General features: G+C 42.0%; 3 protein-coding genes and 1 long non-coding RNA gene across 7 annotated transcripts in view; 3 read left to right on the top strand and 1 right to left on the bottom strand.

Annotated features, from left to right (window-relative positions):
- Window positions 1–4,502: 4,502 nt before the first annotated feature.
- LOC310763897 (uncharacterized protein) lies at window positions 4,503–69,805 on the top strand. 4 transcript variants are annotated; one of them, XR_014548883.1, is made up of 5 exons: window positions 4,503–4,745; window positions 4,933–4,988; window positions 37,383–37,444; window positions 46,230–46,371; window positions 46,448–47,193. XR_014548883.1 is itself a non-coding variant. In XM_083616763.1 (4 exons), exons 1-4 carry the CDS (start codon window positions 4,694–4,696, stop codon window positions 69,541–69,543), a joined length of 255 nt encoding a protein of 84 aa, XP_083472889.1. In that variant the 5' UTR covers window positions 4,503–4,693; the 3' UTR covers window positions 69,544–69,805. The 4 variants fall into 4 exon arrangements, 3 of the variants coding, with proteins under 3 accessions (XP_083472889.1, XP_083472888.1, XP_083472887.1); XM_083616763.1 differs by lacking the exons at window positions 37,383–37,444; window positions 46,448–47,193 and adding an exon at window positions 69,539–69,805; XM_083616762.1 differs by lacking the exon at window positions 37,383–37,444.
- On the top strand, window positions 49,698–53,615 carry ADRB1 (adrenoceptor beta 1). The gene has a single exon (XM_083616728.1). The coding sequence runs from the start codon at window positions 50,598–50,600 to the stop codon at window positions 51,882–51,884; it is 1,287 nt and encodes a 428-aa protein (XP_083472854.1). The 5' UTR covers window positions 49,698–50,597; the 3' UTR covers window positions 51,885–53,615.
- A 44,906-nt stretch (window positions 69,806–114,711) lies between the features above and the next one.
- The window catches only part of CCDC186 (coiled-coil domain containing 186), a 31,383-nt gene continuing 1,915 nt past the window's right edge, over window positions 114,712–144,179 (bottom strand). Inside the window, exons 2-15 of the mRNA XM_083616678.1 lie at window positions 139,826–139,952; window positions 138,832–138,960; window positions 136,829–137,041; window positions 134,838–134,957; window positions 133,237–133,341; window positions 132,022–132,120; window positions 131,758–131,844; window positions 129,775–129,917; window positions 126,717–126,972; window positions 125,488–125,677; window positions 125,321–125,401; window positions 123,354–123,564; window positions 121,534–121,753; window positions 114,712–121,206 (exon numbers count right to left, since the gene is read on the bottom strand). Coding sequence (XP_083472804.1) covers window positions 121,123–121,206; window positions 121,534–121,753; window positions 123,354–123,564; window positions 125,321–125,401; window positions 125,488–125,677; window positions 126,717–126,972; window positions 129,775–129,917; window positions 131,758–131,844; window positions 132,022–132,120; window positions 133,237–133,341; window positions 134,838–134,957; window positions 136,829–137,041; window positions 138,832–138,960; window positions 139,826–139,952 — 2,065 coding nt within the window. The 3' untranslated portion in view covers window positions 114,712–121,122. The remainder of the gene's footprint in view (window positions 121,207–121,533; window positions 121,754–123,353; window positions 123,565–125,320; window positions 125,402–125,487; window positions 125,678–126,716; window positions 126,973–129,774; window positions 129,918–131,757; window positions 131,845–132,021; window positions 132,121–133,236; window positions 133,342–134,837; window positions 134,958–136,828; window positions 137,042–138,831; window positions 138,961–139,825; window positions 139,953–144,179) is intronic.
- The window catches only part of LOC310763901, a 5,588-nt gene continuing 1,368 nt past the window's right edge, over window positions 139,960–144,179 (top strand). The window contains exon 1 of the long non-coding RNA XR_014548901.1: window positions 139,960–143,539. This is a non-coding gene — a long non-coding RNA (uncharacterized lncRNA). The remainder of the gene's footprint in view (window positions 143,540–144,179) is intronic.

Consider the following 144,179-nt stretch of genomic DNA (forward strand, 5'->3'; position numbering starts at 1 on the left):
TGAAGATAACAGCTGGTTCTCAGTGGCTTCTGTGAGGTATGCCTTGAAAAATAGCTGCTGCTGCCTGGCATAGTTTATCATCTATAAAAGATGTGAGTTGTTATGGCTCCTTTTACTATTGTGAAGTCTGAGATTGAATTCAAGAATTATTACACTCATAGAATGTGACTGGCATAGTGTTAGAGGGTCCATTCATACTTACCTAAAATGTGAAATACCGTACGCATCTTTCTAAAGTGTATACTGATTATAGTGTGATATCATTGAGCTCATATCATGTTTTCCCAATTGACCGCCAGAGGGCTTCTACTTGGAAATAATTAACATGCAAATATATAGTTCTGGGTGGAATCTACACACATATAAAAACTTTTCTGAAAATCCTTTTTAAAAAAAGAAGCATTTTAAAAAATGCATTGAATTTTCCATAAGGCTCGCCATCTAGTGTCACATTGTATATAGCACTTAAAACACACTTAAGACGTTTTATTTGCAGCTGTATAGCTGAGTCCCTGGTTTGTCTAAAAATTACACGTGGGTAGGTGAGTAACGAAAGAACTGCCTCACATATCCATAAGGTCCTCAGCCTCAGACGTTGCTTGTGCAGTTGAGAATTACTGGTAAATTAAGATGATTTCCTACTGTGCAAGAAATTACCGGAACTCAATTCTGGTACCTCTCAGGTGGGCGCCATTGCCATTATAAAAGAACAGGGGTGGTGTTCTTGGTGAGTTCCGGCACCTCTTTTTCTAGAAAACTACCACTAATTCTATGGTTTCGTAAAAAGGCTAAGATTGCAGCATCTTCAAAAAGTGGGTCAGAATCACTTCTGACCATTTCCATTTAACATCTTGCCTTCTTCAGAGTGAACAAATAACCAGCTTGTCTCCTCCCAACCTCTGTCAACTGCATAAAAATGTCCCTACTAATTGCATTTCATTGGTTCTGCAGTATGTACAACCATAGCCAAACTAATACAGCTTCGGGAATCTGAAAGCATCCCCAGCTGCATACATAGGGAAAGCAACTTATTCAAATTTGTCATGAATTGGGCCGTATTCCATTTTCTCAGCTTGTTTGGAGAGCCAGGAAAATATCTTTTGCATTAGCACTGCTGTGGAAAGTGCTAATGGAAACCCATTGTGTTTGTGTGAAAGGGAAGATGATCATTTTAAAATGTCATTGCACCAGGAGAGGCTTGTGTTTTTCCCCCATTGCAGGCAGAGTCATATTGAGTAAAAGTATTATTCTGTGCCCAAAGAGGGAGTTTGTTGTTTAAACTGAGGGAGAGTGGCTTGGGGATTTAGTGCCTGAAAACCAAGAAGTCTGTTAAATAATGAGGGCATCATTAATGAAGAACATTTATTGCCTTGTGGATTTCTAGTTCTGGTTTTTTATCTCCTGCAGCAATAAAACTAAAAGGCCCTTGAAGAAGTTCCATGTCCTCTTTTTTTACATATATATTTGATACAAATGTACATTTCATATCTAATTGGAGAAAACATCAACTGAGGTGTTTTCAATGGTTCGCCTTCCACATCTTCCTGTAATGTTTATGTACAAGTAATTCTATTTAGCAAAGACCCTTTCAAATTGTTAAGATTTCTGTTTGCAGGCCCTGCCTCTTTATGGCTTCCTTTTAATTGTGCTTGAAGGATTAGATATTCATAGCCTCTTGAATTTTGTTGTTTAGTCGTGTCCGACTCTTCGTGACCCCATGGACCAGAGCACGCCAGGCACTCCTGTCTTCCGCTGCCTCCCGCAGTTTGGTCAGACTCATGTTTGTAGCTTCGAGAACACTGTCCAACCATCTCGTCCTCTGTCGTCCCCCTCTTCTTGTGCCCTCAATCTTTCCCAACATCAGGGTCTTTTCCAGGGAGTCTTCTCTTCTCATGAGGTGGCCAAAGTATTGGAGCCTCAGTTTCACGATCTGTCCTTCCAGTGAGCACTCAGGGCTGATTTCCTTAAGAACGGAGAGGTTTGATCTTCTTGCAGTCCATGGGGCTCTCAAGAGTCTCCTCCAGCACCATAATTCAAAAGCATCAATTCTTCGGCGATCAGCATTCTTGATGGTCCAGCTCTCACTTCCATACATCACTACTGGGAAAACCATGGCTTTAACTATACGGACCTTTGTTGGCAAGGTGATGTCTCTGCTTTTTAAGACGCTATCTAGGTTTGCCATCGCCTTTCTCCCAAGGAGCAGGCTTCTTTTAATTTCGTGACTGTTGTCACCATCTGCAGTGATCATGGAGCCCAAGAAAGTAAAATCTCTCACTGCCTCCATTTCTTCACTCTTAATTGCCCCAATGTCAGTTTCTGTTCCATGAGAAGAGGCGGGTTATAATTACTTGTTTCATTTTGCTGTTTTTATAATGCAATAGTGATATTATGCTTAAAATTAATGCAAGGAAACTAACAATTATAGCCCTCTCTGTCACGATAAGAACAGAAAATGGCACCGGATCAACTGAGACTGTTTAAGGGACAATGCAGAGGTTACTCATCACAACCCCTCTCTGTCTGCAATCTGAAGCTATAAGCTTCAGTTGTTCTCTGCCTGTCCAAAATGAAAATGTGGGTGTTGCAACTTTATTTTATTACACACCCAAAATAAGCACAAATCAGGTATGAAGGCAGGGAGGGAGAGATGGGAGAGCAGCACAGAAAACACTCAACAACACCAAATTGAAAATGTGCATTTTTCATAAAAGTTGACTAAAAAAGGGGAGGAAACTGGAAATAAAAGGGTAGCGTGGAAGCAACCACTGATCACATTGCTCAATGTATTATTGGTGAGAAGGAAGATACTTAAGAGTGTCTCTTCAACGTATTTTAACAGCACGATCCTGAACATACTTAGAATTGAGTGCTTACAGGTATGTCTACTCTACATAATCACACAAGCTGATTTAAAGAACCACGCAATTAAACTCTTATTTGTTGAGTAAAGATGCAAAGGTTTTCCAGAATCAAAATTCAAAACAATATTGGTGTGCTTTCTTAGAAGTTTTTTTTTTTCAGATTACATCAACCACTTTATTATTCTTTGTTAAAAATGTATCGTATCTAATGTTTGACTTTGCTTTAGTGCAAAGGGCGAGGAACCTTTTTTGCCTGCTCAACTGCCCACCTAAATTAAGATAAGGACAGCTCCCTTTGGTTTTATGTGCAATTAATTCATTCACAACCTTTTAATAAAATGGGAATTACAAATGCTACAAATGAAGTCAGCCTTCTGATATGACAGCAAATATTTGTGATAGGGAATAGTTCTAGGAACGATCTTGGAGCAGAGCTGCCACATCACCATCGTGGTTGCTGGATGAGATATTGGCAAGTTCTCACCGTGCTAACAGCACCCACTCACTGGAAATCCTAAGTGGTTGCTGTTAGAAACGGAAATAAAAGGACTGTCCTGTTCACTTTTTTCTAAGACATGTTTTTTTCAGTCAATTTCAGCTAAGATTTAAGTAACAGATAGTTAATACTTAATGACCACTGCAAACATTTGTGAGACTAGAACTTCATCACAGAATCACAGGCTTCCTGACATTTTCTGTGGGCAATAGAGGAAAACCAGTTTAAGGCTTTCAAGAACTACCTGGGCGCTACAGTAATGGAGCAAGTTATCCAATATATCAGCCTTCACCAACCTTGTGCCTGCCAGAGGTTTTAGACCAGTGTTTCTCAAACTTGGGTCTCTAGCTGTTGTTGGACTACAATTCCCATCATCCCTAGCTATAGCAGGACCAATGGTTAGGGCTGATAGCTAGTAGAACTGCAGCAGACCTGAGTGGTGGTGGGAAGGTTAATCTTTTCTTCTCTGGTACAGTCCTGAGTCAACTCTGAAGGCCAGATTTGTTTTCCACTGGGGAAATTGGAGCCAACTCACACCTTCAGAGGAGGGGTTTCTTCACAACCACAGCCGGGGAAGAAAGGGTTGAATTCTTCCTTCATGCATGATGCATTCCTGACCAGTATCAGCGGCCCTTCCTTCCATAGCTGATGCTATTTGCAATTTTAAAGACCTGAACATTAAATGCAAAGATATATTTTAGCATCCTGTGCAGTTTGGCTTTCGCTTGCTGTGCCCTCACAGGTAGGAAAGTTTGGAAGAAGGTGTCGCACAGTGACATAGTAGACTGTACAATTTAACAACTATGCAGGAGGAGACAGCACATGACAACTCCACCTAGCGTCTAATGCAGCAGATAGCTTGTTGTCCACAATATTTACTGTAAAGTGAGCTTTTTTGTTTTTTGTTTTTAAAAAGGAACATTACAAAAGGAAATCAAATGACCAGAACGTTTTCTTGTCTGCAGCTGGGATGGCTTTGATAATTGTTCTGTGATGAGCTGATACAAGACATGTTTTCCTTTTCTTTTCCACAACACCTGTTTGTGTCACTAGAGTCACAGCACATGAGTCACAGCACAGCAGTTATTGACTTTGGTTGAAGCAGTGAGTGCTGGTGCACTTCTCTTTGTCCAAGGTTGCTAAGTTATAAAACCACAAGTTCCACAACAGGCTGGTAGATGACAATATTTTGTTGTCGTCTCTGAACAATAGACAGTACTGAGGCCTAAAGGGCTGAGGCTTGTGAAGCAAAGAGAGTTTTGAAGGCAGACCAAAAATGTACCCTGGGACTATAAAACACAGGCCAAAATTCATCACAGAGTTTTGCTGAGAAATGGTGCCATTGTTTAGAAAACTTGGACAGTTAAAACTCCCTCAGGCTGCAGGTAAGAGTATGAAACCAAAACACAATACAGAGGGATCCATCTGTTGACACATCACACATTCCTGCTTGTTTGTTTGTTTGTTTCCCTGTGGTGCATAAAAATTAGCCTCAGACATTTTATTTATTGTATAACAAAATTCTATGTGGCAGGATTTTACTTTTTAAAAATAATCTTGCCTTGTCTCCAGGTGTGTTGCTTCTTCCTGCAAGAACATTCTGGAAGGATCTCTGTGATATCTTCAAAGTAAGTCAATGCAACCAAATTATTTGATTCTGTTGTGATGCCATGATTACAGACAATAAACTCTAAAACTTTTTTTTTTACATTTTTTTAAAGGAGAGGGCTACATTTCCTGAATCAAACCTAAAACATGAGTGTAGTGTAACCTTTAAGGAAGTATGCTGATTATGTATGGAATTTTACTCAAGCAACCAAGAATTTGGGCGGGAATCCAGATAATTTAAATTTACCCTTAATCCTATGATTCACAAAGCATGATTTGGGTTCAAGATGCATGCAAAGGAAATATGAACAGATACAGAGAACACACCTGGAAAAGAGAGAGCAAAAAATTAAAAGGGAAGCAAGCCTACAAAGACAAAAATAATGTTTCTTTTATTTTATCTTCACTTGATTAAAGAACCAGGAAAGATAAATATATAGCTATAAAACAAACAAACAAAAGCGGGGGGGGGGGGGTGACGACCAAGCTATGTATCATTCTTAGACATAAACACATAAAGCTGAAGCACATAAAAATAGTATGTTAAGAAAATACAGTATATCAATTAAAATCAGCATCATCCAAGAAGATAAATCCAAGCTATTAAATTAATTATGGCAGGTATAAATCACTTCATGAAAGGGAATCTTTTTGAAAGCACAGGAATATCGCTTTAAATTGCCAGAGGGAATCTCTCTCTATATTGAGAATCGCATCGAGGGTACCATCAAACCCTTTGGGGAGCGAGTTCTGAAAAACAGGCTTACATAATTCTTGGATATATCTTCATATAGGTTATCTGTAGCTATGAGTGCCTCCCCACCCCCAATGTAATAATAAAAAGATTGACTTTCTTTTATATTTGCTATCATGCAACCCAATGCTATGCATGTTTGCTCAGAACAAAACTCCACTTCCTAGTAAGTGTGCCTCATATTATTACTTAATATATTATCCATTGGATTGCAGCATCGTTAACTCTTGGGAAGATTCACTATGATTGGTTTTGAGAAAGTATTCTTTGTGCTAATATAATATTTACAGCAGATAGCAATGGCTGCAGTTCAGCAAAACAATTTCCTCAGTTCCTGAGGCACTATGAAGCACAGACGCAGTTTGCAATGGCATGCACCGTGTCCTTTGTGTGCCAGCATGAATGCATGTGACTGGCCCACCAGGAACCATGGCTGGGAGCCAATGCTGGGAGCCAAGATGAGCAAACAAATTTCAATGGTCCCATAGGGTGACCACTTCATGCATCACCCAAAAATGACACTGATTTGCATAAAACCTCCATATGCTAACACATGCATAGGCACAGATTTGGAAATAATGTATATAATTTACATAGAAATACATCTCACCATAGCACGGAAGACTGTTACCTGCTCGGTCTGATGTTTGTGTCTAAGTGCTAACCGTTGATAGGTGTGGGATGTGGGCATGAAAAGGGGGTGGGCATAAAAAGGGGGTGTCTGGACCAGCCAGTCGGAACTTCCTGTTTCCTCCTAGGCTGGGACAGACTTCCTCTACATGTGACCAGAGGTGGGTGTGGCCTCACCTGTGCAGGTAACAAAAGCATAGGACTGGCCACCATCTCTCTCTCTCTCTGACTACATTTGTCGAAGAAGCAACATCTGCTTAGCCTATGATGCCCTCTTGGCTTCCAGCTAAGAGGGGACAAAGGGACTATCTCTTTATGGGATAGATTCCAGGTATATTACTTTTGTAACTTAAGTCTGCCTTCTGGGATCCATCTGTGAACAGAATGACTGAGTGAGTAAACTCTTTTTATACTTTTATAGAAGACTGTGTCGTGTCTATTTCTTTTATGAGGGACTAAAGGGGAATTTACCAGGTAACTTATTTTAGAGGCTTTAGCGAGCCTGAGCAAACGCATCCGCTGTGCAAGTTTAAAAAGGGGAATGTTACTCTGCTAAATTGTAGAACTTGTTAACACAAGTTGGAAAGGATATAATCAAACAATATATCCTCTCCTGCCTCCCTGAACATTCCCACAATAAGCAACTTCAAGGAACCCTGCTCTCCTTTCTTAGGGTTCTTGATCTTCAAACAAGGCAGCAAAACCAGCTGTACCAGAGTGTGACACCTACTGGTAACTCAGGAGGCAGACCCTAGAGGATGGAGCCTGCCCTGTTTCTCCTAAGCTTCCCTGCGGTGCTCAGGTTCCATGAAGAATCCTGTGCTACTGCCAGTGTTGAAGTAAACTCAGCTGCCAAACCGTTCAGTTTCTGTACATGAAATGCAGGGAGGAGGCCATTTTGTCATTTGCCTCAGGCAGCAAAATGTATTGGGCCAGTCCTTCACAGAGGACTCCTTCAAATAGAATATTGTCTGCTGTAAAGTAGTATACATGACCCTTTGGGGATGGAGTAGGGAAGAAAAAGGGGTTGTTTAAAAATTTGGCTACATTGATAACAATAGGTGGCTTTTCCATTCATTGCCTTTCAAGATATCACAATAACAGTTGAGACATCTTTCAGCAGAAAGCTTCTTTCCAGTATTAACCATCCAGTCTTTGCATATACCTGACTGCATGGAGTGACCTTTTCAAAGTGCTTGATATGCCCAAAAGTGGGAGGCAAGAGCAGGGTAACAATCAGCATTTGAATGCCTTTTGTTATTGCCATTCTTTGATATTGACAATATGCTTTGTCTGTCAGGCTCACACCTGGGAGTTCTGCCTATGCCAATGACTAATAGTGATATAATAGCATAATAAGGGGCAAAGATTGGATCTTTCCTGGCAGATCTAAAAATGAATTTCAAAAGTCAGCTTCTCAGACGTTTGTCATTTCTCTGTTTATGAATGACTGAAATTGAAGTTTTCTGGAAGCAGTGAAGAAAACCTGGCAAACGAGCAGTTGCCACCTTTCAAATTATGTGTTAAGTGGTTCACACTTAGATCCCATTGCTCTCTATCAAATCTCTGCAGATGAATCTTCATACATTATGTGTAATATCCTGCAAACCTGTGGTTTCCAACCATAAGGAATCTGCAGTGCATTATAATCTCTGATTCCTCCTTGATATCTCATTACGAGGAGATATCAAGACAAATGCAAAATAATAAATATCCTTGAAACCAACTGCTTTTTGTTTTGCAATCTAATCTTAAATATGGCCAAGATCAGAATATTCCTCTTTGCTGTGAGTCTTGCACCCCACCCAACCTCAATGGTGCTGCTATCAGGATTAGCTCTGGGCCCATTCGAAAGATGATGAGGTTCCCACCAGCTCTGCACTTGGTCCCAACAGTGACAGGGTAAAGCCTTCCTGCACAACTTCCTTTGCACTAAAGCAGAAGTGGGGAACCTGTGCCCCTCCAGATGTTGCTGGACTAGCACTTCCATCACCCTTGACCATTGGCCAAACCAGTGGGAGCTGAAGTCCAGTAACATCTGAAGAATCACAAGTTCCTCACACTTACTCTAAAGTGCAGCAGCAGGAGGAGAAACATGAGCTGCAGGTTTAGCCTATGACTTACTGCATGCAAAATCTATACTGTGACGCCTTCTACGCATCCCAACAGAGTTATTTAAAAATAAAACGCAGAGACATATTTTCTTCCAAGTTTTTTAAAAAAATCACTTTCTAGATGTACTTCACAGGGTTTATTAAAAAAAAATGGCGAGAAAACTTGCTATATCAAACAGCTGTCCGTGTGGGATTTGTGGGTTTTTATGGAGGGGGTGCATAACTTCAGTTTTTCAGTTTGAACATGAATTATAGTTAGTTTTAACTGACTCTAGTGTTGTTATTTATGATTATGTTGTTTGGTTATTAGTACTAATCACTTTCTACAAAACCCAGCAGATTTTTTTATTTTATAACGATACAAATTAGTCATCCACGGCAGAAACACACTGCATTATATTTGATATATTTGTTTTATTTCTTTTTAACTTTGTATTCTGGCCTGGTATCTTGGTAGCTGCATTGCTATCTAGAAGAACTTTTATATATCTTTTTATTTTATTTATTAAAAGATAAAAATATATATTCAAAGGCGATATCCATAAACTTTGTAAATAAAATGTGCATTTTGACACTTACATGTTGCGCATATTGTGAGCATCTTCTGTGAAGCACCCAGTGCAGAATTCACAGGCTACATTCAAGGGGCACAGATAGCATTTACAACTACCTTCAAAAAGTTTCTTTTCTCAAGAAATCTTGTGGTATCCAGCCCTGAATATACCCATAGGTTTTACCTCTCACCTTATCTTCCTTTTGCCTTGCTGTCACTGTATGAAGTAATTTATAATCCAAGCTGCTAGAGACAAGTACACAGATCTGCCAAATGTAAATAAATAAAATATTTTTATTATTATTTATACCCCGCCCTTCCTGGTTCAGAAAACTGAGCTCAGGGCAGCTAACAACAAATTTAAAACACTTAATTGATGCAACAATCAATTCATCAATTTATCTCATATCTCTTCGCTTGAATCTGTGATATAATCTTATACGGACATGTGAGAGTAGAAGCAACCTCTGTGGCACACTTATCAGGTGGAAATATCTCCTGAGTTCCCTCTCAGACCATCCGGCTAGCAGTTTCTCCATTGACTGGTACAAAGCTGCCAATGTCATACACAGCACCTGTCCTGTCCTGTCCTGTTTTACTTTGTCAGCAAAGCGGATCAGGTTGCTTCTGGCATTTTCACAGTTACTGAGCCATCATTACTGGAAAACTTTGAAGGTTATTAACTAAGCAATCTGAAGGCGGCAGGGGATGTGGCAGGGCAGGAACCAAGTTGTAGTGCATCTGGCATATCCAGCACCCTGCTGGGATCTTGCTGGCACTGCAGGTGGAACAGGACAAGAACAATCCTCTGTCCTTTTCCAGTTCGTTTTCTTTTTACAGTTTTTTCTCCCACAGGGAAATTAAATTGGATAAACTCACATGGTCCAACAGAGCCATTCAAATCCACATTATTATTACAATATGGTGACAGGTGTGATGACTGTGCCATATCCGAGTGCAGTATTTCAAGTTCAAAACATGGAGGAAAATGGAATGAAAAATACTAGGAAGGATGCTGAGAAGATGCAGCCATTTTTAGCTTCAACAGATGTAACTTCAGCTTTTCAAAAGTTAAGAAGCAAACCTTTGCCATCTTTGCCGCTTCATGACATTGACGATCAGGATGGCAAAACTGTAACTGTCTAGGTGAAACCCTGACAATTGGATAATCCAAGTTGGATATCTGTGATATGTATAGCAAGTTCAGAGATGGACAAATCTGTTAATTTCAGTTTCTCTCAGCTTCACGTTTTTCCCAATCTTAAATTCAGTTCACCACACTCCTACATCAGTTTGTAAGATTTTTAACTCCCCATGAAATTTTATCAGAATTTTAGTGCCCATTTCTCCTCATATCCAAAGTTTTGTATGTTATTTTTGCATTTTTGTATATTATTTTCACAAATATATGCATTTTGTGCACATTTTTTTTGGTTGGAAAGCTGCATGACAAAATTCAGAGATGTGCAAATTTCAGAGAGTAGCTGTTGATGTTTCAGATATTGGTTTGGGGAATTGTGCGTTAGGTAAATCTGCATTGCAATGTGAATCAATTCAAACTTCTCCTCCATCTCTAGCAAGTAGCATCAACTGCCACTTGGTGGTCTGGACATTAATACTGACTTTTTGTAGAATGCAGCAGCCTGAGATTTGCAATAAAAATAAACAAGATATAGTGCGACATTGCTAAGATTTTTTTTAACTTAGGGAACTTTTTTTCTCTGGGAAATTCATGATCTTCTTTTCTGTTTGTAAAGCTAATGATATCTTACTCCTCAGAGGATGGAAGACTTACGTTAAACTCTATTTCAAAACATTGCCTAATCTTGGGGCACAATCTAGGACAGAGTTTGGTTCATGCTCAGGTCCCTTAAACACTTTAGACACAGAATTTCTTGCTTGCTGACGTAGAATAAAACATGTTAACAAGCTATCTGTTTTTTATGTTAACAAGCTATCTGAGAGTCAGGGCAAGTTCTGTTCTTTGTGATGCAAATCTCAGCCGTTATAAAACCTAGGCTGTATTTCTTAATCATAGCATGCCAATGGCTTATATCTTCACTATAGTATAAATTCCATTCATTCAAACATACAGCCAATATGAAGGCAGTGCTTCGTGTCCCTAGAAGTCCTGAGAAATGTTCTACCAATGCAACCTTTCTTTTACTTAACAAAGTATGTTTCTGGTGCTTACGGTGAGTAATCACTTGTGGTTTTGACTATGATTTCGTAACCCTCATGAGAATGAACATTCAAAAATGACAACAACCCAGCTTCCAGTCATTGCAGGAAGCTAGGCTGTAATGAAGAAAACTACAGCATTTGAAAGAGAGAGAAAATGGTGTAAAGATACTAAAAAGATAATGTGTGAGAGTGAGATAAAAACACTAGATATGAGGATCATCCAGTAAAATCAATGGGCAATAGGTACATACATGTGTGAGAAAGATTATCAACAATATCAAAATACTATTGCAGATGGTCCTCTTTGCAGACATCTTTAGAAAATCGCAGTGAATGTTTTGAGCTGCTACTGCAAAGGTGGCAACCTTGTTTGTAATGGTTTTATTGTGGTCTGTCAACAGATCACAAATAATACCAGTCAGGGTCCAGCCAGCTCTTGCTCTCAAAAGGTCTCCCCCAAAAGAGCTCTGAGATCTCTATACAAAGGACAATGCCAATGATAATGCATTACGTCTTCCACCTCCCCTGTACCACAAACACATGTCTGCTGAGTATAGAGGATCCTTTTATACTTTTTCCTCCAAATAGGTTGAGGCATTGTTTGGAAACAAAGGGAAGTAAAAGCTTTTCTAAGGGCAACAAAAGTTAGGGAAGTTAGATCTTGAAAGTACTGTTGAAAATATTGCTCTCTTTCTAATAAAATAAACCAAAGGTAAAACGCTTGGAGTTGGCTAGCAAGAATCAGCTTGGTGAGATGGACATTGGAGGCCCTATTTTAGTGTGATTTTGATCCGAATTTGAGGATTGGTTTCAGATAATAGCATTGGATGATGATCTGTTGGCCATCTAGAGATTCGGCTGTTGTGTGCTGCAGGGACTATCTAGTCCCCAATGCTATTTAACTTCTTATGAAGCTATTGGGAGCAATTATTAGGAAATGTGGGGTGAGGTGTCATCAGTACACTCTATCTCTCTGCAATATATGAATCAAGCAAGGCCACTGCCTTGACTTGGTGGTGGGTTGGATGACAGCCAATAAACTGACCCTGAATCCTGTCCAGATGGAAGTGTTGTAGATGGGCAGTTCCTGAGTGATCAGTTGCCTGCTTTGAGGGGTTATCCTTCCTTGAAGGAGTGGGTTCATAGTCTGGGAGTGCTACTGGATCCATCACTGGCACTAGAAGCTCAGGTGATCTGTGGCTAGGAGTACCTTTCACAGCTGGCACTCAGACAACAGACTGAGCAGGCACATAGTCTGGTCACATAGCTTCACACTGGTGAGATATATTTCTATTTGAATTAAAGCAATTTCTAAATTTGCATCTCAATTTGCAGCCTCTTTTGTCCTCTTTGTAATGCATTTTCTCCTTTTTGTCATAAATACGTTACCATCCTTTGGTCTAATCACTATTAAAGTTCAATGTGCATATCTTTGATTGTTTTTGAAACCAAGCATCTATTGTACCTACAAGAGGGTTGGGATCCTACAGCCTAGTATAAAATGAACCATTTTGCACTGTGTGCATTTGAAACTCAGTTCCTCCAAGAAGATTCTTAGCAGGAGTCTGCAGGTTTCTGTAAACAATAGTTCTGCTTTTATGTTCATACAGTATCCAGATGCAACATCCAGTTTAAACAATGCTTGATGTATGGTCCACTGACCATTTGTAGCATCTCAAACTCTTTCATAAAGCACCTCAAATCCTAAGCAACTTTCTGGAAGAAAAGACAATTAGCAATTGCCTTAATTTTCTGCAAGTTGCTAAGTTCTGTCCTCTTGGCATTTGCTTTTTTATATTTTTTTTATTTTTTGCAATTAATAAGTGGCTGTATCAAGATTGATTTTCTGCAAGCCGCAAACTGCAGTTGGTTCTCTTGTGTGGTAAAAGCAGATTGCTTCCTTTATTGCAGGACTTTATTGCAGGCCTCCATTATACCAGGAGGAAAGGAAGGCAGTATTGATGCAGTTTCATTATTTGCAATATCTGATTTGCTGGACACAATCGGATGCATTTCGGGGGGTGGGTTGTTTTTAACCACTTTCAGTCTTATGTCAGGGGCCAAAACCAGTTGATATTAATCAGATTTAAAATTAGGCCGCGGTCCAGATTCAGAGTATGGCGTGTAGTTGCTGGTCTCCTTCCAAAAAACCCTTGAAGAAGAGGTGATTTTCAGCAGGAAACTGGCACCCATGCATCATGCTCCCGATCTGGATCAGGTCCCCATGGGGTTACTTCTCCTTCAGAATAAAAGTAGTAGCATTAACCATGCTTTTTAAGAAGTGTGTTTCATGTTATTTGTCGCTTTCCTCTTGGAGTGTTAGATATTCTCAAAGCACAGCATCAAAGTTGTCAAGAATATGCATGTGTAATAATAATAATAATAATAATAATAATAATAATAATAATAATAATTTATTATTTATACCCCGCCCATCTGGCTGGGCCTCCCCAGCCACTCTGGGCGGCTTCCATAAAAACCAAAAATACAATAAAATATCACACGTTAAAAACTTCCCTGAACAGGGCTGCCTTAAGATGTCTTCTGAATGTCAGGTAGTTGTTTATCGCTTTGACATCTGCTGGAAGGGCGTTCCACAGGGCGGGCGCCACCACCGAGAAGGCCCTCTGCCTGGTTCCCTGTAGCTTTGCTTCTCGCAATGAGGGAACCGCCAGAAGGCCCTCGGCGCTGGACCTCAGCGTCCGGGCAGAATGATGGGGGTGGAGACGCTCCTTCAGGTATACTGGACCGAGGCCGTTTAGGGCTTTAAAGGTCAGCACCAACACTTTGAATTGTGCTCGGAAACGTACTGGGAGCCAATGTAGGTCTTTCAAGACCGGTGTTATATGGTCTTGGCGGCCGCTCCCAGTCACCAGTCTAGCTGCCGCGTTCTGGATTAGTTGTAGTTTCCGAGTCACCTTTGAAGGTAGCCCCATGTAGAGTGCATTGCAGTAGTCCAAGCGGGAGATAACCAGAGCATGCACCACTCTGGCGAGGCAGTCCGCGGGCAGATAGGGTCTCAGCCTACGTACCAGATGGAGCTGGTAAACAGCTGCCCTGGACACAGATTTGATCTGTGCCTCCATGGACAGCTGTGAGTCCAAAATGACTCCCAGGCTGCGCACGACCTTAGGTGCATATATGCGTGCATACATCTGGCTTAAGAGAAAATATTGTTTAAGAAAACCTGTGAAAGATCCAGGTACATCATCTTGCAGCACAGGAAGGAGAGTGTCAGTGGATACCAGTAAGGATACTGTACTTAGAACAGAAGAGCAAGTGCCTAGGTTAAATACTATGAGTACTAAGAAGTATGGTGCAGGAGCAACTATGATTCTACAAACCACCCAAAGAGAGGGAAGCAGAGGGAGCTCTGTGCTCCTGAATTCTACAGGGATGCAGCTGCTCTGCTTCTAGGCTGCAGCCGCCACACTTACCATGAAGCAATGTGAAGCAATGGAGAGGCAGATTTCAAAATGGTACTAGTTTCTTGTGCCTACATATGGAAGAAGCAATACTGTCTGCTTCCTGTTTATAGAAAATGAGAACCTGGGCACAGGGGAGGAGATTATTTTCATGATTTCCTGAAAGCTGTCAACGTTTTGTTGGTACTTTGGCATGGCAAACCAGAAAACAACATCAAGCTGGGCTGGCTTAGCACACATCCTGTTTGCAAAATGTGGGGTTTTCAAAGCACAGGAAGCACAAAACCTCTAGTTTCAGTTGTCTTGGACAGTCTATGACCCAGATTTGTCCTTTTTTAACTTCTCAGTTTCCTTTTTATTTTTATATTGATTTTCAGACAAACACAACACAGGAATCCCCTCTCCCTGCCGACAGATGAGTACAGCACTCCGTACTTGAAAAGGGGTGAGTTAAAAGCTTGTCAAGTCCTATTGCCCAACAAATAAAAGTTTATTTCCACAAGTCACTTTGAGATGCTGGAACTCTTCTTTTGTCAAAACTGCATGAAATTTGTCTGATCTCTTACTGGGTTTTTTTGATTTTCATATTTTCATTGTCAGTTTTCCCATAAGAATTAAATCCCACAATTGTTGAAACCATGTTTCCATCAAGTTAGTATTTAACTATCTCCAAACCTTAGCTATAGTTAGTCTTGTTGCTGTCATAAGATGAGTAATGAGATCTTTTGGAGTGAGATCCTGAGCTTCTGAGTCCTATATTGATTGAAATATTTCCAGGGAAATGTTTTGAGTAGGGTTCAGTTCATCCAACAGGACTGGGTTGGTTAGCAAGACCACCTTTGGGAAAGAGAACTCTGTTCCTGCAACAGTTAGCAGCATTTGTTTGGGTGATCCTCCTTAATAAATTTGTCCTTAAAATTAAACATCTTAATCTAATTTTTAGTTGTTTAGTTGCAATTCCAAAGGACGAGGGGTCATGGGTTCTCCCTTAATAGATGCATTGGCAAATGTGGGAGGGGGAAGAAGAAAGGAAACCTATAATGTTCATCATTTCTACAAGTCACAGGATGTATCTGGCTAGTCCCGCCTGCCCCATCAAGAAGCAGCTGGGGAGCAGGGGTGGGTTTTGAACTGGGTTGAATGGTGGGAAATCCTCTTTCTTCTGCTGCAGCCTATAGAAATCTAGGGGCCTGTCCAACATGGACCCGACCAATGTTTTCCAGCATTTGGTTCAACCCTGACCGCCCTTTTTGCCACAATGTGTTACTCAGATTGCCTTGTTATGGTGTGGTTGCTATGAATGCAGAGATGGCCCCCACTTCTCAGGGCCAGGAAAGGATGTTACCTGAGATCCCAACTGGTGGTTGGGATTTGCAGGGGTGAGGTTGCCTTCCTTATAGTATTTTTGTGGGCATATATAGTTACTCTGTTGCCCCTGCAGGGTGGTGGATTCTTATATAACTATCCTACTCAGATGCAGGCAGAATCTTTAGTAAAGAAGGAGTAGGGATGGGCTTCATAATCCCTCACATTGTGAGAGGTCTCAGGGACAACAGCCCTGAGAGTGCCACCCACTTTCAGAAAGGTGGCCTCCAGTTCACCTTTCCAGCACAACCCAGCAGATAGACCCGGTCAAACTTTTTTCTCACAGCACCTGGGACGTGATCTTCACTTGTGTCATGTCTATGTTGTTTTCCTCTGTCCTTGCCCTGCTCCCACTTGCTGGCACAAACGATAAACAACTCTGCATGGAGGTAATCAAGGAGGAGAGAAGATGGTATTTGTGAATTGAATGTAAATGACGTACAGACATATTTCAGCAATGTCTTTAATCCTTGTTCAATAGATTTATAAAAAGCCAAGAACAAAGGCATTAATTAGAATCAAAGAACAGGGCAGTTTTGCATTGTTTTGGATGTGAGGATTTCAATTGTGAAAAATAACTGTTGATGCTTAGCACATTTCTAAATATAAAAATCACTGCAGTACTTTTTGTTTTGATACTCTGGCTCTCGGCATAAGAAGAACAAACCCACTGTTTCTCAAGCAGGGACAAAATGCAAACGATAAAAAGGAAATAATGATGAAGGGGTGTGAGTGAGTGAGAGTTTGTAAAATGGCTTTGGAATCAAATCCCTAACGCCATCTGGTAAGACTGGCAGTATTCAGATGATTTTGTTCAAAATCTGGTGGCAGATTAATACTTTGATACTGACAGCACAATCCTACACAGAAGTAAGGCCATTAAGTTCAATGGGCCTTGCTCCACAGGTTAAATGTGTATAAGCCTGCAGCCTGACCATGCTTCTTTGCACATGTAAATGTCCACCCAGTATCCCATCATGAAATCCACTTTCCCCAATCCAAATCCGGAATATGATTTGAAATGGCTACAGCAATTCTGGATTCCGCAATCATGGCCAGTCCTACCATTGGGCACAGTGAATTGGCTGCCTCAAGGGGCAGTTGCTGGGCAAGCAGCACCAAGACAGTGGAAGGCTGACCTACCAACCCTACATCCAGCCCCACAATAGCCAGATGCCCTTAGCTGCAGAGGTGAACATCAGTGTTAAGTAAGATTTAACAGTCAGGCCAGTTGGCTTTTGTACATAAAATGATTGACACATCTCATCCCTTGACTCAGGTAGCAAAATGTCCTGGGTCAGCCCTGTCAACTGTGTTATAGCTGGGGGAGTGGGGTTCACACATTCTGTTTTTGGACGCAATACAAAAATGAATAGCTAGAAGATAATTGGGTAGGATTTTTGGCAATTCTTGAGAGTAATTGGCTGGATACAATGCGCTTTTATATCCAACACCATAAGCAGGCTTTCCATAAACAAAAGCCAGTTCTCTCTGATCTTCGTCTCTTTGGGAACTACTGCTACCCTTTGTTTTGAAGATATTCACTAGGGCATAGTTAGTAAGAGGGAGAATTTGAAGGCTGTGGTGCCACACCCATGCAAGAAGAACCAGTGTTTCTTCCTAGCACTTCTGCTTTTAAAATAGAAATAGTGTGTAACTGGATTTATTAATTTTTTAAAATAAGCCTACTCATGGAAGAAGGAATTAACTCAAATTAAACTGCAGGGCCGGATTAACCATTTTGCTAAGTAAGCCAGGGCACAGAGAGCCCCAGTTGGCTTCAGAGTTAGTCAAAATCTATCCCACTGTAGAAGCAAAGGGGAAGAGAGCTGCCCAAAGCAGGCGGCATAGGAACCATACATTTAAAGCACTTTTTTGCCTCAAAGAATCCTGAGAATTGTAGTGTAAGGGTGCTGGGGTAAACTACAGTTCCCAAGATTATTGAGGTGTGCTTTAAATATTTGGTCTGTATGCAGCCAGATCGTACACCTCCACACTCCAGCCACTGCCTGGCTTTAATCTTTGTACCAACAGAGTTCTGCTAATGCCATGGTGAGGCCAGTGCAACTCTGAGCTAAAACTAACGAGGATCCTTCACACCAGCACATCTCTGGTTTCCTACAGCGCAAGTGGATTTCACAGCAATCTGCACCTTGGTGCCTGCAAACGATGGGATTGTGCTCATATTGAATTAGCTCTTCAATAAAACAGCAAGGAATTTCATGCCTCGGAAAAGAAATAACAGCTCCCTTCCTTCCTTTCTCCTCTCGGGATAAATTTATTGTCACCCACCTATTAGGAAAGTGCATTTCTTTCCCTTTGTTTCAGTTTTAATGCAAAGGTTTATTTTACAACGATAGCCAACAGAAACAAAGCCAAACTTGTTTCAGCATGCCTTCTGTAAACAAAGGAGAAGCTGTTGAAAACGGGATGCGAAAAGGAAAAGGAAAAAGAGCATTGAAGGCTGTCTGCCTCTCCAGCTTTGCCACCACATTTTTCTTAAACATTTGGCATCTGGCACAGCGTGAAAGAAAGTATTGTTCAACTTTCCAGACTGGTACTAAGGGTAGCTGAGTCTGGGAAGGAAAGGGAAAAGATTCTAAAAGGATGGAAAGGTATGCTCTCCAGGTATGTGTGGTACCACAAATACCATTTCACACATCACCCCCTGGCCTGCTCCAATCAAAGATTCACCTCTGGATTTTGCTTTTATTTGTTGCTATTGTTTTGGCAACCCTATATAGCAGAGGTGGGGGACATTTCTCAGCTCTCAAGGTCTACATTCTGTTCTTTGCAGCCTCTCCAGAGTCATGTCATGGACAGGGCCAGAGACAAAGATTGGGTGGCAAAATGTAAATGGTACCTTTGCACACGAGGACACTTTCTACACACACACTCCCACAGCCCTCTCTATCTTATCGCCAGCCAAGCAAGAGGCATTATCTGAGTTCAATGACACATCCTGGCCAGGCTCAGCAGGGACAATGGGGCATGTAGAGATGTGGGTATAGCCTTGGGAGAGTACCCGAGGGACAGGTAGAGAGAACTGGAGGACCACGTTTCATCCCAAGCCTGAGCTCCCTCACCCAAGCTATATAGTGTGTCTATCAGGTGCCCTCCCGATGTTACGGATTACAATTCCCATCATCATGGGGCTGATGAGAGTTGTAGTCCAAAACAGATCTTGTCTGTCCCCAATCTATGTATTATACCATCATGTGATTCCATCAGTTCAGTTTGAAGGCGAACTCCCAAAATTGTGCTGTGCTTCACTCTGCTTTTAATATGCACACACTACCTGTTGTGAATAATGCTGTTGGGCTGAACAAAGCAGTGGGGGAAATGGCTTTCTCCTGAGCTGGGAAATTTATTGTTGGCAACTATGCACAACAAAAGGCAGTTAGTTCTCGTAAGTCTCTTGAACGCGAATCACATCCTTCTGCTGTAGGGGTCAACATTTGACTTCCCCACTTATTGGAAATGAGTCATGCAGAACTCTGAGCAAACGTCCATAAGGTTGGGCTATAAGTCTTAAGTTGAATGGCAAGCTGTTTGGATTTTGAAAGAAAGGACTGGTGTGGCAGAAGGATTTAGCACTGCTTGCATGCATGTTTATTTCTGCACTCTACTAAAGTCAGCTCAACTTCTGCATTTGTAAATAAACCAAAAACCACATGCCTGCAGTGTTTCTTTCCTCTTTCTTTTTAATCTTTAAAAAAAGATGCAAATGTTTGAAAAAGAACAACTAAGCAAGCAAACATGCAGGTTCCTAGAGATTGCAGTTGCAGCACTCTTTCCTTGATCCTTCTGCTGCTGACCCACTCAGGGCTAAATTATGGTTTGGCTTGGCATTACGTCTGAACCCAGTCTTGTGGTTTGTCTGTCTCAGACAAACCAAGAACATTGCTTGGTTGAGTGACACAAACAATGAACCTGGGTTTGAACGTAATGCCAAGGCAGGCCATTGCTCTGCCCCCCATAGGGCAGCAGCAAGAGGGCTGAGGGAGGCATACTGCAGCTGCAATTCTTTCTGCAACCTGCACATTCGCTTGTTTGCATTAACCCAGGGTTTAGCTTAGAGTTACATGCAAACTGGGCTATTGGCTATCAGCTTACTCAGCTCTGCTGTTCCTTCCACATCAAGTTCTACTCAAGTAGCAGCAAACATTCCAGTGCAATTATCTACTGCATAAAGCAGGGTGTATCTCTTTCTCTTGTTAATCAATTAACCTTGGCTACAACATCAGTATTTTATGCCTGACACCTGAAGCAGGGTGGGCTTAGCATAGCTGGCTTATTTTAGGAAGGTCTAGCCTCCTCGACAGAGGACGAGATGGTTGGACAGTGTTCTCGAAGCTACAAACATGAGTCTGACCAAACTGCGGGAGGCAGTGGAAGACAGGAGTGCCTGGCGTGCTCTGGTCCATGGGGTCACAAAGAGTCGGACACGACTAAACGACTAAACAACAACAGCCTCCTCTGTCCCTTATCTTCTAGGTTCCCTGGCGTAACAACTTGTGTAACAAGGGGATTTTGAAAGAGTACCATGCAGTTTGTTCAATTCAGTTCCTACAGAATTAAACCCAGGCTAGATTATTTTAAGTCTGCAGGAATCAGGAGTGAGGTTTTCTCATGTGACTTCCTGATTGAAAGTTAATTGCAATAATATGTTTTTCAAAAATAAATAAATCCTGGCAGTTCTAAACTGTAGTGCGACAGGTTTCAAAAGCAACTGTTTGGCTACACAACTGATCTCCTATGTCATATCTAAAAAGAACTTAATCTAGTTTTCTGGATCAGTTTTTACAGACCCTTGCCATCTTTCTTACTAATAATAAGCTTTTTGATAGAAAATCAGATGATATGCTATCTCTAAAAATATTCAGCCAGATACACCACCATTGTCTCCTCAGCTATTATCAAGCTGCCAACTCAGGGGGAGAAATCCAAAAATTGCAATATTGAGGATCAATCCATAAAAATCTCTCCCTCCCTCCCTCCCTCTCTCTCTCCCCCCCTGTCTGTGTAGAGGGGGAGGAATAAATTTCTAAATTCAGTATGGGAGGTATTTTAAACCTGTGTCTAAACATTAAGTATCAGAAAACAGAAAACATTTCAGAGAAGTTTTAAAAAGTTATTGGATTAAATATATGTTACCCACAAACATGCAATGATATATAACAGCAATATAGCAATGGACATAGCATTGGGGTGACAGTGTGGTGCAGTGAATAGAATAGTTGATATGGATATGGGAATATATATGATCTCATATATAGTATTTACCTGATGGTTTGGGGCAAGTCATGATCTCTCACGAAACTGTAGAACTTTTATATATATATATATATATATATATATATATATATATATATATATATATCAGGCAATGTGGTGAACATGATGTCTGTGATGTTTCTTTCATGCCTGCAAGTCACGACTTGATGTTGCAGCCTCGCCCTCACTTTCATCTTGATGTTACCCTGCCTTACTTTTATTTCCATTTAAGAATAGTGTGTAAGAGATTAAAGAGCCTCCCTTTATTTTTATTTTTTAAAAAGTATAAAGATTAATGGGGAGAACGGAAGAGCTTGATTACTGCAGGGAACAAACTGTAATTTTCAAGGACTGCATATTTAAAATATCATTGTCCCTGATCACCAGCAGCCTGGTGATGGGCTAATATTTGGTTGTGCTATTCTGCACTGATACTAACATCTTCTTTTATAAATCACAGGTCAGTTGACAAAGAGATTAGAAAATGCTCCAGCATGTGCCAAACATCTTTAATCCCCTTACTTGTCAAAGAAGATAAAGGTGTTTGGGGGCATGGGTCCAGAAACTGTAAAGAAACTCAAAGAAAGCAGGAAGTCAAACATCTATTTTTAAAGATTTCCTCCCCCCTCCAGCTTCACCATGAAGGGAAATACAGCATGATTTGCAAGGACTCTCACTTACACAACCTGTGCAACTTTTGAAAAGGGCCTTTAAATTTAGAACATTTAGCTTGGCTCTGTTTTAAAACTTTTGCCCCAACTCTATTCACTGGTGCTTTCCCAGTTGTTTATGTGATTTTTCTTCCTTACGTACTATCATTCCTTCGTCAGGCAAGTTTATAAGAGAAAAACACAAAGGAACTCATCCTACGTGAAGGGTGACACAAGGCACTCTACAATCTACCCATAGCCCCATCTCTTTTACATACAAATTTTACCGTGCTCCTTTTCCTTCCCACATGGCTGTCCAGGTTCCCTCTTAACCAAGGATTTCTATGCACCAGCTTCTTACTCTGATTTCAAATCCTAGTTAAGGGGGTTACAGATAGGTAGCCGTGTTGGTCTGCCATAGTCAAAACAAAAAAAATTTTTTCCTTCCAGTAGCACCTTAAAGACCAACTAAGTTAGTTCTTGGTATGAGCTTTCGTGTGCATGCACACTTCTTCAGGGGGATTTGGGTTTTTGGCTTTTTAAAATAACCTCATATTTTGAAAAGAGAATCAAACTTACTTCTACATTTACTTGAAACAAGGACACCATCTCACCTTCTTAACTCCTACACATCTTCTTAATTATCTGTAATGATGCCTTTAAAATGTTCTGATCTGATGTTGGTTAATGAGCAAAAGCTGAGACTTCTGCAGTTTTTGCAGCAAACACCATGGTAATCGCTTTCTTTTCTTACAGCCTCATCCTCTCAACTCCATCTATTACCCCCCATTATCTCAATTCAGCTATCAGTTGTATCACTTAGTCTGTTAGGTATTTAGGGCAAGATCATCTCCTTCCATTGTTTGCTGGTCTGTACAGAAGTTCCTACCTGAGGCCTAATCCCCAATTAGTTTAATCTGTGAAATAAGTGATATATTTTTTTTAAAGCCAGTATGTCTTTGCTGACACAGCCCTTACAGCCCTTAAACCTATTCAGGTACATGTGACATAAAGCCCCCCACAAAAATCCAAAAAATGTTACATCTCGAGTATCTCTTCCTGCGATAGCAAAATCCCTCATTTATTTAACACATCACAATTGATAAAACACACTCAGTTGTGTGCTTCTGAAAAGCAACATCAGAGAAGGCGCTGCAGTGGGAGCAGCATCAGGAAGAAAACTTTTCCCCATAATTGGTAATGGACACCCTGACCAGCATTATGAGTTTATATCTAACTTGAGGTGGTGGGGTTGTACAAAAATCTGCAGTGCACAAACTCAAGAACAATGTCTGGTTTTTTCCTTCCTTGACTTTCAGCTTTCTCCAAACAAAGAGATTAAGACTTGTGTTTGCTTCATAGCTTTATAATGACCTTCATGACACAAAAACCAGGATGCCAGAGTTTTGGAGCCTAGATATACACAATGCTGTCATTCCACTAGACAAAAGCATTTGGAACGTTCATCGGCGTCTCCTCTCAAGTATCATTCCAAGACGGTGCAAATTTTATACGCTGCAGTTACGCTTCCCGGTGGCTGTTCCAAGTCATTCGGCTTCATTAGCTCCTACCTTTGCAATGTTTACCAAGCTGCGAGGAAACAAACATGGAGGGTCAAATCCTGCATTGGCGTAAAGGACACGTGGCCCCATCGCTCTCAAGCAATTTCTGTACTGTGACACCAGCAGCTAATTTGACCCAGAATGAATAACTCAGCAAAGGATGATTACGTCTTCCTGTAAATAATGAACATCTGGCAAAATGTTCCCATTCAGAGCTATTAAGCATGCAGAGCTTAGTGACATTTGTGTGCAGCCCCTACCTACAAACACTGTCTCTCGCCACTGGGTTTGAAGAGTGGACTGCCTGGATACAAAAGCAACTCCCAGGAAAGTTGGATTCTGTCTCCAGGCAGTGCCTGTCTTACACAATGTTGTTTATAGCATTAAGATTCCCTCTCCCCCTCCCCACTCCCCCCCCCCCCCCGCTATGGTCTGTATGAGGAAATGGCCTGGTGTCATTTAAGTAGCTGTCAAACCACACCAATTTGCAACCGTCTGTTTAAAAACCTCCAAAGAAAGTGTTTAGTTAAATGAGCATTAAGTGGTTTCCAAAGGTAACATGTTGGTTACACAAGAGATCTAATTTCTCACAGCTCCTCAGCCAACCTGTGCACTCGATTTTAGACTCCATGAGTTCACAGTCTGTGAAGTCATCCACAAAACTGGAAGATTCCCAGGGGGATTATTTAAATTTGATCCTTCCTCCTCCATAAATCTGCACTGTGACTATGAGGTATTGACAATGCCTTTGATGTTTTGGAGTGTACGGGGCACTGGAGAGGGAGCTGCTTGTGAATCAGTCCAGCACAGCATCAACATTTCTTTCCTGCTTTTCCATCCAATTCTAGGTCCTCCCCAGCATGCATAATTTGAAACCAGCCAGCATAACAGAACAATTAAAACCTGAATCTGAGGCTGAAGAATGAAAACAGTCTTTATAGGCTTCCTAAAGGCCAGAAGGGATCCATCAGTGAATGAGGGTCTCGGCACAAGGCCAACAGCATTCTGCAAAAAAGGGCATCACCACTAAAAAGGCCCTAGTCCTTACAGATACCAGCTTTGCTTCTTTACCCGGGCATGGAAAAAGTGGGTAGTGCAAAACACAAAGGAAAAAATTAAAAAAATAAATTAAATTAAAAATAAGTTTCCTTTCAGCATAGTACATTACAGGTCCCCCACCAATGGCTTAATGGTTGGGGTGTGGAAAAGGGGGCCTGGCCGCCTCACAGCAGGTTTTACTGCAGACTGGACTCTGCCCAATCTCAGAAGCACTCTGCCTTTAGTGGCAAATGGGTCAGGGGTGGGTGGGAGAATCAGGTGAACAAAACAGGTAACCGTTGTGAATAAAAACTAATACATACAATGTGACACCATGACGACCCACTTCCTGGGGTGGGTGGTTCTGCATAGGATGCAAAAGTTAGGATGTTTCCAGGGTGCCTGGTAACCAAGGAATCCAGCAGAGCACCGGTAGCAACCACCATGGTAACAGCTACGAATGCCTCCAATTCCCACTGAAAGCAGCAGGGCAGAGAAATAGGTGCCCAAATTAAAAGTGCTTCTCAGAAGGTTCATGGGAGCTTAGTCAGGGTAAGGACTCAGACACCGCAGCTCTAAAGGAAACACGAAAGTATAACCACAGAGAGTAAATAATTGACAGATCCATTTGAAACGTGGGCAGAGTTTGAGGTCAATGGCCTCTCAGGCCAAATTGGGTGGGCCACATAGCTGAAGTTCTGGAACAGGTGTTACAAGAAGATGAGCAAATCCACCTGGCCACTTCACATGCTATAAAGTCCCCCCATTGATAGTACTTCTATGCAGGAATAAACATGAAATGTGTTTGTTGATTTTAATATCTGGAACATGCTATATATGCTGGAAATATATCTATATATAAATCCTACATGTGTTCATCTCATTTTATAATCCATGCAGGGGCTTCATGTAAATTCCTATAAAGATGTGCCTTTTATTATCAATTATTATAATTATTCCTGTTGTTATTATAACGTATTTGAGAAACTATTTACTACCATAGTACCCAAAACATTATGGCATGTGAGGCTGAGGGAGCAGTATTCCTTGGCTATTGAGTTCTGTTGCTTACAGGGTCGCCAGTGTCACCATCTAGAATGTTGTCGTAGTTCTATCATCCCTGACCATTGGCCTTCCTGACTAGATCTGAGATGTGCTAAGAGTCCAACATACTGTATTTTTCGCCCTATAGGACGCACTGTCCCATAAGGCGCACCTAGTTTTGGGGGGGGAAATAAAGGGGGAAAAATATTTTTCCCCCAGGCGCGGGGCTGGGGCGGGGGAGGCCCGAGCTTCCCCTGACCCCAGCCCCCAAACAGGCAGCTCTCTGCAAGCCGTGGGAGCCCAGTGCTGGCTCCCGCTGCTTGCTGAGAGGTCCGCGAAGCCTGGGCGCGCTGAGCTCAGCGTGCGCAGGCTTCGGCATGCAGGCAACTCTCCGCAAGCAGCGGGAGCGCTCCCGCTGCTTGCGGAGAGGTCCGCGAAGCCTGGAGAGTGAGAGGGGTCGGTGCCCACCGACCCCTCTCGCTCTCCAGGCTTCAGTGAAAGCCTGCATTCGCCCCATAGGACGCACACACATTTCCCCTTCATTTTTGGAGGGGGAAAAGTGCATCCTATAGGGCGAAAAATACAGTAATCTGGAGGGCACCACATTGACTACTCCCAGCTGAGTCTGTTACTGGCTTGGAGAATCTTTTCAAACAGATTGGAAAGGTGCAAGTGTCATGTTTGCTTGACTTATGGCACACCATTCTTGTCTATATTTATTGATGTCAGTCCTGAATGTTGATGAAGCTGGCCCATGCCCTTTAGATTCCACAAGCTCTGGACAATGTGGTCCATTGATGTCATAGTTGTGTCTTGAAAAAGAAGAGAAGACATACCCAAGCGTCATACCTAGAATTTCAGAGTGTGAAGTTTCAAAACATTGATTTCACTTACCTGAATGTCCACAATCTTGAGTGCTTTATTATGGAGACTGTTTCACATTTCCTGAATATCAGGGCACTGAACAAAATAATGTGGGCTTGTTATCCCAACCTTCTAGTTCCAATACTATAAATACTGGAATTCCTTCTTTTCTACTGCCCGTTATCTCTCTTCAGGTTCAATTTCACACTTCTGATTTTGAAGACTGTCCGTTCCATTCTACACTTCCATCTCCACTTTTCCACCTCAGAGATCATATCCTGCAATGTAGCAGCACACCAGTGACCCCATTACAGGATCACAGATTCTTTGGAAAAAGTGAAACCTAGGATTAAGCTTCCTTTTCCAGAGGAATTTATCACCATAATATTGATTAAGAGCCTTATGCATGTTAACTGAGAAGTTGCACTGATTTCAGTGGCATTTAATTCCAGGGAACTTTTTGTAGAAGCCTGAGGGAATCATTTCCTCCTCCAACACTGCTATTGTTAAAAGTGCACAGGGAGGTGACACATTCACCAATTTAACATCCCATCTGTTTGGGCCATACATTTCTGACACTCATGTACCCTGGCTTAATCAAAACATCCATGAAACACTTGCACTTTGGAAAGAAATACAGTTCCCTGCAAAAAAAATGGCAAGGAGGAACTTTTTTGAATTGCATGATAAGAACATAAAAGCAAATGGTGTTTCTTGGTATGTGAAGCAGAATAATACTAATAATAATAATTTATTATTTATACCCCGCCCATCTGGCTGGGCTTCCCTAGCCACTCTGGGCGGCTTCAAAAAATATATATTAAAATACTGTAATACATTAAACATTAAAAGCTTCCCTAAATAGGGCTGCCTTCAGATGTCTTCTAAAAGTCTGGTAGTTGTTGTTCTCTTTGACATCTGGTGGGAGGGCGTTCCACGGGGAGGACGCCACTACCAAGAAGGCCCTCTGCCTGGTTCCCTGTAACTTGGCTTCTCGCAGTGAGGGAACTGCCAGAAGGCCCTCGGCGCTGGACCTCAGTGTCCGGGTAGAACGATGGGGGTGGAGACACTCTTTCAGATATACTGGACCGAGGCTGTTTAGGGCTTTAAAGGTCAGCACCAATACTTTGAATTGTGCTTGGAAACGACCTGACAGTCAGTATTGGACAATGTGTTGGGACAGTCACAGAGCTGCCCTCCAGATGCTACAGATAAGCTCTGCAACTGACACCAGCACAAGCGCCAGGCTGGCTGTACTGAGGCCCTGACCCCATCCAGGTGAGCTGTAATGATGCCAGTGTTGGGAAAGCATCTCTGTGGCTCTGCCCAACCACATTAGCCACTATTGTAGGTAGTTAGGAATGTGCTGTATTCTAAAGTCAGAGCATTGGTTTGTCTGCTTATCTGTTTGCAGTATTTTATAGGCCACCCTGTACCAGAGTTCTCAAGGCAGTTGTTAGCAAGACAGAAGACAATTTATCAGTCAATAACAATAAAAGTATAAACACAGCATTCCAGAGGAAAAACAGCATAAAAATGAAGGGTGCCTCCAGATAGCCACTATTTTGCAGTAAGGATTCGAGGTGTGCACTTCAGGTGTGCACATTTTAAAAGGATTACAGGGCTCTGTTACCTTTGTGCAACAAATCCACTTTTCAAAAAAATAGACTTTGTGTTGGAAAGTGATGCGGAAATGCATTGGAACTTTTTTATGCAATTGGGTGGAACTTTATTACATATATTAACAGCAACAATCTACAATTGAGGTCTGGAATACTTGCTTCATTGTACTTTTGAGTTTTAATTTTAGGTACAGATCTATGCTTTTGAAATGTGTTTTTGAATGTTTTCTTTGTCCTCTGTGTTTTCTACCTTTGTAACGCTTTATTTAGTTATTCATATAACAAAAATAAAAATTGTAAAACATTATAGTATGAGCAAATGATTATTGGGAAGATGTGTAAACACCCCACAAGCATATCAGGGTAAATGCAAGAAAAATACTCCTAGTCATATAACCACCCTGTAAACACATCAGAACAAATGCTTAATATTAGTGGCAATAATAAAGAAAAGTTCCAGGGTGGCAACAGAAAGCAAACTAAAAATGCTTTTGCAGTTCGTCAAAACTATCCAGCAATATCAAGTTATAGCAAAACTGATGCTGTTAACAGTAATCCTTCTAGTTGGTTGGTAATTGGTTCAGCAACTTCCATGCACATGACGTGTGATGCTAATTATTTCTCCCAAGAGTTAAATAACTAATCAGAGGCAGCTACAGTTGCAAATGGCAACGAAATATCTGTGAAAGGAAGAAGAGCAGGTTTGCTCAAGTGTGTTGCAGGTAGAAATACTGTTTGTATTGAAGTGAGAGCAGTAGGTTACTTGCTCGAATGAACAAATAAGAAAGTTTTGATAATTTTAATTCTAGATTAAAATGAATTACTTAATTGAGAAGGGGATTTTAACAAAAACACTGGGGCCTAATTTGAATAGTAGAGTGCCTGGTATCTGGTGGGCAATCTCATCCTTTATTTCCACACTGTGGCTTCAGACCAAATCACCTGTCAGGAGAGTTATGAGATTCAAGTGAGAGTCAGATGCCTTGTCAATCCCAGCAGGTATATAAGAGCCCTTTGTCCTGCCCTTTAACAATAATATCTTATGTCCTTTAGAGGAGAAATTGTGAATTATAGAATTTTAAATACCCGTCATCATCCTTGGCTTCACTCAATTTTGTTTATAACACTCTTCCATTTTCTTCTAGTTGTGAGGGTGGGTGATAGAGAGGGGCCTCACAAGTGGAGTAGCCTAGGGACTCTCTTCATCTAAAGCCAGTCCTGCCTATAGCCAATCAAAAGCCCTGGGGAAATAAAACATATATTTGCCTGATTCTGAACTGACATCAAGGAGTGCACCAGGCAAATCTCACTGGGGAAGGTTTTCCATAGCCAAGGTGCCATCACTGAAGAAGCCCTCTCTCCTAAAGTCATCTGCCAAAGCTGTTCAGAGGAGGCACTTGTGTAGGGGTCTCCACAGATGTTTCCTTGTATTACAAATTCAAAAGGTGTGCGGCAGCTGCTTTTCCAAGCGTCACTCAGAGGTCTTTCCAACCCAGCATTCCAAGGTGCATTGTTAAGTACTTTCTGTATACAACACATATGGTCTAACACTGAGTAATGTCTTACATTTCAGCAGTGATGTGGAAATTAATCTGCACATTGCTTCACTAATTATTCCGTGTCTTTGCTCTTACTGCCAAAGGTTATACAACAAGCTAGCTGGTAGAAAGCAGTTTCTTCAAAGAAGATCTCCAAACAAGCATATTGATAGGTTTATAGATTACTGTTGTGAAATAAATATTTTTTGTGTATTATTATAGGCACACCCTTCTTAATTTATATTTCCCAGCCTTGGCATTCAAAACTGATTCTTGGGTTCCTGCTATGTGAGGTTTGACTCACCGTGCACCAGATAGCAAGCTTACCTGGTTGTTCTGGTTATGAAGGAAAGGAAAATATTTGCCAGTATCAGAGGCTTTTGCCCAAGACAGAAATTTCAGTACCTTGATTGAGGGATTCTGGTGTTTTGCACTGAGGTGGGTCCTGAATTGTTCAAGGATTAATTTAGTAAAGTCTTAGACTTCATGAGCCCAATGCACAGATTCGTATTTCATCATTCTTAATCCATTAAGATCAGTAGGACTTGAGCTGCTTGGAAGTAAACTAGCTCAGTGATTTCAGTGGGGGCAAGTAGAACTATAACTGCAGTTCCAGACCCACTTATATGGGAGACTTCTTTATGAGAAACATGCAGAAATTTGTGTTGTGAATTTCCTACAATAGGGGATCAAAGGCAATACCTCAAAGGTGAAAATTTAATAGTTTCCAGACTTTGGAGACCATTCTTTCCATATTTTTATCTCAAATAGGACCTTGTTTTAATTTTTGCTACATATATGCAATACTACAAAGCTATCAGCTGAATTTTTGGAACATGCATACTGACAGCCAGTGTAGTTCACATCACTCGGTTTGGAATGGAAGAAAGTCAGAGTCACGTATGAAGGAGGGATACATGGATGGATCAATCTATTTTTATTGTAGGTCAGTTTTGCAAAGTTTGGCCCTCCAGATGTTGCTGAACTACAACTCCCATGAGCTCCAGCCAGCATGGCCAATGGCCAGAGACGGTGGATGCTATAGTCCAGCAACATCTGGAGGTCCAAAGGTTCCACACACCTGTGCTAAATCATAGGTTTGTTCCATCACATTTTTTCTGAAAACTTTGTTTTTAAATGGTATGCACTTTCCCCTAAAGTACACATTTTGTATCTATTCCACTAAAATACATATTTTAGCATGCACTTTCACCTGTATCTATATATGGACCAGAATGCAACTGGATTAGGCAAGCCTCCAAATTTCAGTTCACAAAATGTGCAGAACAATGCATATTTTAGGTGAAAATGCATGCAAAACATGTATTTTAGTGGAAGAATGGATACAAAATGTGTACTTTAGCCCAGTGCTCTACAGGCCTTAGTGGTGTTCCTCTTTAAAACACCTGAGAATTATACAGTTATGTTTAGCTGGAAAAAAAGAAAGCATAAGATATAATATGTGATCTGTTTCATTCTCTCCCCACTGCCATCATGGATGGCTGTGAAGCTGGTCATTGTGAGAGCAAAGGTTATATTGCAAATATATCTGATCTGACAGAGAAGGAACACTGAATAAAACATGTCAAAACTGATGGAAAACAGCCAGTCACAGACTGGATAGCATAGTTTGACCCTTAATGGGGTTCAAATTAAATCTGTACAGTTTTCACTCTCATTATAAAAGAAATATAGGATTAATTTTAATTAAGTGAAATTAAATGCATCTGTTTACTTTGTAGTGCAGTATGTTTTAGGTTGAAAAAACCAATAATGGGCTTGTGGGAGTCAAAAGCCAAGGAAATGTGACTTTAAAAAAAATATTTTGCAGGTGGGGTTGCTACTTTTGTTACTGGCCATAGGTCACAATATATTGCTACTTGGACAGTCTAAAGACATAGAATAATTTGTTTTTCTATTTGCACTGTCACAGGCTTTTTGCATCTGGACTTTGTGGTGTTATCTGCCTTTCTATTTTCTACTCATTATCCAACATGTGAAATGCATTAGTTGTTGGGGAGTACCAGCCATTTTCAGACATACTAAGCATTCAACTTTGTTTTGTTTTGTTTTGGGCTGAATTCTTGAAGTCTGTAAACACTTACAATTGATAAATTAATAACTAGTAATCTCAGCCCTCCAGGGAAATATGGAACAATAGCTGAGGGAAGTTACGGTAATCTATTAATTCACTGGTCTATCAAATCCCATCTTATCCCGTTTACTATATGTAAACCCCAAGCGTCTACTTTTCAGCTCAGTCTGTTGCTTCTCTCTAATCACACTTCCGTGGTAAGAAGTTCCATGGAAATCAATGTGAAGTGTTTCTACAAGTGACATGCAAATACCTCTAGGAAAAGTTCCACAACAGAAAGTGCCAGTTAGACTAGTTTTTACAACTTTAGTGATGTAATGGCTAGGCAAAATGATCAGTGCCATAGTCATCTTTACACTCTTGACTGGGGTCAACACTGCTCATGCTATAACAGCAATGATTATTATTATTTTAAAAAATATCTGTGTACCATAAATTGGGGTGGACACAAATTTGAGCGAGTCATTGGCCAATTTCAGGTGGATCAACTAGTTCCTGTGAGCTACTTGGAATTTTGCAAATAATTCTAGTTTTAAGAGCTGGGATAGCTCAGTCAGTAAAGCATGAGACTCTCAATCTCAGGTTCGAGTCCCACATTGGGTGAAAAGGGGGTTGGACTAGATGACCCTTGTGGTCCCTTCCAATTCTCGAATTCTATGATTCTATAATCCTGCAAGACATTTCTTTTATTTGTAAATAAGACTGTATACCGTGGATCACTTAAAAGAGATTAGTTCTGCCTTAACATTATCCTGAATAAGCTTTCTTGATTTGTAAATCAAAAACACAGGTTGTCTAGTAAAAGAAGAAGAAAAAAAAGAACATTATGCAAGACATATCAGCTGTGCACAAGACCCTCTAAATAGGCTGTAGCACATTTAATCTTTGTGTTACTGCAAGCTAAAATGGTTATTTTTCTGGAGTATACCTATTTCGTATATCTGCTTAAATATGTGACAGCAATATCCTCAAAAGAATGTTGGCATACTTGGGAAAAGCAAAAAGATGAAGACATTCCAAGGTCCAGATTTATGACTCTTAAATCAGGAACATTATTGCATGGTATGTCCCAGAACAGAAGATCCTGACACCACAATCACACCAGTGACTCCATTAATCTGCAGTGAAGATTATGTGGCTCAGGGTGAGCTCACGCATTCATGCCCATCACTCAATGACTTCAGCTTCCGTCTACAAAACAGTCAGCACACAAAACATAACAATGAACACAATACATGGAAACAGTTCACAAGTCCAGCTGTAAGAGTAATAGTCAACGAAGTTATGTTGAGAGTAGACCCAAAGAAATTAATCACCCTTAGTCATGTGTATTAATTTCATAGTGTCTACTCTGAGCAAACCTCTGTTGACTACCACCCATAGTCATCAAGTGTTGTGATATCAAGTAAAGGTAAAGGGACCCCTGACCATTAGGTCCAGTTGTGGCCGACTCTGGGGTTGCAGGAGCAGGGACCGAGCAACGGGAGCTCACGCCGTTGCGGGGATTCGAACCACCGACCTTCTGATCAGCAAGTCCTAGGCTCTGTGGTACCAAGTAGCATACATTAAATGTAGCAACTTTGTCAATTTCAGTCTCTCTCCATTACTTATTGTTCCAATCTTGAATTCATTTTTCTACATTTGCTCATAACTAGTGTTGTTGTTATCTGCCGTTTGTTTTTTAAAAAATCCTCATTAAAATATGTCAGCATTGTACTGCTAATTTCTCCAAGTATACACTTTTTTGCAAGTTCACCCAGAATAATGCAAGTTTCTTTCTGCAATTTTCATTAATATATGCATTTCATACACACTTTGTTTAGCTGGAGAATTGTGTCTTGGTTTACATATTGGTCTGAGAAGTACAAATAGAGGCCTTATCCACACTTCCTCTTGTCCTGCTCCTTTCCCCTAGGGAAAACTGCTCTTTAGTGCTCAATTGAAGCAAACAGCAATCAGGTTTCCCACATATTGCCATTTGTTTCAGTTTAAAGCTAAAGAGTGGGTTTTCCCTGGGAATGGAATGGGGCAAGGGGAAAACCACTGGACCAGGCTTCCTCAAACTCGGCCCTCCAGATTTTTTGGCCTACAACTCCCATGATCCCTAGCTAGCAGGACCAGTGGTCAGGAATGATGGGAATTGTAGTCTCGAAACATCTGGAGGGCCGAGTTTGAGGAAGCCTGCACTGGACCCATGCTTTCTGGGTGCAGGGCAAGTGAAGTGTGGATGAGCCCTCTATTTGTACTTCTTGAATCGATTTCTCCCACAGTCCAAGAAAAGCATATGGAAAAAATATGGAATTTGAGGGCTCTGGTGGGAATGCACCTGGAGCAGTGTAGAATGCAGTGAAAGAACTAGCCACTCCTTCTCTGATTTCCAAATGAACATGACCTGTATAATACAGTATGTATAGTTATTCCTTACATTTATGAAAGATAAAAAGAAAAGGATTCTGGGATTCTTAGTCCCCTCTGCTTGAATAGGCACCATTGATATGCAGAATACTCTGGAAGAAAATTGTTAAAAGGCAGAGTCAACAAAACATACCACGAAATTGAGGGCAGAGGAGAGCTGAGATAAATAAAAAAAGGTTAGGTAGATTTGCCCTGTTTCCGAGGGCAACCCCAACCTTTGTCCCTTCTTTGCTATTTCCTGTTTTGTTCTGGACCCTCTTTGGCCTTTCTTAGCGTTGTGTGTTTTGACTATGTGACCACTTCACCTCTTTCCCACAATGTAGCAACTGGGAAATGGACTGAAATGGGACAATTAGCCATTTGAATAGCAGCAAATACCTCAGGTCAGAGGAGCACCATGCTCCCATTCACATAATATTTGAAATAACATGAATTACAGTTCAGCTGCCTCAGTTTCAAGGGCTTGGTAAAGTGGGCATGCAACAAAACCTGACTCTGTTGTCATGACAGCAAGGGTCAGCATCAGAGAATGGGGTCATGTTTAATGCTCTAGAAAATGAGTGAGGGCATAAAATCCAAGTGGACATGAAAACAGAAAGGTGACGTAAACCACAATAGCAAATCAGTGTTACCCCTGCAGATGTAAACTGCGTCAGGCTGGGGGATCTAGACAAAATGTCTCGTAATGGAAACAAAAGGTTCACCTGTAACTTTGAATGGAGGAAATGTCATAAATAAATAGTGCTATGAGTTTGCTTTCTCACGTGTGTGACTGGATCAGTCACTTTTGGTTTGTCCTAATGTGTCAACTGATTAGAGTTTGGGATCTAAAAAAAGGATTGTAGTTCATTTAATGCAGCACTGGGGGACCTGGCTCTCCAGATGTTGTTGGACTTTAGGTCCCATCAGCTCCGGTCTTCGTGGTCAATAGGGATGAAATGAGTTAAAGTAGTCCAGCAGGGACTACAGAGTTTGCAGACTTACACCCCACTTCTTAATGTGGATTTTGAGTGGGCAGTTCACCTGCAGAAGTAGTGTCTGTGATGAGTGTTTGACAGATTGCGAAACCATCTGAGAAACAACAGTTTTGTATCTTCAGTCAAAGAGAAATAGACAAGGACAAAGAGGAAATGACTGCTGAAAGTGAAGCACCTTTGATCGTCTGTCTAGGGCCATGGTTCCCAACTTGGGGCACAGGGGGGCAATTTGATTTTTAACAGGGGCAATTCGGGAATGACTTATTAACAGTGAATGATCTTTTAGGCTTCCTCCACGTGGGGGGGGTATCAGGATTTTAGAGATGCTTAGGTGGGGCATAGCCAAAAAAAGTTTGGGAACCACCAGTCTAGAGGCTCTGAGGCAGAGTAATGAATCTGCTGCCTTGTAGGAGTGCTTCCTTGTCTCCTTTTATGATCTGCTTGTTTATTTGTAAAGTTATTATACCTTCAGTTTCCAGCACTTTATTGCATTCAAAGGAAACTGAGGTAGCACTGGCTTGGAAATGTCTCAGCACTCAGAGAAGTGTTTACAAAGGAAATGGTTTTATCATGGTACTAGACCACTTGCCTCTTAGTACTAAAAGACCAATGTTTTGTCATGGTGCTAGACCACTGTGTTAACAGCAAGCAGTTTAGCTCTTCATACTAAAAGACCAGTGTTTCAGAACAGTGGGAGTTAGGCCTTAGAAAATTGGGAGGCCTCTATCAAGACATAAAAATATAAATACAGGCACAAATACATAAATGTGCTGAACAGGAATGGGTTTCAAGAATCTGCTTGGTCCACCCTACACTGAGATGAGATTTTAAAAAAATCAATCCTAACTACCTCGCAGAGTTTCCTCAAACAAATTTTCATTCCACATGACCCAATAAGGCTCCTCAAGAATTAAAATCAAAAATACAAAAATGGCAAGTCATTACAGTCTGCCTGGGGGAGTAATGGGAACAATGCCACAGCCTCTCTGTCCAACTTAATTTACAGAGTTGTTTTGAAGATAAAATGAATTCATATACGATAAATCTGTTTTCCTAAGCCTCCGAAATAGAATTGGGAAGAGATAAAGTGTAGCACAGTACCATTTGCCTAAATGGCTTGAACTCTCATTCGGACTTTCATCTAAGGGCAAGGGGGCTAAACGTGAGGAGCAGGCAGGGATGCATTTGTAGGCCATGCCCCCTCCCACACCTGCTTGTCCTCTGCAGACCTTCCCACATTGAGATGGAAGGTCTGAAGGGAGATTCTGAGGGTATTCAAGAGATTAGGGTTCCTAATCACAAAAAGAATCTTAAATGTGTTCACCCAAACCTGTTTAGAATCCTCCTTGATATTCCCTCTCATCATGGGAAAGTTCTAAGCTGTGCCAGTGCACCTGATGACACTGAGGACAGACTAGCATGCATAGCCGTGAGTCCTTCTCATGGAGGCATTACTCCTGACAATTTTTTCCTTGTAGCCTTGAGAGCCTTGCACATTTTAGTCCAACTGATTTCAGCGGGATATGTTGCAATGCTGTACCCACTTACTTGGGAGTAAGTCTCTTTTAACATAATAGAATTTACCTCTAAGATATGTACACCATAGCTGTCAACTTTTCCCTTTTCTTGCGAGGAATCCTATTCAGAATAAGGGAATTTCCCTTTAAAAAAGGGAAATGTTGACAGCTATGATGTACACCCAGTTCCTGCTATCCCAACACAATGCTTTCTCAGGAAATCGCTTCTTAGGAGAGTGTTTGCATAATGAGTTGAAAATTTCCATGGATTCCTATGGGGAAATTTTTAATGTGTTTCTGACCACTGAAATCTTGCAAAAGACAAACAAGGGAGGAAAAAACTGCTATTTTATTTGCCCAATGTATGCCTCCTTACTTCTCCCTCCCTCCCACCATGGATTCTGGCAAAACATCTGCCATGGACTAGCAAAACACAAAAAGTAAGGTGTGTTTAAGTCAGCTTATTTGTTTACAGCACCACACACAGGTCCAGGTGTTTGAATATCTGAATCTGCAGTGAGTACAGGGAACTTTGGGTATTAATTACCCAAGTTTGGATAAGTGAATTTTCTTATAATGAGTGTTTGGATAGTGGGACCCGTGTGTATAGGAATTTTGCTTTTAAGCACATAAAAATGCTTAACTTTGGCCATACAGTGATCATGAATTTCACTAATATATATTTATTACATTTCTATACCACCCTTCATCCGGAGGTCCTAGGGCAGTTCACAACAGAAAAATACAGTGTCCATTAGAGAGAAAAATGGAATGTAAATTTCTCTTTCAGATTCCTGACTCTTTGTGACATAATAAACCACTGCTCTCCGCTGAAATTCTACTCATCATTATGTGAGTGTTTAACAATTTCAACTGCTTTACTTACATTGTAATTAGATGAAAGAATATCACCAAACAGAGTTAAATCTGCTCTCTCTATTGTATCTAAGCCAACTTTGGATAAGACCTTGAATCTGGTTTTATCACTTTGCCAATACAAACTAAGACCACTAGGTTTGGCTGTAATAGCAAGTTGTGCTCTGATGAAGTCCAGGCATTTCTCTTGCTGTGGCAACAATCACTTCGCAAAGCTCTCCTCTCAGTGATTCTGAAAGATTTACTGTAATGAAGGGTTTACGAAGCAGAAAATACATAGCTGGCTTTTCAGATACTAGGTGGAGGAAGCAACTGGGAAAGAAAAACATGCTTGTTCTGAACAGTACACAAAGCCATGGGTACAGAGGAAATTGTGGTGAAGAACATGAGACATCAAGGTGTCATTTCTTCTCCAATATTTTCTTACCACTATCACTTTTTTAAATAAAATATGTTGTTGTGAAACAGGTACAAATAGATTCTTGGGATGCTAATGCTTCCCGCATGAGGCTCTCAATTCCCAATGTGTCTTACTGTCTATGTTTCCATAGAACCTCTGGTTAATTTATGTTTGCTACCATTCCATTACACACTCCATTCGTAGGAAATGATTCTGATGCCATTTTACAATTTGTTACAATAGAATAAGCCGCTGTGAGTACCTTTCAGTTAGAAATATGAACATATGATACTGTTTTGCACTGATACAGAAAACAGAGCCATTGAGCCCACTAATTACTACTTTTTCAATCATTCTCCAACACTTCTGGAAGAGACCATTCCCAACCCTAAGACCTGAAAACACCAGAGAATGAAGCCTATGTCCTACAGCAGTGAAAAAACATTTGCTCTGGCCCTGAGCTAATGTCTTTTCCATATAATAAATCACAAAAAATAGATTTTTCTGCATGTATGCATTTTCATACTTGGGTTTCACTCAAAATGTAAATTTCAGTTTTGCAGTAAATTTCTGGTAAGGAGCCATCTTGGAGAATGAATAGCCTCCAAAATGGTAACCATAAAAACTTTGGTCAGTGCTTTTTGTATTTAAAACAGCCTACCACATTAGAGAACTGTGTGGTGGTGTTTATGTGGTTTTTGACAATGAGCACACTGTTTGTGAATAATATAACTCATTTTAATCATATTTAAAAACATAGTATTAATGTCTAATTTTCATGTTTCCATTTTAGAGATGCAAACTGATATCGTTACCCTCCAGAACTGAATCAGTCATAACTAGGCTTGCCATATTTCAAAAAGTGAAAATCTGGACACAAAAGGGTTTTTTGGATAAAGCTGTTGAGCTTTCGGAGCTATTTTTAGGAGAAATCGCCAAAATGACACAGCCGACATGGGTTGCCATACATCCGTATTTTCCTGGATGTTTCAGTGATTTCCACCTAGACACTGTTCCCAACGGCCAGATCCCAGCTATGTCTGGGAAATTCTGGATGTATGGCAACCCTACATCAACGTTCTTTTGATTGGTCTAGTCATCTGCTTTTGGGGAAGACATCCTATTCTAGACCAGTCATGGTGCGCATCCAAACCTTAAATTCTTATTCCTGCTCTTAATCTATCCACTGGGTGAGTATTGTTTATAAATGCTTTGTCCATTCCAAAGTCTGGCCTAAAAGCAACACACACTGCAAGCTGACTGTCATGGTTGCCATATTTGGAGACAAGCTGATCAGTTCAGCCTGTGTGTTCACTCCCAATAAACGTAAGTGAAATTTCTAGAGTGAGCCATAGTAATCTCTGGAATATGAAATTCATGCCATGAACTGCTGAAATCTGTGTGTATGAAACAAAAACCTGATCACGATTGCCTTGTCCTCTGATGTTTGCCAATTACAAAGGTGAATTTTATTTCTGTGCCAATTACTTTTTGTAAAACACCTGGGGGAAAATTCAGAAACAACAATTATAGTTATTTGAAGTCTCCAGTGTAGAGATTCACTCCTGCTCTCTTACCTCCCATGCCATTTTACTAAATATAATTGTTTTAAAGTTACTGATTTTATTTTAATATTTATTTTCAGGTTTATTTTATTATTTTTAATGAATATTTTAGATTGCCTTTAAGGAACCACTTAGAGATCTTTTGCATCCTAAATAATGAGGGTGTTATATTAGAAGTCACTAATGCCTTTCTTTTTTTTTTAAAAAAAAAGGTCCCTTCCCTTCTACAACTAGAAAAAAATGTATTTAAAAATACACATTTTTGCAATATGATTCACCCTAAAATAATATATTTCTGCATGCTATTTTCACCAATATATGCATTTTTGGGGTACTTTACCACAATATATAATTTTTTTTGCATGCATTACTTAAGAACTACATTGCAAAATTTGAAGAAGGATGGATTTTGAAGGATGACCTGGGCCTTGGAGGACTAAGTCTTGATTGAGTTTATAAGTTTATTCTAGCAAAATTCCCATCCTGGACCTCAGACAGGCACTGCATGGGCTGGAAGGAAGTTCCATTGAACAAAGGGGAATACAGTCCAGAGTAAACTGTCTGGGGTCGCACTGTACATATATATTTCTATATTGAATCTAGTCCTCATAAAGCGCGGCTTATGAGTGGAGTGATTTGAAAGGAGAATCCACTTGTTAAGCTTTCAATTAAAGCACAGTAGATGAATCAATTCTACTGCATGCTTTTTCTGTGTTCCAGTCCTGTCTGGTACAGTGGTACCTTGGGTTACAAACGCTTCAGGTTATGCATTTTCAGGTTGTGCACCGCGCCAAACCCAGAAGGACCAGAACGGGTTACTTCCGGGTTTCGGCACTCACGCATGCGCAGAAGCGCTAAATCGCGCTTTGCACATACGCAGAAGTGCTGAATTGCGACCCACGCGTGCGCAGACGCAGCGCTGCGGGTTGCGAACACTGCGGGTTGCAAACGTGCCTCCCACACGGATCACGTTCGCAACCTGAGGTTCCACTGTATTCAGTTTGTATCATTATTCTACACCTTTCACAATCTACTGTCAATTAAACACTCTTGGGGGTTTCTTTGCATTTTGTACTCACTTTTGCTTTGGTCTTTTGAAAGGCTGAGGTCCAGTTAAATGTTAACTGAAACAGTGTTGCTGAAATAGACCTCAGCTCTCTATTTTAATTATAACAAATAGCAGCAACTTAAAGAGTAAGCTGTTATTCCCAGTTAGAACACTTGCCCATCTAACTCAAGCCCTTGGCTCACCAGGTTTTCAGACAGAAGTCTTTCCTAGTCCTTCCTGCACCAGGGATGGAACCCAGAACCTTTTTCATATGCCCTACCACTGAGCCCTACCACCCTCCTACTTCTTCCTTTTCTTTTTCTAAACTGTGGTTCTAGTAAAGGAACTCTTAAAAAGAAAATGTGTCCCATCAAAGAAAATGGATGCTTCCATACCTCGAATGGTGTGTGATCCTTGAATGATCATGGGTCTAATATGCAAAGCGAGGGATCGGATCACTATTGTTGTCATTCACATTGCCAACATGAACTTTGCGATACTCTGAATGACACTATTATGGTTATAAATACATAAACAGACTGAGCAGGATTGATGCCATTTCTGATTGGTTTACGCCAAGTGGCCTCATGACAGATTTGTGGCTGAAGGTCATAATACTATGAAAAGACACAAAACATGGACATGGAAAAGGAGACTTTTTAAAGCTCCGGAAAAACAAAGGCTTATCGGAGCAGCTGCCTTAATTTGAGTAACAATTCCTGTTCTATTCTTCAGGCTTTCTTTCTGTTACTGAGGTGGTTTCAGCTTTGGACAAACAAATGAAATTTTGATAAGTTAATCAGTCACTGTAGAGGACTTTTCTCTCTCAAGCTAGAGTATTTCACTTTCCCTAAGTTTGGGAGTTTGTTAGTCAATTGTGATAAATCTCTCAGTTTCCTCCTGTGTTCGTTCTCTCTCTCTCTCTCTCTCTCTCTCTCTCTCTCTCTCTCTCTCTGTCATCATTTTGAGGAGATTTAAAGCAGGCTTATAAGGAACAGACTAGTGGTTCTAAAATGGGTGAGTTACAAAGGGGGGCTGCCAGTAACACACTGTCTTCTCATTCAGAACTATCTTAAACCAACTTTTGATTTGTTTATCACATTTTAATCCAACCCTTCCTTGAAGAAGCTTAGATTGGGATGCACGAGGCTTCCCTTATAGCAACTCTGTGAGGAGGTTAGATTGAGAGCTAGTGGCTTAACTGAGGAGGAGGAAAGGGACTGAACCTAGACGTATCTAGTCCAAGAGCAGCATGGCAGACCAAAGACTAGACAGCCTGTTATATAAAGGACTCCTCAAAATGAGGAGAGTGTCCCCTCCTGGCTATGGGACACATGGCCAGTTTAGCAGACCCCCAGATGTTGCTGGACTCCAACTTCCTCATCCCTGACAATGCTGACTGGGACTGATAACAATGTGGGTTCAGCATCTGGAGAGCTCTCAAGTTCCCCTCCTCTGGTGTCTGATTACTCACTTGTAAACGGAAAGCATCTTCAGAGTTACTTTCTTTTGCTGCTGCTACTCTGACTACAGAATTCAGCATTTGTCTCAAGGCTTAATTTGAACACGTTCTGTGAACCACCCTGAAACCACCGGGTATAGGGCGGTATATAAATTCTAATAATAATAATAATAATAATAATAATAATAATGGTTTGTTTTCAGCGCCAGTTCTGAGCCTTGAGGAATTTTAACACAACACCTCCAAGCATGAGCAGAGTGCTTTTTTCTCACCACTGACTAACCACAACAAGCCCACCATACACACCAGGGATTAAGTTATTCCAACTCAGAAGGTATGACTTTAAGAGTTTTATGCCCCATCATCTCCCATTTTATACATTAATGCTCCGTCTGATACTTGAAACAGGCCCAGTTAAGTCTCATTTTTAGACACCTGGGCATATATACACAATCAATGAGCTCTTAGTAAGAAGAATGGGTTGTATCAAACCAAGTTCTGCTAAGAGGAGACCTGTTGAAATGAATGAACTGATATGTATATTAACTTCAGTGGGACTAACTCTGAGTAGGACTAGTACTGGACTCAAATGGGGTTTCGCACAACCCCCTCACACATAGAAAGCAGATGTGAGGCAACTATGGAGTTGTATTGACTAGTCTCGCCTACCATACATTTGGCAGTGGGGATCATGATTTATCTTGGTTCCTCTTTGCATGGAGGACCTCCACCTTGGCATTTACATTGGGCCAATCGCAACAGCCACCAAACACATTGCCAGCAGGGGTGTAGTCCACCCTTAACGTGGCATCTGAGCATGCCTGGCACAGGGACCCCTTTTCTCATCACCCCCTTGCCTGTAGTTTCACCACATGGTTATATAAACCCCGTTCACATGCCACCACTTCCTGAATTTGCTCCCCTCTGCACTTTGTAAACAATGTACTTTGCACAAAGTACTTTGCACAAAGACAATTTCCACAGACAGAAGTTTTGGTGAAATAAACCATTGAGTGACAAGCCTAATCATGTATTCTCATGGTGAGAAAACTCCTTGTTTGAACTGCCCAACAACTTCATTTTAGATCGATTAATATCAATGCCACTGTGAGAACAAAGTGGTCCTTTATTTTAATGCTCATGCTCCTACTGCTTTTATTTTTTGCCTACTATAATTCACACTAGATGGATTAATTCTCTGTGTTCCTTCTCACACCCTTAACAGAAGGAAACATCTCTCATGACATGACTTCAAAGCACTATGATTTTCTTCCTCACTTGCGAAAGGTGGTATCTGTTTTTCTCTTTATTATGCAATGTGACAGGTTAATGTTGCACATTTGATGTCTAGCTGAGATGACAAAAGGTTTCCAGATGGATCTAACAAGCAAGTAATTATGGTTGATGAAATTAGCAATGTTTGTTTGCCTTATTCGCCCCAAAGTAGAGAGTCTATAAGTTGTTTATTTAAAGGTTACATATGAACAAAAAGTCTCATAGCACCTTAAAAACTGACACATTTATTATGGTGTAAGCTTTTGTGGACTACAGTTCACTTCACTAGGTGCATCTATTAAAGTTTGTATCTTGATTAATTTGTTTTAGTCTTTAAGATGCTGCAAGTCCTTTTGCTGTTTTTGTTTTGTTTGTTTTTGTTTTGTTTTTCTGCAAAAGACTAACATGGGGGTAGCTGTGTTAATTTGTTGCAGCAAAAACAAAGAGTCTTGAAACACCCTACATTTATTATGGCATAACCTTTTGTGGACTGGAGTCATCTGATGAAATGAACTCATGAAAGCCGATGCCGCAATGAATTTGTTAGTCCTGAAGGTGCCACAGGACTCTGTTTTAATCAGCAATTAGAACTTCTTAAGAGAACATTTTCATGTTCTCAAGAGGCAGTTCTGCTTTACTCACAAAGGCACAAATATTGTCCTTCCTGTAGTAGGTATATTTTGTGTTGGAGTCAGATGGAAGGATATACAGTGGTACCTCACAAGACGAAATTAATTCGTTCTGCGAGTTTTTTCGTCTAGCGAATTTTTCGTCTTGCGAAGCACGGATACCCTGGGTATTAACGGTTTTAAGAAAAAGGAAACAAACTCGCAAGACGTTTTCGTCTTGCGAAGCAAGCCCATAGGGAAATTCGTCTTGCGAAGCAACTCAAAAAACGAAAAACTCTTTCGTCTTGCGAGTTTTTCGTCTTACGAGGCATTTGTCTTGCGAGGTACCACTGTAGTGCCAACTTCTCCTAGCAGAAATGACCCAGGTGTAAGATGGTTTTCAAAGGGTCACTTCACATACTAATGTTCATCACTTGGTCTTTAAGCAATGGATGATTGTGTAAAATGTCTTCATTGAAATATATTGCAAAGAGCCCCTAAAGGCAGAGTCCTTGATCACCTTTGTCTCTGAAGTCACAGCCCCAAATTATGTCAGTCAGATAGATAGATAGATAGATAGAGAAGGCAATTGGCAAGGATACCAAAAGTCCAGGGTTTTTCTGAAAGCCACTGTACTTTCCTAGACAAAACTCACAATAGCCATGGGAAAAACAAGTACTTTTATTTACTTCAACATCCATCTCCAGAATTACTATGATTGCAATACCCAAATTCACTGTGATTAAAAATCCATCAAAACAAAGTATCAGTTTTGCCATCAAACGTAATATCCCCCACTCCTTGATCCCCTCCCCACTAGAGCACAGGGTGTTTCCCTAGCCAAGTTGGCTTAGCTTTTAAAAAAACAAATAAATGCAGTGGTCTATTTTAAATAGCAAAATGCATTTTGATGGCACCCTAATTGGGCTCAGGTATACAGGATGGGCTTTTCTTCTGCGAGGCCCACTTAGCAAGGCAGGATATACTTCTTCCACTCCTTGCCTGGGGAGCAAATAATGCACTGGCTGACATGCCCAGTGGGTGAGATGTGGCTACCCTCATTTGCAATCATTGATTCTCCTGCCCACAGTTAATTATTTATTATTAATTGACTGATCCTCTTGTCTGGAGTCTTCTTTCTGCATGTGGGAACAACAACTTCTCAGTTCCTGCTGCCTCCTGATTAGCTGCTGGATAGCATTATCATTTTGTATCCAAGATGGCTTCAACAGAGTCATTTTCCTTTGGAGAACAAAGCACTGGAGACATAGGGTGGGATCCAACAAAACAGACTAGCAGTGACTAGCAGGATCCGACAAAACAGTGACTTGTAGTTGTGCAATGTAGTTTGCTCACCTTTCTACAGCTTGAGCACTCTCTAAATCTGCTCCAGGGGTTCCCCCAACCCTCTACAGCTGATCGGGGGCGGGGGGCACAGAGAGAGAGGAGAGCGCAAGGAAGTTACATTGTGCAGCTAAAAGTTATTGTTCTCATGTAACTGTTTAGTTGCATGCCACTTTTACAGTTCATTTAGAATATTGCTGATTGAGAAAGAGTGATACAGAAAGCTGTTCCCAAACAAATCGTCAGTGCAGGCTTTATATTTGAGAAAGCCTAGCTTAAACGCCAACTGCTTCCATAAAGGTGCAGAGTACGTCATTCTCCTTCGCTCCCTTCTGTACACTGTGAGGTTTGCCGCTGAGAATCTCAAGCGGGTAGATGGAACAGGGAGCCAGAGTTCATGGGCTCTCTGGGAGACAAAGACTGCCAAGCAGTAAGAGGTCGCTGGCCTTTAGCCAGGGTTAAACAAACAGTGAGTATAAATAGAGAAATAATTCACTACTAATTTGCAACATTCTATACCACTCCTGGGCAACGAGACCATTTTCTACCATAGAGATGAAATAGTCACCAATTCTTTCTTTTGATGCTTTTGCTGAATGTTGAATTAATGTCCTGCAAAAACAGTGTAGTATGCATTGAGGATCTTTTATACTCCAGGGGTCTTATACTCCATGGCTGCTAGTATTGCAGTTTTTAGAGGCTTCTGGGAATTAACTTGGAAGAAGGTCAGAGTCCTGTCTAAGCTGTTACCCAAATATTGTATGATGTGCGTATGACAAATATGTGCTGTATCATATTAATTGCCTAATTTGTCATTATGGTGATCTGAGAGCTGGTGTTATGAGTCAAGGAAACCCAAGTGCCTTATCAGCCATGAAGTGTATTATTTTTAATGCAATATACCTATTTATATAATGCTTTTCAAACAAATACAATTTTAAAATAAGCTATTCTGGTGAACACATGTAAGATGTCACTGTGAGCTGCAGCAGTGCATCATCAGGGTTGCACCTCAAAGGAGACAGGACTATGTGTATTCAGCACATTTTCTTCTTTCAGATTCTTCTCCCACCACCACCATTGTGTGCACAGTATGGGACTGGGCCACCAGGAACTGGAATGATGGAGCTACTGCCATTATCCTTCACAGTCATCTGCATTCACCTGGTGCCATCACTTTTTATTCATATGTACTGTAAAGGTAAAGTAAAGGACCCCTGGATGGTTAAGTCCAGTCAAAGGCAACTGTGGGGTTGTGACACTCATCTCTATTTCAGGCTGAGGGAGCCGGCGTTTGTCCACAGACAGCTTTCCAGGTCGTGTGGCCAGCATGACTAAACTGCTACTGGTGCAACGGAACACTGTGACGGAAGCCAGAACACACGTAAATGCCGTTTAACTTCCTGCCACAGTACCTATTTATCTACTTCCACTGGTGTGCTTTCGAACTGCTAGGTTGGCAGGAGCTGGGACAGAGCAACGGGGGCTCACCCTGTCACGGGAATTCGAACCACTGACCTTCCAATCGGCAAGCCCAAGAGGTTCAGTGGTTTAGACCACAGTGCCACCCACGTCCCCATCCATATGTAATACCAGTATGGGTTCACTTTATGAGGCTAGGAAGTAGAACTGCAGGCACGAGGTTACAGGATCAGTGTTGGCTAATCCAACTTCCTGCTAGTGCATGAAATCTATTACAGTATTACAGCATCCACCCAGTTCTATTTGCCTTGACCATGTCTAGGGTTGGAAGATAAAAGAGGACATGAAAGCTCTTGAAGCTTGGAAAGCAAACTTTATATGGCACCTGTAAACTTTTGAATAGCCGCATTGCTGTAAAAAAATTAAAACAATAGCACAAACTGCCCTCTTTAAGTTAAGCATATAGAAAAGAGTACCACCATATTTCTGTTAGTCTGGTTGCATGCAAAGAAGGGGGAAATACAATGCGGATGTTATTCCTCTGATTCATGCAATTGACACAGTTGAGTTTGAAGTAAATAAAAGCAGCAATTAAATGTAATTTCTTCTTTCTTTCTTTCTTTCTTTCTTTCTTTCTTTCTTTCTTTTTCTTTCTTAATGCCATCCCTTGCTTTGCAGCCCCCCTGATCTGATTAAACATACCATTAGCTCATAATTCTGCCTATACAGATTCACTCTTTCGCTTGCCATATTTACATAGAGTAACACTATCTGCAAGTTATGTCATTCACCCATTTATGTAACCACTGGACTGACATAAGAAGTAACAATGGCTGGCACAGAATTCAAGGAGCTCAGAAAGACTAACCTTCCACTTCCTTGCAACACATCATTGAAAGAAACTTGCAAGCAAACAAAACTGCAGAGACACAAAAACATACAGAAACATCTTTCTCTCAAAGCACACATGCACACCACAGTTATTCCCACAACTGATTTTCTCATATACATCGGGTAGCTTGATCATATGCATGTTTATTCAAAAATAAGGTGAGGAATGGGTAACAAAAAAATGTTTAGCATGGAGATGACAAAGAGGTGATACAAGTGTCATCTTCAAATTTCTGAAGGGCTATCACAAGCTTTTTTCCCTGCTGAACCAGTGGATTAATTTACAAGAAAGGAGACTCCAAGTAAACATTAGGCAGAACTTTCTGATGGTAAGAGCTGTTGAACACTGAAATGGGCTACCTCAGAATGGGCTCCCTATCCTTCATTTGAGGTTTTTAAAGAGTTTGGATAGCCATCTGCCAGGACTTCTTTAGCTGTGATTCCTGCATTGCAGAGAGTGACTCATTGGGTCCCTTCCAACTCTACAATTCTATGGTTCTATGGCTCATGGTCATGATGGCCTTTGGTCAGATCCCGCAGGGCTCTTCTTATATTAATAGGAGTTAGTAAAGGTAAAGGGACCCCTGACCATTAAGTCCAGTCATGGACGACTCTGGGGTTGCAGCACTCATCTCGCTTTACTGGCCGAGGGAGCCGGCGTACAGCTTCCGGGTCATGTGGCCAGCATGACTAAGCCACTTCTGGCGAACCAGAGCAGCACATGGAAATGCCATTTACCTTCCCGTTGGAGCGGTACCTATTTATCTACTTGCACTTTGACGTGCTTTCAAACTGCTAGGTTGGCAGGAGCTGGGACCGAGCAATGGGAGCTCACCCCATCGCAGGGATTTGAACCGCCGACCTTCTGATCGGCAAGCCCTAGGCTCTGTGGTTTAACCCACAGTGCCACCCGTGTCCCATAGGAGTTACTCCCCAGTAAATTAGGGGTGAGCCCACAAATTTCCCTTTGCTCATGCCCCCAACACACAGCTGCCCCCTATGGCAGGGAGACGGCATCACCGAGCATCCTTAGAGAATGCAGTGCCATAGGAAGGAATGGGCTTGCGACAAGCCACTGCTTAGACGCAGGCATGGCCAAACTTGGCCCTCCAGCTATTTTGGGACTACAACTCCCATCATCCCTAGCTAACAGGACCAGTGGTCAGGGATGATGGGAATTGTAGTCCCCAAACAGCTGGAGGGCCAAGTTTGGCCATGCCTGGTTAGAGCAACAGCCAGAACTACCAGAGGCAGGAGCCTTTGAGAGGTTGTGCTGACACAGCAACACTCATCCCCGTGAAAACCAAGTGGAGGTTCAAAAGAGCAGTCACCTCTGTATATACTAGCCTGCCCTCCCACACCAGGTGGCAGGGAATATTGATCCTTTAGTGGATCAGCTAGCAAGTGATGGTGATGAGGAGCAGCTGCTGCTTCCATATGATCGTTCACCATCTCCATCTGGGTGACACTGCTCCTTGCAGATGGAGCTGCAGGGGAAGGGATGCTCGGATGGGAAAGCAAGCAGCAGAGGTTGCAGGAAGCAGCTGGGGTTTCCTGCTCCTTCTGCATTAGAGAACTGGTCGTTAGGTAGCAGAGAGGGAGGAAAGATGAGAAGCATTAACTGCTTCCACCACTCACTGTTCTCTGTGTTGTTGCACAAATCCCATCTGCCCTGGCCAGAATGACTTGAGATGATGGGACTTGTAGACTTAACACAAACTGAAGAGCACCAGGTTGGAGAAGACTGCTCTTGCAGGTAGGCTCCCTGACAAATATATGAGGCCAGTGCTTTTTCTGGGGGGACACAAGGGTACGCATACTCCTAAACATTTTGTGAATCTTTTGTCTATTTACTATATTTTTCTTTCCCAATTTTCTTGAGTCAAAATGAGAGTGCCCCTAAACTTTTTTTTTTTTTTAGAAAAAAAGAACACCGTATGAGGCAACCAACACACTGCACAAAATTGTGGGTCCTCACAGCCTGTCATTCAGCGTGAAGCAACCAGGCCAAGCCACAAACCCAAAAACTGAGCGGTTCCAGAGCCTGGTGTGGTTTATTTTAGGTGAGTGTTTCTGTATATGTCTGTTTGTCTATACTTTTTTTTTTTAAGTGAGTTAACTTTCCAAATATTTCTGTTGTTTTCTGTAAATCGAAGTGGGGGGGGGGGAGTTGACAACTTAATACAAATAACATGTTAAATACTGAGAACCCAAGGAAATAGCAGGTTGGCCCACTCTGTGAAGGAAGTGCAAGGTGGCCTCGCCCTCAATTAGAGCGCAGGCTTGAGCCCACTTCCCCTCATCCCGCCGCCCCACAGCCGGGCGAGAGGGGGCGCCAAGCCCATTGCGCGGAGCGGGAGCAGCCGCTGGCCGCGCTCCGGAGGGACCCCCGCGGCCGGTTCTGGGGGGGTTTCCTCGGAGAGACGCAGTCGGGACAGTGGCAACGGGCCCGGGCTGCTCTTTGCGGCGCCGGCGCTCTGCTCCGAGGCTTCCCTCAGCCTCCCTTGCTCGCTCTGGCCAGGGAGGGTCGTCCGCCTCGCGGTGGAGGAGGAGGAAAGGGCGCCGCAAGGACACTTGGCTGGCAGCGGCTGGAGAAGCGCCTCCCGCAGCCCCGAGACCTCGCTCGTCCCTTCGAGCCGCAGCTTCGGAGGGCGCCTTCGCAAGGGGGAAGGAAAGTGTTCTCTGCGGGCGCCGGCGCCTTCCCTGGCGAGGGGAATCCCCACCAGCTCGGCAGGGGGTGCGGCTGGGCGCGCGGCGCCTGACCCCCTTCCCCTCCGCCGGGACCCGGGGCGGCTCTGGCCCCCTCGCGCTCTGTCGAGCTCCTCTTCTGATCTCCGGAGGAGCGGCCGCGGGCGCCTCGGCTCGCCATTGGCTGCCGGGCGCCTGACGTCGAGGCTGTGGGGAGGCGTCGCGGGCGCGGGCCGCCGGAGGATCGCTCCCAAACATGCTGAAAGCCCCCGAGCAAGTGGCGGCGCTTGCAGCAGCTGCGGGAAGTCGATCGTCGCCGCCACCGCCGCCGCCGCCGCTCCTCGGGCGCTTGCGAGAGGGCAGGTCCTCTTTTCGCCTTCATGCCTCCGGCCGGGCTGCCCTGACGTGAGCCGCACTTGGACAGCCATGGGCGATGGATGGGGCTTCCTGGAGAACAGCGCTCACAACAGGTCCAACGCCTCCAGCGACAGCAACGGGAGCGACGCCTCCGGCGACAGCAGACAGCTGGCTCCCCAGGAGCTGTCCCAGCAGTGGGTGGTGGGCATGAGCCTGCTGATGTCCTTGATGGTGGCGTTCATCGTGGTGGGCAATGGGCTGGTGATCGCGGCCATCGGGCGGACACAGCGGCTGCAGACCCTCACCAATGTCTTCATCACCTCCCTGGCTTGCGCCGACTTGGTCATGGGCTCCGTGGTGGTGCCCTTTGGGGCCACGCTGGTGGTGCGTGACTCGTGGCTGTGGGGCTCCTTCTTGTGCGAGTGCTGGACTTCGGTGGACGTCCTGTGTGTGACGGCCAGCATCGAGACCCTGTGCATCATCGCCATTGACCGCTACCTGGCCATTATCTCGCCCTTCCACTACCAGAGCCTCATGACGAAGAGACGGGCCAAGATCATTGTCTGTGTCGTTTGGGCAATTTCCGCGCTGGTGTCCTTCTTGCCCATTATGATGCATTGGTGGAGAGACACGGGTCATGATGCTATGGAGTGCTACGACAACCCCAGCTGCTGCGACTTTGTCACCAACAGGGCCTATGCCATCGCCTCCTCCGTCATCTCCTTCTACATCCCCCTCTTTGTTATGATTTTTGTCTACCTGAGGGTCTACAGAGAAGCGAAAGAGCAGATGAAGAAAATCGACAAGTGCGAGGGCAGGTTCTACAACAATCACCAGCAGCAACATCAGCCAGTCCACCAGGACCTGCCGATTTTGAGCAACGGTCAAGCCAATAGAAGGAAAACCTCTCGCATTTTGGCTGTAAGGGAACAGAAGGCCCTCAAGACTTTGGGCATCATCATGGGAGTCTTTACTCTCTGCTGGTTACCCTTCTTCTTGGTCAACGTGGTCAAAGTTTTCAACAGAGGCCTCGTACCCGACCAGCTCTTTGTCTTCTTCAACTGGCTGGGCTATGCCAACTCTGCCTTCAATCCCATCATCTATTGCAGGAGCCCTGATTTCCGCAAAGCCTTCAAGAGGCTGCTGTGCTGCCCTAGGAAAGCCGACCGAAGGCTGCATGCTACCACTACGGAGCTCTCTCGTTACCCTGGGGGCTTCATCAGTACTCTGGGTAACAGCCCTCCATGCACTCTGGGAGGGACATGGTCTGCTTACAATGGTGGGACGCAGGATGGAAGTGACTCCAGCTTAGAGGACAGGAACAGTAAAACCTCCTATTCAGAATCCAAGGTATAAGGGCAGATGGTGGGGAGCATCAAAGCCATGGATTAGGTGGGCACACTGCAGTTCAAGAAGGGGAACCAAAGAAACAGGCAAGGGAAGAAAACACCCCCACCAGGGGACTGGCTAATATACAAACACCAGACTGAGCTGTCTCACTTGCAGGGGGGCGGGGCGGGGGGGGGGAGAGATTTTATTTACTTAAGGTGAAAAGCAGGTGAACGTGTATGCATCGGACCACTTCTGACTCATCAGAAACCGAAGCAAACAGAGAGCAACTGACCATTGAACAAAAGAGATAAACGGCCCATTTCCCCAAGCTATTTGGATTATTATTATTAAGGATAATAATATTTGCATGGAGGGGCTGCTGGTGAGCCAGGAAGAGGGCAGAAATAAGTTGGAAGGACTTTGCACAAGAAGTGTTTCAGGAAGAGCTGAAGTCGTGGCAGGCACTCAGCCTGACAGGCGTTGAAAAGGGCGGGGGATTCTTCTCCTGATATTGAGGGAAACAGGATCAAGCCCTTGTTGGCTTGACCACAGAGCTACATAGAGCGCTTTTTTCGTTGTTTGTACTAATCCCAGGCATTCAGTAGCAGAAAAAGTAGCCTGGTTATTTATTTATTTTTTAAAAAAGAAGTGCTGGTCACCCAGTGCAAATTTCAGGCACTCAGCACCTTTGCAAACCGTGCTAAAAGTCTCTTTAATAAGCCATTGAAAAACTATTCCTGTGAGTTTTACCATGCAGTCTGATCCTATGAGTTTGATGGAACTTACTTGCAAGTAAGTGTGTGTTAGCTTGTAGCCTTAATAACTTAGTGGCCACACTCTTCTTAAACATCTAGAAGGTAAAGATACACCAGTAATATTGTTCATTGTCATGTTTGTGTTCTGAACAAATCTCTCCTGTTTTTGATTTTTTTCATCCCATTGACTTTCTGGGGTGTGTGTGTGCAATTTTCTTGTCCTATGAGACAACAGCAATCAGGCTATAAAACGTCTACCTCAAGCTGTGCATATTGTACAGAAAACAAATGTGTTTATATTAAACAGCTTATTTATGTATCATTAGTTAGGGTTTTGTCTTTGTTTTATATATATAGAAAGAGAGGCAGGAGCATTGATCCTCTGTAGACAATTTGTTCACATTGAAAATTTAAAAGGGGGGGGGGAATTGGCTGGGGGAACCAGAAATGTTACTGCACATTTGAAAAGAATGAGAGAGGTTTTTCTTTTGCACAGTGTTAGCAATTGTAGTTTGATGCATGCTCTCTGTCTCTTACACACACACACACACACACACAGAGAGAGAGAGAGAGAGAGAGAGAGAGAGAGAGAGAGAGAGGAGAGAGAGAGATCCACTGGAAAACAAAGAAGGGTGTTGTTGTTTTAAAAAGCATCAAATCCCATCCTGATATTTGTTGTTGTCTGATACGTTGTCATTTTATTAAAAAAAGTGTTTTATATTATTTAATGGAGGTACTGTAAGTGTATTCATACTATAAAAGAATCTGTTCTAAGAGATTTTATAAGTTATATTTTTTATTCCCAAGAGTCCATGTGAACCTGTTGAGACTTCAACACTTCATTGTCATTTCCCCTTTTTTGTTTGTTTGTGTGTGTGTGTGTGCTTGTGCATGTGTGAGTGTGTATGCATTTTATAATGTATTTATATACTCTGGTGCAGTTTACTACTGTATAAGTCATCGGTCTATGTGCAATAAATGCCACTGCAGCACAAGCAAACCTATTTACGGTGTGTCTCTGTAGGTACAGAAACTATAACCAGTTCTGATGAAAAAAGCAGAGTCTGTTTTGCTGAAAATATGGATTGCATTACCAATACTGTTCAACTTAATGGCTTTTCCTGACACAACAATCATTTTTTTAAAAAATGTGCTTGCTGTACCAAATAAGGTAGCGTTCCTGCTAGACTGAAGGCTGCTGACTTGCCCTGAAATTCCAGAGCCAAAGGCAAGTTGTTTCCTGGCTGGCTATAAATACATTGGCTACTTTCCTTTGATAGATGGATCTTATCATCTGTTTGAATCTGCTCTGATAATAAGAATGCCAGGCCAGGTGGCTGGAGACCTAATATTGAAAGTGACAGGGCTGTGTCTGGGCTCATTTGAGAACTGAAAATTAGGAAGGAAAAACCAACTGTTCGCTGGGATGCAGAAGCCATAAATCTCTTACACATGATTAATTTCATTGAAGTCACCAGGTTACTCAGGCTACTGAGATGAGAGATTCTGAGAATTAAAGGGTAGTCTCCTCGATCCACTTAAATTCAATTATCTTTAGCGATGTTTAAGTCATGTATGAGAGAACACCATTAAAAAAACACACGAGTGTTAATCTTCAGGCCGTTTACTGCGCTCTGATTACTTACATGGACCACTCCACGCTAGCTGGTAGGTAGATTCTTAATGTGTTCCTGCGGGAACCTTGTCAGCATTGTCATTTCTTAAATGGAGAAGCTGGTGATAATTAGATAGTGTTGCTTACTGTGATCTCTTGATGATACAAAGCAATCAGGAAAAGGAAATTTATCAGAACTTCAAACTACATTCATCCATGCAGTGAATGCTGAAATCGTTAACGGGATTGTTGTTGCTGTGTTTGATGATCATTTTGAATTGTTTTATATTCTTTGCTCTTGGGAAATTCAACAGTCTTGGTCAATTCAGTTCCCAGCTTGTGGGATGTTAGCAGTTAGAGTTGCTAGCTTTTTATAGTCGGGCTCCTGTGCCGTTAACAGCACAACAGGCAGAAAATGAAAAGTGGGGGCTTTCCTGCAAGCTCGATATGTGCTAGCCACACTGCCGTTAAGGGCACAGAAAAACCTCCGCCAGACAAAATCCAGTATTAACCCTGTTGATCAACCCTACTTGAGGCAATCTTATATCCATGATCTGAACTAATTAGGTTTGGGGTATTGATGATCAATACGGAGTGCAAGGTGATGAAGCAATCCTGTTGAAATTAAGGAAATGGTTGCTCCTTTTAACTAATTGCTCTCTGCATTTGGTTTTGGATGGAATTCTGTGTCAAAGTGCAGGTTGGGATAGAGATCATAAACCTTATGGATACAAAGCTGCAGATTAAAAAAAAAAGCATTCTGTGCAGTGTATTTCATTCAAAAGATTACTAAAGAGAGAACCTGCTTTTATCAGAGGAAAATGTTGGCTTAGGTCTGGACTAAGCTAGCTTAGATCCCACTGAAATCAGTATGGTAACTTAGTCATGACTTGACCAATTGATTTCAGTGGGAACTAAGTACAGCTAATCGAAGCTTGCTTCCCAAGGCACAAGTCCCATTGAAGTTAATGGTTCTGATTTCTGAGTCAACGCACACAGTATTGTGTTTTTAGTCTAATTGCCATGAGGGACATGGAGTGTGTTGCCCATCTCTTACAATAGATTCTGTTTTCTATTTATTGCATTGTCCTGCTCTTGCTCTTAGGAACCCTACCTGCATCAGTTATTCCTTTTTAATAGGAACGTACTGTACTTAGCATTAAGTAGCATTGGATATGTGGGCCAACAATATATTATGGGCCCTGCTTTTTGGCATGGGTATGGCTTCTTTTCAGTTATAGCAGTGTATCCCTCCCGCTTCCCACCCCCACCCCCATTTAATAATGGAATGTTACCATACAGGAAAAGTAGGCTTTGGGAGCTGAGTGGATTTTACTGATAGCAGTAAAGCCCCAAAATATTTGTCAGTGGTGATGCAGCAATATATCGTTAAGTGGAGTCATTAAGATTCATTTTGACAAATTTAGGGCTGGCACACTGATCCGCACGGTCCAGTGTTATAATACCATGATCATTAGTTGCTTCGGATAGTGTGCTTCAGTGTTCAGTGTGAGCTGGCCCTCCTGACACAATGCCATGAACAGAGCTTCATGTGTACCAAAGTTTAGTCCCAGAGTTTGTCTTGTCAGGTTGGAATCACATGTTCATGATATGCACCAAATCTGTGATCTGTGCTCCCCGCTACTCTTACAGGTGCGTGTGCAAAAGATTGACCTTGGTATCTATGGATACCGCACCAGCTAAAAGCAGATGTGAGGGTGCTTTTGGCTGCCATGATATCTGTAGATCGTAATCTGAGATAAGTGAAATTACCCTGTTGTCACACATGCTTTTATTCATGGCAAGAAGCACTGTGCATATAAAACAGACTTTGATGCATAAATTAAAAATATAACTGCCTCCAGAATATGTGATAGAATAAAAAAAGTAGAGTGTTTGAGTTGCGAAAAGTGCTTTTGTCTCATTTCTGAGTATGTCTAATACTCGTACTGAGTATTAATCAGACTAAATGCTTTGAGAACAGCATAGGTAGGTAGATTGGTATATAGATAGTCAGCAAAGCTGCTGAGAGAGGTGTAGGCAGTTTATGAGGTAGAACTTACCATAACAGAACTTTTCATATTACACTGATCACTGAAAAGGATTCATCTCTTGATGGCCGCATCTTCTGCCGAAGCATTGATTCAAAGATGCTGATGTGGCTGCACATGTGCTCATCCGGTTTGTGATCCCATGGCAGCATCTCACGTCACATGGGATGTGGCTTTTCAGTGGATGCAAGGGGGAGAGATCACCAGAAGCAGGAAGCTGATTGTGGGTTTGAACCTCATGTTGGGCAAAATATTCCTGCCTTGCAGGGGGTTGGACTAGATGACGCTTGCGGTCCCTACCAACTCTACAATTCTAGGGTTTTAAATGGAAGTAACTTTACACTTCTCTGAATCAAAACCTTTTGTACTTTTTCTGCTGCAGAAAGATCCACAAACAGTTTTGTGGGCAGGGTAAATTAATTTCCTGAGATAATGTATCTGCACATGAGCAACAGTGAGAAGTGTTTCACCTTGCACACAAGCTTGCTCTCTTTCCTGTGCCGACTTAATTACTTATACCAAAATAGTTCCTCTCCTACAGTCATTCCACCTGGTATACAGTTCCTTGCTTATTTTTGTTCTTTTATGTCACTGCTCCACACTGTATAATCGTACCTTCCTTAAAAGCAAATTCAGATGTCTGGGGAGGGAGCAAGGTACACCACTCTGGTACCAACACAGGATGTGCATGTAGTCTCTTGGAAAGCACACATGCACACCAAAACCTCTCTGTATAGGGAATAGGAACATAGAGAATTGCCTTATGCCATCTAACTTCTTCTTGTCTACTCGGACTAACGGCAACTCTCCAGTCTTTCAGGCAAAGTTTTTAATCAGCCCTACCTAAAAATACCAGGGATTAAACCTGAGAATTTCTGCATGAAAATTATGTTACAGACCTTCATCCAAGTCAGGGAGATGGTTTATAGCCTGATCTTCTCCTTGATGAAAGAGCTTTTTGCCTGCAGGGGTTAGTGGGGTATGGGAGTCTTTTCAAATAAGCAACTTCCCATCTCCATTCTAATAGTGACCTTTTATACATGGATTGGCTGTTAGCCAACTCTCAGCTTGTTAATGGAAATGCATATTGAGCAGGGGTTGGGGGTTCCTAGTGAAGGCTGAAATAGTTGAGCGTCATGTTCTTTCCAACTGGCCCAAATTCTTTGTGAATCTCTTTGTGGCCTTCTCTTTTTTAAAGCACTCTAGATGTGATGCTTAATCAGAACAATAGTCATGACAAGGAACAAGTTTTCAAAATCCATCTAGTATTACCGCTCCAACCCTGATTTCATAGCTCTGATATCAAACATTATCTGGGTGGGGGTAGGGAGCATAAAACAATAGAAAACTAATTTCCATGCAGGACCATGTTATAAATTGCATCAGAAAGTAGGAAGGTCTTGCAACATTTCTTTGAAATTAGGGTGACAGTTTGCATCCTCCTCCTGATTTATTTGTCTGCAGTTAATATTTCTCCTCCTACCAGTAGCAGATCAAGATCCCCATAGGAAACAGCCTCCAAGGTGAAGCTAGGTCAGTTGTCACCGAAATAAAAATATGCGTCTTGCTGTCTTACAGTGTGATGGAGAATTGTTTAAATACTGGGGTGTTTACAATTCTCTGGAGTAGATCTAGATTCCGTGGAGGTAGAATTTAGCACTCAGATTACTAAGTAAAGAAACGTTATGGCTGTCAGTCAAACAATTTAGGCTGTTAATTGTTTTGACTAATCAGTTAACAGCATCAACTTATGGGTGCCTACTCAAAAGTAAACCTCGCTGATTTCAGGTTCGTGTGTATACAATTACACTCAGAGTTTGCAAAAACTATGAAAACAAGAGTCCATACGTAGGGAAAAGGCATCCTTTCTTTATTTCCGGGTGATGCTAACGTACCACAGGAAGCTGCATCTTGCAAGTGGCCTACTTCACATAAAATAAAGGGAGGAAAAGTTTCCTCTAAGAAGGTGGCTGCCACCCATAGATTTGTACCTACTTACTTACATTTCACTTTAAAATGAAAAATGCTACCCTATTAATTGAGGGGACCATTTTTTTTAGCCAAACAAAACTTGAATAACCCACTGATCAAATAAAAGATGCAGCAATGAAGAATATAATGCCACTGGTCTACTTAGGTGCCTGCATAGAACTGTTTGCGAAGTAGCAGTTTCACTGAGCAGCTGTTTGGCAAGTTATGGAGAGCAGTGGGAAATAATCATTCTGGCTTCTACCCACTGAGCAGCCAATTGGTGCTTCTCTGATTATCAGACTGGAGAATTGTACCCATGGCACCTGTTTGTGTGCACAGCTTCCGGTCCAGCAAGGAATACCCGCATGGAAATCTGCTTCTATAAACATATGGCCCCAGCCTGGCTTCAAATTGCTTTATATAATAAATACCAAATGTTTGTTTACCACATTGATATCAACTTTCCAGCATCATTGGAAAGTCCTGTATCTGATCACCTTTTATCCTGAAATCCTGGTCTGGAGGGTTGGGGTTAAGGATGAAATTTTCTGCAAATCTCAATGGCAAGTTTATCCACATGGACTTTTATTTATTTTTTCAAATTCCCATCTCTTTCCTTCATCTCAAAAAGAAGCTTATTTTTCTTTTCTTTTTTGGATCTGCTAAAAATATGAGGAATTCTCACATATTGTATGCATTATTATGTGCAAATATTACATGCATTTACGGTACATTCTAGGTATCCTAAAGTAACCAGTGCAAAAGCACATACATACAACAAAGCATATAAACATGCTTGCATAGGTATGCATATTTATAAAATTATGTGTCCTGCTTTTGGCTTCCCATAGGCATCTGGTTGGCCACTGTGAAAACAGGATGCTCAGCTATGTGGGTCATGGGCCTGATCCTGCAGGACTCTTTTTAAATTCTTAAATATAGTCCCACATAGGGCTTGACCCTTCTATATGCTTAATACACATATTTTTGGTGTATAATTTTTCCATATGGTTGGGCTTTTCTTACAAAAAGAAAAAGGAACACACAAGCAGTTTGGAGATAAGCACACAATGTGAGAGGCAGTCCAATGCAGACAGGGCTGAATTAGGTCTGAATTGCCTATTTCCATGTATAAACTTATTTTAAACAGAGTTCTCCTCCCTCCTGGTTGGGAGACCACCAGAACAATGTAGAAGGTGACACAGGGGGCTGCAGGGGGGAGAAAGAGTTGGCAAAGGTCACCTTCTTCTACCTATGTCAGTGGACCCCCTCCCGATTGGAGCCCCTTCTGTGAACAGAAGGAGCTATTCTAATCATAAATGGACAACTCAGGATTAAAGCCTATATAAATACTCATCATCATCATGTAACCATTGCCAGATGGATGAAGTACAGCACTATTCTGCAATTGAGAATGGGTGAAGCAACATCCTACAATGTCACCTTGAACCTGAAACATATCTATAGCCACATCAGTGCAAAGCATACCATATGCCAACTAGGGGTGTAGAAATGACAAAGCATTTATTGACGGGAAGGATTTGAATGATTCTTGTGCAGTTCACATGGAAGGTGCTAGCATAAGATGCTAAATTCTTACAAGGTCCTTTTTGTGGATCTGTCCTGAAAAGTTCCGACAGCACAATGGGACTTTTTTGCCCTCTTGACCTCTCCACATCTGTCCTGGGGATTCCCTCCTAAGCAGATTTGGGGAGGGTAGGCAGTCTTGTTGCACAAGCAGATGTCATTCCAGTTGTGCATTTATTTAGTTGAATGCCACCCCTAATATTTTTGTTTTGATGATGGTAAAGTAAAGATAAAGGGACCCCTGACTGTTAGGTCCAGTTGCGGACAACTCTGGGGTTGCGGTGCTCATCTCGCTTTACTGGCCGAGGGAGCCGGCATACAGCTTCCGGGTCATGTGGCCAGCATGACTAAGCTGCTTCTGGCGAACCAGAGCAACACACGGAAACACCGTTTACCTTCCTGCTGGAGCGGTACCTATTTATCTATTTACACTTTGACGTGTTTTCAAACTGCTAGGTGGGCAGGAGCAGGGACTGAACAACGGGAGCTCACCCTATCGCGGGGATTCAAACCGCCAACCTTTTGATCGGCAAGGCCTAGGCTCTGTGGTTTAGACCACAGCACCACCCGCGTCCCTTGATGATGGTACTTCAAGGCAAATGGTGCAAGGATAGTTTACTATAGGACAGCAGCACTACTAAAGTCAAAGCTCTAGTACTGCACTTGGACCCAGCTATGTTGCCTCTACCATGCAATCCACAAACTGCTTACACTGGCACTTTTGCACTTAAGATGGTTTGCAGCCCTTCCCTATGCATGTATACTCAGAATAATGCATATTAATATGTATTACTAGTATTACATAGTAATAGATACTAATACATAGTATTAGCCCCTTGCTCCTTTTCTGAGAAGATGCTTGGGTAAGTCAGAAGAGGGGGTGACGTTTTTAACAACAGTTATTTAATAAAAGTCATGCTCTGTGCGATGTGTGCTGCTGATACAGTTTTCATTTAACATAGTATTAGAAAAATCAAACATATAGATTCCAACAGACATGTGGTCTCCATGTGCACAGGAAAACAATGGGAAGAGTACTGGCCAGCGCTTTACTCTGGATTATTCTCCCAGTACAGTGTGTTCTTAAGGATCGAAAGAGCATGCAAAGGGAAGAGTTACAGGACAACTGAAATATTGCAAGGCAGCGAGTCCAAACATCCATGATGGATATTTATTTGAAGCAAACCAGACGTGGATTAAGAATGGGAGCTGTAGTCAAAAGATCACAAATATCACACACACTTGTGCTGAGCAGTTTGGGTAACCAAAGGAGCAAAGGAACAAAGAAATAAATCACAGCCTATGATCGCAGCAGCACAGACATGTTGACCTTAATAGGTCATCCCGTCCATTCTCCTCCAAAGTAATACCCAAAGGATCTTTAATAGATATTTATTAAATCTTTTTTGAAAAAATGTCAGATATTCAAGATTCACTGAGTTTATTCTACTATTCAACTATGTTTAGTGTTAGAAATCACCTCCCGATGCTCAGACTATTCCCCCGCCCTCCTGTTTGAACTCATTATCTCTTGGCTTACTCTCATTGGTTGTCCTATTTATAGCAGTCTTGGGATCTATTCAAGCACTGTTATTATGTGCTCTCCCTTTTCGGTGAGAACAATGTCCAGTTCCTTCAAACCTTCCTCACAAGATCCTATATTTCAAACATTTAAAATGGGTCAGCAACCTTTTTTAGCTGTGGGCCGGTCCACCGTCCCTCAGACCATGTGGTGGGCCGGACTATATTTTTGGGGGGAAATGAACGAATTCCTATGCCCCACAAATAACCCAGAGATGCATTTTAAATAAAAGGACACATTCTACTCATGTAAAATCACGCTGATTCCTGGACTGTCCACGGGCTGGATTGAGAAGGCAATTGGGCCGTATCTGGCCCCTGGGCCTTAGGTTGCCTACCCCTGATTTAAAATATATTCAGAGTATATTTATGAGACATGCCCTGCTTGAAGTTCATGAACTGTTGTATACTGGAAGGATATCATCTAATGCATTGATTTAACTGGTGGGCAGAGACTCATAAAAAGGTTGCCATTTGATCACCCCACCACCCTTTTCTCTTGTTTCATATGTTTGGTGCATGGGGGGGGGATGCAGTGCCCCCCACCCAGCATGGCTAGCATTCAAGGATTATGAGAGTTGTACAGTACTCCAATAACACGTAGAGGATACCAACATTAGTTACTCCTGGATTAGGGCTTGTTTTTTAAGATGAGAAGAGAAAAACTAGTAGACACCATAGGACAGAGGGGGGAAAGAGAAAGGTAAACATATTTGATTTTATAAAATTTGGTCCCATTTTTCCATTTGGAGTTTACAATTAATGGAAGGTCGCTGGTTCATAAAGTTTGACAGTTACTGTTCTAGTCCAAATCATTGCATTGATGCAAGATTTATCACAGGAAAATATTCTTCTCACGGATAATCCATGCACACAATAAATTAAGGTATCCAAAGTTAGGATTTTGATGTCATAATATTGGCTTGAATTTCAGTAGCCACTAGAAGTCAGTCCATGCAGTTGTTCTCGAGTGAGGTGATCTAGTTAGGTACTTCCATAGAGCTTATTTATAGAAGCATTCATTAGTTATTAGTGGAATGGATTTTCATAACAGTGGATTGGATTGTCATAACAGAGGTAGCTATTGACTATTTTCATTTTACAGAAGGACAAAACCTTCTGGGTTAAGTTAATTAACTTACTCAAAGCCACATGAGAAATATAAAGCATTCTAAAGAATGAAATATAAAGCATTCTAAGGAATGAAATATAATTCTCACATGTCAACTATGCCATTCAGAATTATAATTTCTGGAGTTTTAGACATGCTAATTCACTTCTGTTTAGATAAGAAGCTTTGAAAATATCGAATTGCTTTGCTCCAGATGGTAGCATAGAGGGGCTTGTTTCCAGAGCATGTCAGGACCAGAGACCTCTGAGATGAATGGAAAATGTGCCCCTATGTGGGCTGCCATTCATAAACTGTGCGGGGGCAGTACCTGGAAAAGTCATCAGTGAGTGGTAACTTCAACTAGCCAAGCCACACACATAGATCTGAAAATGCTGGCAACCTGGTCTTTGTGTTGTCCAGGACATGCAATCCAGTCAACCGTTCGTTTCCAGCAGCATGTGCTATTTTTGTTGCTAGCTCTCTCTTTCATCGGGAACAGCAGTGTTTTAAGATTCAAAGGCCAAATTCTTCATATTCTCTCTCTCTCTGCCTAATTAGAAGCTCAGTTTTTATTAATAACTTCTAAGGAGCTAGTGTGCAATGTGGCTTTGTTCTGCACCCTTTCCTAATTTATTGTAATTTCCTATCTGGTAGAATGTGTTGACTTCCTTTCTCTCTCTAGTAATATATCAAATTGCATGGATAGGAGCCCTGAGCTAGCTACACAGACACAAACAAATCCTTAGCTGAGTTTTTATTGCACAATCTTGATGGAGGCTTAATTTGGCTCTAATATTTCACCAGATCCTCCAAATGGCACTAAATAAGCACACTTTTATCAGCACTGATTTGCAAATACAATGTGAAAGGAATTTGTTTCTAATTTCAACAATTACCCTCTTATTTGTTTCTTGAATCTCAAAGACTCACCCACCCTTTACCACTCATTGTTCATGTGTAAAAATCTTTAAATTTAAGCAGGTTAAAAGATATCCCACCATTGTCTTCTCATGGAGAAGGTGCTACCTTTGCCAGATCAGTGCCTGAATGACTATAGATGACTTTGTCATATCTTGGTCTTCTCTAAGAGGTTCAGGGCACTGCTGTGGTTCAGTTCAAAATCATTAAAAAGGTGAGCTGGGATGAAACTGTTAAAATAACTTGGCGTCTTGTTTGTTGGCCTGTGGTAGGTGATGGGTTGGGATGTAATTGTCATTTGACTAGCAGCCAGCTTTGTACTAATCAGAAAGGAGAAGACATGTTCTGCTGGAAGGATTAGACGGCTAAAAATAGTTCTGCCATAGCCACATCAGCAAGTGAAATGATATGAAATTCATTCACGCAGTCCCACCACACACACACACACAGAATTATTTCAGTTTCACTCTGAAAAAGCCATAGGTTAGTGAACGCCTCTCTTTGAGTGTGTCAAAAAAATATAGTAATGTGATCTGCCCAAATGGTGTTAAGCACTTTCTCCCAATAGAATGACTGTTAGCATGCCTCACTGCTTTGCATTCAGAAGCTGCCAAATCTTAAAGGGCTAAGGAGGAAGTAAGCATACTTGCCTTTGTGTAAATAATCATGTGGCTCTTTTAAGACCTAACGGCAGGATTGTTATGATTGCCTTACACAAGAAATCAATGTGGTTTTGTTAAAACAGATGACCTCTGCCTATCCCTCCAAAAGAAACAGCCACAGTAACAGCAGCAGCGTCGGTTACCTAATTCAATAACCCCTTGGTGCCCAACAAAGCCAGAGAGATTGAACTGAAAAGGAGAAAGAGAAAGAGCACGACTTTGATCACAGCAACTGCCAAAGCTGGAGGATATCCCTCCAAGCGAACAAAGAGCAACATCAGAAGAACTACAAATGACCTGTTTATCAGCCTGGAGATGAGACTGCCCTCCGCCTAACTGGTCTTCCAATCTATGAAATGTCACTAAGGGCTGAAACAGATGTTATGTGGGATCTTTCTCACTCTGTGTGTGTGTGTGTCTGTTTCTGTTCATAGAAGCAGCAGTCCTGCAAGCCTCTGTTTGTGATTGGAACAGTGGTGCTGGTGAAAAGGTGCTAACCTTTCCCCATTTTACAATTTTCTGCCTCTAAATCTATTAGACCCCCTGAAGCTGCTAAAATGCAAAGCCAATACAGGTACCTGCATTCCCCCCTCCTGCGCCCCCACAATGGTGGGGATTCTAGAAAACAGCAAAGAGGGGAGTGGATTTTTCCCACCTTCCCTAATGTCACTGCTCTAATCAACCCCCTCCAATTTTCCTGGTTGCATTTAAGTGCATTTAAGGTGGTGGTGGTGGTGGTTGTTAGGCTTCTTAGAGAGATTCAGTCATAGAATCAGCCCTGTCATGTCTGTTTTGGCAAACTTTATCACCCATAAATGCCCAGAAAATGTTTTGTTACTGGGTGATAGATAAATACTGAAAGTAAATAAATTTCTACAATAAAATTCTATAAACAGATCAAAGAAGAGAGTGTTTAGGAAGCACATCAGTAAGGGTGTGTGTTAGGAGGAGGGGGTGAATAAACTGGATCTGCTTTTGAGAAGGTATGTCTCCCATCAGTACTGTGCCTGTCTACACTGGACACACTAGTATTACAATTGCATTTGAAGTGAAATAGCTCGTGGCATGCTGCATCTATAAAAAGAATATCGGGGAAACACTGGAATGCAACAGTTTGTCAGCACAGTCATCTGGATTCTCCATAATCACAAACCCCTGAACCAATGATGTTCATTCCAGAGGAGGGACACGGGTGGTGCTGTGGCATAAAGCACTGGAGCCTCTTGGGCTTGCCAATCAGAAGGTCGGCAGTTCAAGTCCACATGATGGGGTGAGCTCCTGTTGCTTTGTCCCAGCTCCTGCCAACCCAGCAGTTCGAAAGCATACCAGTGCAAGTAGATAAACAGGTACTGCTGCGGCGGTAAGGTAAATGGAAATGGCTTCTTTCAAGACTTATTATTCCATGAAAAAGTTCAGGTGACCACCAAAACCAAAAGAGTGTAGTACTTTACGAATCTTATAAAGAACCTTATCTTTATTGTGAAATGATCAAGGCTTGTCAACAAGTTTACTATTCTCACTCTTGATTTGATTCTCTAGAAACCAGTTTACCTAAGGACTACTTCACACACATTCCCGCCCCCCAACATAGCTATAACTCCATGAAAAATACACACACCATCATTTGCAAAGTGTGCTGCAACTGTTTATTTTAGCACGAGGACTTGGATTGTGCAAATCAGTTTCCTGACCCAGGTACTTCTTGCAAAATAAACATTTGCATCCCACTTCACAAATGTCAGTGTACTGCTACTTTTCTCCCTCCATGGAGACGATCTCCATGTTTTTACACACACAAACTTCAACAGCTGTATGTGAAGCTACCCTACAAGTTCTCTCATAGTGCTCTCTGGGCTAAGAACCTCAGCAGCATGTGGAAATGACCATTACCGTACTTCTTATTAATGCACATCTCTGCTGAATCTGAAAATGCAGCTTCCTTTAACAACTTATTTCAGTCTTTACATGAGCTCACACAGTCCTCACAGCCTCAACACTTCACCCACACTAGCTCTCATATGTAATGTGTAGCACAGAATATGCAATCTACTGTTAAAAGTGAGCTATAAATAAGGACTTGAATTCCCAGAGCAGGCTAGAAGTCATCATCCCCATGAACCCCAAATGATCTTCCCAGAGCATCCAACAGCAGGTGGGGGGTCATTATCCTTGACACAAGAAAAATGCATTATTTTCCCACATGAATAAACATGTAGCTGCAGTTGTGTGTTAGGCATAACAAGATATCCCAGTTGCATCTTTGGGTAAAAAGGTAAAGGTACCCCTGCCCATTCGGGCCAGTCATGCCAGACTCTAGGGTTGTGCGCTCATCTCACTTTATAGGCCGGGAGCCAGCGCTGTCCGCAGACACTTCCGGGTCACGTGGCCAGTGTGACAAGCTGCATCTGGCGAGCCAGCGCAGCACACGGAACGCCGTTTACCTTCCCGCTGGTAAGCGGTCCCTATTTATCTACTTGCACCTGGAGGTGCTTTCGAACTGCTAGGTTGGCAGGCGCTGGGACCGAATGACGGGAGTGCACCCCGCCGCGGGGATTCGAACCGCCGACCATGTGATCGGCAAGTCCTAGGCACTGAGGTTTTACCCACAGCGCCACCCACGTCTTTGGGTACCCAAGTCTAAAAGAGAGGGTTAGATGGACTTCTGGCATGGACTGTCTAGTATGGTTTTGTCTATATTGACTGACACAAGCTCTTCAGGGTTTCAGACATGGGTCTCTCCTAGCCTTACTGAAGATTTTTGGGATTGGATCTGAGCCCTTCTGCATGCAAAGCAGATCTTCTGCCATTGAGCCCCTTCCTGCGTTTTAATCCCAGTTCTTCTGCTTTCTGCCTCTGATGCAGCCAAATTCCAATGTTTCACCAGGATTACAGGATTAATGGATCCTGTAATCGGTTTGACTGCTGCTATAATATCTGGAAGTCATTTCTGAATTGAGTGGCTGCAGAGCATCTGCCTGACATTCAGAACCATCACATTGTCCACCCCGTCTCCCAATTCTCCCTTTGCTTTTGAACATCTTTATGTGTCAATCCTTCTCCCACTATGATTATTCAACCAGGCTAACCAAAATTATAAAAAGGATGTTGCTTAGTTTTAACAATATGATCTGGGTCACATGAATAAGAACAACTAAAAACCTAGAAAAAATCCCAATAATTAAAAAACAATTAAACATTTATAGAATTAAAACTATATCTATCTATAAAACATATAGACAATCACAACAAAAACAGCACTGCACCAGCCCCCTCAGTAAAAGCAGTCAGCTTCTGAAAGCCTGTTGGATCTGCTGGCAGAAGGATAACAAGGTGGGAGCCAGTCTAACTTCTCTACGAAGGAAGTTCCAAAATCTAGGAGCAGCCACTGAGGCCCTGTCCTGCATCCCTACCAAGTGTGCCTCTGAGGGTGGCAGGACAGAGATAAGGACCTCCCCAAAACATCTCAAAACCTGGGCAGATTCATAGGAAAAAATATGGTCTTTCAGATAGCCTAGACCGAAGCCACATGGGGCTTTATAGGTCATAACCAGCACTTTGAATTGTGCCCACAAACAGACCAGCAGTCAATGGAGCTGTTCTAGTAAAAGAGTCATGTGATCCTATAACCAGCCCTGGTCAGCAATCTGGTTGCAGCTTTTTGAGCCAGTTGAAGTTTCTGAGTACTTTTCAAAGGCAGTCCACCATAGAGCATGTTACAATGATCCAAATGTGATGTAACTGAGGTGTGTGCCACTGTGGCCAAATCAGTTACATCCACTTAGTATCTCTCTTCAGATAAAAGCCACTTCATGCCCCCTTTTCCAAATCACTGTGTAGCTATGCCTTGAAGAGTAGGTTCACTTCAATTCTTCTGGGAATTTGGGCGGATTGCTCAAAGGCATTCAAAAAGACACGTTCTGTGATTTCTGATTAATTAATCTCTAATGAATGTACTCTCATTCCTTTGTTACAATCTCTAATACGGATAAGAACCACTACTTCAGACATTAGGCTCTGTCACTGAGATCAGTCAACACAGATTAGTTAGCTCAGAGTACTTCAGGCATCCTTTTGTTCATATAATATAATCACTTTGCCTTTCAGTTTTCATTTCATAATTGCATTTCTAGTTGGCCATATCCTACCACTCATACCCTGAATGCTATATAGGTTTGAAGAGTTGTCTCCTGTCATTTTATTTTCCACAGAATATTTCCTTTAGACTAGAATACATGACCAAGATTCTAATCTAATCAAAAGTCATTCAGATTTGGGTGTTGAGTATTTGAACATGTTAATTCATGCATTTTTTAAATTGCTAATTGTATGGCAATGGAGCTAAGCTTTTTTTTTTAAATGAAATAGGAGAGGTCAAATCAACTGAAAAACAGGCAGGTGTTATTGCAAGATTTGTGTATTTCTGCATAGTAGAACAAAGCCCTGCCTGCTATTAACCCTCACAGCTGAGGAATGTGGAGATAATAAGCTTGAGCAATTTCAGTGTCACAGAGTTGTGTCAGCTAGGGACACACAGAGAAAGGATGTCTAGAGTAGGGGAGTGTGTTTAAGTACAGTAAGTATATTATGCAATAAACAGAGACAGACAGACAGACAGGCAAGCAGACAGTTTCTACAACAATCTAAAAGAGTCATTACAATCAGCCAGGGAACTGGGAACTAATGCAGCAAAGAGTTAGTAATCAGTCTTTTTAGTAAGCAATTCTTAGAGATGGGATTGGATGGAGAAAGTTGGAATGGGAAGGCATTTTAGTAATAATCTGTCTGGGACATGCATTATGAAAGATCCCCAGCCCACATCCAGATTCTCTAAGGAAGCAACAATGCAGAAACTCAAAGAAGAATAGGGAAACTCAGCCATTGCAAGCCAGTGCAAAAATCAATGCACAGAGTGAAAGATAGAGTCCATAGGCTGAAGGTTAATATCACAACTAGCTTCATGAATATTCACATGGCTATGCCTATAAACCAACCAATTATGTTATAGCAGCAGCCAGGTATGAACATACTATTCAAAACAATGAGTGTGTAAGAGGGCAAATTGGCAATATGAAAGAATACTTGAAGTGTACAAAGCAGAGAAGAATAAGCAAGAGGTGTAGCATATCAGAATTCAGTCTTGGAAAGGGTCTCTGGTGCCTTCATTTGCCAGCAACAGCTATGTTAAAATGGTTGACAGGTTGACTTTTCTCGCCATGGCATTGCAGCTGAAAGTGGCAATGGTACTCCTGGTCATCATGTGAAGGCTAAGCTCCTAAACTGTCTTCCTGTTCTTTTAGAGAAAGAGGCATAATCCCATATAAAACAAGTAATCTAAGCATTCCAACTCAAAATTGGAAGGGCTACTAGCCACCAGGACTTATTTATTTACTTATATAAAATATTCCTGCCCCACCTTTCTTTGCACAGTCTAAGGCAGCTAATATGAGAATCAAAAGCATACAGTGAAAACCAGCAAACAAAACGAAAGCCCACAGGAAACCTGAGCACCAATTTCTGCATCAGCTGAAGTTTCCAAACCATCTTCAGAGGCAGCTCCATGTATAATGTGTTGCAGTAATCTAAGCTAGAAGTTATCGGACAGGGGCACAGCTGGGTCACCAACTGAAGCTGATTAAAGGCACTTCATGCCACTCAGGCCATCTGAACCTCAAGCGACAGCAAGGGAACCAGAAGGACCCCTTCAGAGAGAGTGTAACCCCATGAAGAGCAGGTAATACCCTCCATCCCATATGTCTACCCTTTTCCAGCCTGTAACAGCTTCCAAACATTGACAAAAGCAATGTGCTCTTGGCTTCAGTGTAAGTTGGATCAGGGTGGGGAGGCATTCCTCTGCTTATGAAAGCATCCAGGTATAAATAAGTTGACAGAATTCAGAATTTGCACAGATGCAAATTGAAACATTGGGTTTGATCCACAGTTTATTTAGTTATGCTTAGCACAGATCCGTTGAATTCAATGGGACTTGAATTGGTCAAGGATCTGCTCTAAGCACAGTTAAGTCTGAATACAACTGGTTGTGTTTTGGTGGCCCCAGTCACGTATGTCTACTGTCAGAAGCAGCCAGAGTTTGTCAAGTATGTTGCAATCACGATGATCATCTGAAAGGGAAAGAACAGGGGACTTAATCCAGCCTCCCATATCCCTTCGTGAATAATGTGGCTACACATCACTGAACCAGGCAATGGAACTGTACAAGCAGCTCACCTTTGTTTAGGCAGTTCCCCATTTATCTAGGGATGTCCGTGCATAAACCTGTTTGCTAGATCAGACCATGATTTTTTTTTTTAAAAATTACTTGAAAATAATTGTGGATTTTTCTGTTGTATTCTGTGTAATATTGTGGAAGTTTAACAGTAATGAAAAGGAAATTAATTTACTTTCCCCTCCTTGTTTTCGCTTATGCTACAGTGCAAACTGAATTTCCTCTGCAAGCTATGATATCTGAAAATCTGAATACACGATTCATTTTCAAAGCACAGGCTGTCATAGGTCGGGCCATTTCTTTGTCTTCATGTTAGGAGGCGCCTCATAAATTAAAGGTTTGATACTGTCACATTCATGTCATTAACACTCATCGTCGATAATCTTTCGGGTGACTTCGGCAGAATGCCTGGCTCCTTAGATAAAACCTCTGGAAGGAGAACAATGATGCTCTGAACTTATTATGACCTCTTTCCTTCAGTTTTAAGGTTTTATGTGGAAGGAGGAAGGCAACCATTATCTCTTAATGTACTGGCTCATTTTGAGATGCCATTTTTCTTCCTAAATTTCAGACTTTTGCCATTTTTATTCACATAAAGCAGGGCTTTGAAAAGACTCTCTGAAGAAAGAAATGCATGTTTTTCTCTCTCTCCAGTAAAATAAGCAATTTGATCAGACAGCAAAATTCAATACTTTATTAGGGCGCAGTACTACAGTCAGCAGAAGGTTGGCTGAGGAGCCATAGAAAATTGTGCTACAATGCCACTCTGCTGCATGTACGCCACTGTGGCCTACCTCCCAGTATGCCTGACAAAAGAACCACCAGTGAAGATGGCCCATTGGCATGTGGTGGTTGTGATAATGAAGTGTGGCACTCCAGGGGCAGCTTTGGGGGGGAAATCTTACCCTAACCTAGGGAGGTAACTGTCAGTTTAGGTTTCTCTGTGTTTCTCCTTTTTCCAATCTTAAATTCAGTTCTCCACATTTTTGCAGTGAACTGCAATTAAAAAAAAAGCCTTGTGAAAATTCACCTCAATGTGAATTGAGGTACAGTGGTACCTCAGGTTACATACGCTTCAGGTTACATATGCTTCAGGTTACAGACTCCGCTAACCCAGAAATAGTGCTTCAGGTTAAGAACTTTGCTTCAGGATGAGAACAGAAATCGTGCTCTGGCGGCAGCAGGAGGCCCCATTAGCTAAAGGTTAAGAACAGTTTCAGGTTAAGAACGGACCTCCGGAACGAATTAAGTACTTAACCCAAGGTACCACTGTATACACATTTCAGCTCATTTTATTTCTTCCTGCTGGTCTCAGCTAAGGTGATGCATGATGAATGCCACTTGAATAGCCTCTTTTAATGTCTCCAGTGTCCCTATTACTATAATGTTTTAAGTTACTGATTTTCCATTCATTTCTTTTCCTAATAAAAAAGTGTCGTTTTGCTATTCAAAACTGAAAACAGAATATAATACAAGGAAATTTAAGTAAAGGAATCTCTCACCATCACCACCTCATTGCAAACAGGGAAAGTGACATTGCTCGCTTAAGACCAAGGAGCAACTAACATGCTGCTCATTGCTAATTATATAACTCTGATTTAAAAATAGAGAAAAAATGAACCAGCGACTTTTTCTGAACCAGTTTAGGATTCAAAATTTGTAGATGTATGGAGAGCAGAACATTTGTACATTTTGGCGGCTGCATGACAGGATGAGGCAGGAAGATGACGGTGGGTGCTGCCTGGTGCCTTTCACGCAATGTGAGGGTATTGTCAGGATTAGAAGGTAGCAATCGAGTTTTCAGGGACACTGTTTCGGCTGCTGCCTTAGTTCTTGCTTCTGCACCTATTCATCTGCTTTCTGACTTTGTGGTCGGAACTGACAAGATCACAAAAACATGTGGCATAGCAGGGCAATAGTTCAGTGGAAGAACCTATGTTTTGCATACAGAAGGTCTCCTTCCAGGCTCAGGTCCTGCCATCTCTAGGTACGATGGAGAAAGATCCCTGTCTAAAACTCTGTAGAGCTGAGACCCGCCTTTCTGCAGAGCACAAAGTAACATGGACCAAAGGTCTGACTTGGCACAAAGCAGCTGCCTTTGTTCTGCAAAGGACAGAAAATAAATGGTGGTTTGTTTACCAGCACACTAATGTCTATTTAACTTCTCCACATCACACAAAGGTGTATTAAATGAGTAATTAACTTCTGTCCTGATCCTGTTCATAAAACCTAAATGAAATTTCGAAAGTTCACGCAACCTTTGCTGTCATGTGTTGATGGTATTTTCTTTAGCATTTTCTACAAAAGTAGCAAAATATGGTTATTAACTTGTACCACGCAAGATCTCTATTCAATTGTTACTTAATAAGATACTTTTTTATGTAAAAAGAAGGCTTGCTATTTTATCCCCAAATGAAACAAAGCACCCAAGTAAACTGAAATACATATTTTAAGGCATTTTGTATTTTAAATGTATATATATTTGTAAGTATTTATGTATGTATTGGGAAGACCCAGTTTTCCGAGTGCATGTTCTGGAAGTTGGGCAATAGGGGCAGTACAGGATTCCTTTTGGTGTACCGACCTCCCCGCTGCACCAAGGATTCCCTGCCTGAGCTGCTTCAGGTCGTGGCGGATGTTCTCCTGGAGACACCTAGCTTGGTCGTCCTAGGGGATTTTAACATCCATGCTGACACGACCTTACAAGGGGCCGCTCGGGACTTCGTGGAAAGCATGGCCTCCATGGGGCTGTCCCTGAATAAGTCTGGCCCAACCCATAGCCGCGGACATGCCTTGGACCTGGTGTTTACCTCTATGGATGTTGGTGATCTGACACTAAGTAAAAGCGAAACGAAAGAAGTGCCATGGTCAGATCACTTCCTGGTGCAACTGGACTTCTCTGTGACCCATCCCCTCTGCAGGGAGGTGGGACCAATTCGGATGGTCCGCCCCCGCCACTTAATGGATCCAAATGGTTTCCAGAGAGTGGTAGGGGATGCTTTATCCCATGTTGATGGCCTTTCAGCTGATTCCCTGGTGGCCCGCTGGAATGTGGAGCTAACCAGGGCTATTGACTGTTTGGCTCCGAAGCGCCCTCTCCGATTGCATGGAGCCCGGACAGCCCCGTGGTTTTCCACGGATCTGAGGGCAATGAAACAATCGTTGAGACGGCTAGAGCGCCGGTGGCGGATAACTCATTCCGAATCTGACCGGACACAGGTTAGAGCTCAACGTCGAGCCTACCAAGTGGCGATAGCGACGGCGAAGAAGAATTTCTTCGACGCCTCTATTGCATCTGCAGAAAACAGCAGCAGGAGACTTTTTCAGGTGGTTCACAATTTAGCGGAACCACCTGCAACATCGGGGCCCAGTACGGGCCACATGTTCTCCTGCAATGATTTTGCAAAGTTTTTTGCAGATAAAATCGCTCAGATTCGGGAAGAAGTAGACTCCACCGTGGGAGCAGGGCCGGGGCGGGAGAGTGCTAGAGTTCTGTCTAGTCAAGTTGAGTGGGATCAATTCCTATCTGTTACCTCCGAGGATGTGGACAGGCTGCTTGGACGAGTGAAACCAACCACCTGTCTCCTGGATCCTTGCCCATCCTGGCTTATAAAAGCTAGCCGGGAAGGACTGGGCGATGGGCTTCGTGGGGTGGTGAATGCTTCCCTCCGTGAGGGAGCCTTCCCAGACCCGCTGAAAGAGGCGGTTATTAAACCGCTTCTTAAAAAACCATCTTTAGATGCGGCCACGATGGCCAACTATCGCCCAGTCTCAAATCTTCCATTCTTGGGCAAGGTGATTGAGCGAGCGGTTGCCGAACAACTCCAGGCACGCCTGGAAGAAGCGGACCATTTGGATCCCTTCCAGTCGGGATTCAGGCCTCATCATGGGACTGAAACTGCCTTGGTCGCACTGGTTGATGATCTCCGGCGGGCTAGGGACAAAGGTGAGAGCTGTTTCCTAGTTCTGCTGGATCTCTCAGCGGCGTTTGATACCATCGACCATAACATCCTTCTGGACCGTCTTCAGGGGCTGGGAGCTGGAGGCACTGTCATACAGTGGTTCCGCTCCTTCCTCCTGGGCCGTGTTCAGAAAGTGGTGGTGGGGGATGAGTGTTCAGACCCCTGGGCTCTCACTTGTGGGGTGCCTCAGGGTTCTGTCCTCTCCCCCATGCTTTTCAACATTTACATGCAGCCGCTGGGAGAGATCATCAGGAGGTTTGGGCTGGGTGTTCATCAGTATGCGGATGATACCCAGCTCTACCTCTCTTTTAAATCAGAACCAGTGAGGGCGGTGAAGGTCCTGTGTGAGTGTCTGGAAGCGGTTGGAGGATGGATGGCGGCTAACAGATTGAGGTTGAATCCTGACAAGACAGAAGTACTGTTTTTGGGGGACAGGAGGCGGGCAGGTGTGGAGGATTCCCTGGTCCTGAATGGGGTAACTGTGCCCCTGAAGGACCAGGTGCGCAGCCTGGGAGTCATTTTGGACTCACAGCTGTCCATGGAGGCACAGGTCAAATCTGTGTCCAGGGCAGCTGTTTACCAGCTCCATCTGGTACGTAGGCTGAGACCCTATCTGCCTGCGGACTGTCTCGCCAGAGTGGTGCATGCTCTGGTTATCTCCCGCTTGGACTACTGCAATGCACTCTACGTGGGGCTACCTTTGAAGGTGACTCGGAAACTACAACTAATCCAGAATGCGGCAGCTAGACTGGTGACTGGGGGCGGCCGCCGAGACCATATAACACCGGTCTTGAAAGACCTACATTGGCTCCCAGTACGTTTCCGAGCACAATTCAAAGTGTTGGTGCTGACCTTTAAAGCCCTAAACGGCCTCGGTCCAGTATACCTGAAGGAGCGTCTCCACCCCCATCATTCTGCCCGGACGCTGAGGTCCAGCGCCGAGGGCCTTCTGGCGGTTCCCTCATTGCGAGAAGCAAAGCTACAGGGAACCAGGCAGAGGGCCTTCTCGGTAGTGGCGCCCGCCCTGTGGAACGCCCTTCCAGCAGATGTCAAAGTGATAAACAACTACCTGACATTCAGAAGACATCTTAAGGCAGCCCTGTTCAGGGAAGTTTTTAATGTGTGATATTTTATTGTATTTTTGTTTTTTATGGAAGCCGCCCAGAGTGGCTGGGGAGGCCCAGCCAGATGGGCGGGGTATAAATAATAAATTATTATTATTATTATTATTATTATTATTATTATTATTATTTATGTATGTTTGTATGAATAACTAACTAACTAACTAACTAACTATCTAACTAACTAACTAACTAACTAACTGATAGCCACCCCCTCCTGCCAGAAGGAAGTAACAGCTGAACAAAACCTCCTTTGTCTGATCCCCCATCCCCAGGCTGAAAAACCAATTGGAATAACACATAAAAGGAGGAATTTGTCTTGACCAGTCATCCTATTCCATCCTATCCTCAGCCCTATACACTACTCTGGAGTCATTCCACTAGCACTCTGGATGGACCTGCTCCACATGAAGCCCTATTTTGCTCTGGAGAACAGGATCCACTTATTATGATTCCCTTGTGCTGTGCTACTCAAACAAGGGCCCCAGAAATAGCTTACATAGAGAGGAACTATGCCTCTCAACCCATTTACCTCACTACTCTCTCTCTCTCTCTTTTTAATACATTTTTATTGGTTTTTTTAACATATGTTAAATGATTGTTGGAAATGATAACTTCTTATCTTATACAATATTTTAGACTTCCATTAACAACTTCTGAAGATTTTCCGTTCTTTATCGCTTGTTCTGCATTTCTTAATTTCTCTATTACTTTTAATTGTTCTTAACCAATAATTCTCATCATAGTCTTTCTTGAAGTGTTTCAAATAGTCCTCCTTACAGAACTTCTTGCAATCCTACTAGCATAAACTGTTTACAGTGGTACCTCGGGTTAAGTACTTATTTCATTCCGGAGGCTGTACTTAACTTGAAACTGTTCTTAACCTGAAGCACCACTTTAGCTAATGGAGCCTCCTGCTGCTGCCGCACCGCCGGAGCATGATTTCTGTTCTCATCCTGAAGCAAAGTTCTTAACCTGAAGCACTTTTTCTGGGTTAGCGGAGTCTGTAACCTGAAGCGTATGTAACCTGAAGCGTATGTAACCTGAGGTTACATACATCCCCGAGGTTCATGACATCTCTCAATACGGCTAGGAAAGAATTTAGATAAAGCTGAGCTAGATAAACCAATGACCATCTGACTCAGCACAAGGCATTTCCATGTATCTGTTGATGTGGATGATATGTCAGGAAAGCTTATAATAAATTAAGGTGCTTTGTTGTTTTCACTATGTTGCAATTCTGCCCATCCTTAACATACACCGGATGTTGCGCTACTGCCTTTGAAATGGGACTTGTAGACTTTCCCGGCAAGGATAAAATGTGTCACTGATTGCCTGGATAAGACTCATGTGTTTTGTCTTTGTCCCAATGGGCAGCAGACACAGAACAATCCATGTTCTTGCACAAGTTATGTTTCACATTTCCACATCCAAGAGCATCAGATCACTGGGATAAACCTCAGTGGCATTTCTAAATTTTGGGTTGCCTAGCTAGTGAAGATAGTGTGTGTGTGTGTACACATACATACACATAATCTTCAAACATTCTTGAAGTTCATCCATCACTCGCCTTATCTCAAGCAAGTTACCAAAAGACTCTTCGCCACTGCAGGCTTAATCTATCCCACATGTGATAGTACGTGTGCAACTGGGACCATCTAAGCAACTAGCTGTGTTCCTCCATCCATCTCACTCTGTCTAGATTCATTAATTCAAGGTCATCTGCTTGGTCTTCTGCCACCTTAGTGACAGCTTCTGAACGTACAGGCGATCAGAGGGTCTGGCTTGCAACATGATTTACAGCACGCAAAGGTTCCCGTCAGGATATTAGAGTTGCACAATAGCATTGCTGGCCTCCTTGAGTAGCTAAGCATAGAAACACAGCCACTGGGGTTTGTAGTTTAGGTGTGATAGTAGCTGAACACTGCATCTCGCAGGCTCCAAACTGGATGCATTTTTTCTATTTTTAAAGGTCAAATCCACACCATACATTGAAAGCATAACCAACTCACATTTAAACAGGGTTGCCATACGTCTGGATTTCCCTGAACATGTCCTCTTTACCAAAGGTAAAATCACCATCTGGGCAGATGTTTAATATTTTGCAATTATATTAACCATAATTACTAGGGCCACTCTAGGACTTGTGTTGGTGATGCCTCGTGTGGCCTTCTGGGGGCCACTCTAGGCCTTGTGTTGGTTCTGGAGGCTGTGCCAAGCTTTGTGTGGTTTCTGCTGGCTGTCAGACCTGGCACAACTTTCCTGGGGCCACTCTAGGCTTTGTGTTATTTCCAGCGGCCACCAGGCCTGCCATGGCCTTTCTGGGACTGCTCAGCCTCGCATCGTCTGGAGACTCAGTGTCTTGTGAGCAGGAGGCCGAAGACAGCAAAGGTAAGAGAGGGGAGGGAATGAGGGGGCAAGCTGGCAGGCGAGGAAGGGCTCAGCACCAGGGAAGGGGTGAGCGATGGAAGCCCCAAATTTTCCTCACAAAATGTTAGCGGGTATGTCATTTTCATTTTTCATTACCATTATTAAATATTTCAATATACCTGCACACACACTATTACTACTACAGTGGTACCTCGGGTTAAGTACTTAATTCATTCCGGAGGTCCGTACTTAACCTGAAACTGTTCTTAACCTGAAGCACCACTTTAGCTAATGGGGCCTCCTGCTGCTGCTGTGATGCCACTGCACAATTTCTGTTCTCATCCTGAAGCAAAGTTCTTAACCTGAAGCACTATTTCTGGGTTAGCTGAGGCTGTAACCTGAAGCGTATGTAACCTGAAGCATATGTAACCCGAGGTACCACTGTATTTTTCTTCCTTCCCACCTCTCCCTGGCCCACCTACAAATGCATCCTGTTTTTTGCTCTTTGGAATATGGCAACCCTACATTCAAAGCACCCGACTTGCCCCAAAGGATCCCAAGAACTGTAGTTTGTTAAGAGTGCAGGAAATTGTAGGTTGGCAGTAGAGAACTAGCTTCCAGGATTCTTTGCCGTTTTCTTAAGTATTTATTATTTTATATGAACACTGCCTTCGAAATACCTATTTGGCGCACGATATATATAAGAAAATCAATAAATAACATTCTAAGCAGAGAGGAAAAATGATTCAGCCATGCCAGATTCAACCAGTGGCGCTTGTCCTCAAATAAAGACTCCTCCAAAGGATTCTCTTAAAATATAAACAGAAGAAGTTAAGGAAGACCAGATGTGAACAAAGCTAGCACATTGCAGGCACTATACCTTTAAATTACATTATTTCCCTCAATGAATTCTAGGCACTGTGGTTTGTTAAGAGTTGCTGGGATCTGTAGATCTGTGAGGGGTAAACTAGAAAAAAGAAAACCAGTATAGCTATATTATAAATGGACTGCTTCTGTTTGCATTATTTTGAGATACAAATGCCTGAATGGAATCAAATTAATAAATATTGGCAGACATGACAAAAATATGTTCTGCTCTAGTAAAATCAAATTCTGCAAATGTTTTGAAATATTCACATGCAGTTCCTCCCTTTTTGCATTTGCTCAAATCTTGTCATGCATACATTGCTGTTTGGAGTAATGTTACATTCCCAAACTGAAATTAGATTCTATAGCTATTACAATATTCTACCCAGATCTAACCGCAGAAGCATACAAGATGCAGGAAAGATTAGAAAAATGAAGTACACGGACCAAACAGAAATGCTTTTACTCCAAAATTTGCTGAAGTCTAAGTGGTTAAATAGTCTACCCATACTGTAATCTCCAGAATAACTTTATAAATCCTTCCCAACTTGGATACCTTGGAAAACAATACCAAATTTACACCTTTCCTTCATGGAGCTCAAGGTGGCTTACGTAGCTCTCCTCATTTTATCCTCACAACATCCCTGTGAGGTACGTGCGTGGCCCAAGGTCACCCAGTGAGCTTCATGGCCCCTTCCCCCCCAAAATGTTTAGGATACATGATAAATCTATGGCAGGCAAACCTCAAACAACATTTGCATCAGTATAGACTCCTGAGCAAATTCATGGGGGAAATAAAGCCTTTCTACTGGATGAGTTGGTTGTCTATTTTGGCCATAATTTTCCCCTTTTGCAAGCAATTTCCCCAAACAATACATTTCACCAATGTCTCTTTCCCCTTGTGTGCCATGTTTCTTTATATTGTGAGCCTGTGGGCAGGGACTGTCTTGTTTTAATTGCTTGTATGTAAGCCACTCTCTGAGCCTTTTTGGCTGAAGAATGGGGTACAAACCTCCAAATAAATAAATGCTATGCTTTGGTTCTATAGTAGTTTTAATATACAACATGTTTTCCTATTGTTATTGTGATATTTCCCCTCACAATACGCTTCAGTTACCATTATTTCCAGTAGGCAGAGTGAGGTGGCTGGTTTGGGGATTCATGAGAGCGCAACAATTGATACTTAATTTATAACCATTGTATTTTTACTGCCAGTGAGAGGGGGGAAAGCTGGGGAATTTTCTGCCAAAATAACTTATCCAATATTATATGCCTTGGCTTGGGAAGGGGGAGGGGAGCTGTGTGTTGCTCCACCTCAGGCAGCAAAATGTCTTGGGTCGTTCCTGATTCCCATTTTGCAACAGAAAAATTTGCCAAAGACTATAGAATAATCCCATGACAAACATAGGGCTTGCACAGAGGCCTTCTTAAGCCTATCCTGACTTTTTACCAACTAGTTGTTGGCACCTGTCTGTCCCGAGAGACAAAGGAAGAAGCGTAAAGTTGGAGAGTAACACCGCCTGCTTACACTGGAAGTAACAGACTTGCGTGAAGTGCTTCTGTATTGTTTCACAATCCAGATTATTTACTAGAGAAATTAGGCACAGAATGATTATACGGCTGCTAATTCTCCCTAATTGCGGGAGACAATCGGGAAGTAGCAGGGAGGCGGGGTATAGAAGTGAAGCTTCCTGGACACGGCTAATTTGTTTTCACATGATTGCAAAATTGGCAGCCTAGAATGGGAGGGGAGAAGGAAAGGGCATTGTCCAGGAGAGCTTGTTCTCTTCCCTTCAGGCTTCTTGTGCACTAGCTGATAAAGCATTTCCTAGAAACCTTCCCAATACTGAGGCAGCAGAATTGCCTTTTTCAGAGGTCAACAACCTTAATTGACAGCCTGGTCTTTAAATCGTCCCAACAGCACATGCTCTGTTCATTATTGTGGGGGGCATTCACCAGATATATGGTTTGTCACCCACTATCCTGTTGCCCAAAACACAGATTTGGGGCTTGTCCACACCAGAGTTTACTATGTGTTTGCAGCTGTTTGCATTTTCATTTAATTTGTGTAGTCCGCATGAGAATACCCTCAAGCAACAACAATATCAATGCTTTGCCCCTGTTAATTAGTTTGATATAGGATAATCCAACAAGGTAGAAGGAACTGGCCTCCAAATTGCTCCACTTGGAGTTGCAGACTATTTGTTTCTGTGTTTTGGGGTGGGTGGATCAGTTGTCATTTCCTGCTACTCCTCTTTCCATGTCCAGTGCTTTCATTACTGACAGTGATGATAATATTCTTTTTCATCCCTCCTAGCTCTTCTGCAACTTGGCCAATCATGTCATCTGGATCCCTCAAAACCAGAAAATTGCAGAAGCAAGCCACATTAAAAATGTCTACACCAAATACTGCAAAGCAATCTGAAAAGTGTATGCTCAAAATTTACAGTTTCATTTTCATTTCTTTTCCAGCTGGTGTGCTCCTGAAAGGCAGAGCATAGTCTTATATATTTACCGCATATATATTATTATATATTTTGAGTCTTCAGATTTGCACAAAACCAGAAAATTGCAAAAGTGTGTGCTGAGTTTTCACAACTGTCTTTGTGCTTTGGGGAACTTACTGGGTGGTGAAATAAATAAATAACAAAGTGTGCACACAGGCTATCTGTGCACATGTCCTATCAGTATTTAATCAGCATAATAGAATAAACAAATAAGAAAGTGGGGGCAAACACAGAAAGTAATACCTATTGATATGCATGGGAAAGACCGCAGTTGCTCTTAATATATAAATATTAATATGTGCATGGGGAAAGTAGATTAACAGATTTATTATTAATAATATAATACAATTATTATTACCACGAGGAGGGAACAGATAAAAATAAATATAAAACATTAAAATTTCATACAGCATATGAAAATAAAAAGGCCTCCCCCATAACTAAGTAGAACCACCTATATAAAATTACATGTGAGCCAGTCTCAACTACCCCAGCCAAATTTCTGGATTTTGGTTGCTGGTGCTTCAGTCGTTCTGCAGCCCTGAACAGAGACAAAGCTGACCGCCAATAGCCATCTAGAATGGCAATGATGCCAAAGGGCTGGAGGTACTTCAAAAAAACCAGGGTCCTCCAATTTACATCTCCATCCTGCAACATTTCAATAGAGTATATGGAGAATAACATACTGATGGGAGTCATCATATAGGCCAAGTTAGTCATTTATTGAGCTAAGACTGGTTAGAAACAATTAAATAAAGGGACATCTTATGGATTCTCTCCCTGTTCTTTTTATCTAACTTTCTTTATAAAGTGAGTTTCAGAATCTTATTTGATTTTGAACTCTCACAGGAACTTCTTTCCCCTTACTTTGAGGATGTAGCAATCTGCTTCTAGAATTCTTCTCTAATGACCACATGAGAACTCCCAACTGGAATATTATTTGGGAAAGTCAGTGGGCAATATCTCTTCTCCCTACCTCATGGGATTGTTGCTGGAAAATTCTAATATCCTCATCAAATTTCACAGCAGACTTTTGCTCTAAAATTAGTAATAGGCAAAAGGTGTTTGGATTGAACATGCCCCCATTTCCAGCAACCGTTTGTGGCACTGAGAGTACGGCAATTTGTTCCAGGCTTCCATGCATGTATTAGAATTTCTGAAGTCCAATTCAAGTAGTATATATTAAGTATGCGTTATATTAAGTAGCTCAAAACAATGCTCAAATGTGGACAAGCCCAAAGTTTTGAAACCCTGGATCTAACTGCAAGTAGCTTCATATAAGAAAAGCAAAGGATTTCAGAGACTGACTTAAGATTCTGAGAAGTTGGAGTCATTTTTCTTTCTTTTTGCAAAGCAAACATAAACACACCTGTGTTTTTCAAGTGTATTTTGTAACTCTGATGAAATTTAATCCTGCGTTGGGAGGAACACTCCCCTTCATGTGGCTCAGAACTACTTGTGTTAAGAGTTTTCAGCCATGTGACCTGAGAGTATTTGTGGTGATGTTAATGCTTTCATATACATAGCAATGAGTCCTTTCACTGCTGGGCTTTTGTTTCTAGCTCAGTTCATGTCAGGGCAAACTATCTAAACAGAGTGGGCATTCAAGCCACGCACAGTTCTACTCACAGCAAAGACCAGCAATTGGACAGGTTCACATTATCATTCCAGAGCACCATCACCACTTTTCAGAGTTTAATGGTCACATAAAGTAAGCCGGCAACTTATGCACATTTAACTTGTGCACATTCAGCTTTATGCGCACGGCAATTTTTTTTAAAAGGGAGCAGGTTTCTGGGGGAAATGACCGGCAATCCCACCTGCCATTGAACCCAATATGTTTTGACCACACACAATTTTGGCTTTAGGCACAATCCCTGGAACGTAACCCCCACATAAGTTGAGGGCTTACTGTTTATGTATACTGGGGCAGCCCCAGAAGGATTAGCACTGCAATAATTCCTTGACTAGTGCCATTCTAGCTAGTGAAGCACTAGTCCAGGGATGGGCAACCTGTGGCCAGGTATCAAAGGCACTGCTATGTATCTGGACAGGGTGAGAGCAGGGTGGTGGCAAGATCAGGGTATGTGAAAGTGCACCAACAGGAGCATGGGATTGGCTCTACCAGCCCTGATTCTGCAGCTGCTATGTCCTTGCACCATCCTGCTATGCAGCAGTAGTAGTAGAAGAAGAGTTTGGATTTGATATCCCTCTTTATCACTACCCAAAGAAGTCTCAAAGCGGCTAACAATCTCCTCCCCCCCCCCCACAAACACTCTGTGAGGTGAGTGAGGCTGAGGAACTTCAAAGAAGTGTGACTAGCCCAAGGTCACTCAGCAGCTGCATGTGGAGGAGCGGGGAATCAAACCCGGTTCACCAGATTATGAGTCCACCGCTCTTAACCACTACACCACACTGGCTCTCCAGTGACACCAGTGTCAGGAGGGTGGCTTGGCACTGGCTGCTCCTGCCTGTGGTCCAATGGATCCTATTGGGTTCCTGCTCCCATCAGTCCCAGCCAGCATGGCTGATAGACAGGGATGATGAGCGTGTTAGGATCTTTAAGCCCAGCCATATATCAGAGGAATTTGGCCACTCTCCAGGTGCCCGGCTTGATTCCATGTTGGCCTCCCCCGTCAGCGACTCCCGGCAAGACAAGGCGAGGTCTCTATCGGCCGATCCTCCTCAACGTGAGAAGAACACAACCACTCCCCCCTGCCATCCCCAGGGAGGGGAGAGAGACAGACAGAAATGTATTTACATGCCTTTATTTCTGTCTTTCCTCAGTGCAGAGAACAACATGTCTGCACCCTCTTTACAGCCACAGCAGAGAGGGAATAACTCCACCCATGTACTTCCAGTACAGGGTCATGTGACACTCTGAGCTAACATCCGGTGCTCAGTGCACATAATAGACTGTCCCTGGTTCCCACGGTACAGTCCCATAACATCAACATCCTGTTTGGCTTTCCAGCCATCTGGAGCACTCAGCAGCATTGCTCCTTTTTCGTAACAACCTCCCCCAAAAGAATCAATGCGTGTTGCGGCAAGCAAAGCGTGATCCAGAGAAGAAAACAAACAGTTGTTATACACATAACACTCCCCTGTTGTTTCAGTTCCACCCTTGGAACTCCCCGCCACTGGTTTCCCCAGTGTACCTCTCTGGTTGTCTGGCTTCCAAGGAATGAGTGCATCTGCATTACCTTGGCTAGCAACTCTCTGTTGTGTCTTTGTCTCTGACTTAGACACAGCTCCAACCTGTTCTCGGTTGTGTCCAACCGCAACACATGCAACAGCTGAGTTAGCAAACTCTTCTGAGTACCTTTTGGGTGGTTCACCCTTTGTAACTCTCTCAGACCTGCGTATGAGGTGCTGATCCTCTCTGCTCACTGGTTCAGTCTCAGGACTCTTAGGAGAACCAGTTCCAACAGTAAACAGTGGCTCATCCTTCACCTGTGAAGGTCTTTCCAATGTGTGAGATTTCCTCTCAATGACTGTGACAACTGAGCTCTCTGAGCTATCACTGTCACTCTCAGTACCACTGTATTCTGTGAAATCATCATCATCTGAATCGTCCTCTGTGGGAAATGTGTGTTCTATCACTCTCTCCTGTTCAGGAGCACTCTCTAGAAATTTTGTGAGAATCACCTGACCAGATTCAGACAAAATTACTCTGTAGAGACCCTTTTCATATCCCACAAAAATGCCTCTGGCATTCTTTACTCCACCTGGAGCTTCTGTCCTCACATGAGACCCAAAAACCTTGAAATGGGCAACAGAAGGTTTCCTGTGGAACAGTTTCTCAAAAGGAGAACTTCCCAACTCTTTCGAAACCTTTCTCATCTTCGTATAACATAACGACATTAGAGACTCGGCCCAGTACTCATGTGGCAGATGTGAACTAAGCAATTGCGCATCCATCCCCTTTTGCAATTCTCTGTTCACCCGTACACAGACACCCCTGTTCCACGCTTCCGCTGAAACAGCAACTTTGTGTCTTATTCCTTTCTTCTGCAGGAACCTCTGGAAATCCTGTAAAAGAAAAATCTGCTTCTCATCTGTCAAAAGACAATCAATGTTAGCATCATGCATATCCTTAACTTTGTCACAAAACTCCTGAAACCTTTCCAAGGCTTCCTGTGGCCTCTTTAACACATAAACCCAGACAAAGTTAGAGAAATGATCCACACACACAAGATAAAATCTTGCATTGCCTCTAGATGGTTCTAGAGGACCAATCACATCAGCATACACCCGCTGAAACGCTCTGTCGACCCTGGCCACCTTCTTGGCGCTCGTTTTGGTCACACCTGCAAGAGAAATCAAGTTAGACTCAGAATTACATTCCATGTAATCACTTTGCTCAAAGTCCAACAAATACAGTCCACGTTTCTCTCTGGCAGAAAGATACAACTCTCCATCTTTGAAGATCTTGCAGCTCTCAGCATCATAGGACAGTTTCAGTCCTTTCTTTGCAATCTGCGAAACACTCAGCAGATTGAACTTCAATTCAGGAACCAAGTAAACATTGTGTATAGTCAGGTTCAGACTCTTTAGATACACAGTTCCAATCCCGGTCGCCTCCAGCTTCTGACCGTTGGCTTGTTCCACAGCGAAGCTTTGCTTCTTAAACGTTGAAAAGAGCGCCTTGTGTGGGGACATATGAACAGAACAGCCCGCATCGATTATAAAAGAGTGTCCAACATCTGGCGTGGTTCCTTTCGCCATCAGGGCCTTTGCAGGTTTCACCGAAGACTTGGTCTGACCTTTGCCTGCTGCCTCAGGCTTTGCTGAGCGGCCCTTCGCTCCTGTTGGCTGGCATGGCTTCTTGCAGCTCCGCTGAAGATGCCCAGTCTGTCCACAATTGTAAACTCGGACAACGTTCAAAGCTACAGCATCCTCTCCAGTAGCAACAACAGTGGGGGAATTAGAACTCCGTTCTTCCCTCCCCCTGTCCTTGGCATCCATTTTGAATCCAAGTCTCAGCTCTTCACCCTCGAGCTAGTAAAATCCAAAAGCTCTTTTGAGCTGTTTTTCTGCCTCTCTCAGGCAGGCAAACTCCAAGCTGTCTCACAGTCAAAACAACTTTCACTTTCCCATTGCTCTGACTGAGCCAGCCCCAGGTGTCAGTAACTTTCCAAGCCGACTGACCGTCGTTGCTTAGCAACTGTGCATACTTTTCTTTCGTTATCTAACCACAAATATGCCTGGTATGCAAGCCTAGGCTCTCAGAGCTGTTTTTCCAAACGCAGCTCTTCTGTGAACCAGAGAATAAATCAATCTGCATTCACACTTTTAGCCCGATATTCAGCATACCTTTTCGGGGCTCCGATGCTTGGAAAACACCCCCTCTCGGTGTCCAGCCGTCTGTTCAGCTTCTGGCTGCAATGCAGACGTTATCTTCTTTCCTTGGTGCAGAGGATGGCACACGATCCATCAACCTCTCACCTCTCATGCTGATTCCCATGGATCGTAACCATCCTCTGCTACCATATGTTAGGATCTTTAAGCCCAGCCATATATCAGAGGAATTTGGCCACTCTCCAGGTGCCCGGCTTGATTCCATGTTGGCCTCCCCCGTCAGCGACTCCCGGCAAGACAAGGCGAGGTCTCTATCGGCCGATCCTCCTCAACGTGAGAAGAACACAACCACTCCCCCCTGCCATCCCCAGGGAGGGGAGAGAGACAGACAGAAATGTATTTACATGCCTTTATTTCTGTCTTTCCTCAGTGCAGAGAACAACATGTCTGCACCCTCTTTACAGCCACAGCAGAGAGGGAATAACTCCACCCATGTACTTCCAGTACAGGGTCATGTGACACTCTGAGCTAACATCCGGTGCTCAGTGCACATAATAGACTGTCCCTGGTTCCCACGGTACAGTCCCATAACATCAACATCCTGTTTGGCTTTCCAGCCATCTGGAGCACTCAGCAGCATTGCTCCTTTTTCGTAACAGAGCGTTGTGGTCCAACAACAACTTGAGGGTCACAGGTTCTGCACCCCTCACCCAGTCAGGACAGCAGCCTGTATCAGAGGCTAGTTTTTAAGTGAGCTGCAACCTGGTTGCAGGAAAGATCTTGGCATTTCATGTCTATTTCATTCAATTCCCTTTTATCTTTTTGATCTGCAAATCAGGTACATTTTGCAAACGATTTTCTCATGATGAAATAGAGTTTTATTTATTTATTCTCAATCAATCAATCAATCAATCAATCAATCAATCAATAGCTGGAATTTTACAACTGGGCTCTTACAACTCTTGAACAGACTGTTAACAAGTTTACCCTGGTGTGCTTTTGTTTAGCTATAGTCCAGCTATGAAGTTATGACAACCAGTGAAGGATGTTCGAGATGTTTCCCAAGAGTGCCCACACCCATTCCTGTAATAGGATTCCGTTTGTAGTTCATGGGCACATATTTTAAACAAACTGGTGCTAGGAAGGCAACGGGTACATATATTACGCACATAAAACTGTGTTTTGGAAAGAGAGCATATGGATTCACAGACACAGCCTGCTTTTATGTTTAAAACAGGCAGTGTGACCCTCAAGACAAAAAATTGCCCTCTGCCCTCTTGCCGATCTCGTTCTTAGATAGTTCCCTGCATTGGAACAACCTGTACTGAACTCAGCCTAATGATAGCAAAGAACCATCCCATAATTCAAATAGTTCTCATCCACAGTTTATAATTATCCAAATCATTGTAATCCTGTGTTTAAAAGTCACTTTTTATTGCAATTTTTTCAGTGGTCAGGATCCAGACTGGTGCAAGTAGATGTTTGCTTATATACAAGGGAGGGTTTTTGCAAGCTCAACCATCCAAGCAGCAGCTTCCTCCTCTTTATCTCCACTCATAAGTTATGTCAGGCCCTTCAAGAGCAGCACCTCATGAGACATGAGGGGCTATCATCGGAATAATTTTTTTGTCCTTTCCCAGTGCATGGATGGACCCATTTCTCTGTTGCAGACCATTCTATAACAAAGGAAAATGTGCCCTGTTTATGCAATGAAAATTATGGAGATTGTGATCATATATACTGTTTATATCATTTTGTCTGGAGGAGATGCCTTTCCTATAAATCTAAGGCAGAACATCCTCAGATGGTTAGAAATGGCTGTGACAGCAATGGGAGGGGTTCAGACTAGGAGATGGTAACGTTAGTCCCAGTCTCCCCTCTTTGAGGAGAACATTCCAGAAAAGGTCCTTTCCTCTGTACTTATAGAGCATACCTCTGCTCAGAAAGACCACCAGAGAAGGGCCCCAACCATAGAGCTTGAGACATGGGTAGTCTGATACTATACAGGAAAATATGTTCCTTCGGCTATTTGTATCCCAAGCTGTATAGGGCTTTAAATGTAATAACAGCACCAAGTGTCTAATACCAGGTCCCTTGATGAACCTGCTAACTCGCAACATGGGCTGCCCTGCATCCAACTACTGTAATATCCTCACAAAGGAGGCCTGCCTAAATTGCAAACAGCTTTAGCTTCCCTTGTCTGCTGTATTTGGTGAGTTTCTCTCTGAGAAAAGCCTATTTATTTGGCATGCAGAGGATTGGCAAATAGTGCCCCAGGAGATGACATCATTATCCCTGCTTTGAAAGAAGTGGCAGAACTTTGTCCAAACCCACCCCTATTCCACCACACCACTGGTAGTTACAAAAGCAGGTTGAATGGAAAAGATAAATTAGCAGGCCAGTGAGGTAAGCATCTTATGTTTTGGAACTTAATTAAACAATACTTCGTTGATAAAACTGGATGCAAGCAGGTTTAAAAAATGAATGTAGCTGTTGACACTGCAGACTTGGAGACTGTGAAAACACTGCCATGGTCTGTTGTATCAACTCTTTTTCACCTGCAAGATGGTGTCATTAGGAAACAAAAGCTAACTCACAAGTGAATGGATTACATTAGATAAAACAATTTTTTCTCAATGCTTTTCTCAGTTTCCGCCTTCCAGGTGGTGAGCCTACATAGTTCTTCCTGCCGTTAGAAATCCCAGCTATGGATAGACTGAGGATAAAACTGCATGGAGGTGCCCCTTTAGAATTTTGCATCTGGGGCCATGGCCTCCCTGGGCCCCACACACTATGCCACTGCAACAGACTATTGGTCCTTCTGGCCTGCAATGTCTATTCTGACTGACACTGGAGAGCTTACTTACCCAGCCCTCGTAACTGAAATCCTGTTTCATGAGATATGGAGCCTGGAGTATGCAAAGTACATGGCTTTCCTCTAAGCTACAATCCGTCTCTAACATTTGAACACTCCTCCTCATGGAGGAAAAAGCTATCAGTGGCTACTACCCATGTGTATTGACCCAAAAAGGTGAGCTGGTGTGGAAGCCCTACTTGCAGCATATTGATGGTCAAGATGCCCCCCCCACCTAACTGGTAGCAGCAGTAGCACTGAATTCATATGTGTTTCACACACTTTGAAGTATCCACAGGCTCCATGCATAGCTAGAGGGGGAGGTAATGGTTAATACCAGTCTCCTGTGTTCCCCAGGGATCCCATACAATGGTTAATACCAACCACCTGTGTTCCCATGTGACATAGCCTGCCTGGGCCCATAAAGCTTGTGTGTATCCTTACTTGGGTGTGGGGAAGTTATCTTTTTTCTGTGGGCTGTTGTGAGCAGGAGCAAGGAGGGAGCTGCTGGACCTCTGCTGTAAGTTTATACTCATCTTTAATAGTCCTCCCAGTCTATCATTCACTGATATTGTAATATACGCAAGAGAGTAACAAAGTCAAGTCTCGTGAAGAACAATTGCATTCTGAACCTGGGGGGACCCCTTGCATTGAAAAAAAGTGAGGGTAATTTATCTGTGTGCAGGATATAAGCATATAATTCTGTATTAATAATAAATACGATGATGCTGTTTATGGATCTGTTTATACTGCTATTTACTGCAGGTTTTACTTGGAAAGTGCTCCTACATTTATTTTAACTGCCTATATCCTGCAGTAAACTTTCCCATTGAGAGTTCTGAATTATTACAGGCATCTCTTGTGGTTGTTTAAGGTACTCCTAATCTTTTTTATTGTGGAACACACTTTGTGGTACATTTTCTGCCTTTGTCTGTTCTGGCCACCTGGAAAAGGCAGCCTGTTGCCTCGTTCCTGAGGTCATTTGTCAGGCTGGAACTGAGATTTCTCCCCTGCATTGGCCAACCACCACTTGTTCCACGAGAAGGCTGGGGAAGTGAATGTGAGTTGAGAGAGAACCTAACCCTGTGGTGTTTTCGGTCCATGGGAGACTAGGAGAAAGTAAAGTGGGCCAACGCCTAGTGGCAATTGCCTAGCGCCAATGACGCAGCTGGGGCTGGGTGTCCAAGGCTTCATGACTTCCAGGTGCCATCCAATGACAACCCAGAAAGCAAAAGGTGATTGGAGCAGCAGAATTTAACTCATTTTTTCCTGGAGTCATGGTACTGCTGTGATTTAAGTGAGTTTTAAATGTGAAACTGCACATGTTCAAAGTAGTTCTTTTAATCAGAGATGGTAAACTGGTTGGTTGGGTTTTTTTGCTCTAACGTATTGAAACAGAAGCAGTTGCAAAAGCATTTGATGGAGGAGGGAATGGAAAGAAAAGAGATGGTGATTATGCGCTTCACAGCTGAAGCCTCTTCTTCTTTGGCGATCACTTGTAGCTATGTAAGATTCCATGAACACGGTCTTAACAGTGAGTCCATAAGTGACTGTGGAGGCAAATTCTGGATCCACACGTCCTTCCACAGTGGGGACATAGGTTTCCAGGTGGGAGTTGATCACAGTGAGGGTTTGCCAAACATGCCTTCCTCTTAGCTTGTTTATCCTTTTCTCCCTGGGTTTGTGCGTCTTCAAAGTCCATGACACCTTTGGTAAAGGCTGTTCTCCATTTGGAGTGTTCACAGGCCAGTGTTTCCCAGTTATCGGTGCTTATGCTACATTTTTAAAAGATTTGCCTTGAGAGCATCTTTAAACCTCTTTTGTTGTCCACCAGTATTTCACTTTCCATTCTTTAATTGGGAATTGAGAAGTTGCTTTGGAAGACAATAATATGGCCATCAAAAGCCTCCCCCCGCACCTCCATTAAGTTCAGGGTCCAATAGGGAAGGGCTGTAGCTCAGTAGTGCTAGATGGACCAATGTTCTGACTCGGTATAAGAGAACTTCCTTTGTTCCTAAAGTTACCAAGCTGCATCACTGCAGTTTAGAGATGGGGATTTAGACTATGATTGTCAGGCAACAAGAACTGAATTGTAGCAGTTTTTGTTTTGCGTTTGTGGGTGCCAGACTACTATAATCCTAGCAAATGTTAAAAGCTGATCAAGCCAGGCTGGCTTTCTGATGAGGTAATCACCTGGGTGATGGGCCATTAACAGAACAAAGGAAAGGGGACTTCTTGCCAGATAATAAATGGGGTGGAGCCTCTCTTCTAACTATCTTAGATAGTTAGAAGGACAGAACCTGAGTTGGAGGCCAGAATTTGCTGTAATCTCACACTGCTCAGAGACTTGGGTGCCACACAACATTATAATAAACAAGTTATACAGAGAACTGCAGAAAGGCAGAGGGCAGAAATACTTGAACATGGAGGGGTAAATGATGTCCAACATCAATATTTCTTTAACACTTAATATTGAAAAATATTTGTGCGTTCTTGACAACATACTGATTGTGATCTATAACAGAATGAAAAGCACCAATAATGATTTGATCCGTAGTAACACCTCTTTACATAAACAGAAATGAAGGACCAAAAGTTCTGCCAGGATTAAGCACTCCAAAATGTGTTTCTTTATGAACTGTTTGCTTTAAGATGAAGGAGCACATGCAAATCATAAGCATAACCCTTAACACAACATAAAACATTATCAAGCTAATCCCTTTTAAAAGATGCTGTTCTACCCTAGAGCTAATTTTGAAAGATTCAGTGTAACAGAGAGACCAGACAGAGTTTAAGTAATCAGTGAATCATTTAAACTATGCTTCATTGGGCAGTTCCACGCTGTGCATTTAAGGACACAACTTCCTGCAAATAATCCTGGGAACTGTAGTTTCTGAAGGGTTCTGAGAAGTGTACCTTTGTTGGGGAGAAACTACAGTTCCCATGATTCTTTAGAGGATGTCATATGCATTGAATGCGCTTTAATAGTATGGTGTAGAACTAGCTATATATTTCAATCCATTTAATAATACGTAGCCCAAAAATAATAATAATAAAATACATATACGTACAGACATACATCAGTAGAAAAACTGTTGTTTTAACCATATCTGTCAACAAATCTCAGTAAACTAAATGTTGCAAATTAAAGTCTGCAGAGTTTACTTACGTTTCCAATTTGGTTGGCTGTGTGTCCCACTTTACACAGGACAATCCTCAGCTTGAAGGCATTCTTCTGTTTGAAGATGTCTTGTGTTAGAAGGGCTGTCTGGTCCAAGTCCGGTTTTAAGATAAAAAATGATAAGACAGGACATATGGGGCTTTGAAGTTGCCCATTATCAGTGAGCATCTGGAGAGCAAACTGGGCAGACAAACAGACCACCTGGACACAATCATTCCCACTATGACAATATATATTTCTATTTAAATTATAGTAATAGTTATTAAATTTGCAGATATTAAGAAGCATGCTAATTTTATGCAAATTTTTATACAAAGCTGTATCCTCTTTTGGTCATGCATTTCCTCATTTGTGAGTGGTCACCCAATTTCCTTTTGCATCTCTTTTCAGAGAGACCAGGGGCATGGGCAGTATCCAACAAACACATTCTAACCACACAAACACATGTTTGCACAACAGAACTTGCCCCCCTCTCCTCTCCTCTCCCAACACCCTCCCCAAATCACCTCCAGAGGGTTAGGCTGGGCAACCCTCAGAACAGATTTAGAGAGTGCATGGAGGGAGTTTAAGTTAAACTTGAGCATAAATCTTTGCACTGATGAAATGAGTTACTTAGCACTATTTTGGATACATCTCCAGGGGGTCTTTTTTCACTTACTTTGCCACTTCAAATTTACTACTTCTTCAGACATTAAATTAAATCAAGTGACTCTGTTCGCATAAAACAAATCTGTATAGAATCAGCATACAATGCAGGGATCAGGATCACATCCACTGGCTCTGCCCCTGACCTCTGCACATGTATATAGCCCTCTGTGCAGACATATATACTGTACCAAGAATGTCATCTAAGCAGCTGTAGTGGAGAATGGCCCAGTTCTCTCTAGTCAAGTGTAAACTTATATTGCCTGAAATGGACAGAGGCTGCAAAGCAAATCATGTATATGGCCAATAAAGGTATTCTGGAAAAACATTTTTAATGTGCAAACATTGCATTTTAAAACTTGGTGCAATTATTTTTTTTAAAGTGCAAGGAAAAGCAAATCCATCAATAAAGCCTGGTTCCTATTAAAATTCTATTGGCTCGAGAAATGCTCTTTCCCATAAACAAGGTTATTTCTTTAGCTTCTGGCATGCAAACGATAGGCATCCTATCCAAAACTCGGAAACTTGTTTCTCTATTCCTTCAGCTTTAAAAGATGACAGAACAAGTTGGTTTGTTTTTGTTGTTGAGATTCATTTTGAAGCTGAGCCCTTGTAGTGCCAAGTTTTGACCCAGAGCAAATATTTATGGCGGAACGATAAATCCAGAAAGACAACAGCTTGACTTGAAATCCTAGCCAGCTCTCCCTGCTGCCTCAGAATCACTTCGCACATTATGTGGCAAGTGTGTTCAGCCACCTGTAACGTTCAAAGGGGATATAAGTTGGTTCATTAACTTGTAACGTGACTCTAATTTTTGTTGAAAGATTTGGCAATGGAGGGGAGGGGCAAACAAGCACTCGTGCATCTCTATATTTGAATTGCTAGCACGGACCCCTCGGCACCTGCTTGCCATTGGAATTTATGGTTTCTAAGCATGCCATTTCTTTCATAAAGCTGGAAAGGAGTTTGAGGGGCCAGCGGTCAACATATAAGCCTTCTCCTCAGGAACCACAGTGGGATAAAACCTCAGCAAACCTGAATGCGTGTTTGATTACTTTGCATCCATAGACAGCAAACCTTTATTTTTTTAAAAAGAAAGTTATAATAGTCACTACCTCCTTGCTTCCTCAGTGCTTGCTTTGTGCCTATATAGCTTAACACAGGGGACCTAAGAGAGGATGAATGGATAATTGGGAGTGCCATTCCCTCCCACGCAGCAGGGAGAAAACGATGACAAGGGATAGATGAAGGCAGAAATTAATATCTGAATGGTGCCGCATTGAAGTCTTGGGAGGAGGCACTATTTGGGTTCTGCTTCCAGCAGCAAAATATCTTGAACCAGAATTGACTGGGAGTAGGGGAATGGAAGCTGCAGCAAAGCCAGCTGAGAACTGAGGAGGGAAATTTGGAAATGACACTCGGGCAGCTACTCTGCTACGTCTTTATCCCTGTGTTTTCATATGAGCCAGTGTAGTGTAGTGGGCAGAGTGTTGGAGTAAGGAGTCCAAGCTTCAAATCCTCAATCAGCCACAAACCTCACTGGGTGACCTTTGGCCTAGACTACCTCACAGGGCTGATGTGAGGATACATTTAATTACTCCATTTATATTCCACCCTAAGGAGGAATTGTGGGACGCAGGTGGCACTGTGGGTTAAACCACAGAGTCTAGGACTTGCTGATCAGAAGGTCGGCGGTTTGAATCCCTACGACGGGGTGAGCTCCCGTTGCTCAGTCCCTGCTCCTGCCAACCTAGCCGTTTGAAAGCACGTCAAAGTGCAAGTAGATAAATAGGTACCACTCTGGCGGGAAGGTAAATGGCGTTTCCGTGCACTGCTCTGCTTCGCCAGAAGCAGCTTAGTCGTGCTGGCCACATGACCCAGAAGCTGTACACTGGCTCCCTAGGCCAATAAAGCGAGATGAGCGCCACAACCCCAGAGTCAGTCACGACTGGACCTAATGGTCAGGGGTCCCTATACCTTTACTTTTTTAGGAGGAATTGGGGGAGGGGAACCGTGTGTACCTCCTGAGCTACTTGGAGGAAATGTGGGATATAATTGTATCATCATCATCAACAACAACAACAGTAAACACCTTAGCAGAAGGGTATTGTTGACCAAAGCTGGATTAAAACCTAGCGACTGAAAGTTTGTACTGAAAATCAGTTACCCATACCTTGGACCACCCATTTCCTAGCTAACAGATCAGTTGGCCAGGGAGAAAAAGGTCTGCAAGGCATAATGGAGGTATTAGCATTCAGTAGGCATTTGGCATGTTTCTCAACTAGAAGAATTCAGTTCATGTCCAAATTGGACGTCAGCGTGGGCTGGCTGGGAAATACTACACAGAATCCTTTTGAAAGGAAAATATATATAAAAATGAAAGTAAATAGGAAAAAAATACTTCATTTTAAGAAACACTTGAGTGGCTAAAGTTGCTTTTGTATCTATACTCTGCACAACACACTAAACCCCATCACCCATATGCTGAGAAATAACTAAAATAAGATGTTGTCTGTCAACCATCCAAGTTCTGCTTTATTGAACTCAGAGTTTTGGAATAAGCTAACCAGATCAAACCAGGAAAAGTAATGATGTGTGAAAATTCACTCTAATTTTTCACTCCCCCCCCTTTTTTTTTTTGAGGCATGGGGTGTAGTAAGGGACTTTACTAACACCATATGAGGGAAAGAACTATTTTTAAAAAGAATGAGGCATGAGTTGAGATTTGTAACACAGTTTTTACTGTTGAATTTAGAGTAGGTTTCTAAGAAATGTAACAAGTGAAAAAGCAAAGCAAGTCTTTCTTGGTTCAGGAGAAAAGAACATATTGCCAAGATACAAGTTTGGGGCAAGTACTCTTTGGTGAGAGAACCTTAGCAAAGATGTAAAATCACAAAATATGCAGCAACATAAAGCATGGAAATCTAGGCTGTAAAACTTTTAAAATATGCCCTTTAAAGTGAGTTCCAAAAAGCCCCTTAAAACATTTCTTTCAGAAGTTTCCCTCTTCCCACAGCATAGGAGAAAACCACATGTCTGGTAAGTTTAAAAATGGTTTACTTACAAACTCTTCAAAGGTCAGATTCATGTGCTTTTCTGTACATCAATCAGAATGCACAGGTAGTAAAAAAAATAGTTTAGCTACATTTCCTTTTCACCTCTTATCCCCTCAGGAGTGGAGGTGGTGTCAGGCCTGCCAAGAAGTTCAGAGACGTGCCTGTGGGGTAGCCAGATGATTTAATTTTGGGGAGGAAAGAGATGCCAAAAGTGAACCAGGTGTGCGTTAGGACCCAACAAATGGCCAGGAAGGGGGAGGCATCACAGAGGATAGAAAACTTCGCCTCTTCTGGGTCTTTGCCATGATAATGATTCCCAGTTACAGGAAGCTGGTGATGGGCAACCTAGGGCTCATCCACACTTGTGCTGGATCTGCATTTTTATCATATTGTGTACCAGTTAATTCTCCCAAGCCCAGAGCTTGTCTCATTCTTCCGTCTCTGAACCTTACGAAAATCCATTTTTACCCACTGAATTAAAGCTCATTTAGCAAAACCTCTCTTCAGATTTTTCCGCACATCTAATAAGATCTGACTCAATGAGGAAGACCGGATTTTTGCAAGGCACAGCTCCAGAACAACGAAATCAACAATATGATCAAAATCTGGGGGTGGGTAAGCCCTTAGAGGTCAGGCAAATGCAGTAGGGGTTGTAAAAATGATACCCCTTTAGTAGCTTTTGGGAATAATTGCCTCTCCCCGACCCCAATATATGGAATGAATGGATCATTCAACAGAATTCCTTCAGAATGGTTTACCTATCTATAAAATGAAGTAGTGATGGGAAGAATATCCTTACTTAGGGATAAAAAATGCTAGTTGACATATTTCTAAAAGTAGAAGCTGCTGAGGAGATTCTTTCAAAAGTGCTGTTCCACAGAAACATTCACCCAGAGTGTTCGGAAAGGCTGGTTGGTAAATTGCTGCATACTGTAACCTGATTTGTTTCATCTGTAACCGTGTATTGGGAAAATCATCTGAAGTCAATGTCTCACTGACAGGGAGATCAAGTGGCAATAAACACTGCGGGGGGTGGGGCAGTCAAGGTGTAAGCTCATTGGGTCTTGCCAAGGTGCATGGGCCTCAGCAAGATGGTGCTGACATTGCTGTGCACCAGGATTTCTGAGAAAGGGCCAGGATATTTTCTTCAATTGGCAGTAGGAATACGTGCCAGGGCCTTTTCTTTGGTATCTCTGTTCTGGACAAAGTCAGACAAGCCCCATTGTCAACCTCCTTTAAATGAGCTTTGAAGACTTACCTTTTTAAAGGGTTAAAATGTGATGTCAGATGTTGGATTAGAATGGTTGGGCCGTGTCTGATGCTGGTTTACTCCTATGATAGTCTAGGTTTGTTTTAATGTCTGCTAGTAGATGGATACCCCTAGTGTATTTCAGTGATTGCAAACCTTTTTTGAGGCAATTTTTCTGAAAAGCAGTTTTTAAGCCTTTTAAACAAATAGAAAAAAAAATACAAATAGATGAGTGTCCCATCCTTAACAATGATGGGTGCTAAAAATGGCTTGTGGTGAAGGGAAGTTATCGTAAAGGGGGTACATTTAATAAAGCTCTTCTATACAACTATTAAAGGCGTGAGAATCCTATCCTGGTTTACATTGGATATCACTACTGCTAAACCAAAATCTGGTGTGATGATAGTAGGACTGAAAATACTGGTTTCTTTTGTGCACACGCCCCATGAGAGATGAAAATTCTGGTCCAGTAATTTTCCTATTCCTCCTACACCCCATCCTCTTGGCTATTAACCCAAGTAAGTTCTCTGGCTCCCTGTCAGCCTATGGAGCCCATGTGCTGATGGTTAAATTATGACCGTTCTGGTACCTGAATCTTCTTCTTTCCATTACAGAATAAACCTGTAGAACTGCAGCTATCTTTAGCCTAGAGGTGCACTGACTAATAACACGAGCATCCTCCAGGGCAATCCTGAGCCATCTGGGTGTGTTTTATTAAACTTGCTCTTCCGCATCATGCACCAGCCTGTAATACTTCCTGCTATCTGTTTGTGGCACATTGCTAAGGGGATATTCATCTGTTAGTCTGTTGTGGAGGTTTTAAAGTAGACGAATCACTCACTCACTCTCAGATATCGGTGAGAAGAGAGAATCATCAAGGTGAATGTGGGACCCAGGTGCTGCCAACAAGGCAAGGTATGTGGCACCTCAAGTAGGCATGACTCAGACATAAGAAAGCATTAAATCTGAAAAACAATGAAACCATCATAGTCTTTGGTATTTGGCCTAAGTTCACCTCCAGTGGCATTGTAAACAAAGTGCAAATGCTAGCATTCCTGTTTACCTGAACTTCTGGTTAATTTGTATTAAGGCTCCAGTATGATCTCTAGGGTTCTATATTCTTTAGAGCAGGCATAGGCAAACTCAGCCCTCCAGATATTTTGGGACTAAATTTCCATCATTCCTGACCACTGGTCCTGTTAGCTAGGGATCATGGGAGTTGTAGCCCCAAAACATCTGGTGGGCCAAGTTTGCCTATGCCTGCTCTAGAGATTCTGATCAAGGTCTTGTAACTAAAAACAATCTGCCATGAAATCCATGGTTTCCACTACAATCATTTTAGTTATTTCCCCCACTCCCTTTGGAAATTGTGTTTGAGTAAAGCCTGCAATTTTCTTGTACCCCTTGCAATGCCACGATTTTACGGACTGGTAAGGTATAAGTTCTGAACTACGGATTCTGAGGCATAGCTGAAGATGATCTGCCATTTTCTATACATCCGAATACATTTCTCCATAAGGACAAAGTGTGCTCTACACTCAATGCATGTATGTGTTAAAATGAGAGTGAGTAAATGTTTTGTAAACGATGATGATGGAAGAATCTCAGTCTCCCAGGGTAGTTACTTTCCTCCCCCCCCCCCCCCGGTGGTGCTCCCATGTAGAAATGGCTTTAATAGTTTTTAATGGGGTTTCTTTGGTATTTTGTATTCTCTGACACTGCTTTGATGGTCCCAGGCTGTGAAGCAGTTTATACATTTGTCAAATAAAAATAACTAAGGAGCAGAACTTTAGCAGGCGAAGCTTTTCCCTGCTATTCAGATAGAAACGCAAGAGTCCTCACTACAAGCTATTAAAAGAGAGTGGAAGAGTTGCTCCCATGAGTTCAAAGAGGCTGCAAGTACATCTACACTACACCTTTAAACTTGGGGAGGGGGGAATTGATACAGTGCCAAAGGTGAGCAAGGCTCCTGCGTCCCTTTGACAGAGGACATTTCAGCAGGTGCACCTTTTCTGACCCCTGTATGACAAGCTGCACTTGCAGACATTCATTTTCTACACAGCTCCCTCCAGTGGTTTTGTCCTCCTTTATATCCCACTGCCCTCATTTAAGTCTGGTTTAATTGCCCTGGTTCCCAACAATGTCTGCAGGAAAACTTCAAGGTGTCTCGTCTGGGGATTTCGAAATGCCAACAAGGAAATTAATTCCCAGTGCTCTTTGGAGAAGCCCATGGCCAGTAAATAGGGTTGGGCCTCTGCTGCCAGAATGTTCTCCATTTTATCTAACCACGATGGCTATATTATCTGCTGGAGGCAGGATACTATACCAGTTGCTGTAAAACGCAAGTGGGGAGAGTTTTGTTGTGATCAGGTCATGCTTATGGCATCCCATAGGGAACTGTTTGGCCACAAGATGTGGGGAAAGTAACAGGGGGAGGAGGGGAGTATCCAGGAGAAAAAGTAGTCAAGCAGCTTCTTTCCTGCCCTGTCCTTCTGCTTAAACTTACAGCTGGTGTGTGTTTGTGTGTAGAGAGAGGTGGTGTATAGGTTAGAGTGTTAGACTAGGACCTGGGAGACCAGTGTTTGAATCCCCACTTGGCTATGAAACTCACTGGGTGATCTTGGGCCAGTCAATACCTCTCAGCCTTGCCTACCTCACAAGGTTGTTGGGATTAGACGAGGGGGGGAGTACCATGTACATAGCCTTGAGCTCCTTGGGTGGTGGTGGGAGGTGGGATATAAATGCAAGAAATAAGTTACAGAAAGGGTGCATAAGGCTGATTGTTAGTTAGAGGGCATGGTGGTCAGGGAAGAAGCTGAGGAGCAGGCAGATTCTTGTGCCCACCTGCACATTTGAGGAGGGAGGAGGGAGCTCTGCACCAGCAGGGAGCTCTCGGTGTCACATCACAGGTGGCAGAAGGGTGTTGGAGGCTGGGCTGACGGGCAACCTCCACCCAATGCAACACACACAGCCTGGGGCAAAGGGAGGGTTGGATTCCTCTGCCAGTTTGGCCATCAGAGAGAGAAAAAGCTGACGAGCTTCCAGTGTAAGGAGGGGACCATGTCAGTGCTGGATTTACATATAAATTAAACAAGCTATAGCTTAGGACCCCACTCTCTTGGGGGACCCCAAAAAATTAAAAGGGAAAAAAACCTGGATGTACATTTCTAAAATAGATAAACAAATAAAATAAAACCTACATACAGCAACAATGTTTTGTGTTGTGTAGGCTCCTATTTGTTATGTGCAAATGGCTTTAGATACCTATTAGGTCCATAAATTACCATATAGCATATATTCAACACAAAAAACACCGACAATTTGTTATTGACAAAGGACAGGTGGACATATAAAGGGCCCCATTACCTTCGGTAGCTTAGGGCCTCATCAAACCTAAATCCAGCCCTGCATGTATTGTATATAAATACAAAGTGTGTGTATGGGGGGGAGCTCCTATGCTTACCCATAGTTGTGATGAAATCTCAGCCGTTATATGCATACATACACAGAGCTGTGCCTGATCAATTTCCTGTTTCTAAACAACTTATCCTATCCATGTTTACCTGCTGGTCACCTTACTTCACATGACGTCTGGGCAAGGAAGAAGAGCTATAAAAGGAAGTCAACTTGTGTCCCATCGCATTTTCAGGGAAGGCCCGCCCTTAGGCAAGTCTGAATGCTGTGGTTTCTGCCTACTCTTCAGACATGTCTAGTGGGTGTGTCACATTCCAAATAAATTTGTTTTCAGTCACAAATATTTGGCAATTCAGGGGAGTTTTCATGTTTGTAGGAATGAAGCAAGAAGTGCAGGGTCCTCCATTTAGTTTTAATATATCACCTATGTACAACACTGAACTGAAGTCTAATCCTCAAGCTGCTGAAAGGTACCGCTTATGATACTTTTTTGCACTGTGTTCGGATACCTGAGTACAAAGTACACACATCTCAGCAATCCTACAGTTCTGTAGGGACTAAAGGGCAGCTCTGATGATATTTTATATTTATCTGGGTAGATACAGTCGTGTGAAATGCAACTAGTGTAGGATCCTGCTTCCAGATATTTTTTTGAGGAAGTAGATGGCAGATATGTGTCTTCTGCATTTAAGTCATCTTCAGTTGGTGTCCAAGTACAACAGCTGTTGTACTTTACTAGGCATTTACCACTTAGCCCTACATCAATACATGACGCAAGGCCAACAGAGGTCATTCTTACACAATCCAGACTCCCAACAGTGTAACCAGCAAGACGGAAGAATGAAAAGAATTCATGCAGGTGAAACCAAAGTGACATGTGCTTGCAGCATATTATTAAGGAATTAAGTATTTGAGACATCATAGAAAACATGTACCCATTTCATAAATGAGGAACAATGAGGCCAATAGTATTTTGAAAGGCAGTGAATCCATGGCAAAGAACTAAAAGCCCGTAAAATGAGCTAAGATACAGGCAGTAAAATCATATGAATCCATGAAAGAACTCAAAATTGATGCAAAGTAGGTAACCGAATGAAATTGTGCAAGTTAGTCACTATAAAACAAATCAGTAAATGAATTAAGGATCTAGGAAACAATGCCCATGGCAAATTCCCTCTCTTATAAACACCCCTCTTCTCTCATCTCTCCAAACACACACACAGTCTCCACCAAACAGGCATGCTCTCCCTGAATTATCTTCAGTTGCTGCTTCAGGCAGATTCCAGTTCCTCACTGGGCTGAGTAGGAGACTCAGAGGGTAAAAATGTGTCACGTGAAAGCACAACAACAACAATTTATTTGTACCCCGCCCATCTGGCTGGGTCTCCCCAGCCACTCTGGGCGGCTTCCAACAAAGATTAAAAATACATTAAAATGTCACACATTAAAAACTTCCCTTCAAGGGATCATCTGAAAAGGATGGCTTCAAAGGTCAAAAGAGGTGATAACATAACTACTGCTATTCAGAAGTAGTAACACCTGAGCACTATCCCTAACAGTGGAATTTGTCTACAATGACCTTAAAGAACCTTAAAGAACAATAAACTTTAAAGGAAAATTTTAAGGAAAGAACAACACAACATTTCTGTGCATGCATGACAGTTACTTGTAATTCGGTTCTGCTGACATCAGCTTGAGGTTTTTGCTCTTATTGTGCAAACAGAAATGAGTTGATAGATGGTGAAATCATTGCGTTCAGGGAGCTTGCTGGAGATGAGTGAGCTCGATCAGCAGCTGCCTGAGTTTTATGGGTGGGGGGGGGTGTTAGATGTTGAAATGATCTCCTATCTGTACTTCATGTACTTGGGTAGCTTTCACATTATGGACAATGTCCATTACACAGTACACATCGAGGTGAAGCAGTCCATACTGCTTTCTCTAATGCTCCACTATGGATGAACAAATCTGCCAACTTCTCATATTCCCAATCTTAAACTTATTTTTTTTAAAAAAAAAACAAAGTACTCAACATTAATCAGCACTTTAGTGCACACTTCTCCAAATACATACATTCATGTATGCAGTTTTCTCTAAGCTAATACATTTTTGTATGTTATTTTCAGTAATAAAGCCATTGTTATGAACATTTTCCTTTAATTTGCCCAATTTAATTTTTTCATTCATTTCATGGGGTTTGTATACCACTTACTCATCGAAGCTCCTAAGCAGTTTACATACTGATTTACATTAAAATGTACGCATCTTTTGGCTCAAGAACCAAAACATTCAGAAGTGTACAGATTTTGAAGGGGAGCTGCATTTTGTAGGTTCTTAAAATGCAAACCGAAACAAATCCTCCCTCTGCCCAATTTCCTATCTTCTATCTATCCTTGACTTCTGTTTAGCACTACTTATTCAAGCGGCGCAAACATTGTATTGGTTTGGGCAGACACATTGTCCTGTCATTCTTCCTGACGACCATCTGGGGAGGGGGTGTGGCCTGAGGAGAGTCATGAGGGCCCCATAGAGAGGCCTGGAGGGCTTCATTTGGCCTCCAGGTCTGATAGCCCCATTTCTGGATTAAAATATATATATAATAATGCAGCAGATGCACTCAAAAATCCCCTTTTCCCTTTTTCTTCACCCGTAATTCAACAATTAAATAAAAAGTGGTTTTATGGGTGTAAAGGGAGCCAAATATTCTCAACAGCCTCATTGTCTTACTGAAGATAGGAAGGCTATTGTTTCCAAGTTCTGTTCTACAGTTCCCTAACCTCCGATTGCTTGGATTTACCTAGGACACTTCCCTTTTCTCTAGCACCTGTTGTGTAGATGGTTATGTAATTTACTTGCAGGTATTGGCAAGCTGTCAAATTTGAGGATTCCGTCCATGCTCTAAACATTGTGGCTCTCTGATCTGTGTCCCATACTTCGCAGTTCCCAATCTGTTTGGGAAACTTGCATGTATTTTTAACAAACCTATTAAAACAAGGCTGCCACTTACCTGGGAAGCCAACCTGTGGGGCAAAGCTAGTGGCGTTTGTCTAGGCAGAAGGAATTTCTACTGTTTATTCCTGTTCCCATCAGTATATTATGCCGTTCTTAAAATTCCTTTAACATGGAAATCTCTCTTCTTTGGAACTCCCTGCCGATTGACATCAGGCACACACACCACCACTGTAGTTTTTAAGGCACTTGCTGAAAACTTTTCTGTTTCAACTGGCCTATCCAAGGCATATGATTTGGTTACACCTGTTCTTAAATTTATTTTAGATGTCTGATTGTTTTTGTTTCAAATGCTTTTGTTTTTCATTTCATTTTATTTTTGCCACAGGAGTGTTTGCCTAAACTCATTTTGGAGAAGGGTGAGATAAAAAAATATAAATGAATGATTAAGTAAATCACATGCCTTGGCTTGCTTTTTAAACATTTCAAGAGCAGATTGAGAACCTCTGATACTTTTCTGTGAACATGATACAGTAAGCAGCTGGAACTTTCTAGAAGGGTTGGAGAGGCTGGGGTGGGACGTTTGAGGACAGAGCTTCCAAAGAAATTGGGTGCAGCAGCTACCAAGATTGTGGCCTGCGAGGTGTGAGTGGGAAGAACCCTTCTTCCCTGAACAGGAAGGTGGGAAGTTCAGCCCATCTCATAAAAGTAAAAAATAAAAATCCCCATTGGCGGTGGAGCAAGGAATCTCTTTTGATTAGGAATCCCAACACTGTGATGTTTGCCGAGTTGCTTTTTTAATGGGGAAGTGAATACCACTGCTGCTGTTTTTATATTGTTCTTCAGGTCATCCCTTGGGACAGCTCATTTGTATCTGATTCATGCAATAAAATGGGCTGTGGTCTCATGTGCTGGCATATTTACACATAATTCAGCACTTCCAGTAAAATACACACACACACACACACACACAGAGAGAGAGAGAGAGAGAGAGAGAGAGCGCGTGAGAGAGTTGATTGTATCTTGGCAGTACAATACCTGCCAACCATCCCAAGGTAGGATAAACTGTTTGTTAGAAAGCTGTAACATGAAGTGTTTGATGAGCAAAAGCAGATGGGTTAATTGGCAGAATATGAGTGTTTAGAACAGAATAAAAGAATTGTAGGGTTGGAAAGGGACCCAAGGGTCATCTAGTCAAACCCACTGCAATGCAGGATTGGAATCTCATTTCCTGCAATTTGAATCCATTGGTTTGGGTCCTACCTTCTGAAGCCAGGAGAATAGCCGTCCTGGTCTTGAGGTGGAGAATATTATGCACAAATGCAAGGAAAACATTATCTGGCACCTTAACGATTAAGAAATAAGCTTTTGAGGACTGAAATTCATTTCATTAGATTATGTATGAAGTGCTATCCTGAGTTGCAGGTGGGGGCAGGGGAACACACACACACACACCATATGGGGTGAGGAAACAGTGAAGTCAGAAGGAAAGAATATGCAGAAAAAGTACATAATGCAGCACTGGTTTCTACCACCAAAAACTATAGAAAAGACTGACAATAATAGCACCTTTGTACTGAGCCTAGGGCTTGCCGATTAGAAGGTCGGTGGTTTGAATATCCGTGACGGGGTGAGTGCCCGTTGCTCGATCCCAGCTCCTGCCAACCTAGCAGTTCAAAAGCACATCAAAGTGCAAGTAGATAAATAGGTACCGCTCTGGCGGGAAGGTAAACGGCATTTCTGTGCGCTGCTCTGGTTCGCCAGAAGCGGCTTAGTCATGCTGGCCACATGACCCGGAAGCTGTACGCCGGCTCCCTCGGCCAATAAAGCGAGATGAGTGCCGCAACCCCAGAGTCGGCCACGACTGGACCTAATGGTCAGGGGTCCCTTTACCTTTACCTTTACTGTTAGAGTACAGAAGAGTCAGGAAAGCAAATAAGAAGGGATGTTCTTCAGGAAGTTTCCTACAGGAGGAATTTGCATTTGAGCTTTGGACTCGGCTTTGGTCATAGTTCTAAGCGTGAAAACTGTAACCCTACAAACAGAATCCACAACACAACGTTGCAATGCATCTTCTTTCTTTGAAGGAGTGCCCCTGTTCAGTCATTCCATCCAAATGGGGCATTCCACTTCGTTGGCATAAACCTCTTTATTTCTTCTCATACTGTCCTTCTGCATTCCATGACTACTACAAAGCACACTTAATCCTATTTGGACTGTTTAGAGGTTTTAAAAATACTTTTTGTACTTCTGCAAACCTTGGGATTCTCCCCAAGTATCCTGAAACTTCTTGTTTCTCAGTGGCCCCACCTTGGCTACAATCTTGGCAACATGCACCATATGAGTTAGCTCTCAGAAGGAGCGATAGTTTAAATTATTGGGAAATTTTGCTTGTGAGGCGTTTTTCAGTATTTTAGCAATGTTTGTATTGATGTAAAACATGGATTTGAAGTCATTCTGCTTAGTTCACACAAAAGAGAATTATTTCTGAGCGTGTGGGATTTCTTTTTTGCCCTTTGCTGACTGTTGCTTTGTCTCCTTAACAATGGTAAAAGCATATCTTTGGTTGATAGGAAGGCAGATAAGAAGAATGCATGCCACATTTATAAAAGCATAGAGATTAGGTAAGGTGCTCTCCCTGTTAAAACTGATAATGAAATGACACGAAACGACACAGAATACATACAAATCTTACCAACGGTCTTAGCAGCCAATAAACCTCATAAGAGCTGCAGTTTGAAGGGAGGGACTGGAATCTCTAATGGTGGAGAATTATGGCCGTCATCAAACTACAATCTCCAATAACTTTGAGAGAAAGCCTCAGCAGTTAAACCAAAATCATAGGGCTGTGCAGTGCTTTTTATCTAAAAAAAAAAAAATGTTTAGGGTTACTCTCATTTTCCTACTCATATTGAAATACTGCCTCTCAATGAGGCCAAACTTAGATTCACAAAATGTTTAGGGGTATGCATACCCCTGCTTCCCCCCAGGAAAAAAAGCACTGGTGCTGCGTACACACAAAGTAGTTAAAGCACCCCCACCAGACTGTACTTTACTTTACACAGCTACAATTTCCAGCACCCTTGACAAATTACAGTTCCCAGGATCATCTGCGGGTGGTTGAGTGTGCTTTAAATGTATGGTGTGTATGCAGCCAGGTAGATCCTTATTAGGCCGCTTCCTGAGAGAGCCAGAGGACTTGCTTTGGGTGCCACCATACCTGCCAGGCAGGCTATGCTGGTGAATGCTATGCTAACAGCCAGCTGAGCTAACTGGGGTTTAATTGGATCATTGGCTTGGCAGAGTCTAAGAAAGTAACTGTTGTGGAAAACCCACCAACACCTCAACATGCCTCTTCAGTTATTTTTCCTTCCACTTTCTCTCAAATTCTAAATCAACTAGAATATCTGCCATCTCGATACAGCTAGATTTCAGAGGTGTAAAGACATACGCCGTCACCCAGGACCAGATCAGAATTCTCCCCACGACTACGAATTTCAGAAATAAGCCCACGATCTAGGCTAATAACAACATGCTGAATCCAGCAGTGACGCAGCTAATTTCTCTTCCCCGAAAACAAACTGTGGTGCAAAAGATAAGGCTGCCTTTCACGGTTCTATTATCAAACCACTTTTGCTGGCCCACAAACGGTTACAGCAACTGAACAGGTTTTGGCACGTACACACAGTGTCTCATGTGAGGATCTGAAAAGGCAAGATGGAGGAAGGGGGCACACTGTGTGTGTGTGTGTGTGTGTGTGTGTGTGTGTGTGTGTGTGTGTGTGTGTGTTGTTTGGTATGGCTTCTTCGGCTCGGGAACTAACTCCCAATAATTGTATAATTGTTCTCCTTCTCTTAAACCTTTCTACTTTTATATTGGCCTATTGGGGGAATTAAGTCGCTTGATATAATCAAAGAGACCGGCACTTCAGTCACAAGATTCTGAATTTCTAGCACCATGTGGCTTTGGGTGAAGCAGTCTCATTGTTGAAGTGCAGAAGAAGTGTGGCATGCATGGGAAAGGAGCATACTTTGCTTTGAGATCAATTTGAAGGTCAGAACATGCTTGGAATTCCAGGCTGGGTGATGGCGGATGATACTAATACTATATATAAACTACTATTGCCATTGTTTTGATAAACTGCCTTTAGAAGGAACCAATATAGCAATAACTGTTTTACAGGCCACTTAGCACTCTCATGGGCAGAGATAATCAGATCTGGAGGAAGTAACAACAGTAACAGAGAAACGGATCAAATAAAGGCTTATGATATATTTTAATTAAACCACAGAAAAATCTAAATTTCTCTCTCGAATGATCAATCGGACCAATAAAGGCTTTCCTGTCAACTTGTGTCAAGAATCAGGTTCAGAACCTGTGAGCTGAGGGAGACTCACCTTATGTGCCACCACTCACTTCTGGCCAAAGTAAGCCTTTTAATCACAATACAGTAGGGCAGAGCTGATAAATTGATATTCCCTGCCAGCTTATAAAGGATTGCGGGTTAGGCTTGCTCACTACTCTGAGCAAGCAGAGGACACTGCTGATCCTGCTTTGCCTTGTCTACATAGGGTTGCCATACGTCTGGGAATTCCCGGACATGTCCTCTTTTGGGGGTCCTACATGCTCATTTGGGGGGAATTTTACATTTTAAAGCAAATGTCCTGGATTTGGGGTTTGTGTGTAGGTGTGTATGCCTGCTTGCAGTTCTGGTTCAGGCTTGGGCTCTGGCGACCTGGGCTCTTGTTCATGGGCTTGATGGTGGCAGAGGGGCTATGGGGCAATTGCCCTAAAAAAGCTCAGCAGATTTTTAACTCTTGAAATATGGCAACCCTACAACCCATAATTCGTGGGTATTTATTTCTGAAATGTTTATTCCATCACATTTCCAAAGAGTTCAGGGTAGTGTTAGGGTTTTCTGTCCGCTTGATTTTATCATTACAACCACCCGATAAGGTTAGGCTAGGCTTAGAGAGAGAGCAACTGCTCCAAGATCTCCTGGTGAACTTTGCAGTTGAGTGAGGCCTTAAACCTGGATCTCCCTGGCCTTAATCCAGTACTGTAACCATTACTCACACTAGCTCTCCAGGAATATGCATGTGTGGCAAAGAGCCCTGCCCTCCATGCCTTCATTTGATTCTCCTTGTTGCAGGAAAAGGTTCCTCTTCCTCTGAGACATTAGTAAATGCCCAAGCTGGAGATGGTGTATCCTGATTTTATGAATATTTCCTCTCGAAAGCTGTGGTTGTTTTTTGTGATCAGTTCTGCTTCAGATGGCGGCGATTGTCATGCCTTGTCAACACACAGTGAAACGGGGTAGGTATGAAGCCAATAGGAACTCTCCGGTGTGGCCTCTTAAAGAGATAGAAGAGAGACCAAATCTGCCTTCACTGATGAGACCTGCCATTATTTGACACGTTTGTTTATAAGGTGCAGCAGGGGTATGGAAGCTGTGGTGGTTCTGATGTTGTTGGGAATGATGTGGAGGGCCACACCTCTGGAGATACAGAGCTGCTTCTGGAGAACAAGCAGAACAAGAAACATCTCTGTTTCAGTGAATCTTTGTATTGTACTTTTGCATAGAAATCACCCCAAAAGGAAATCCATTTCAACATATAGAGAAACACATCTGCCAAGATTAATTGTGCCCCTTCTTGGTTTCAGTGGCGTAGCGTGGGGGGTGCAGGGGGGGCCGGCCGCACCGGGCGCAACATCTGGGGGTTAGGGTTAGGGGGCGCAAATCCACCGGTTAGGGGGCGCAAATCCATGGGTTAGGGGGCGCAAATTACTTGCCTTGCCCCGGGTGCTGACAACCCACGCTACGCCACTGCTTGGTTTTGCTCCTATCTCACAAAAATGCAGATAGAGCCCTGCCTGATCAGACCTAAGTTCATGTAACCCAGCATCCTGTTCTCACAGGGACAGTATCCAACTTTCTGTTCCCTCTCTCTGTCCTTATTACTACAGGTCTTACACTTATTTGAAAGCCTAGTATCAGGTAAGTAAGGTAAAGGTAAAGGGACCCCTGACCATTAGGTCCAGTCGCGGAAGACTCTGGGGTTGCGGCGCTCATCTCACTTTATTGGTGGAGGGAGCCGGCGTACAGCTTCCGGGTCATGTGGCCAGCATGACTAAGCCGCTTCTGGCGAACCGGAGCAGCACACGGAAACGCCGTTTACCTTCCCGCTGGAGCGGTACCTATTTATCTACTTGCACTTTGACGTGCTTTCAAACTGCTAGGTTGGCAGGAGCAGGGATCGAGCAACGGCAGCTCACCCTGTCGCGGGGATTCGAACCACCAACCTTCTGATCAGCAAGCCCTAGGCTCTGTGGTTTAACCCAGTATCCCAAAGGAAATATGCAGAAGGCAGAATGCATTGTGTCCACTTCCCCCAATATTCTGTCTTCTTTTTCTACTGGTAACATCACCCTTCAGCCTTCTCAACAACAGTTTGGGTGTTGTCTTTGAGCCAACGTATGTGCAATTGCATTTCTCATATCTATTGTTAAAGGAATAAAGGAGTCGTGGAGGGATCTGGGACCCCGCCTATCTGTTTTTCCTTTCTGTTCTCTTTAGTCCTTCCATTCACCAAACATTAAGCTTATCAAACCTCCACTTCTCACTTGCACCATGTGCTCTGTCTTATCGCTCTGCTTCCTCTCTCACGGTTTCTTAAAATATTTTGCTGGCTGCCTCTGCAGGTTTCACTTTCAGGTGGCATCCTGACCATTCAATCTGGGGGATTCATTCAGGCAAGTGCTGCTGCATTGCTCCAGCGCTTGAGAGCAGGACCAAAGCAAACAAGGCGCTGTTTGCTATGATCCTGCCAGCCACCTTTGCCTTTTGCTTTTTTCCTTTTCGTCTCAAAGCTCAGAGATATGCTTTGAGAGTGCAGAAGGCAATCCGAGGCCCCGACAGATCTCACCCAGAATCCTCAGTGGGAATTCTGCACATTATTTTTTGTCATGGAGACTCACTGGCGCCTTCTCCTGGCCAAAGAGGAGTTTTGCAAACACTGAGAATTTCCAGTTGTGAAAATAAAAAGCTTTAAGTAGGCTTTTGGTGTGAACAGTGGAAAACTCGTACATGTAGGCTAAGAAATTATTAAAAACTAATTGTTTCTCGTTTGCTTTACACTCCTGATGGACTGACTTCTGTTTCTTCCTATTCCTATGATCAGTAGCTTGTGCAACTTCCCCTTTCTCCAAATGGTCTTTTCTTTTGTGTCATGTTTTCAGATTGTGTGCTTTCAGTAAGCAACTTGTCATTTTTCTATTCTTATACAGCGCCTGCCATGTTATTTATGAATAGAATATGAACTCTGTTTAGAAATTGCTTCCCGGTTGTTTTTGATTTTATTTTTGTCCATTATTTGCATTTCAGTTATTCCCCATAACAAGTACTCTTCAAAACTATGGTCAATGCAATTCTCAGTCATAGCAGAGGCTTTTAATCAAAGTAGCGCTAAAATGAGATGCTATTTAGAGCCCACCCTTCCAATATCTAGCAGATTAAGCAAATAAAATATTTTTGAATAACTTAAGTAGTCGAGAGAAAGGCAAGAGAAAGGTGATGTGCTGTTGGGATGCACAGATCTGCCAGTTTCAGTTTCTCTTTTTTCCAGTCTTAAATTTACTTTGCCCCATTTCTGCATCAGTTTTTTGGTTTTTTAAAGTTGGTATGAAGTTTTGTGCACATGCCTCCTAATATACACATTTTTACAAGCAACTGTGCTTAAATGTGATCATGGACATTATTTCACTATTACACATTTCTCTAAAACATACATTTCTAAATACAGTGGTACCTTAGGTTAAGAACTTAATTCGTTCTGGAGGTCTGTTCTTAACCTGAAATTGTCCTTAACCTGAAGCACCACTTTAGCTAATGAGGCCTCCTGCTGCCGCTGCGCTGCACAATTTCTGTTCTCATCCTGAAGCAAAGTTCTTAACCCAAGGTACTATTTCTGGGTTAGCGGAGTCTGTAACCTGAAGCGTATGTAACCCGAGGTACCACTGTACATTTTTTTGGGTTGCAGAACTGCAACACAGAATTCAGAGATGTGAGGATTTCAAGGTGATACCTGCATTTCAGTTCTGGAACTACAAATTCAGTACTTTTGGGATTAGCATGTGAACTGAATTAATTTCTCCCTTATCCCTCACTGTGGTGCAGTGCTTAGAGGGGTGCCCTAGGTTTAGGGACCAATGTTTGAACACGTACTTGTAGCCACCAAGGTTATGCAATGTGCTTGTTATCCATCTGTTTCTAGAAACACTGGATTATCCCTCTGGGGGTGAAGTCAAACCACTGTGTTAGCAGCACTGAAGAGATTATAGGCTAATCTAAGATACTTGATAAGTCTGTTAGGAAGATGGAGGAGGGACCACATTCTTCGTATTGAGCTTTGGAAGAAGGAAAGGTTTTTAAAAATGCAAATAAAATGTTAATGCAATTTACAGAAGAAACTACAAGGATAAAAAACCCAGAGATCGTTTACTGCCAGCACCTCCCTGCCCCCTCTGAAAACAGCATCTCCGTTGTTGCCTGTATAGCGAATTAAGACTTAAGCTGAGCTCCAAGCTTTCTACAATTGGCAGTTGCCTTAGGTTAATTCAACATTGACAAGGCTAATTTAATATTACCTGTTTTTCTGCTTTAGGGCATCGCATACAACATTTTAAAAGAAATATAAATGGTGTGTCCCATTCTCACCTGCCTCCAAGATCAAGCTGGTGCTGTAAAAAGTTGAGAGCCTGCAACTGTGAACTCTAGACAGGAGACAGAAGGCAAAATAGTTGCGTGTTCAGACCCAGAGACCTCCCCCCTAAATAATTCCACACTTGACTCAAATTTTAGTTTGGGTTTTTGGCAGAATTTAGGCCACAACTTTATTGATTACAGTAGGTGAGTAGTTGTATAGGCTCTGGTTCAACTAGCTCCCTGCACCCTTGCAGGCAGCGCTGACCCAGGGCACCAGCATAGGTCAGCCAAGGGTGAACACCTGGGTAGGTGAAAAGCCAGGAACAGACCATGTTAACCACCCAGATGCCCCCCTGGACTCGGGCACAACCCCCTCCCAGGGGTTGACCAAACCAGTTAAGTCCCTGGATTCCTTTAACGGAATACCCTTCACATAGGGTTGATGAGACCGCTCTCCCATCCCTATCACCTGAACCAGAGCCTATCCACAACCTTACAAGTTGTGACGATTTGCTACGCATCAGAAGAAGCCCAAATGGCAACAGCCAATCAGTCAAGTGGGGAAATTCCTGCCGTGCCCCTGTCCCAATGACAGACGACGGCATAGCAAGGTCAATCGCACAAAGCCCTAAAATTAAGCAGAGGTAGGCGGGTGTTCCGAATGGACAAGCCAAAATGAGAAGCTCTGGGTCACACGCATGGGTATAAATAGGTCCCTTGATCCATTCAGACTGCGCCCCATTGGCCAGATTGAACCCAACATTGAGGGACCTACTAATCGGGTGTTGTGGCTAACCGATCCAACCCACCCACAACACAGGAGGTCAGTCTCCAGATCTCACCCCAACATGTGCCCTCTTTTAGGGAGGACACGATTTATCATTTCTTTCACACAGCACATGCAACCAAGGGACTTGAAGATACCGTTATGACAAATCACCAGAAATCTGATATTCCGGCCCTAGCAGGGCTGCCCAATCTGCTTCAGCTAGCCTAGTTCAGCACTCTATTTGTTTGTGCACTTTCTGTCTGTCTGTGTGTTTCTGGCAATACAAGCGTACGATTCATCCTGTTGAAACTCCTTGTGTCCGGCTTAAGAATTTGGTTTAGGCACACCTGGTGTACTCCAGCCTTTCTTCAGAGAAATAGGTTGTGATTTCTCAGACAATCCAGGACATGTTTTCACATACAGGCCAATTTGTGCTTGGGGAAAATGAGGCAATAAACAGGACACTATTAAAAAGGTATGCCCGGAAGTGTAAATTATAGCTTTCAGCTAGGATCATAGAACCCCTTTTTTTAAGGCAAGTTTTTTAGGTTTCACACTATCAAGTGGAAAGTGGAACTGCGCTACTGTTCCCAATATTGTTCACTGTTCTGCCCCCACCTCCCTCCCCTTAAAGGTGTGTCTGCCATCTTCATTATATAACTTCCAGTAAATGTTGAATACGTTATCCTGGGCTTTTGACACCTGAAACAGTGTTCGAAACTCCCATTGTTCTAGGCGCATTTTGCAACAGAGAATCTCATTTGCGCAGTGTTTCTGAGCTCTGGGCACAGTCCTGTGCCTAAGATTTCAGATTAAAACTGCAGAGTGGAAGGAAAGTAGGACCTTTTTCTGCCTCCCCACCATAGCTGTCAACGTTTTCCTTTTTTTAAGGGAAATTCCCTTATTCTGAATAGGATTCCTCACAAGAAAAGGGAAAAGTTGACAGCTATGCTCCCCACTTCCAGCTACTCTCTGAAGACTGTAGAAGAGACCCTCTTAAGAATATTAGGGGGGTGGGCAGAGCAAGGACTATTAGACCATGTGAAAAATGTATATAATACTTCAGAAATATTTTAATATTTCTTCATTTTCAGCTTTGTATTCTTATTTAAAAAGCATGCCTAGACATTTCGTTGTTGCACCCATAACCTAGGTTTAAGGTGTCTTTTAGCTCCTACCTTTCATATCCGCTTTTAACACTGACCTTAAATACATATTTATAGGACCCACCTTTCTGTGATTAAAACAGCTTTGTAAACTGTGTTAATGGTTGTATGCCACATTAGGCCTTATGGTGAAGGACAGCTTACAAATCATCATCATCATCATCATTTAAAAATCCATACATTGTAGGTTATGTACAGAGGGTCAAAATTAAGTATTTTCCCAGACATGTTGCTGTCAGAAATACTAAACAGAAGCACCCACACATTTGTTTGTGGCATTTATTATTTCAAAGTCCAATATATACATAATGTATATCCATGTATGGGGGGGCATCATTTATACAGAAATATCTACAGAATATGATTTAGTCAAGCCATTATTTTCTATATTTTTGTCATAATACACATACATACAAATGGAAGATTGGACATAATGAAATTATCAGCACTCAAAGTAGATAAATAATATAATCATTTCTGGAAAAATATGTTCAACACCTGTAATGAACTGAGAGATCCACACAGATATGGCATCGTTTTCCCTTCAATTTGTTTTTGCTAGAGGATATGAAGTGTTTTCTAGCACCACCTACTGTTATTTCAAAATATTAAACTACCTTGGTTTAAAAGGATTATGAATAAAGTAACATTCATAGGGGCTTGTTTACTCTAAAATTATATTATGAACAGAAAGAACACTCCCACCCCTCTATTCTTCAGGAACAAGATGCACTTTTAAAGTAGACCACGTCTGCTGTCTTAGAAAACAGGTGGTTTTGGTCCTCATTACTAAGCCTTAGTACTATTTGCAAATGATTAACTTGAAGGAAATGAGTTGCAAACAAATTAATCATCAATAAGAGCAGAGTATTTTTTATTTTATTTTTTTGCTAAGGATGGGAGTCAATAGTAACTGGAGGGGAGCTACTAACCTCAGTGGGAACATCAAGTGCTTGCTTGCATGTATGACTGAGCTGCCACAAATGTTAATTCCAAGTTAGAACCATCACCCAACATCACCTGAAATACGACACTCTTCAGTGCAGTCAAGTGATGTACATACTTGGGTACATCATCTAATTTGTGCACTCTTTTAAAATTCCATGAACGTTGTCTACATGCATATACAAGTCAGTGTTCTAGGTCTGTCAGCATTCCCTCTTGCATGACAGATGTCCTCAGATGACAGTAACCCTACCTCTAAGTATGCATATTTTCTGTTACAAAAATATCTGTGATTTACCACTTTCATGTACATGCAGACAGCCGCCAAGAGGAATTACTGTCATTTTCTAAACAAAGAATAATGTAGGTTGCCTCACAGATAGATGTCAACTTGTTAACAACCAACACTGTGATTTTGACACTGGGTAAAGGTTGTTGCTCTTCAGGAAATGGAATTAAAAACTTGCTGGGGCGTACCAAGATTTTGAACCCAAATCTGTGAGTAACCTCCTCATTTAGAACAGATATCGGGACTGGCTGCCAAGCTGACCTGTGTCTGAAAACCACGTAGCACTTGAATTTAAAAGCCTAGAAAGAGGAGAATAAGATATGAAACCCAAGTCATTCTGTTAACAGAAGATGGAATCTTAAATTCTGATGGAAGGAACAGCTTTGTCCTTTCAAGAATGCTGCCGATATCTTTGTCTCCAAATGAAGAGAGCTCGTTCTTTTATCTCTAACACTTTCTGTGAATTGTGCCATGGTCATTTCAGACTCTGCTTTTTAAGAGACTCCTATGAGGCTAGAAAGATTGGACAACCGACTTAGCATCTCAGTCCTGGTTATGGCCCATCTACACTCTTCATGTATCATGCCACTTAACAGTCATGGCTTCCCCCAAATAATTCTGTGACCTGCAGTTTGTTAAGGGTGCTGAGAATTGTTATGAGTCTCCTATTTTTCTCCCAGGGTTACAACTGCCGGAGCTCCCTGGAAGAGGGACTGATTGTTAAACCACTCTGAGAATGAGCTCTGTGAGAACAGGGATTTCTTTACAACTTTTGAGCACCCTTAAAAAAACTAGTGTTTCCATGAGTCTTAAGGGGGTAAATCATGATGGTTCAAAGTGGCATGATGATGATGCTTTAAAGGTATGGTGCAGAAGGGGGGCTCTGTGTCTATAAAGCTCCATGGGGTTCAAGAGGAGGTTAATCCCAGAAAAGTTAATCCCAGAAAGGGTTTGCAGCCAAAGGACCAGGTTACTCTTAAATATACTTTCTTTCTTAAACGGACTTTGAAAAGGAAGAAAAGTAATGTGCAGTTTATTTGGAACATCAGAAATGCATTAGATAGTGGTAACATCACTTTATTTTTTCTAATTTCTTTATTTTCATATTGAAGCAATTTCCTATATATATTTTCCCTGTTCATAGCATGCACTAATCCTTGTATTACCACTGTCTGACGAAAACTCCCTTATTTAATTAGTTTAAATGATCAAGAATTAAAGACCAATTAAGATGTGACGTCATGTTGCGTACTGAGGACATACAATGCTGCAAAACATATGCCATTCCTAGAGCAAGTTTTCTTCAGATACTGCTTGATAATATTTCATGCATATGAAGTAGACTGAGGCCCATGAAAGCTTCTATGCCATAACAAATTTGTTAGCCTTTAAGGCGCTACAAAACTCTGGTTGTTGTTTTTTATTACTAACCCCTTCTATAAATGGCTGAATCGCCATTTTTATCATTTGGACGGTTTGCTGCAGGTAGCCCTGAAGAGGTCTCTAATTAAGCATTCTGAATATTCAAAAAGAAGGTGGCCTAATATGCTGACCTAAATACCTCTGACGGTAAAAGAATAGCATTAAGTATGCCTGCTTCCTCTGGGTGGTCTAAGCACACACATTTGCTACTTCTACTGCGCAGAAAAGTAGGTAGGCAGAAAACTATGGTAGTGGTAAAGTAAACTCAATATTGATAGAGCCGTGCATACTCCACAATACAGTGCAAACACAAAGTACAATGCTGGCCAGGAAGATGCTCTGGTCATGGTAATAATGATTGGACTGCCCATATAAAATGGCAAATTCAACTGTCTGTGACAAAGATTTGGATCAGGAGGAAGCAGTGGTTAACTGTTCTAGGGGTGGGGACTGCAACCCAGGAAGATAAAATCTTATTTTTTAAAGAATGTGCTTGTGGGAGGTGTGTTTTTTGTTGTTGTTGTTGTTGTTATGTCTTTTGTGTTTTTATGTTGTGAACTGCGCTGAGATATTTGAACGAAGGGCAGTATAACATTTACTGTTATTATTATTATTATTATTATTATTATTATTATTATTATTAATATTTCCCTCTCATGCTAACCCTTTGCTCCCACAGCACTGCTATTTCTCATCTGAATCTTCCCTGGGTACTTTGTCAATTACAGATCTCCCCTCATCTTGTCAAGTTGCCCTCACAGCATTTGCAAATTGCATCTATGAAAGAATGGCAAAGATACAATCAAATTAAATTGCTCTCCAATAATTCCACCTTCAAAGTGATCTTAAAATGCAAAGGGTTGATTCAAATTGATAGTCTGTCTGAACACTTCCTTCAGAAAATACCTTGAGACATACTCTAACAATTTGAGATGTGCAGTCTCCCGGTTGTACAAAGTACAGAAGTTGTTCACGCAGCAGTTACTATCCTGTTTGTTGACTTTTTGTATTGAGCGAGTGCTCTGTGCAGAATATGCCGTTTTTCATTTTGCATGCCAATGAAAACAGATGGCTTTGTGGCAAACCTCTTAAGTGTTGTCACCATCTATGTTTTACTCTGTGTAGTCCCGCTGCAATTAATGGTGCTAAGTTCATCTATTAATTTCAATGGGTCTACTCTGAATATAGCTCACACTAGATACAGCACCAAATATCCAGTTCTGCTTGTGCCGTCTACCATCACACAATTGGTTTACCACAAGCTGGGAGTTGCTGTCCAGGCATATAACTCACACTCGAGTTTACTGATATCCTCCATTCAGAAAAGAATAAGCAATCAGGCCTATTAAAAGGCTTATCAAAATAATGGCTTCCACCACATCACCCTTCTCTGAGCTCTTTTTTCATCTTAATAGTCTAAGTCAAACTCTGTCCTGGACCAATTCACACAGGTGAAAAGGAAGTTCTTCCCTCCCAAAACATCTGTGTTCCTCATGAAAGGAGAAACGGAGGTTCCCCCGGGCTGGATGTATTTTAAACAAGACTCAGTGCAATTGCAAATATACAACTTTTCAAGCATATATAGTAGATAGGCTAAATTTGTGATGCTCAGTGATCCACTATTCTGAAATTAAATACACTTCTGCCATTAAAAAACCCAAGAAATTTTGGGTTGGTTGGTTTTGTGTGCAAACACTCCTTAATTCCTGATCCTTAAAAACAAGTAATTGGTGACTAACAATGACCCCCTTGAAGGAAAAACTGCAGACTTGTACAGTTTCAGTTACTCCAGTTCTAATTTATACACAATGAAGTAACACTAAACAGGGGAAAGTGTCTAATTTTGTATGTACAAGACTGAGGACAGTTCTTTCTCCCCAGCACCATAAAGGTTCCATTTGGAAGGCAAACATGTTTTGCTAATGTGATGTTGCTACTGTACATAAGTATGAAATGCATGGCTTTTTAAAAAATACAAACTCTAGCAGTTATATACATATTTGTACAAATAGATTTGTTTAGGGTTCCTTTTTGTTTTTAAAGAGCAGTTCTCTCAAAGTGAGACTCAATCCACACACGTGAGAAGAGGAATGGAGCCTATGTAAGAAGTTCAAGTTGCGTTTTGCATTTCAAATGAACAAATGAAAAGAAACATTGCAACTTGAAATAGAGGCTGCCTTCCTCTCAAGCCTCCATCCTTGGGGTGGGGAAGGGGGAGGGACTGAAGGAAGAAAGTTAATTAAATTTGAATGGCATATGTCAATTTCTTTTCATTACCCTTAGTCACATGGGCGTCAAGATATTTGATGCAGTGTAGCTTTGGAAAGCTGCTATATTCTAATAAGGCAAAACAAAGCAATGATCTAGTTGGAATAATGCATTTACCGTACGCCAATGACTTCCTGAAAGGGGAAGGCAAGCATCTGCTTCATCTTCCTCCTATCAGGACAAGCTCAAGCCTGAACATGCACTGCCCTCTTCTCAAAAAGGAACATGAAAAACCACATATTATCACTTCAAGGTTTAAAGCATAAGAAACCAGAGCCTCCCTTTTATTGCTCTGCTCCCTGGAAACGCATGCTAGCACTCGTCAAAGCAAGAGAAAGAGAAAAGCCTGAAGTTCCCACCAGCTTCTTCTCTTCCCAAAACAGCCTCGATAACTTAATTTTACTTGTTGCTCTTAAGCTTTTACTAAGTACATGCTATCCACCAGCAAGACTACTCAAGTGCTCAGTTATTTCCAATGCTTTGCAATTTGTATTTTAGGAATCGCATAGCTCACATACATATTTTTGGCAGAGATGCAGCTGTTCATTATTGTCTCCTGGCGGTGCCTATCATTTCAGCAGCCAATAGTGGGTAGCTTTTTCTGTTCGTTCTGTGCCAGGCTTGTGGCCCTCCCGATTGCAGGGCAGATCCCATTGCCCCCAACCACGCTGACTAGAACTGATGGAAGTTAAGAGTCCAACAAGACATGGAGGGCCACAAGCTGCCACTCACCATTCTTAAGAAAGCTTGTATGTAGCCATTTCTAGTAGCAGACTACCATAGTTTTGTAGTGTATAGACAACTTAAGTTCCCTAGTAAATACCTCTTTTCCTTCTTCCACCCAGGTAGAAGTATGGCCGTGCCAGTACATGGGCAGATATGAGACAGGCGATAAAGTAGCAAGAGTATATGTTTATGCCACAGCACACACATGCAACTGCTATTTCCATTTAAATTTACAAAGCCTTCCAAGGGTTCAAATAATAAATAGCTCTGTATTTTATTAGCAATCTCTGTAGGTGAAATCCTGGTTTCAACAGCTCACATCAATTAGCTGCAGAAGTTTCTCTATCGATTATTCTCTTTAATTAAAAAATAATAATAATCCAATTCATATCCAAGAAGTCAGCAGGGATTTTTAAAAAATTCTCTCGTCTCCAACTGATAAAATATGCAGTGCCATGTCCTTAGAGAACAGTCTACTATGAAAGTCTTTTCCAATGCATGTTATAAATAAAATCAACCAATTTAAATAAATCCAAGAGAGGAAGTGCATGTGTGTGAGTGAGTGGTTTTCCCCAAACATATATCCTCTAGAGGGCAATAAGTTTAATACGTCCAATGGACAACCCTCTCCATCACTACCCACCCCCAAGAACTGCAAAACCCAGGAGTCTTTCCTCCCACCAAGCTTCTTCATTAACAGGGTACTGTAGTTGCACAAAGCAGAATTATTATTTTTTTGCTCTCTCTCTAAATATAAGTGCATAAAATGGTGCATGTTGATATCTTGTTTCAGTGAAAAGCAACATGGATGCAAATAGCGTTCAGGAAAGTTCACCAAGAGTTTTCCATCACTTCAGGCAAAGCAAGTGCTGGGCCTTGGGCCTTGTAAACCTCGCTCATAAACATACTCCAGTTCGCTTTATTAAAGCTTCATGGGATTGACAGAAGACACTGGCGGATATCCAGGTTATATACCAACAGGGTATGGAGCACCTGTCTTTTCTGCCTCCTTGGTCTTGCTCTCAGCTATGTTTGCTTCAGTCTCTGTTCCAGTTCATGCTGCTGCTTAATTAGCCGTTCTATTTCTGTTCCTAGTGTTTGCAGATTTTCCTTTGAAGAAAATAGAGGGGGATATTAGCAGACTCTATGATACCAAATTAAACAAAAAAACAGTGCCTTGTCTTCAAGGTTGAATGAATTCAAGTCCACTGCAATTTGAAACCTGCACACATTAGTAAGAAAGAAAGGACAGATTTACTCAAAATTATTTCACTTCAGGGTACACATGACAGTCTGCCTAGATATTTTAACTTTGTTCAGAGCATGTCTAAAAGGCTTTTTTCTATAATAGCTTGCAGTCATATACCATCACTTAAAAAACAACAACCAAGGTGCGATGAAAAGCATGATGTATTCTAATTTTCAATTTCAAATTACCTTCAGGGTAATATTCTTCAATAAAGTGTCCTCCAGGACTGCTTGGAGCTTCCTGTTTATCTCCAGAGAGAGTTCCAAAGTGAGCCCACTGTCTGCTGGGTGAGATGTGTAGAGAGAGGCCATAATCCCACCACGCCTACTTAAATGCACTTTATTGAAATCAGAGGCCTCAGATGACAATGTGCCAGCTTCTTCCCTCAAAATGTAGCTCTGGATTATTCTGTAGAAAGTAAAACAGTGTAAGATAGTGACAACATGAAAAAACACAGGAAGCTAATTTATACTGTCAGAAAATTAGTCCATCTAACTCAGCATTGTCCCTACACACAGAGTGTCCTCAGTGGGAGACATGGTGTTATTGTTCTATAAAAATGTTACATTGGGAACACTACCTTATTAAGAATGGTTTCCAGTTAGAGCAAAAATACTTCAAAGTATGCTGTTGTATATATTTCAACATAAAGGCAACTTTCCTAGCCAAACTTGCTGTGGTCTTTTTCCAAGACACAATAGCAGTCCATAATTCCCCACGGCTAGTCTTGGCACCAGCAAAAACCTCAAGATATTTAAATTGACAAAACTGCTTTTAGAGGTGGCATCATGTCCTAGCAGTTTCCAGCTGGGCATATAGTCCCCAGAATCACCATCACCGTTAAAAGGAAACAAACTTGGTCACACGTCAAGCAGTGGCCTGCAGAGCCAAACTCTTAACTAGTGTTCCCAAATTTTGTCCTCATTGTTAACTCTAAGAGCCACCATATGTACATTTCTTGGGGAGTTTAGCTGAAGGAGTCACCAACTGATGAGAGTTGGCTATACAGTGGTACCTCGGGTTAAGTACTTAATTCGTTACGGAGGTCCGTTCTTAACCTGAAACTGTTCTTAACCTGAAGCACCACTTTAGCTAATGGGGCCTCCAGTTGCCGCCGCGCCACCGGAGCACGATTTCTGTTCTCATCCTGAAGCAACGTTCTTAACCTGAAGTACTATTTCTGGGTTAGCGGAGTCTGTAACCTGAAGCGTATGTAACCCGAGATACCACTGTATTGTTCTCATTGTGGAAAAGAAAGTGAGGAACTCACAAAAATTATTTGACTTCCTGACACCAAGTGCAAATAGATTCCAGCTTGTGTCTTTAGCAATCATGTACTGTATTCTGAAAGTAGGTGTACAGTACACTTTGCTGCAGCGATGTGTGCTACACAATTACTTAGCAGCTTCAAACTGAAACAGCTCGTGCAAATTAACTGTGCTGTGTGTTTTTTTCTTTCGCAAAGGTGAAGAGCTTAGTGTCTAACATCTGCCAGCATAAGAATTGTGAAGGAAACTTTCGGCTTAATGCTTCCCAGTCGGTAATTTGCTAAGATTCAATTTGCATGAAAGGTAGTAATTAAAGAGAACAGCAAATTGCTATGGAAGCACTTTCAGAATTCACGTTCAAATCAGATTTTTTAAAAAAATAGCAGACTACTTTACATACGTCAACACACATAATTAGCTTTGAATCACTACAGTTTAATTAACATTGCTATTTTAGTTTAATTCTATGGTAAGTTCTGTTTACTATTAAGATATTTCGTTTACCGAATTAGCGCCTATATATGAGAAATGGAGGAAACTTTCATTGCAGAAGCGTGCCCTCCACCCTCACCCTGAAAACATGGAAATACATTGGGGCTAAATTGAGGTGTCTGGCACCATTTCCATTCCTGATGAAGTTATTCAGCTACCATACAGAGTACCAGTGTTAACTTTAAACACAGCATCTTGCATTGTATTTTTTCAAACTGATTACCAAATGGACCAGATGTTGCACATACTTGGTTTTTTTCCTGATTTCTTCAACCAGCTGTTTGATATGATCCTCCATGAACTCCATCTTCTCATTTTTCCGAGCATGGGCTTTCTGTAACCTTACTATTCTCTCAATCAAGATGGTCTTGTCCACTTCAGGGAAATGATCCACAGCTACTGAAGAGCCACTGTTTTCTGGCGAGCGATCTTCATTACTGCTTCGAGCATTAAGCGATCCTGTCAAAACCAATGACATCTTAATTGCAACGCATGGCTCTCAATCAAATACAGAAAAGTTATGGATCTCTTTATAAAGAATTTTAATCTGCATTTTGACATAATATTCCACAAAAATTGCTAACATATAAAAATATAAAATGCAGTATGAAAATCTAAAATACTCATTTCATAATAGTACTAAAACCTAAACTGCCTTGAGATTGTGAATTGCCTTGAGATCTTTTGATGAGATGTGTTATAGAAATCTAATAAATTAAAATAATCAAGACTAGTACAGACAAGCTATAGAACTCAGGCAGACCTCAGCAAAGCAACCCAAATTTATAATAACTATTAAAAATCACAAGGGGGTAGGTTCTGCCAAGGAAACTTAAAGGAGGCTACCCAATTGCAGAAGCTTTTGAGATCCACAGTTGTGGGTCCACTGTAAAGGAAGGTCCTATTACAAGTGACTACCACCCTGATTAGGGGACGCGGGTGGTGCTGTGGTCTAAACCACAGAGCTTAGGGCTTGCTTATCAGAAGGTCGGCGGTTCGAATCCCCGTGACGGAGTGAGCTCCCGTTGCTCAGTCCCAGCTCCTGCCAACCTAGCAGTTCGAAAGCACATCAAAGTGCAAATAGATAAATAGGTACTGCTCCAGTGGGAAGGTAAACGGCGTTTCTGTGCGCTGCTCTGGTTTGCCAGAAGCGGCTTAGTCATGCTGGCCACATGACCCGGAAGCTGTCTGTGGACAAATGCCAGCTCCCTCGACCAGTAAAGCGAGATGAGCGCTGCAACCCCAGGGTCGTCTGTGACTGGACCTAAAGGTCAAGGTTCCCTTTACCTTTTTACCACCCTGATTGTTAAACAAACATATTCAGAATTGTGCCAAAGCTTTACCATGTAAAGTGTTGTTCCAGTTTAGAATCTGGTGAAATTCAAGAGTGCCTCACCTTTTTGACTACTAAAATGGAAATATGATGGAGGTTGAAAAAACAAAACATTTAGATTTGTGCAGAGCCTTTGACGCCACTTACAGACCTTGTAAGACGATGGCAGGCCTCTACACAGACAGATAATTCCACTCCATGTTCAAAGTACTAGAGAAGCAATGAATTTTAAAGCAGCAGACTCACTGTTGTAAAACATGAATTGATTTTTCATTTGTGCACTGCCAGCTTCCAAGGAAGCAATACTAAAAAGGTAACTGATTTGCCATCAAACACATAGTCAGGAAGATATAAAAAATCAGCAAGCTATAAATGCTAGGGTCAAACTCTCCAATAACTATTCCATTATTTCATGGTAGCCTCACACAACTGCAATTGTATTCAAGATTCAGAACTCTCAGAGCAAATTAATGGTTGGAACATTAGAGCAGGCATTTGAGCAGTTAAAGTTGCCCAATGAGTTTTCTTTTTCCAATTGCCTGATATGTATGACTGTCATCAACTACTGTAATTTATTAAGAATTGCAATTATTGTAATCCATTCCTTGTATAAGTCAACATGCTTTTTTTTCACTGAAGAAAAAAAGTTACGGTGAATTACTATTTACTATAAGTAATATAGAACTGGTTGGATAAGAAATCTCAACAGATGTGGGTTCAGGTATATTATAATCTGGTGGGGGATAACTGTTAGTAATTGGCGTGGTTGGGGGAAATCATGCTGGTGAAAATATACTGTGAGAACTACAATATGTTTTATTGGCATGATTTTGGTAGTGTATTTTTTAAGAAATAATTGATGAGACTAATCAAACAACCTACCTGATGAGCTAGAACGACTCCCCATACTGCTGACATCTTTATCGTAGTTGCCGTTTTCAAGCTGATCTAATTTTCTTCGTGCTAAGGGAACAAACCATAAATTATCTGATGCAGTGCTAATATTTGTGGGGGAAAGCCATACAAACCAAGGCCTGAGAAATATTAACCTTGCTGAAGTTGCTTGGTGAGGTCTTTCAGATTTGCAGCATGCTTTCGCTTCTGAGTAACCAACTCATCTTTTAGTTCATCTGCTTTAGTGTTGAGGTCTGCTAATGCTTTCTGCTGAGATGCTAATTCAGCCTGCAGCGCTTGAACATTGTTTCTGTGAAGTTCCTCTTCTTTCTGCAATTTACTTGCCTGAATTTATAAAATGAAACACACAGTTATGTAGTACAAATTAAGATGTGTTATCATTTGCTTTCCCCATTGTCCACTGAGTATTTCATACAATTTTAAAACACATTGCAAAAAGAGAGAGAAAAGACCCAATATACCAACTGTTTATATTCCAATCCACTATATTGTTCCTGGGGGCTTTGAAGAATATGGTTCTCATGGAATATAAGAATCCATTGTGAGGAACGGGAAGATCAGATTAGCTGTCCCCATGTGTTATGAAGTACAAGCATTCATACTTCCACAGGCCCTATTTCCTCCCACAGTTATGGAGAATTTGGAGCTTTGCTGCCCATGTTATGCTATACGTGATTTCAGTTTCCAATTTCTGAAACGTAAGCTTGTATATATTCATTTCACATACTGCAAAGCATTAATTTAATGCTTCAAATGGGCTCGGACGTTGCATAGAAGCCAACCTGCTGGCTGGAGAACCAGCCACCACTTCCTTAAAGTGAGATCCATACTATTTTGATTTACAGCGGGAGGCAAAGCCTTCAGTTGTTAAACCATTTGTGGTGCAATGCTTCTTACCCGTCATCCCCAGCCATTACCTATGTCAAGCCGGTTAATGGGCCAGTTATAATGAGCATTATGCATGTATCTGGCTGTGTTTTTTTCCTATTCAAACTGTCCCTTGTTTATTCAAATAGCACCCCCCTCCTCAAGAAGAAATCTGCCAAATTTGGCTTCAGCAGTGGCACACGGAAGCAGGGTTTCTCCTATTCACTATAAATATAGTAAGATGCATCTGCCTTTGTGCCGAGTGGCTGACTGGCTCAAAGGCAGGGGCTGATGACTTTTTCAAGGTTTTCTTCAGGTAGGCAGGAATTATTTCATCGTGCTTTGGCCTAACTGTAGCATCTCTATTTTAATTATGCCACTTATTGAGCAACAGCAGAAGCAGCAGGAATACATCCAGGCTTATTCCAGGGCTTAGGGTTTAATTAAAAACATCAATTACATAAGCCTTAACCAATTAATTTAAATTCTGATTTACCAGTTCATCTCTTGCTTGCTTCACTAGTTCCAGCTGATTCTGAGACTCTCTCTCGCTGTAGGTGATCTTGTCTACTTGCATTTGTAGGGAGTTGGTTTCTGACTGCAGTTGGGCGTTCTTAGTACTCAGCTTTTCAGTGAAGACCAATAGCTCCGATTCTCTTTTCCGGCTGCCATCAATGTCCTTCTGGAAGTCAGTAAGCAGAGAGTTGAGACTGCCCACTTCTTCCTTCAAGGAGTTAATCTCTTGTTCATCTCTGAAATCAATAGTGGACATCATTTTGAGATGTGAGAAGAGGAGTTCAAACTAGACAGGCAATCAACAGTTTCCTAGTTGATAGTCCGCACATTCATATACACTTTGCAGTTAAAGCTACTGTGCTCATAGCTGCATTAGTCCTGGTGTTGCCTAGGCCTGCTCTGCTATACAAGATACATATTTTTGGACATTGACTGTTTACTTGAGCAAATCATTATTGCAAAGTGAAATAAATGCTAGAAACCAGTGCTGTAGCTCACAGTCACAATGGCATATAGTTAAAGCTTTTAACTTCAAAATGAGGGAATGTTTCATTTTGGGATTCACTTTGATCATTAAGATGTTACTCATAAGTTGCAAATTGCAGGCACTGTGATTGCACATTTCCAAGAAAAAGCCAATGTTGCCATGTTAATTGGAAGAAATGCAAATGCTCAGTTCTACAAATCCTAAGGGAGGTTGAGAGTTGTTGAAACATTGCTACATCTCAGATAATTATTGCTTACAAGTGCCCTGGGCTGTGTGGGTGGTTCTCTATTTATATGATGCTCTCCTATATTCAGTATGCAACACATTTAACACCAAGAAGGCTGAAAATATACTCAAGGCCCTAGTTCACCCGCACCATATGGAAACATGATTGTGCACAGATGTTTTTTGTTCCGGTCGCCCGTAAGTTAGTTTGTTCTGTAATTTCCAAGTCTGAATTCTAGAAGTAAATCCACTGTAATTAAATGGAGTCTTGCTGATGTTAAACAAGGAGCAATTACACAGTCTGTTATTTTAATTGACTGATCTTTTAAGGGAGACAAAAAATTGTGACTGGGACCCAGGTCAAAGACTGCATGGTATGAAAGCAAGGCACTTTTCAAGGAGATGAAGAGGATGAAGGGATGCAGATTAATTATTGAAGAAAAATGCAGAGAAATGGATGTTTTTATTTTTAAAAACAGGTGAAATTTTAATACGCCTATGCAAACAGTTAATAACAAGCCAAACAGAGAGAGACTCAAAATGGAAAGACGTTCTTGAGAAAGTGGAGTCAATGTGATGGGCCTGGAGCTACAAATATATGGTAATCAAGTGAGGAGTAACAAGGAGAAGGATGTTTTAAACTATTAACTATAGGATAATTTATTTTAAATCAGATTTGCAGTTATCACATTTTTATTGTCACAAGTAGTCTGCAAAGATTTAGACCAAGACAATGACCTGCACACTATTTGGGTTTCTGGGTTTACCATACCTAAGCCCCACTACTCTAGCCAACATGCTACAATGATTTTTTTGGGGGGAGGGGGTTCGGAAAATAAATCATTTTAAAATTTCTTGTTAAAATTTGTGTTAAAATTTGTTTTGTAACAGTAACAAAACAGTAAACTAAAAATGATAAGATGTATACGGCAGGTGTGGGAAACCTTGAGCTCTCTGGATGATGCTGAACTACAACTCCCATCATCCCTCACCATTGCCCATACTTGCTGGGGCTGATGAGAGTTGTAGTTCAGCCACATGGGGTGGGCCAAAGGTCCCCCCAAAAAACCTGAACAAAGGATGTTTCATCAGAGGACTGATACCTTTTAGGCTGCCATGAAGGTGTGGGTACAACCACCCCAGTGTTGTGTCACGTTTTCACTAGTATTGTGTTCATTATTTATCAAGAGTGTAACATTTGTTGCCAGCATTGTAATGTGGATTAGTTATGTGGTAGGGTTGTTGGAGCACCATTATCTGTTATGATTTTATTGTATGGAGTTATCCAAAAGTTTTATACTTCTTACTGCCCCGTCCAGGGTGAGAGCCTCCTGCCCTGGTTTCGAGTTGCCCACTCACCCAGGTGAGAGGAAGGGAGGAGTGCCTGTTAGTTCAGTGAGGGTGAACTAGGTTTATTGAAGTTGTTGAAATGAGTTTGATTACTATTGGTTGCTGGCTGTTACTTTGATTATTAATAATTGGTGTACTGGATTATTACTGGCTGTTGAGTGTAAGGGATTGATTAAATGATGTGTACTTAAAAAAATAAACCTCATTAAGCTGTATGTGGACGTGATTGATGAAAGTGAGAGATTATGAGAGCAGTTGTGTGACTAGCACATTTTTGAGATTTAGGGTTAAAAAATTTCTGCAGGTATTTCTGTTTTTTAAAAATTCTATATTGATATGATTGTTACATACATCAATATTGTGCTTTACTGCATATCTAGACGCTTTTTAAAAAATGTGGAGCTTGTGCTTATTTGTATACCTATATACTGTACTATGATTTTTTGATGTAAACAGTTTTGAGATCCATTGATAGTAAGTAAATGACTTTTTTTAAAAAACACAACCTGAACTATTTTATTCATTTTAAGAACATGGACTAGCCAGAGTCCACAGACATCACCAGGTGAAGACTTTTGTATTTTCACTCAGTCATTATGAATCTGGATAAGGGTCCAATAGTTTTCTCTTATGCTTAAAATCCTATGCTTTTAACACATTAAACATAAACATGTAGTTTTGAATAATCAAATCAAACTACTTCTTTTTAAAAACTTTCTTCCCCTGACATAGTCATTTCCAGGGTATTAAATACTAAGTTGGACTGAAGTTGGTGCTAACTCTAGAAATGTCAAACAGCAACAAAATATTTTATGCCATGTCCAAGGTTAAATCATTCAGTAAGGTTTATACCACACAAAACTTTGCTTGGATTGTACACATGTTGGGTGGCAGCATCAATTATTTGTTAAAAGAACAGTACTCTTTAAGTATACTAAAAAATCTGCTCTGTAAAACCAAAATGTAACTATCTTACCTCTGGTGGTGCTCCTGGAGCTGATCTATGGTTTTCACTTTGTCCAGCAGATTCTGAATCTCAGCCTTCTGGCGATTAATAATTTCTCTGTATTTTGATAATTCATCTTCTGTTCTCAATCGTTCATCCTCTAGACACTTGACCTAAAAACAACAGAACTTCTTAAAGTAAATGGCGCATTTCATTCTTTCTGGTAGATTTTATTAGCTTTTTGAATCACAAACACACAGTGCTTCCCCTTGTATCTGAGAATGCAAAGACCAGACTACAGTACTCACAGGAGCAGACTACTGGCAACATTTTACTGCTTTGCTGAGAGAGCTGTACCAGTTGCCAATTTGCTACCAGGCTTAAGGACCACCTGATTCCTTATGTGCCACATCACTCACTGAGTTGTTCTGATGGGACACTTCAGTAGTGCCCTATGCCCCTTGACAAGGGATCAAGCCATCAACATGGCAGGCCTTGTCTGGTGGTACGCCAGGAATCATACCTGGTGCCTTCTTTTAGGTGCAGAGGTCTTTCAAATGTGATTTCTTTTTACCAGCCAAACTTCATTGATGATGCTGTAGTATTTTGTATTTATTGTGTACGTCCCCGTTTTATATATATATATATATATATATATATATATATATATATATATATATTGAAACTGTGTTGTATAAACATTAAGATTTCATTTCATTTAACTTGCACAGACACAAGGTACCTGAAACTTAACCTATTTCTCCGCCATCCTAATCTTGCTTTTGTCATCAACTTCTTCATTTAAAGAATTCTTTCCCTACCTATCTGTTTACAAGAAGGGACACGATCTGTTTGGGAAAGTGCTCTGACAAAAGTATAATTACTTGTCATTTTCAGGGTTTGGGGTTTTAAAGTTAAGAGAAAAAGCCACCCGATCTCCAGGCATTGTTAGTTACAGTTACCGTAATCGGATAGGCCGTTTTAACAAAGTGTGTGGAAAGTATGGCAAGGAAAGAAAAAAGAACCACCATCTGCCTGAACTTAGCAGAATCGTAACCAGCTTTTAATATAAAGCAGTAAGTTTTTTCCCCTCCTAAACATTGCAGAGAGAGGGGGAAAACCACAGGTATAGCCCTGCATCCTAAATGCTTAGGAGATATAGTGAAATGCAAATGTATTACATTTTAACATCTTGTGAATTGGTGGCTCTCTAATGGAAATTAGCAACAGACAGGTTTCCTACCTGATTTTAGGGGAGTTTGAAGGCTCTACTGACAGATGATGCCATTTATTACATTTTTCAGAACAACAATTGAAAACTAAAGTTTTTAGATTTTATCACGACATAAATCAGCAAATAATGCACATCATATATCCTTATGGAATTAATCAAATGAGACTCCAAATATGATACCTATCTCCACTTCCCTTCTCCCTCCTGGCCCTATCTGCCTGTTGCACAAAAAATAAATTTTGTGGTAGCACTGGAGCCATTTCAATGACAGTACTTGAATTCAAAGTCGAAAGAGCTGAGCATGGCCCTGAAGCAGCTCTCTTATCCATTCAGGAACTCTTTCATTTGCTTGGGGAATTAAATCTTCTCACAGCTGCCATGTCAACTCCAGAAGGAAAATGTCAAGGTCAGGAAAAGAATGGTGGCACCAGAGAAATGCCTGCTGCAATAATTTTTTTGAGAGACTGTGTTTGGCCCAAATCCTCTGAACTTGTTGCCAAGTTCAATACTTCTTACTTTAGAAGGGCACTTGAAATACCTCTTTTCAACCACTGTAACAAGCAATGCAGGAAACAAGAGATGAAGTGGTTGTACCACATCATTTTAGTTCTTGGACTTACTGCTAGTACAATGCCATTATATATCGTACAGAACCATCAGGTCCCTGGAAGTCAAATTTGCACTGATCTATCTGGTCAAACTATCCAGGTAAATAATACAGTTAGTTTTCCTTCCCTTTGCTTTCATTCTTTTGGCTACAAGGAATTCTTCTCTCTCACCTTTGTCCTTAGAGTTCGTAGCTCATCCATACCCTCTTTAAAAGTGCGCTTCACATCTTCAAGTTCTTTTATTTTGGCATGATGTACCTTCGAAAGAGAAAAATGACAATTCTGCATATAACATGGAGGAAAATGGGATCCAATCCTGTCCACTTCAATCTACATAGCAATTATGATTTGGACCCACCACTATACTCTTTCCCCCCTAGTATGAGCCTTAACCCTCATTAAAATGCAACCACTGAAGCGAGTAATATATTTTACCTCTAGATGGTCAGACTTCTCCTGCAAGTGTTTTTCCAGCTCTCCTTTTGTAAGTCGGAGTTTTACATCCAACTCATTTGATTTAATTTCTTCAGACTCCTAAGGAGAGGGAATGAGCACTATTAAATCTTCACATGCCAATTCATAAACTGAAAAGACCTTATTTATTGTACAAGTTATGTTACAATCATCTATCCCAGACTTACAGTCCAAACACTATGAGCTTATTTTCTTCTAAGTCAAGCTTGGAAACAGACCACTGCTTTTAGCACTGTGGGTAACATGCAAAAGGGAAAGACAATCACTCTGAAACAACAAACATAAGATATCAGATGTGTGCGGACTATGTGCAATTTGCCATGAGGGACATGCATATGCTCCCCCATTCAGACATTACACAGGGAAAGCATATGCGTGGTCAAGATACAGAATGGCTCTCTCCTGCAATCAATATCCCCAAGGATAAATAAGGAAGCAGAGGAATGACATCAGATGTTATTGCCACTCAACAGACTCTCTTTTTTTGTGTAATGTCACCCCTCAGTCTCCCAAGAATAAGCAAGGACATGCTTATTGCAGGCAGGAGAGTTATGAGATCACCTGATCAGGACCTGTGTTTTTGAAAACTAAGTGTCTGCACGCTCTGGATGTGAAAGCAAAAAGGTTATACTATTTCTAGATGTTGCATATGTTCTGTCATATAGAAAGATTAGAATCAGTACCCTCCATTAGACTGGGACTGAAGACTTCTCACCAGAGAGGAGGAAACTCAGCCCTGAGAAAAGCTGGCTGGTGGCTATGGCATGCCACTTAACGAGTCTTGGGCATAATTTAGTTAGTATCCTTGGTCCCTAGCCTTGCCACACACAGGTGTTCACTACACCTTAGGTCAGTACCTCTAGGTTGTATGGTGGCTAAAAAATAACTATAATATTATGCACACTCAGCACAACAGAAAGATCTTTCTATTGGATGCGATAGTGCAGAAGATCAGAACACATGGCTAGAGTAAGAAGAAATAGCAAGCAATGTATCTGGATTTGCCTGTGCCAGGACAATTAATTAATTTAGAAATGACATTTGATCAGATAGGTTTTGGGAAAGAATTGTATCATTTCAGCTATAGGGCTAGAGGCGAGTGTGGGACATGCAAGAAAAGAAAATCTATATGCAAGTTCAACATCTTAATTTTGCTTCCTGCAACATTATACCCACTTGATATGTTTTTATGATTTCTTGGCAGTTCTTTCGTATTTGCTCAGCTTCTTCTTTTGCTTGAGTGACTTTTGCTGTTGCCTCTTTAAGCCGATCTTTGGTGTCCTGGAAAACCAATAAACAATGGTTAGCTACGATTAAATGAGTACAGTGGTACCTCGGGTTACATACGCTTCAGGTTATAGACTCTGCTAACCCAGAAATAGTACCTCGGGTTAAGAACTTTACTTCAGGATGAGAACAGAAATCGTGCTCCGGCGGCGCGGCGGCAGCAGGAGGCCCCATTAGCTAAAGTGGTGCTACAGGTTAAGAACAGTTTCAGGTTAAGAACGGACCTCTGGAACGAATTAAGTACTTAATCCGAGGTACCACTGTATGTAGAACAATGACAGTAAGTTCAGGACTGCATGGAAATGACAAAATTCCTGCTTAATGCCAGCAGCAGAGGAGGAAATTAAAAATCCAATAGAAAAATAAATATAGCTAAATTCTTTGGAAACAAAGGAACATAAATGCTTAGATTGCAATCTCATTTATACCTATTTTGAGAGTAAACTTCAGTGACGTCAGAAGGACCAGTGTCTGAACAAACATGGACAGGATGGGGTGGCAGCCTTCACTGCTTTCCTTAAGCAACCAAGGGCATATCTGAACATCACAACACCACCACCCCATACCTAAGATATGGTTGTTGAACATTATATTTATTAACCGGCAGACACTGGCTGAAGATCCCATTATTATCCAAGAGCAGTCTGCGTGAAACTATTTGATGTGTTAAATTCTTGACTATTGGGTCACTATGAATTTGAAACATTTTTTAGCCTCACAATACTAAGAAATGCCTACTTGTCCATCCCCACCAAGTGAAGTGTTTAAAAAGGTAATGGTAAAGGACCCCTGACAATTAAGTCTAGTTGTGAACGACTCTGGGGTTGCGGCACTCATCTTGCTTTAGTGGCCAAGGGAGCTGATGTTTGTCCGCAGACAGTTTTTCCGGGTCATGTGGCCAGCATGACTAAGCCGCTTCTGGTGAAACCAGAGCAGCGCACGGAAATGCCGTTTACCTTCCCGCCAGAGCGGTACCTATTTATCTACTTGCACTTTGACGTGCTTTTGAACTGCTAGGTTGGCAGGAGCTGGGACCGAACAACGGGAGCTCACACCGTTGTGGGGATTCGAACCGCCGACCTTCCGATCAGCAAGCCTTAGGCTCTGTTGTTTAGACCACAGTGCAACCCGCGTCACTAGTGAAGTGTTTAGTGCAACCCAAAAATATTTCACCGGTAACTCATCTGATCCAGAAGAGAAGGTCGCTTGCACAGAATTACAGCAGAACTACACTGCTAAGTTTATAGGTTTTCATTTCATGCCAGTTCTCAACCTTTTACCCATTTTCCAACTTTCATTGCTCCGATTACACGCAGACACTGAATAGCACCATTAAAAAACCCCCACTCTCATTCCAGTTACGCTCCCATTGTGTTAATCAACTTGTCCTACATTCACAGCAACAACCAATCAAACCTTGCACCACATGCTTTACAAAGAGGCATAGGAGCTGCAGTGAAAATGTCCCTGTATAACATTAGCCCACCTACCTTGTGTAAATCCATTTCAGCCTTCAATTTGTTTTGGGCCCATTTTACTTTGATCACATGAGAGTTCATTTCTTCTTTTAATTTCTCTATTTCTCTGGACATTCTGGTGGCTTCAGCTTCCTTGAAAAGAATAATTTTAGATTATTAGGTTTGAAATGAAGCCTTTTAAATGGATAGGCCCAGAGCGGCAGAAATACAAGCAACCTTTCTGCAAGCAGTGGGGAGTTAAGCATGCACACAATGATTTCACTGAAGTGGAACAAAATGTATTTGTAGTCTTCTTGTCTTCAGGGAATTCTGCTTGCCCGTCACTGAACTATGACAGTCACGCTGAAAAGGTCTCATCTCTGGAAAAGTCTTTGAACTTCTGTTTTGCAATCTAATGTGACTATTGATAATGCAATGCTTCGTGTCATATATTATGGCAACAAATATATATAATAAGGTATCACATCTGAATTCTTGAGAGCTCTTCAAATCCTGTGTTTGCCCTGCCCCAACTTCTCACTTCATCTTTTCCTCCTCCTACCTTCCTAGTCTTTCCCCTCATCCTTCCTCCTTCTCTTCCTTAATATCATCTAGCTTTAGAGGTCATTTGTTTCCTCATTTGGCATTGTAAAAGGTAAAGGTACCCCTGCCCGTTCGGGCCAGTCTTGCCAGACTCTAGGGTTGTGCGCTCATCTCACTCTATAGGCCGGGAGCCAGCGCTGTCCGCAGACACTTCCGGGTCATGTGGCCAGCGTGACAAGCTGCATCTGGCGAGCCAGCGCAGCACACGGAACGCCGTTTACCTTCCCGCTGGTAAGCGGTCCCTATTTATCTACTTGCACCCAGAGGTGCTTTCGAACTGCTAGGTTGGCAGGTGCTGGGACCGAACGACAGGAACGCACCCCGCCGCGGGGATTCGAACCGCCGACCATGCGATCGGCAAGTCCTAGGCACTGAGGTTTTACCCACAGCGCCACCCGCGTCCCCGCGTTACATTTGGCATTGTAAATACATGTAATTTGGAGGAAAAGAGAAAGAAAAAGCATCACAATATCTGTACTGGGGAAAAACATTCTGCCATATGTAGGTTATGCATTCTTCAACTGCTTTATAATAAGAAAGAAGCATTTTAAACTTAATGTACAAAATGTCTTAGACATGATGACAGTTTCCAGGAAATCCAGTGTTAAGGAAAATATCAATATCACCATGTGGGGGCAGCAAAATCTTCATAGTATTGAAATCATTCTCTGAAGTGAGAAAGCAGTGCAAAATTTCCTCCCCAAAACCTTCCAGGGCCCACTTGTCCAGTCCTGAACTCTAATGGGACTATTTTTCCTGGAAAATTTATCGAGTAATGGAGGCAGATCAGCAGAGAAGTGCAGTGCATGAGATTTTCCATCCCCATTGAGCACTGGGCTAGACAAGAGGGTTAAACCAGCTGCTGTCAGTTGCAAGAAGCAGTCAACTGAGCCAAGGGCTGTGAAAGGCCAGTAAAGAAGGACTGGTGGACCAGATTAGCTGTGTGGGTCAGCAGTTCACCTCTGTCTTAGAGTTCACTTTCAGGGAAGCTCAACAGTCAGTATATGCAAGTAAAAAATATATAACAGAATAATTATTGGGGGGAGGGGAGAAACCTATATTAAAAAATTTATGCTAGAAACCCAAAAGTGCAACCTTAATTTTTACATGCAACATATAAATAGGAGACCTTCATCTCCCCCCCACCAAAAAAAGAAGAAACAAAGATGGCACATATTTATTTGATCATGCACCATACAACACCCCAATTTGGGATTAAGGTCTATAGAAGTGTAGCTTTTTGCCACTGTATTCAAATCAGCCCCCTTTCTACTAGAACTCTCAACTTCATCTGACTCAATATATTCTATTTCCCGTTCACTTGAAATAGATGCCAAGTCATTTCAGCATTTTAATCCCATTTCTGGAATTCAAGGTAAGCTGCAGGAATACAAAAGAAACTCAAGATGAAGTGGATATACCTTGGTTTCAAAGAGCTGGTGCAAACGTCCTTTCTCCTGGGAAAGCTGCTTTATTTTGTTAGTTTGCTTTTCAATTTCTTTATTTGCATCTCTCAATTTTCTTTCAAGTATTTCTTTTTCCTTTCGGAGGTCTAGGGACTCCTTCTCTCCTCTAACGTATTTCATTACCATGGCTTCTTTTTCTTGGCGGGCTTCTTCACATTTCTTGTTTGCCTTAGAATATCAAACACTACAAGTTTACTTTAGGTAATGAGAGTGAATATATGCCTCCCCTCCCCATTCGTCAAGATAATAAGAATACAAAATCACTGCAACTGAAGCAATGTGATCTAAATTCATGACTGAAGAATGCCTAGCTTCCAATGAAATGTTGAAAAGGAGGTGGAAGAAGAAAATGAAAATATGACTCAGCCTAGGTCTTTTAATCCGAACCTTTCAAAGCCAGAACAGATAAAATAAATGTATTGCTGGTCAAAGCAGCTTGCAGTCTAAAATTAAATTAAATAAATGGAATGGAGGAAAAAAGGGGGAAATAACAGGGAACAAGTATATACAGATAAATAAGTAAATAGTATTTTGTAACCCTTATCACATTTGTGTCTTGCCTTTTCTTGACCATTTCAGAGCAATGGGGTTATGCCATTTTAATAACCTTTAGAGCAGGGATGAGAAGCTCTCTTTTTGTTGTGGGGAACATTTTCCAGGAGCAATCTGTAGAAGACCAATGGGTAGGACCATCCCCTTTCTTATTCTGCCACTCCTCCCACCCCACCATTTCTATCCATGTAAAATGAGTACAATAGATTCAGATTGCGCCCTACAGTGTAAGAGTCGTCACTCTTTCAGCCTCAACACTATGCTGTACAGTGGTACCTCTGATTGCAAACGGGATCCGTTCTGGAGCCCCGTTCGCAACATGAGCAGAATGCAACCCGTGTCTGCGCATGCGTGTGATGTCATTTTGTGCGACTGCGCGAGCGGCAAAACCCAGAAGTAACCCTTTCCGGTACTTCCGGGTCGCCACGGGACGCAACCTGAAATCGCGCAACCTGAAGCAAACGTAACAAGTATGACTGTATTGGTAACTGTGAAAAGATTGTATGTCTGTCTGTCTGGATAACAGTACAGTCATACCTCAGGTTACAGAAGCTTCGGGTTGCACAATTTCGGGTTGTGCACTGCGCCGAACCCAGAAGTACTGGAACGGGTTACTTCCGGGTTTTGGCGCACGCGCAGACGTGCTCAATCACACTTTGCGCCGAAGCACGATTCGCACATGCGCAAACACGGCGCTGCGGGTTGTGAACATGCTTCCCGTACCGATCACGTTCACAACCAGAGTGTCCACTGTAATAGAACACCAATAGTAATGGAATGCTGAATACTGTCTCACCATATTAGTTTTAACAGAAGGTGTCTTATGTACTATGCACACATGGGATGGGAATATATCTCACCTTGCCTTCAAGGTTCTCTCTACCCCCAACTTCTATCCTTATAACATTATAACCTATGGCTGCAACAACCAAAGCTTGTCTCAGAGGATGTGTTCTGGACACATCTTCAGCAACTGCAAAATCCAGAACGGAGATTATATGAGTGACTTGACATCCATCTACAGTCATACCTCATGTTACAGACACTTCAGGTTACGTGTTTTCGGGTTACGGACCGCGGGAAACCCGGAAGTACCGGAACGGGTTACTTCCGGGTTTTGTCGCTTGCACATGTGCAGAAGCACCAAATCACTCTTTGCACATGCACAGAAGTGCCGAATTGCACTGGCGTCGGCGCACATGTGGCACTTCAGGATGCGAATGCTGCGGACGTGTCTCCGTCACGGATTACGTCCGCAACCCGAGGTTCCACTGTACAGTCATCAGCACCAGCCAAAATATGTTTAACTTTCAACTAAATACTTGAAGATATTTAATGCATACAGTGCCTATATCATCCTTCATGTTCCTACAGAAAGCACAACAAGAACTTTTGAAAAAAGTCACCTGATCTGTACGAAAAGCCATCTCTTTGTGCAGTTGTTGTATGGCATTTTTCGCAGCAGCATCTTGGGATAGCAGTTTATCTTTAGCAGCTTTAACTTCTTTTTGATGATCCTCTATTCTGGCCTCTAACTGCAAAGAGAACATTATGTATTTCGGCCATGAGCCAAAAAAGTGATCTGCAAAATTTGCAACTTGAGTAGAGCTTTTTAAAAATGTCATTGCATTTATATTTGGGAGCAGTTTGCAAAAGATCTTGACAGCCTAAAGCAGCAATATGCATCACATGGTGCTGGTCCTGCTATGGCAGCAAATCAAACCATATTGCCATCACCATCATGGTTCCAGTGATCATGGTTCCAAGTTCTGACAATAATTTCAGCACAGCTGTGGTCTTAAGTATTCATCCGGTATCCACAGGCAATAAGGAGCGATCTGATATCTAAGGGACAAAGCACTCCATCCCTCTTCCCAGTCGGGCCAAACACAGAAATCCTACGGGCTGCTGGAGAGACGGTCCCTCCTTTGACAGCTCCCAGAGTCTAGCAGTTAAAAAAAAACAAACAAACATCTGGCAGGGTAGTAATTTTGTAGCCTTGTTTACAAGGCTGAGTTTAACACACTTTTACATCTGGTAAGCATGGGAAACTAAACAGTCACATATAATGCAATATGATGCTCTATTAAAAAGAGAATCAAAATATTGCCCCAGGGGCTTCCATGTACATCTCAGTGCAAATAAAATATATACTATTTCCATTGAAAACACTCTAAAATTAAATATTTGCTGCCAAACATAAGTTCAAGGCAATTCAGGCAGCAACCTTCCTATACACAGCCTAGAGTTAGGACTCATTGAACTCCGTGGGACACTTCTGAGTCAACAGGTATATGAAGAAATACGAATGCTGAACCAAGTATCTGAAAGTACAAATAGAAATACAAGTTTTATGTGAAATATCTTGAACAAGGCATGAATATGCCTAAAACTCCATACCTGTTTAATAATGCCAAGGTGCTGTTTTTCAGTTTCTGTTCTTTTCTTCAATTCGTCTTTTAAGTCATCCTTTTCTGAACAAATGCCCAAAATTAGTTCCTGGTGCTTTTTGTTTTCTTTAATCAATCTGTCCAATGAAATAATTAAAAGAATATCCGATGAAGCAGAGCCCAGTGTGTATGACGAAAAGATAACTACATTGCCAAACCCTGGATTGCCACAGACCCAAAATTTTCTCAAGGGATTCTTAACCCCCCTGCTCTCAAGCTAAGGCAGAGTCCACCTTCTTGGTCCTAAGGTCCTCCCTCACCATTACACCCCCCAAACTGACTAGACTTTTACCACTTCTGCCCCATCCATTTTACAACTGTTTCCACATTTTACAAGAAAAATTTGGATCCTTTTCCATATAACAATCACCTGTCACACGACAACACTAGAGGTGAGCACAGGGGACATGGAGACACTCCACACACTTGAGATGGCCACATGGCAAGGTGCTCTTAAACGTCACAGTAGCTGATGACCAGGGGTAGTTTTAAACTGCTTCCATGTGGCTTAAAGAAAGCATAAATAAAGTCCGACATTTGCTTCAGAGGGAAACATAGAATCAAAGAATTGTGCAGTTGGAAGGGACTGAGGGTCATATAGTTGAATCCTCTGCAGTGCAGTAAGAACTTAACATTAGAGGAGTCCCTGCTGAACTGGCCCGCTAACCTATTTAACCCAACATCCTGTTCTCAGTAGTGACCAACCAGATCTCTATTGGGAAGCTTATAAGCAGGGCACAAATGTAACAGACTTCCCACTGTTTGTCTCCATTTAGCTAACAGTTACTGAGAGACAAATTCAATGAAGGTTAGTTCTTTTTAAAAGCACAAAATGCTTAGGTGTGCTGCTCATATATTAGTAGAGCACTCTGAGTGCACAACTGTACACACACAAGCAAAATATCCAGTGAGCTGGAGCCACAGGAACAATCTTCAAAATACAAGAATCTCATTTGTTTAACAAAACAAATCACAAAGACTCCTATGATACTTTGGTCTGAAAGTTTGAATTAAAAGAAAGAAACTGAGTAGTATTTCAGATCAAACTGCACATTTAGAGCATACAAAGCACTTCACTGTTGTCTAGGTAATAAAGCCACAAAGAGAAAGAATAGGCATGTGTTTAATTTGCTGGCTCCATGCCTTCGAACACTGCAGCCAAATCAAAATCTCAAAAGATTTACAACCCTGGCAGCTTTAATAATACCCTGGCCAAAAGTTGCCCAAACTTATTCAACTCTGTTGAAGGTGCCCTTTAGAAAATTTGCAAATGGCCAGCAGCAACCTCCCAACAAGACCTCAAACAGCGACAGGCCAGGGTTTTTTTTTATAGTCTCATGGATGAAACAACATAATTAAATTAAAGATGTGGTCAGAAGGTCCAAGGCTGCCTAGGGAGAAAAGAAAAGCTGGTTTGCCTGTAGCACATCACACAAATAATACTGAACTGGCACAACAAATTCGGCACTGGTTCAACAAAGGCAAGTGAAGCCCAGAACATTCATGTGAAACAGTTCTGAATTATTGCCAACTCCAAACTATTGCACAATTCACAGCACAAAAGTTCTGAACCACAGCCAATTTGTACCCCAGAAGCACGTAAGTCAGAGGTGGGAAACCTGTGGCCTCCAGATATTGTTGGTCCGAGATTCCCATCCATCTCAGCCAACGTGGCCAATTGTCTGGGATGATGGGCGTTGGAAACCAACAAGAAGTAGGTGATTTATGCACGCAGGCTGATAAGGAATGATTCTTCAAAGGGTCTAGTCAGAATAGTTTCTGGCAAGGTTCCCAGTTTTGTGAAACTCCCTCCCAGCTGAGATCATAAGCCCTCTCCCTTAAAAAAAGAAACATATTCAGCAGGCATTTTAAATAAGCTTTTCTGATTTGATGGGTAATGTTAGCTGATTTTATCATCTTTTGTAACCTCACTGTGTCCTTAGAAACTATGGTGTTAAATGGTATAGACATTGTTGAACTGAAGAAATAAATAAAGGTTTCCTTAGTGGGACAGATCTAATGGTAGCGGTTGCCTAGCCATGATTTTGGATTACAGTAGTACCACTGGTTACGGACAGCATCCATTCCTGAGGTCCAGCTGTATCCCGAAAAGCCCGTAACCGGAGGCACCCTTCTGCGCACACATGCAAGGCGAAGATTCGCAACCCGAAGATTATGTATCCAGAGGGATACGTAACCCAAGGTACCACTGTACAACCTCCTCTCATTCTCCACTCACCTTACTGCCTTTTACCATCATTTGTTATTGTACGGACACCGACATAAATGCTGCAATCCTAGACTCACTTACCTGGGAGTAACCCCACTGAACTCAAAGGAACTCATTTGTTAAGTAGGCATGTGTAGGATTGTCCTTAGCACAGTAGCCACTAAATGTCTTGGTAAAAAAGGATGGGTTAAGCAGCCCAAGAAGAAACATCAGTGCATGTATTACAACAAGGAACAGGGCAGGGTTACTTCAAGATTGGTGGTAGAAGGAGGAGGCTATGTATGGGAGGGGAGCACAAAATCCTGTGGCCTATTCCTAGTTCTTTAGCCATAGTTTAAAAAAACCAAAGACTGCTGAACTCCAGCACCAGCCCACTGAAATTACACCGCCCAAGGGCCACCTTTGATTCTCAGTGAAATTCTGTTTCTTTTGGAAACGGAAGTTTACCTCAGTTCAAAGTGGACCAAATAAAATTTACCTAAAACATACAGTAAACATGTTTCCTGCAAGATTGGGAAGTTATTACATCACAGAGTTTGACTGGTTTAGACTCACAGCAGAGGACATTTCCTGTAACTGCAAGATCCAGTGATAGCTTATGTATAAAATCAATATTTTTAAGAACTTAAAAAACACAGCTGTTTGGAAGTTTTTCACACACCATCCTGTCATGGCTGGAAAGTCTCTTTGTAATCACAGACATGCTCTGGAAAGGTCTTTGCTGATAAAGAATTCACAAGCGAGAGTATAGCTTACTCACTGGGGCAGGGTACTCTACCTTGCCCCAAAAGCAGCTTTAAAAGAGAAAGAGAACAAGAGAGAGAGAGAGAGATTGGTTAAAAAGAGTATTGGGTTGCTATTTCTTGCCAAGAAAAAAATTGAACCTACTGTCCTTACTATTTTCCATATACACAGTTACTTTCTTATAAATAAGGTAAAGTGTTAGGATGGTGACATCAGCATATTTTTACATGTGTAAGTGAGCAAAATATATATTTGGACAGACTGGCACGGCCATTATCACATTACAAAATACACATCCTCATACACAGAGGCCCATACATACGTCAGTGTGACATGGAAATCTGCCCTGCCAGCTGTCAGGCCACTGCAGAGGGATGAGAGACATGGACCAGAACAGCAGAAGAGATAGATCATTTATTTGATTTTGGTCTCCCTTTTAAGTTTTTGTGGCATCCATTTCTTCCTTCATCAGAAGATTCTAGTGACATTATGTGTTCTAGTGCACTTTAATGTGCTTCTGATTATTTCATGTTATTAGATAACCTTGTTCAGTAGCAACACATTCAATTAATTGTTTGTTCTCTCTTCTTGCTTCAGTTACTCTGTGATGTAAGGCTTCAAGCCTGTAAAAAGACCCAAAGGAAGTAGGGTCCTACACAGCTTCTCAAAGGCTGTTGGAGAACGCCTCAGGTTTCTAAGCTCTGACAAAATAATAATAAAGTTGTTGTCCAAGGCCAAAAGTTCTGATTATCCTCCTGATCTGCATATTAGTCACCATATTTGTCTTTTCTTTGGTAACTACATTAAAACATGCACAAATACTACGGATTTCAATGACATCTGCATGCAAGTAGCTGTGCTACATCATATGCCTAGTCAATAAGTTCTAAAAATTGCTGTACTAAGAAGCAACTGGTGTGTTTAACCCTACATCACTGCAGGCCTGTTTCAAACCCTCGCTAAAAGTAATTCAAATGAGGTAACAAATAAGCTACTATGAATAACTGCAGTCTTCCTCTAATATTAAAGTACCAGCAGCTGTCTTCAATAGTGGCTTTGCCAGTAGTGGAACCCACTACCATTTGGGCAAAGCAGGGGCATCCAATTTTTGCCACAACCCCTATCTACTGGAGCCCTCTGCACAATATCCCATAGTATTCCAGAGGGCCTCCCAACCCCATGGAGCTGCTTTTCAGGGGGCATGAGGAACTGCAGTGGGTAGAGGGGTTTTGTACCTGATGTACCCTGCCTTGTCCAAGCAGCAAAGTGATCCTTGGATACAAGCTGGGGACAGAGCTAAACTGCAATGAGATAAATTTAGTTTAACCTG

The sequence above is a fragment of the Podarcis filfolensis genome, assembly GCF_964270895.1.
Source record: "Podarcis filfolensis genome assembly, chromosome: 5".
NCBI lineage: Eukaryota > Metazoa > Chordata > Lepidosauria > Squamata > Lacertidae > Podarcis > Podarcis filfolensis.

Bases quoted from the DNA above. Each gene is read 5' to 3' on its own strand.
- ADRB1 (XM_083616728.1), top strand. From the start codon at position 50,598: ATGGGCGATGGATGGGGCTTCCTGGAGAACAGCGCTCACAACAGGTCC.
- LOC310763897 (XM_083616761.1), top strand. From the start codon at position 4,694: ATGGTGCCATTGTTTAGAAAACTTGGACAGTTAAAACTCCCTCAGGCT. The intron at 4,746-4,932 runs GTAAGAGTATGA...CCTTGTCTCCAG, and splicing joins AAAACTCCCTCAGGCTGCAG to GTGTGTTGCTTCTTCCTGCA. The intron at 4,989-23,282 runs GTAAGTCAATGC...TTTGCTTCATAG, and splicing joins ATCTCTGTGATATCTTCAAA to CTTTATAATGACCTTCATGA.